Here is a 103,048-nt window from a genome sequence, read left to right on the forward strand (position 1 = left end):
AACCACTATTTCAGTCTTCATTGACACTAAATATTAGATTATATTCGTTCACAATTGTAAAACATATTAATATGACACTTATGTGTTCCATTGATTTAAGTTTAGATTTTTATTTTGTCTTAATTGTTTAGCCATATAATATATTTGATAATTGCTAATTTACTACGATTTATACTTATTTCAATTATATACTTTTAAATATCTAGATATGCAGTAAAAACGTAATTTTTTTATTGACTACTCTCATTGGTCAAAGGTTTATTCATAAGTGGCTTTGCATTGAAATCCATCAATATGGTGTTCAATGCTTCGTTTCAGAATGTTGTAGTAGTTACAAGGCATCGAATTCTAAAAAAAACAAAAAAAAAAACCACACAGTTTACTTACCTTTTTTAGTATGTACGTTTTGTTATTCAATATTTTCATAAATTAAAAACAACAGATTTATATATTCAAAAAAATTAAATCTTCAACAAAAAAATCCAAACGAATGTGAAATTAGTCAATAGAATTAGAAATTAGAATGTAAATTAGTGAAAACTAATTATAATATTTTAATATTAATAGTAGAATTAATATTTGCTGGAAATTCTTGACGTTCAATGTGATGAAAAGCATCATTTTGATCGTTTTAAATATAAATCGGTCTAATTTTCAAGTGTATGGCAAAATAATTATTTTTGAAGTAAATGATAACATTCAAAAAGATATAAAAATGGCTTATTTCGAACGTTTTGTCATCCTAGCTTTAAGTTTAATTATTCATTGTTGCATATGTGAATTAATAATTGTACAAACATTCGAAGATTGATTTTTAAAAATAAAATATAGGTTTGGTGAATATAATCATACAATTTTGCGATGATAAGTTAGGATTAGGCTAGGATATATTAAATTTATTATATGCCAGGATTATGTTATTAATAAGGAAATATCCCATTTTACTAATTAAATATAATTTGAAAAAGTTGATTGTTATAATTTTGTCCCCCTTTTAGTTATTATTATTCTTAATAATTTAGCTATATCCAATACCTCCACAATTTTCCGGTGTTGGACCATACATAACAGAAGAAGAACTATAACAACGAATACTGTAATAATAAGGTCCTAGTCCAACTTTGATATTAACTGGATAAAAATAATACTAATTAAAAGTAGAGCAAATCGCAAATTGTTTTTAGCAACTAAAGCTAGATATTAATTGAAAGTGAGATACAATAGTTATATTCAAAAGTTGTAGAATGATATAGATCTTTCGATCAAATAAGCTATATCTACCTATAACTGTATTACTTTGATGAGAAATATCCATTTTGTTTGTAAAATATATGTAGGGTAAACCCATGCGATACACACTTATAAATAGAGAATTTAATTTTAGAAGAATATCATTGATGTTCTAATTATTTTTATTTGTTCAATTAATACTCAAAAAATTGTATTATTATTTTGATATATTTCAATTAAATAACTTATAATTAGCTCCAATATTTCCAATAGAAATCTACATAAGTTAAAAAGTCACTTATATTTTTTAAAACACATGGTCACTTAACAGTTTCTAATAATTGTTTATATTTAATAGAACAATGCACTGCAGAAAAAAATATGGAAAAAGAGGAGCATATTATCTTCGTGAGTTGAAAATAATACTCCACTTGTTTACAAAAGGCAAAATAGTACTATAGAAATCGGGTGTGTGTGTTGATGTGTTGAATATGTATAACTGTTATTATTTACAGTACAGCACGAATTTAAACTTATAAATTGAGTTTATATTTGTAATAGAGATTATTCAGTAGTGATTCGTGCGTAATAGGCATTAAGGACACTTAAGGACTTTTATCAAGGAAAAGTTTACTTACAGTAGAAATTGAAGCAGAGGTGACTTTAGGAGGATTGAACACAAGAGTTTCAATAAAGAAGCTGTGGTTGGAGGAACTTTCTTTGTTCCTCATTGTATTTTTGTTTGTATAACTCATCAGTTCAATAATATAAATATAGAATGATTTGATAAAAAATAAAATGAATATTTATTTGCAATAGCAGAATAGAATATGCATTGCAGACAAAACTATCGAGAAAAAGAGAGGCGCATTATTTTTAAGAATCTATAATCATCTTCCACTTGTTTTCCAATACCAAAAGAGACTCAAAAGCAATAAAGAAATCACTAATCACTGGTGAAGCTTAAAGTGTCCAGGTATCCATACATAATATACATCATAATCTCCTTAAATGAAGAGGCAGTTGATGGAGGATGATAACTCTGTCTGTTCCTCACTGGATTTTTCAGTCAATTATTCTGTTGTTTTGGTGAACTCTATAGTATATATATGTAGAAGTATACGATGATTCCGTAGAAGATCTGGAGGAATTTATGTATTCTTGAGAATAGAGGCAATGATTCACGAGGTCAAAAGTCCCTATCACAGACCTTGATATGAAGGGACAACTACCCAATGAATGATCCTTCCATTATAGGAGATGGGATCCACCGAGTAAAGCACAAAGAGACAAGATCCCTTAATTGAACAGGCCATTAAATTGAAGAGTATCAGAACGTGTAGATTAGATATCCAAGTGGAAAAATAAGAATTTTTAGGAATAGGAAGGAGGGGTGTGTGGATGCGGATCCATATATTCTAATGCTTTGTACGAAAGATCCATCCAAATCACTATGAATTAAATGTCAATTAATGTACCTCATCTTTTCTACCATCTGTAGGTTTCGTGAATCAAAAATAAGTTTTAAGCCCCCATTTATATAGTCCCTGGATCATAGAGATAAAATAAAACCCAAGCAATGAGTTCGATAGTATTAGAACAGTTTTAGAAATTTTGATGTCTTGAAAATAAAGGTTGAAGGTTAATAATGAAATGTAACAAATAAACAAATATAAATGAGAAAAAAAATAAAAAAACTCAGAATATATTAATAGTTAATATTACCTTTAATATACTCAGGCTTGTGAGCGATCAGGAAAGAAATTGCGATCAGAAATTCACTAAGATATAACGATAAGGGCTATTTACGATCTGTTCAATTTAATTGCGATCATATTCAAATATACATTTCCTTAAACCTATGTATGTACCTTTTTAACTAAAATAAATAATTTATATACCTTATACAATATTTTACTATAATAAAATAAAAAATATATGTAGAAAAAAAAGCTAAAATATAGTCTCCCAGCGAATAATATAATATCTACATAATTAAATAATTTTTCTTCTAGCTCTTTATTTGACATGAACAGGAGTTGCTTCTCAAAGTTATCGTCTCTCAGCTTCCGTTTAGTCCTCCTTAAGATCTGTTTTGCCTGGGGAACAAACGCTCGCTGCCATTCAGGTATCTTTCCACTTCCTGCTGGGCCGTATCCATCTTTTTGGGACGTTTGGTGAAGAAATTACTCTCTTTCTGCACATCCTGAAACAGCTGGCTGGATGGCTGATCTTCAAATAAGGTGGTCTCCTCAAGAAGGAACGTTTTTGCTTTTTATTGAGTCTCCTCAGTAAGAAAGGCTTCTTTGAATTGAGGGAGATAAGCTGATATGTAATAATGTACAAATTGATCGGATCACAATTTTTTTGCTATTACTGTTGCGATATAGCGATATAAAGATCAGGACCGATTGCGATACTGCGATCAACGATATAATATGGTCATATCGCAATTAATCGCCGATCAGAAAAAAACTCCGATCAACAAGCCTGAATATACTAATTAAAGACAATACAGCATTAAATTTGTATATTTCCTTTAATAAGTAGTACAATATTTCTTATCATAATAAGATATAACGATAAGTTAATCGAATTTCTCATTAATACAAAGAGCATTTCCCCGAAATTGCATTCTTCTTTGATATTATATTTATTAAGTATTCCACCTCCATTTGGTGAATATTGGCTGCAGGAAATAAAAATTGTTTGTTTTCCAAATTAATAATTAATTTCCGTAAGATATGATTTTCAAAATTTATTTATAGAAATTGCTTATAAATATAACTATTATGTATTAACTAACATTTCTGAGGGTGTAGAGAGGCCACCTGTATTACACATTTTAAGGAATTCAGTAGAGTAGGTTTCCTGATATTTTAAGAATAAGTTTAATCGGACCTTACTTTTTCAATTCCTTTATCTGATTTACACTCTCCTTGAGATTTGGTGTCAACTTATTCGAACATAATACATTCCTTGTTTTTTCATAAACTAGATTACATGTTTGACATCATGGGACCATACAACGTTCTGGCATATTTATAAAAATTAAAGTCTAAAGTTTAATAAATGTTAAAAGTAAAATAGTTGTTAAAAATAGTAATATATTAACTTAAACATTTATAGTACATATGTAACTTTATTCAAGGTAGTAAGTATGCATATTAAGATATAGAAAATGTATGTAGTTTGCAAAAAAATATTTCTCTTGTTCCTATACTTCTCTTGTCCAATCCATGGCCCATAGACCATACAATAATAGAAAACCTAGTTTTATATGTGCAAACGTATTAATCCAAAACATGGTCATAGTTTAGAACCTTTATTTGATTTAAGAGACTTAAATTGGCCCGAGATTGACTTTAAAAAAAAATCTATCAATTTATCGTGACAATCAACAGTACAATTTTCATAGCCTCCAAATGATTAATTTAAAAATATGGTTAATTGAAACTGACGATAGTTTTTTGAAAAATAAAAATGTAATCCACACTTAATATTAAGAAAAATCATTTTAGATAGCTTTCGTATTAACAGGCCATTGCTTAAATCTTGTTATTTTTATATCTCCCCCTTTTGGATGTAGCTGTAAGACTGGTCCATCTTGATTAGTAGTACAATCAAGATTGTAAAATATTTCATTCTTTTAACATATTTTAACCCTCTTTTAAGAGGAATACAGTAACGGTTATAAATATTAAAGACAACAGCATTCCATCCCCGCCACAAGATTCAAATTTGACTACCGCAAAGTTTAGCATGTAGAATGTAGACACATCTTTTTAGAAGTATCTACTAAAACATCTTTAAGACTCTTCCTTAGCCACAGTTATCCCTACTGCGATATGCATTGGAAGGGGGGATATAACAGGAAGATCATTAAATATTATTGTATCTTTAATAGTAGAACACAATTGAGTCAACACCACAACTTGAATTGATCAATTCTCATTAAATATTATCTCCTTATTATCACTCCCGTGGTTCAAGTATGTTATAACACGTTGCATTTATAATTTGCTATTTCCAGCACCATCATATCTGTAAATATATGATACATTGTAGGCATATATTGTACATAATATTCTACACATTTTTATTACTTCATCTGAACGATAAAAATAATCTTTATAATGAACAACTGTCGCTCTTCTACATACTTTTTGAATATAAATCTTTGAATTCTAAAGAAACATAATTTTATTATACATATTTTTTAAATTACAACATCTTAATGTAATAATGAAATCGTATTGTAAAAATGTTACATTTTTACATTGCTGATAAGGTAGATATTATAATATAAAAACCACTTTTAAAAAAGAATCACAATTATACATATTATTTTTACATAATCGTAAAGAGGTTTCGTTATTATTCTTTTAAGATAAAGTCCACAAATATTATTCGTTTTTTTCTTCTTCTTTACTTTAAGTCTTACAATTAGTAGCCCAGAGAAATTTATAGATGTGTATATATAATGAGCATTCAATAAACTAATAGAGCATAAGATTCCCATTGGGTTTACTGCTCTCCATAACTTGGCGTCGAAGTGGATCACGTTTTTTTCGTTTGGATTTCAAAATGAAAAAAATAATTATATTAATGATGAAGAGACCCGCTCCCACAACAACGAACCAAAAGGAATGCCCAAGAAAGGAAAGTCCTTCTGATGACCAACCCCCTTTTATCGTGTCCTCCCGTATAAGGACATTGGTTTTGAGACGCACAGAGAATTGAGCAACCCAAGTAGCAATCCCTGTAAGGGAGCAGATTGCAGCCAGGGAATTAAGAGCAATTAAGCCTGTAAAAATATTAAATAAGATAGACACATTAACAAAATTGGTAGGTATGAAGGTGAAGATGAATAAATTATGCATAAATATTTGTTTAAATATGTACATGTGAATTAAAACGTGTATAAAAATAGAATATTCTGGTAATATTCATTTATTTAATACATATAAATAAATGAATGTCGTACATTATGTATCATGAATTAATTAGGAACCTTTTTGGAAAGACAATGATCAAATTGTATACCTAATATCTTCGTACCATGTACACAATGTGAAACTTTACCGCACTTAATTTTTCCTACAAGTAACAACACAAATAATAGTACATGTACCGTTAACACGTTGATATTACTTGTTATATAACGCAACCTTTCCTCCGAAAAGAAACAGAAAAAACCCCCAAAATCAGTTGGTAGTTAGCCAATTCTTTCTTCGAATTATGGAATTAGGACTCAATAATTGCTAAGAATTGTTCACATCTCATTCTAATTCAACCAATCAACGTTCAAAACACTGATTAGGAGAAAAACAAGCAGATTCCTTAAGAGCTAACCCACAATACGTTGTATATTTTTGTGTCAGCGAGCGAACACCGTGCTAAAAAAACGAAGAATACACCTAATAACATAACAATTTACCAGGAAAATGACAGACGGCTTCTCTGGGATCGGAAGCTGTATTTAGAAGCGATAGAATAACAGTGAGTCCTCCGAAGAAAATACCACCAATAAGCATAGCCACTGTTGTCACATAGAGATCTCTATTCATAAACTTTTGTTCATGAAACATGATATCCGAAATATCCATAGGATAATTCCTTTCTCCAAAGCCATGGTTTAACTGACGCGCTCCTTTAAAAAGTCCAAAATGAACATAGCCATAGGCCTTTACATTTGCTTCTCTATAGACCTTTGATTCTACCCAATTGTCTGTCCCTAGACTTGCACCAAGAAGGGAAATGGCCAAGCAGGAACTCAGGAATGTTGAGAAAATTATGGTTTTTTCACGAACGTTCATATTTTATTTTTGGTACTTTCGTCTTGTTGAAGAAAATGAAAGTACTTTTTTTAACCTTGGAGAGTCCTCATCCTGATGATTCAGGTTATTTGCACTGTAATTCTAATAACATGGAAACTAAATCTTCCTGATCCTGATAGTAAAACACTCCCGTAAAAGGAAAGGAAGTTTCAAACGAAGAGATTCACAGTAACTACCTTACTTACAGCCATAAAAAAATATCTTTTTCTACCTAAGGTAATACGTTCATTAAAAAAGATAAGGGAGTGCGCGTACCCGGTGTAACTTGTTAGCAATGAACATAGAAAAAATATTTTAATTTATATAACCTAAAAAAACCTCATATTTCAATCACATATTATTATTAGAACAAAGAAAATGCATAGATCAGGTCCATTGACAAGAAATTATTGAAAGTACATATTACATTTATGTATATACATACAATAAACTATACTATGGATAAAAGTGAATTCCACAATCAAATTACGATAATACAAAGACAGAAGGGTTCAAAGGAACTTTTCGTGAGAAGGAGGGCCTTGAGTTGACGCCACACTCAACCTGGATGGGATTTTTAATTCCCTTTCCCCCTCCTATTCTTTTTTCTTCTTTTCTTGATGACTGAGTACGGTGTTACCTTGCTAACAAAAAATATACAGAGTATTATATTCTCAGCTGTTGAAGTTTCTACTTCTTTTCCTCTCGTCAGTGTTCTGAACATAGATTGGTTGGATTGAAATTAGCTCATTATAAGTTAAGCTTATCACGTCGTTACCTTCATTGTATCGTTCAACTTTTCCTTTGAAAAGATACTAAAAAATGTCCAAAATCAGTTGATAGTTTGCCAATTCTTCATTTCAACTATGGAATTATTATTCTATGATTGTGGATATAATTTTTCACAGCTTAAAAGAGCTAATTATAATTCAATCATTCATCGTTTGGATCGGATCTAGGTAGCTCAACTGAGGAAAATTTGTCTTGGGAAAGTTAGCCGTGGGATTGCTTGCCATGGGATGAATTGTCTTATTTTATTTAATGTAAATAATATAATCTAACTTATGTAATGACTAATTAATTTGAACCAGGTACAAAATAGGTAATATTAATTATTAATAATAAATATACGATAAAATATAAATAATTAAAAAAACACGACATCAATTCGAATGGAAAAAGTGATAATCACTTGAGCATCTGTTATCAATTAGCATGAGACTGTAGACATGATAGATTATTCATATTGAAAAATACTTATGAACTAGCATAACATAAGGCAAGAGCAGGTATTTCCACCTCTTTCAGAGTCAGGATTTCTCAAAAAAGGCGGCAGTTGCATGTGGTGAGGCACTCAAGGATCGGGTCGTAGAAGAGTACGAGGAAATGAGAGATGTAACCGAGAAAAACTGTAATCAACGACAAACTTTCCAATGAAATTTTCCGAAGACTATATTTTTTTTAAATTTCATGTTTCAGAGACAAAATAGGTAATAAAATTATTATAATAGGAAAGAAAAAAAAGAAAAAATTGAACAGGGCAACGATTCGAAACGAAGAATTGCTAATCACTTCTCCGTTAGTAATTATCATTACACATGATGGATTATTCTTACTAGAAAAAACTCATGGACTAACAAACAAGCATAATATGAGGCAAGAACATAATTCCATCATTATTCCAACAGAAAACAAACATTTAATGCATTTTATAATAATACATATTGAATATTTTGATTTCAACCAAATACTTTATAATAATAACGTATAAAGTTTATTTGTTTATATACTAAGGTGAAATATCTTTGAGGCAAAATTACCAAACACCATATGTTGCCCCTTCCAAAAAGAATTAAATAAAATTTTTCAAAAAAAGTGTTGACAATTATAAAGTTACATTATTTCAAAATTGTTAAAGATTTGTCAAAAAAACAAAAATCCTAGTAACATCTCTGATTATTTCGGCAATTTTATTTTCTTAACACTTATGGCAAATATTTCTCAAAAAGCTGTTAGATCGTGTAAATCGTTCCAAAACCTTGGTCTTGTCTGTCTCCTCGGAAATAGAAGAATCTCATTAGGAATTGGGATTGAATAGAAAATCACAACGGAACATCACCATAAAACTTAAAACACTTGATGAGATTCAGTGATAAAAACCAAAGCGACTCGATAAAATATTATGAAGTTGACTTGGGATTTTTCGAATTTAAAATTAAATTACCATTTGAGTTAAATCGAAAAATCATAGAGATCAAATGGATTCGAACCGAAGCGATAATTGTTTGAATCAACACAACACAAGATATGAATGTAATATTTAAGAATATCACTCTTGTACGTCCATCATGTCGATGATACATAACTAAATTATATTTACATGAGTAGAGTGTTCAAGGACATTTGCATAGGGCGTAGAAGAAGAAATGTTATTAAATTTTCTAAAATTAGCTAATAAAAATTAACATGACCATTTCGACACAGTTGATATTTAACCCTACGATATCATATTGTTGTAACAGATGGCAGGCTTCTTAACACAGGTTTTTTTAAGGAACTCAATTTTGTGTAATACGAGTTTTTTAGGGGGACAACGAATTACCATTGTCTCATAGAGATAAAAAGTTTTACTTTGGGTGCTGTTATCTCATAATGTCATGTCAGCTGTTGTGTAGGGAAATTTAGGTGTTGTTTTTTTTACTTTTGTAATATTGTAAGATTTTAAAGTTAATAAATGTGCACATAATAAAGTTCATCCTGCAACAGGACACATTAAATCATGCGACAACAGCGCACTCAACCAATCTATAGTTAGTGATGAAAATGGGTTGTATTTTTTAGTTTCCCCGCTTTTTTTGAGTTGAGGAGTGAATTTTCTTTTCCTAAGCTACTGTCATTATCAATTCCTGAGGGGTGAACTTCCTTTTCTACTAAATTAAATTAGGTTGAAAACCTGATTGGACATTTATGTGTGCTCACAGATTCCCTTCTCGAAGATTTGTTGCAGAGTTATAATTTTGAGTCCTTGTTGGACTCAGAGTAGAATTGGGGATCCACATTGGAATGATTCGTGTCTATGTTCTTGTTTATTTACTTATCTCCCCCCTTATCAAAACTGTTTGTTGCCGATGTAATGACAACATTATTGTTACCCTCCTCCAAAAAATTATTCTAATTGTCATGTTATCCATTTTATTTTCGTTATATTTAATTTTAACCTGCCGAAAAAGCTTCTGATTAGCACCACTGATGATCATTGATCAGTATCGGCTTACCCGTTAGACTCACGAGTAGTACTGTGACATAGGTTAATATACAATTGTGCAACTGTAATTATAACAAAGAGTTCACATTTTTGTTAGGAAAAAAGCTATGTTTAGAAATTAGAAAAGGAAAAATAGTTATTGCGTTTGTTCTTTCTTCTTTTTCGCTCATTACTTAATAAGTTGTCGTTTCGTTGTTAAATTCTCCCTCTGAAGTGAGGATTCTCCCTTATCCCTTATATAGTGTTATTTGTTTTAAAAATGCATATTAAAATGAATTTAAGCATCATTACGGTATTTTCCCTTCTGTAATACTTATTAAATGTAGTAGGTACGACTCTTTATAGCAGTAATTCATTTTTTCCACCCAAAATTATATAACCAGTAGTTGATAGTAACAAGTTTCTGAATTCAGTAGTACCTGTCTCGCTAACACCTTCTACTAACACTCTTTTCTTCATTACAAAGATGTCAACTCTACTTGGTATACTCTAACCAAGGTAACTTAAAATACAATGTATGGCAATAACATACATTGGGGCAGTCCTCCTTTTCGAATTGTTGTACCATAGCGATTAATGGTCAAGCTAAATAGAAGAATTGTTTTTTTGACGTCAGAGCCGATTTGAAAAATGTATTTACTATTTATATAAATATTATATTTTAATAGTATTCATAGTAATTAGATAAAATTATTATTATTAAAATTTCCTATACTAGTGTGTCGTGATGGAGTTCCGCAATGAATCTTGAATCTCTGTGGTTGCCAATTGTGACTCACCTAATAATGTGGAAATTGGTAGATTGAATAAAAAGGACTGGTACTCAAATCTCTCTCCTCAAAAGGTTACAAATACATTCAGTCAAGGGTCCTTCTTCTGGCTCCTTGTGTATCAACTATAAAAAGGTGGATTTGAAATTTTAAAACAATCAATAATTATCGAAATTGTGTCTCGACAATTTAAATCCGAATTAGAATCATAAAGTAGTATTTTATCTTTTACCCATTTTATTTGATATAAATTATCGTTATAATTTATTGATTGTTGATGACGTTTTGGTTTGAAATGCTTAAATTAAATATGATGGGATACTGGTGAAAAATATTGAATTCCTAATATTTTGCAGCTAAATCAAGGTATATATTTTCAGACTTTTTAGTCATAATATCTTAAGACAGATTAACAGCAAAGTCACCGTAGTCCTAAGATCTCAGAAACTATTGTATAAATTAAATAACGCTACTGATACTTTTTTTTGTATTCCACAAGTTAATTTATATGATAATGTATAATCGTGCTTGGAGCTATGTCCAGCTTATATATCCATGACGATGTCAACAGATAAGAAGTTCAATTTTAGAACTCTCGGGACTCATAGAGCATTATTGTGATACAATCCTCGACTCCTAAGAATTTACATAACCAACAGCACAGTTATCATTTCATGAAATATATGGAAAAAGATGAAGAAACAGTACCCAACTTTTACATTTATAATAATTTATTTTGTGTACACTTTTGTTTATATTTGACATTCCAATCAGTTTTTTCTATGTATATAATTGAAGGCCTTTAGTTTAATAAACCTGTATAGGATATACCCTCAAGAGACGAATGAGCTAGTTGAGGAACTCTCATTCGGCATCGTTCAAGAGTATCGGGACTTCGAAGAATAGACTCCAAAGAACCTTTGTCTCTGGCTCTTCAGCAGTTGGAAACAAAGTTAATCTTAAAAAAAAGACAAAAAACAATTTGAAAAATTGCATTTTACTTATTAAAAGAATGATTTCGAAGGTTATTATAACAATATTCGACACTAGATAGGTCAAATAAGATAATATTATGTTTCCTTGGACTTTTTAAACCTTTTTTATCTAATAATACATTCCTCCGTTTCAAAAAAAGTAAAATAAAAAAATAAACCCATATGTCTCAGTATTATTTTAATATATTTACTCAAAAATCATTTCATATGTTTGCAGAATGAATTTGGCTCTTTATATCTTGAAATCTTTAACTAACAAATTCAACATTGTTAGAGAATTTATCTAGAAAGTTGTTAAGTTTGTTTAAAAACTGAAAAGCATTTTAGTCTTAATTATTATATCGATGAATTTAGTAGTATATCGGCAATGACGTCACTCTCCATCGACAAAAGAAAAAAAGGAAAACGCATGGTGGAAGAGAAACATCAGTCCAAATAAGCGTAATTGATATACCTTGTATTTAAGTTACCTTGGCTCTAAGCAGATATTGTCATAAGTTAGTAAAAATATTCTCAAAATCGGTAGCAGTGTTGTATATCCTGTCTGGATAGGATGTAGAATAGTCATTGGAATTGGAAATTGTTTCTAGAATCGTCACCAGGTTTTTTTGGGGGATTTTTCCATTCCTACTAAATACAAAAACTCCTTATCCTAATGCATTACCATGATCTGAATGAACAAGTAGATATAGATATATTTATTTAATTAACATTGTCATGTCTTTCAGATCCTCACTTACTTCTTCTACTCAAAAAAAAAAAAAAAAGATATAGGAAGACTATAGGTACATGTAATAAGGTTTATGTTTAATGCAATGGCAATAATAGTTATTAATGATATTTCAACAAAGACCAAGGCCACGGGACTCACTCTCTGGTTACATACATACAACTTACATGTGAGAATGATGATGACATGCAAGGTGAGTGGTTACGAGAACAGAAAAAAATATTTATGAATATAATGTTAATATGTAAATAAGAAAGAATGGAATATCATGAAGACTAATGAAGAACGGTATTTTTAATCAAATAAAATTGTGTGAAAGGAATTTTCATTTATTTCCTAATTTAACAAAGTTGAAATAAAACCTCAATACATATCATACATAAATATATGCATATTTAATATTATGTTATGCGTGTAATGACTAATGATAGATCATTAAGTATTGATGAAGATTGATTTGAATTATTTTTTATGATATCCTTTTAGATGAAATAAAAAAGGGATTTGAAATGGTTTCAATGGTAATAAAAAGATATTTGTCTTTTTCCTCTCATGGATATATCTTTATTGTAAGAGACATACATATTATATAATGTATATTCTTACAAGTCCATTCGCAGTTTAATTCCAAGTACTAAAGGATTCAGTGGAAAGAGAGGCAGACAAAAAATCTACAACAACAACAAACATATAAGGGAAACAAATAAGTCTTCATCTAAAGGAAGCTTTCCCAAACTTTTTCAGGGTGGCTCCCCTTGGCTTCAATTTAAACTTACAGTGCCCCCTCCCCCATAATCACATAAGTTTTTCTTCCAAAATGATAATAATGGGATGCCTGTATTTGACCTTTCTACTAAATAAGATGATGGAAAAACAATAAAATATATTTTCACCATCTTTCATATTACTAGATAGACGTCACGTGCTTTTTTTCCTACCCAAAAATCTTGGTATGATATCTTTAACTTTGGATATTTGGCCCAATGTTCTTGGGTAAATTGAATGAGTTTGCCCGCACGTCACACTTTCTCTTTCTTTCTCTAAATTGGAGACAACGACAACAGATAGTCTTAAATCAATTATTGCGGTCTTTAAATAGAAATGAAATAACTTTGAAATGAAGAATATATTATTGGAGTTGAAGGAGAGGAATATCGACTCAATCGATCATAATTACTCGAATAATTTTCCACGTAAAATTAGAAAATCATTAGAGTTTGTACTGTATATTTCTATCTATGTATGTTTATATTAATTTTCTGTTATAGGAGTTATTGGATTTGATGATATAGAAGTTCCTTTTCATGATGCCAATTACATTCATCCTGTAATTATACTGTAATGGTTTATGGTATATACTAGAAAAAGTTGTAGTGCTTTACTTAATTAGATGTGATCTCCTGATGCCTCATCCCTCATTCCACGAATAACCTCATCCATATTATGTGACCTTATATTTACTTTCATGATCACCCAAAGTGCTAAATGTCCGAATATCTCGAGAAAGTATGACGTGCGGGCAAACTTATACAATGTACTCGTCGTTCTTGATTAAAAATAATTCTTGCTCTACTCTTTTGTTTCCTCACTACTGACTTCAAAGAGTAGATGAACAACCCAGTCTGGTACTATTAGCTATAAAAATCCTGATATAATTCAGACATGTATCCTTTCAACTCTTCCAGGAAATGACAATACACTTGAAGGTGATAATATCAGGTGTTATTTTCTTTATCCAATTCACACCGGCTTGAAAACTGTTAAAGTTCTTTGGGGGCTATATTTCGTTTCAATAACTTACTCTTACATAGAAAGATGGAGATAAAGGATTTAACTTAGAAATGATTGGTATAATTTCCTTGCAATTGAAAATTAATTTTGTGAATATATCTGAGGAATATTGTAGGAATAAACATTAAAACTGTTAATGATCATCAATGTCAATACTTGAATTGAAGGTATGTGCCTGGGTCTTCTTTACTGCTGTGGTAACAGTATGAATTGATTTGGGAAGTCGACCACACATATTTTTATCATACCAGATTCTGCCATTTTTTACGATATATTGATTAAATTTTCCAGTTAAAATGAATAAAACGTCATTATATCTAAACTACTTTCTTCCCAAACATTCTTCAAATTTTTCCATGTTCATTTCCGGTTTATTTTATTTATGTAAACAATAAGACATATTTTATACATCACAAAATACACCCCTATCATAGATAGGCATATTATTATCCATTCAAGTAGTTACGACAACTAAATACCAATTGCATAAAAAAACTATTTTTCCTTGACCCGCACCAGGGATTCTCATTTCTTTTGTTTTATCCCTAAAGAAACATAAGGAAAAAAATTGTAGATAATTTTATTATCATTATGGTTCTCAAGGTCGATTTATGTTTAAAGAAGGATTGATTTAGTTGAAATATCATGATCTGAGGCATTGATTTGGCACAATGACGTCCCAGTTAAATAAACAATTGCAGCTGTTTTTTCTTTTTTTTATCATTCTATTACAAGTAACTTAATTCTAATCAATCATACATATGAATCCCCAATATAATTAAGATGAAAGTTTGAGTCTTGAATGCAAATTGATCAGTGAAATAAGATCTTATTAATGGCATTACCCCCACTACGTTAAAAATTACGCATTGTACTTTTTTGTTAGCTGATGATTTTTTTTGTTCTTTTCCCTTATCAGTGTTTTGAAATTTGATCTGATCAACTCGACTTAATTTTTTGGTAATTTATAATTCCTCTCACTGTTAAAGTAAAAAATGAAGTATTTGAACTTTAAAAATAAAAATTGAAACACAATAAAAATGTTGAGAAATGACAATTGACCATCTTAAGGACTCCATTAATTTGTGTTCTTTTTAGCCAGGGTTTGATAATTGATTACATAGAGAATATAATTGAGAAATGGACCAACAATTCAACATTATACTGGATAAAAAAATACTATATTGATTTCTTAATCTCTTGACTCCTGAGGTCGACTTAGTTATATTTCACTTTGGATGGAAATTTTCTACTATTCACTAAAATATAATTAAATAATATGAAGTTTGGTGGCCAATTACCAAATAATTTTGAGTATTTATTGAAGAAAAGTTGTAGGTAGAAATTTTTTATTTTTTGTGGATAAATTTTGATTAAATTCCAAGAAAGAAGGTAGAAAGAAGGCAGAAAGGAGGCCTCCCAGATTTAGAGGAGGAATGTTTGATCTATATTTTTTTGTTAATATTATTTTTACTGTAAAGGTTATCCAAACAAGTCTTCATTCATAGAGGGAACGATGTAAATATGAGTTTGGAAGTAAACGTATCTTTTTATATGGCTTGGCTCTTATACACAAATTTACATACTTGAATATTTTGGTTAATAAACAAATAATATCCTGCATAATTATAATCAATATAGGTCACATATTATTTACGTTGTTATGAGTAAGTCTACCAATTTTTTTGCAAATAACTATGCGTAGCAAATTATGTACTCATCTAGTATTCCATATTCGATAAGTGGGATTTTTCTTTGGAAACATAATTGCTTTGGTTTATTTGAGAACTGCGTTTTATAATATTTTCATCAAAATATGTTAATAAAGTAAGTTTTATTTGTTCAATCTTGTTTTTCTAATAAACAAAATTTGATTATGTTTTTAAAGAAAGTGTTGAGTCAGGGGAAAATACGTTATTTTTGTTTGTGTTTTCAGCTGTTGCCTCTAATAATAATAATATTAACATTCTTTATTTTGAAATAATGTAGTAGTATACGAATTCATAAAATGAATTATAAAAATAAAAATTGACAAACAGATAATTTCTAGAACATTTCTGCAGACATTAAAAAATAAAAATGACCATGCATAGTGTTCATGTCCTTATTGGAGAAATATATGGATATTTCAAGAAATTAGGATTTTAGGGTGGGACAGGACACTCCTCGGGAAGATTATACAATAACACTTCATTTTCCCAAATCAGGTTGCGTTAGATACCGATTTTTAGAATAAGTAGCCTATTAGACGAGATGAATATATTCTTTAATGAATCAGTTATTCCACAAACATAAAAAAAAAAATACTATGATATTTCATCAGTTGTCGATACACTACTAATCCTAGGAACATTCGTTTTTCCCTTCCTTTTTTTGACCAACTAAAGGCGATTTGTCTTTAAAATTATAAAATTTAAGAGGTAATTAAATAAAAACAATCTTTTAATGAATTCCCTTAGAAATGAAAATAAATATATTTATTAATTAATATTCTGATGAGATAAAATTAATTAATATATTTAAAAAAATATAGTAACTCCTAAACGGTGGGTTTACTGATGTTACACGACTACACGATTGTTTAAATTCAATTCCTTTGTTCATTTCAACTATTTTACCCTAAAAAATTATATCTATTTTACTTTTATCTAAACAACATCTTTCACTATTAAAAGTATTTATAAAAATACATACCCATACTTAACAAAGCAATAAACTAATACTCTAAACCAAGGCCAGTACAACTGACATCAAACTGGAATCCTTCTGTACACTTCACCAGATTTGAACCCGTTGGACTTTGCTGTGTGGGCACTTTGGAGAGGAAGACTAACCAGACATCTCAACCGAACATGGACTCCCTGAAGGCCGCCATTTTGAAAAAGGGGAACAACTTGTCCGTGAAGTTCAACATCAACTCCTGCAAGGCTTTCTGCCGACGTGTAGAAGCTGTGATTGTTCCTTAGGGTAGCCATATTGAGTGAACATGTTCACAAAGGTCGTGTCTCAATGTTTTGTTTAAAAAAATTCAAAATTATTAATCAAAAAATAAAATTAATAACATTTATCTAAAATCGGTCATTCAGTCCACGTTTTGCTTCCGAGCACTGTATAAGCTGGACATAGCTCCAAGCACAACCATACATTATTATATAAATTGACTTGTGGAATACATAAAAAAATATTAGTTGGGTTATCTAATTTATACAATGGTTTCTGAGATCTTAGGACCACAGTCGACTTTGGTATTAATCTGTCTCAAGATATGATGGCTTGAAAGTATGAAAATGTATACCTTGATTTAGCTGCAAAATATTATGAATTCAATATTTATCTCCAGTGATATGTAAAAGGATTCTGATGATGAATCGTTGCACGTCATATCATATTTAATTTAAACATATCAAACCAAAACGTCATCAACAATCAATAAATTATAACGATAATTTATATCAAATAAAATGGATAAAAGATAAAATACTACTTTATGATTCTAATTCGGATTTAAATTGTTGAGACATAATTTCGATAATGATTGATTGTTTTAAAATTTCAAATCCACCTTACTATAGTTGATACACAAGGAGCCAGAAGAAGGACACTTGACTGAATGTATTTGTAACCTTTTGAGGAGAGAGATTTGAGTACCAGTCCCGAATAATATCCTTTTTATTCAATCTACCAATTTCTTCTCACTGACTGTCTGGTAAACCACATTATTAGGTGAGTCACAAATGGCAACTACAGAGATTCAAGATTTATTGCGGAACTCCATCACGACACACTATATAAATAGAAGTATAGGAAATTTTAATAAAAATAATTTTATCTAATTACAATGAATACGATTAAAATACAATAGCTATATAAATATTAAATATATTTTTCAAATCGGCTCTGACGTCACAAAGCAATTCTTCTATTTAGCTTTACCAGCAATCGGTACGGTAAAACAATTTGAAAAGGAAGGTATGGTATTGACATACCTTGTATCTCAAGTTACCTTGAGTTTAGTTAGTTGTTTGGAGAAAAGAAAGGCAATTACACTGCAACGTTCTACAAAATATGATTTTGGAAAAGCAACAAAATATAGTTTCACCAGTGTGAGGAAAAAAATGGGAAGAAAAAAATAGGAAAAGTGACCTAGTGGAAAAAATGGCTAGATTCTTTTAAACTGAAATAATAAATAGATCAGCAATTTATTTCTCTTTGCTTATGACCTATAAAATATATATTAAGAAAAAAGGAAAATAAACAAACACCACAACGGTTCAAATGGAAGAAATGGTAATCACTTAATTCTTTCGTTACTCATGGATGGACAAACAAACTTTTACATAATGTAAGGCATGATATTCGTTATGATTCAGGATGTTTCAAAAGAAGAGGTGGTAGGCTGTGGCGTGACAAACTACTTAGAGGATTCGGGGAGGTAGTCAAAGGTCTAGTCGTTGGAGAGTTCGAGGAAAACTTTAAAGTTCCGTACATTTGGATCAATCGGAAATTTCAATCTTCGTCTCTTCATAAGCCTTTTTTTTTTGCCCTATGAGAACGAAACAGGCTGCATTACGTAGTTAACTAAAGGACTCAAATCCTCCAAGTTGTATATCTAAGACTGTGAATTACTACTTCCGATGTATCAAGCCAAGTTATGAAAACTATAACAAGTGACTTATAGGCTAAATTTTTAATTTAGATGTGTTTTTCATATGTTTTGATCAATATTAATTTTTATTGGGTAAAATATTTAACAAATTCTTCCCTTATTCAAAGCGAAAAACCTGGAAAAAACTGGGACATAGATTTATGCCCAGTCACATTGCTAGCTTTCATTTAAATTTTTAAGCATTTTCTGTTTCCTGAACAAGGGTGGTGGGAAATGTTGATTCTTTCTAAAAGCCTGTAAGCACTTGATTGGGGGGTAAGAAACGACAGTTTCATCCCTCACACTGGCTGTTAGTCCTTGAGCAGTCAGTGATAGTGGCACGATCGATGTTCAAGACTACGGGAGGAAAGCTTGGAGGAATATTCCACAATAAACCTCTGACATAATTCGAAAAGTGTTATCGAACTTTGTGATTTATACCACTCACTTATGTAGCATGAAAATACAAATGTAGTGGTTTGGCATTTAGTGTAAATCGTCCACGAATACATGCAACACCATGGAGAACATCTTCAATTAGAAATAATAATGCCGAGGAATCTATCTCCCTAAAAAACTATCGAAAGTATAAGTATTTATTTAAGGTATGTTTTTGTACCTCTGGGCCCAGAGATAACCTGATGGCTTGAATCGCCACTTGCTTGAAATCCAGAATTACAGAGGCCGGATCACGTAGGAAATTAAAATCTTGACAATGACTCAAGAAGGCATCAAAAAGCTCCTTGTAAAATTTTGAGTCTTATTTTGAAATATGGCAAATACTGTGGCAATCAATGTCTTTGCAAGAGGCACTCCGATAACACTAAACTTGTCAAAAGCTTAGGGATGTCATTACAAAATTTCGTTCCATCATCCAGATGTTTGCCTTACACATATACTCAAGCCCATAATATGTACCAAAAACAAGGAGATAGGCTGTTGAAAATTGACCATTTTCATAAAATAGGAATAGATCTCCTCTGGATGATAATGTCCATTCCCTTTCCACTCGTAGCTACAACAGGGAAGACGGCACAGGTGGAAAATGTTTAGCGCTTTGATTTTGAAGAGTTATTTTTATAGAATCTTGATCTTTGATTTGCACTTTATTAGATGAACTCGGCGTAAATTGCTGAAGGCTTGTCCTGAGTTTCGGACGTTTTTTTAATTGCATTAATTGCTTTTACTACATAAATGGGACAATTTTCGGGACTATGATTATGAGGATAGCTGTTCTCGGGGTCACTCATTTCAAGACCCATCGTCCTCTTGCACCAAGATGTCCGACAGACACATCTCTACCTGATCTTGGATTTCGTAACTATTTGTTTTGTATACATATATCCCAGGAGAAGTATCGCCTACTTTGGAAAATGCTGGGTTAAGAGATAAAAAGAAAATCACATCGTGAGGAAACTTGTAGAAAGATTAAATGTACCATAATTATGTACATAAAGTCATAAGTGGGTTTAAATAGTAAGACATGAGGGTATTGAGTACATAATATGAGTCCTGTCCTTGGTGGGCAACTCATTTTTTTTTTTTTTCACCTCTCTCTAATGTACAAAGTGACTGTGTACTTCTATTATGTAGAGCTGAACACTGAACATATGAAAAAATATTAATTAATTTATTTTTATACGAAAACACATTTTCACAACAACAAAAAGATTTTTTCCATCGAGTTTTGATCAAGTCCTCAGAAAATAAAAGATATTTTAATGAGTACTTTATATCTGGTAAATTTGGAATGTCTTTCGATTCATGTCTCCAGTCTTTGATCTAGTGATCGAGTCAAGTTGTACATTTTAATACCTTTGTACTCTTATGGAAAAAACACAATGATATTACTTTTTTGAGAATTTTAAAGTAATTCATTTGACGTCATCGCCCATATATTTCTGTTACACAACAAATCCATTCTACAAATTATTATCATTATTTTTTGAAAAAATAGGTGAATATCTATAGAATAGAGACTCCTTAGAATCAGGTATTATATGTAAGTATAAAATACTTTATTCCGAGTGAATTTCTTACTAATAAGATCTTTGAACACATAATCTAATAAATTATGAAATATGGGAAAGACGTGTTACCTGATAATGAATTATAAATATTACTTTTTTTGATTTATTATTGTATTACTTTCTACGGGTTTCCTCATTATTTATTCAAGAAGGTTATAGTGAGCCCTTACTCATTTTTGGAATATAATACTCATTATTTGCGGGTTGACATATTATCAATTGCATTTCTGTATATTTGTGACAATAACAAAATAAAATTTGCTTATAAATTTTTCTACATAAACGACCTTATCCTTTTAGTAACCGGCATAGACAATGTTTTTTCTCTCAATTATTTACGAAAGGACTATAGTTTGTTAATATTCAGTCATGAATATTTTTAATAAATTTGGTTGTTCCATCATGTCTAAGTGTGATGGAAAGATTAATCCTACTCCTACCAGAGACTCTAAGTAACAAAAAAGACAGTTCAACATATAGAAGGATAGAAACTCTTTTTTCGACGTGGTTTGTCACTACAAACTTAATGATAGTGCTGTAGGAAGAGACTGCAAATATTTGGGTCACATGAAGGTTGCAACAGTCTATCTTTCTTGAATATTAAAAGAGTATATAATATAAGGCCGATTATTGAAAAAAAAATCAATAATTGTTTCAATTTTTCTTTGAGAGATTTGATAAAATTAGTTTTTTGATTAACATTATGATGAAAATGGTGTGTATTTTGGGCATGTAAAAAAACAAGACATCAAAAATAAACATTAGAATTTGAAGAATGTTTTGGAAGAGAGCAGCTAAGCTATCATAACGTTTCATTAGATCAGCTACAACCAGCTGTGATGAGGGGAAAAGGAAATAAACAAGAACATTGACAAGAATTACTCCAATCTCGATCCTCTATTCTACTCTGAGTCCAACAAGGACTTACAATTATAACTCACCAACAAATCCTCAAGATTAGAATTTGTCTTTTATGAGCCCCTACAAATGTTAAATCAGGTTTTGAATATAATTGAATGTAGCAGGAAAGGAAGTTTACTTCTCAAGAGTTAATTAATAATAAAGAATATAAGGAAAGAAAATATTCTTCAGATGACCAATTCCAAAAAAGGGGGCAAGCTAAAAAATGAACACGATTACTAAACATAGTTTTTGAAGTAATAGAGTTAGTTTCAATTTTATTTGTGGAATAACTATTTTCTTGTAGAATAAAATACAATAGCATACATATGTTAATATATTGTGTTAAAATTTGTCAAGTTGTAGTCAAACAAGGTCGGGATAATTTAGCCATAAACAAAAAAGTGTGCGAACTGACCTTGGTTTACCCTACTGTATTTGAATAAAAAAGAGTTTGTTCATTACCTTTAACAGTAATGGAATGATTTCATCAACTGTTCCTCATAGGGGTGTTGTGAAGATGGAGATAATACAGAGACAGCATAAATTAATAATTTGAGTGTACTTCTATGTTCAAATAAAATTGAAGCTCCTTCATTAGTGTTGTTGTAGAAAATATGAAGTGCCTATATTCTAAAAAAAAGTCAACAGGAGAGCTGCGCTTCGCTTCCATGACTTTCGTTAGATTAACCGTGGACAACTATAAGATGATCAAAATGAACACAAATCCCATTCCGTATCTTGCCGGAACATTAGTAGGAATTATCCCAATGTCGATCCTCAATTCTACTCCGAGTCCAACCAGGACTTACAGATTTAAATCGGCAATAAATACTCAGAGTTACTCTTTGTCTTTCAATTTCGTGGGATTACTTTATACATAGCTGTTCTCTCTTCAAGAATAATGATAACAGTTTAGAAAAATATAAATCATCTTTTCAGGTTGGAACTACAATAAGTATCAGCCTCGTATTCGTATTAGGTCCTGATCTGTATCAACCGCGAACGACGTGGATTCACTGTTATATCGATGTGGGACAAAAGGAAGGAGAGTGGAGGAGGTGCGCTTATATCGGCTTTCTCCTCAGTGGAGGTTCATGTGGGAAAGGACATCCTCAAAGAGGATTGCTTTTAAAAAGGATAATATATGTATTGTGTGGTCATATAGATGCATTCATAGGATTAATACATTTTTGTACACATTCCTAAAGAGTATCGGCATACAGTATATCCTGTCCTTGAATGAGATATTCTGTAATTACTGATAATTATCAAGGTGGAGGGAAAAAAAAGTCGGGAAATAGGCCCGTATTTGGCTCTTTAGGTCCCCTTTTGTGGCACATAAAGTCAAAAAAAATTAAATTATATCTACATAGACACAGCAGAACCATTTTAATAGTGGTGTACGGGACAAAGTAAAACAACAATACATTCAGGAGTAAATCAGAGATGCTAATCAAATAATCTAAATTTCCTCTATTGTTTCTGCGAATATATAATTCCATTATTTTCAATGGTCAAATTTAAATAATCCTTTGATAAAAAATTAATAAATCCCTTTATTTAAAAAGGTCAATTCTACAAAAAAGTGATCTTTTTCCTAAAAGAAATATAATTCAAAAAACGACACTTCGACAATAACGATAGATTATCGTCCAACAAAGTAGAAAAATTTATTATATAAGATTTTATCAGTTTATCCAAATAATAATTTAAAATCTCTATTTTTAACAATACGTCTTACTATTTTGTTTAATAAAAAAGGGGTTAGTAAACGTGAGTGCAGCTTACAATACTCAATATAATCAATCGATGCTACAATGACAAAGAAAATTAGTTAAAATTATAAATAAAACTTGTTAGATTATATCATGACAATTTTGATAATCGTACGACATGGCTCCATAGATGTTTTTGAAGTATGCATGTTGGGGTATCATGAAGGGAGACACAGGTGTGCTCTTTTCCTTCGCTCATTTTCATAAAAAGAGGCTCTCGTGCAGAGAAAAAGAAATAAAACGTTCCCCATGTGCACATACTTAATGTATGTACTGATGATTCCTTATTCTGAGATGTGTGTGTAGGGGGGTCGAAGAGAAAACGGGTAATTTAAAAAAGTGAGCCGGACACTCAAATTTTGACTTCTTATACTTACATATGTAGGTCTGAAAAGAAGAAGGAAAAATGTAGTAATTACATTTTATTTTTCAAGACCGTTTGTTTTATGTTTCTCTAGAAAGCATCTCTTCTCTCTTCCTTTCTTTTTTCTTCTTCCTTCCTTTTTCTCTCATTGCGTCTTTCTCCCTCTCTCTCCCTCTTCCCTTCTTCTCGCTCTTTTTTATCCATAAGAGATATGCTGCTCCTGTTAAGACTCATATCCTCGTCGTCCTTGAGGTGCGCGGTGGTGGTGGTGAGGGGGGAGCGAAAACTATGTCCTTAGTTAGTTGGGATTTGATAGTCCTATTTGTGGAAAGGTCTACTGTCTACGTTTCCCCTGCAAAGAGAGAAATATTACACGAGAAATATATAGACAGACATAGAGCATCACAATATTATCAACAACCCATGAGTGATATGAGAGAATAATGTGTGGATTGTGGATCAGTGCCTGACTTTTAACTTAAATAATACTCCGGATTTTATTCTACCACGTCCCCAAATTAGAAGCAACAGCGACACTTACCCCTTCACGTCTTCCATTCTCCATGAAGACCATGTCTCCATCCGGAGGCGCTGCACCCTATGGTGACAACAACATAGACAAAAGAAGTCCTCCTATCCCCTACGATTCTCGAACACTTCAAAGGACTGGTTATGATGCTCGAGGTCTCCGATCCTCTGAAAATGTGATTTCCTATGACTCCTACGACTCTTACGGCCTTGAGTCTACCACTAACTATGCAACAAGTAATAGTAGTCCCGCCCGAGTGAATCATATGGGGGGTGCATCACAGATGATGTCTCCACCTCATCGGGCTGAGTATGAAGAGTACGGAGGGATCACGTCTTTTAGTGATGAGGAAATGGATGGATTCGACTCACGGATGAGTCGTGGAATGTTACGCTCAGGACCGGGGGGAGAGCCGAGAGCCAAGTCCATGATGAGATATAATGAATTAGAGAGGGAACGGACCATGAGGCGACAAACTGTGGTTCAAAATCAACAGAGAGGCTCCAATTTTTTCTCAGGAACACTTAAACTCTCCATGATGAACACGGGGATCATTCCACTTAAAAAAGGTAAGACCATGTTTGATCTATCTATCCATTGTACGTTATAGTCGCATAGATATATGTGTAGTATAAGTCGTACAGGAAAGGGACTTGTTGATTACCTCCTTAACATAGACATACAAAATATTTTTTAAACAGAACCCCTTAAATAAATAGAAATAACTGTTTGTTAAATCAATTATATCGAAACGCTGATTTAACAACTTTCCACATTCAAAAAAACATTAATGAATAAAGTTATATATAAGGACTTTGAAGGGAGTAACAATATGATGAATCGGCAAGAGTCTTTTAATATTATGTCAGTTAAAAAAAAACATATATGTACATCTATGAAGGTTTACGTGTTTATTTTCGTACTTTACTCACTTAAAGAAAACTACACTAATATATATAAAAAGTATTCAAAAGAAATCGGTCAGAAATTGAATGTTGGAAAAAAAATAATAATGGAATTTTTGTTTTGTTTCATACACCGAAAAGAGATAGGAAGAGCAGGAGGCAGTGCCAAGTTTAAATACATATAATTATCTTACCTTTTATGTTCATTCCTTTCTACATAAAAATGTGTAAATCACAAAAATATTTATTTATTTACTAATTCGAAAAAATATGAGGAATTATTTAAGATGGGGAAACGACGTATACTATGGGCAATTTGTTTATAATAGAGGATGAGTCACTAGAATGATGTTCATAAAAGATCCTACAGAAAAGGATTCCTTTTATGGGAGTCTATTTTTAGAAGTCCTTTTAGTCAATATATGTACATATTATTTATGAGGTTTGACTCTCAGTATTTGTTATACTTATATAATATATATTGCCAATTGCAATTGAAGTAGGAAAGCTTCTTAAAAACGATGAATTCCGAACTTTCCCTCAGAAACATTGTTCATTTCACTTAATAATTATGTACATATAGATATGTAAATACATATTTAAAGTACATCAGGAGAGACAAGCCACTAAGTATGATTGACTCCTTTTTTTTTTTTTTTTTTTTTTTTGAGCCAAGCTACTTTATGCATGCACCAGCAAAAAAAAAAAAAAAAGAAGAAAGTCGCAGTATTATAACTATATTTCTTTAAAATAACTCATGGTTTCAACACTTACACATATATTTGTTTTCTTTCTGTTTCTTTTTACAGCAGAGTCTGATACTTTGACATCTAGCTTTTACGAAAAGCCCGTTTCCATTTCGGAGTTTCAAAAGCATTGTGGACAACGCCGCAAATATCATGTTCTTCTCCAAATCGAGTATAATAATGCTATTAAGGAAAAAGAACTGAGAAATTCCTCTCGACATGGAAATAAGAAAACCAATGCAGAGAAGAATCAAAATCCTAAAGTTATTCCATGTAAGTCGCTCTTTGTTGTTATATCTATTATATTAGCTAAGGTCATCTCTTTAATAGAAGAAGGATAATATCTACTTAGAAATATATGTATACCTGTATTTTGTACCTAGTGTTGTGTTAGTCCTTATTTATTCAGTCCAGTCCTTAACCGGTCCTTAAGACTGACGGTCCTAAGGACTGTCAGTACTAGAACTGATTAAACAAAAAAGAAATAAAGTTGAGTGACGTAATCAAGGAGCTAACTTTTATAAGTTTTAGGACTGAACTGGACAGAACTGCAGTCTTCAAGTCCTAAATAAGGATCGACACAACACTAGTTGTACCTACATATGTACATAGGGGGATCACTATTTTTGATATGAAATTGTCCATGAAATGAAGGTCTCCATTTAAAGTATGAATGTGACTCATTTTAATATGAGGTTGAAATAATATAGTGATTTTAGATATTTACATAATCATATTTCACTCACGTCGTTAATTCATTGTATTGCACAATATTTCATAAGAAAATAAACAGAAAAAGGGCCCAAAATCAGTTGGTAGTTTGCTAATTCTGGGCTAATTCTTCCCAACTATGGAATTATTATTCAATAAGTAACGGTCGAGAAGTGTTAAGAGCTTAACTAATCAACGCTCAGAACACTGATTAGATGAAAAGAAGAATAAGCATCTACATCTGACAGCAAAACACATTTTATCTTTTTTTGTTAATGATGTAACGTTGTGCATTATATTGATGTGAGAAGGTAACTACATAATCCATAACCAAATGATCACATAAATCACTAATTCACCCATTATATCTGAAATTTTTGGCCACTAGTCTTGTTTCTATTTGATTTGCTTCTTTATTAAGACATTTTCAACGTTTATAATTGAATTTTTGATCATTTGTCTCAATTATCAATTTGTTTAGTTGAGTGCTTATTGTGTTTTGCAGAGGGACTTTGTTCGTGTACAGATGTGTCCAATATATTCGTCCAAACTCATATAGCAATTACTCAAAATCTTTAAAATGTCTCTGGCGTGTTTTGGAAAGACAATAGTGAGATTAAAAGTATTTTTGTATTCCTTAGACATTACACATCCATACTTTAAATGGGCATCTTCCTATTTTTTCATTTCAAAAGTAATGACCACTCTAATGTACATATCTTTGTAAAAACATATTATCATCACTTGGGGGAAATACTTTTCTGAAAGAGTAGTTTTACATCTATAGAAGGGGGAGATTGGAGATAACTACGTTATTACATAGGATATATTTGTATCTATTTATATTATTACATAGGAATCCAATAGGAAATGACATATGAATTGAAATACGTATTAGAATTTTCCAAATTCTAAGATCATGTTTTTTTTTGTTTTTTTTTAAATTTTGTGTTTGTTTCTTCTACATATTTTGCAGATGATTTCAACCGTGTGGTACTGGAGAATGAAGATGCTGTCCCTGACTCGGATTATATTAATGCTTCTTATGTTGATGTAAGGAGATTATTATAGTTGTATTTGATATGGTCATACAGGAATTGCTACTCACTGGGGGAAACCCCACATTTATTTCCAGAGTTTAGTTCAACCAAAGGCATATATCGTAACGCAAGGACCTACCGAGACAACGATTGGTGACTTTTGGCGAATGGTTTGGCAAGAGCGGGCCTCATGCATTGTTATGGTGACACGGACTTTTGACTTTATTAGAGTAATGTGTGTTCAGTACTGGCCGGCTGGTAAAAATAGAGAAGAGATATACTCTGGAATCGGTGTGACGGTAGAAAACGAGGAACAGCTCGCAAATTTCATGATTCGAACCATTCGGTTACGAAAAGTAAGTTGATTTTTCTGTCCTTTTCCTCTTGGTTCTATGTACTTTTATTGACCCCATCCTTTACTCTCAGCTCGGAGAGGAACGCAAAGTTATTTTATTCCATTACACGGAGTGGCCCTGTCACTCCAATCCATTTTCCAATGCACTCCTTGAATTCCGCCGAAGAGTTAGAAATGTTATGAACCATCATCCAGATACGCAGGATGGTCCCGTCATTGTTCATTGCAAGTAAGTTAGGCATTCTCCTTCTCTCTCTCTACCTAACCAAACCCTCTTTCCTTTTTAGTGATGGAGCAGGGCGTTCCGGAGTTTACTTAGCAATCGATGCCAACATTGAGCTCTCAGAGGAGGATGGAGTCTTTGATGTCTTTGGATACTTGCGAAAAATGAGACAGCAAAGACCTGGTCTCGTGGAAACATTGGTAAAATCCAATTCTCTTACTATATCCCTCCCTCTACCCTTTCAGAGACGATTTGATTGGCTGCATACTGTGTATCCATCCGTCTCATTGTGTTTCCCTTCTGTATTCGACCTCTCTCTCTCTCTCACTCTGTGTGTGTTACCCCACTTTAGATAAATTTACATTTATTTTAAATTCGTTTTTTATTTGCTTGCTTACCTCTTAGCTAGCTCATAAATAAATGTCTACCTTTTATTTCTGTGAATGTTAACGGATTAGATTTACAACCATAATTCTGCATTCGCCCTCCTTGAGCATTTACATAACCCTCCTTTTATATGTAGAGGATTAGGGCGTGATATTAATAATAGAAGGGTTACTGCCCCACTCATCCACCAACTTTAACCCTTTGGTGTCATTCCATTTCTTCAACCTCTCGTTCGCACTAAATTCAAACCCATTTTTCGTTTTTGTTCCTCTTCTTTCCGTTGTTTTTTATGTTGTTTTTTTTTTGTTTTTTTTTTTTTTGGTCTTTTCTTTTATTTTTTTTAAATTCCAGAGTCAATATCGATTCGTGTACGAAACATTACTCGAATATACGAGAGGCATCGATTCCCGATTCCCCGTCTCTGAACTGGCCACTAAAATTAAAGAAAGAGGAATCAAAGATAAAAAAACAAAAAAGAATGCCTATCAAATGGAATATTCGGTAAGAGTTTCCCAGTCCTTCGCATCATCATTATCCAGACTACTTCAGTCATATGTGACCAGAGAGTGCAGGAGACTAAGGTTGGATACATTCATAATGACGGATGACTTCATTCCTGTCCTCTATTGCTCAAATGGAATATACAGTGTGCCAATTTGGTACCGTTATATTCTATCTCACTTGTAGATTTTTTGCTCAATATACCACTAGATAGATAGGGGATTGATTTTTAAATATACATATATCTATATATCACAGAGGGAGAGAGTGATCGATTAAAAGAGGGGCATAACATAAAGTCCTCGCCATTTCCTCTTTATAATCACTCATTTTCCTTAGGAACAATTCAAATTTGTATATGATACTCTCGAGGAGTTCATAGTCTGTGGCTATACCTATTTCCCTGTCAAAGAGATATCTGCCACTCTTAAACAAAAGTCAGATCGCAGTAAGCAAAAGCGTGTTAAGTCATCCAGTGTCTACGAGAAGGAATATACGGTACGAATTATACCTAATTAAGGGAAAAGTGTTTTATAATCGAATAATAGCAAAAAAAAGCAAATTTAAATTTAATTATGATAAGTGTTTTTTTGATATTGTATATGGTTGTATAATATAAATAGATAATATGATTATGGAGTGAAAACAGAAGGTTAGGTTTGGTATACATACTTATTTTTCAGATCTATCTCCTTTTAAATCAAACTTCCCTTTTTATTATAAAAACGCTGTTGAATCCCATTATTCACACAGATATGTACTATGCATGAGATATACTAACAAGTACGGAACATGAAAAATAAACAAATACATTAGTCGTCCTAATAAACAAAGTGCACAAAAAAAAATTAAATTTGGATATTTTGAGCACTTTTCGAAAAATTAGATCAATAATGATTGGACATAGATAAAGAAGTATAAATGACTGATAAAAACTAGGAAAACAACATAAACAGACAATGTGTTATAAAATAATTAATATTAGACTTATATTTCACATATTATGTGCAAGGAGAAATATTTACAGTACATCATTCTATTTTGATATTTTTATTTGATCAGTTGTATAATCTTCCTTATCAAAGTTTTTGCTTATAATTTTGCCGAAAATGACCCCTCTTTTCTGTAACGTAAATTATCTTGAATACATACCTTTCTGATGATGTAAAGAGGCCACCATAGGCAGAATTTGAAATTCGTAATAAGGAAGGGTGTAAATTCTATCTTTTTACATACTAAGACCACCCACTTGTATTACATATTTGAAGTAGTTCAGTATTAGAGGTTTCTTGGCATTTGAAGGATAAGTTTATAGGCTTCAATATATATACATATATTCTCCGTTTTTTCGTATACCAGATGACCTGTTTTAAATCCCGGGCCAATACAATTATCTGTTGTGTTATTTTCAAACTTATTTAGGTCTGAAGACTTCAGTCCCTTCCAGTTCAGTCTCAGTCCGGTCAGTTTAATCCACCTTATCAGTCCTAAAAACTTATTAAGTTCGATCCTTGATGACGTCACTCAACTTTATTTCTTATTTGTTTAATCAGTTCTGTTACTGAAAGTCCTAAAGAGTGACAGTCTTGAGGACCGGTCCCAAAGATCTATAAAAATGAATAAAATTTTAAGGGTGAAGCAGCTTTTAAAAATAATATATTAACTTACCCATTCATTGTATACATTCAAGGGTGTATTAAGTTATAGAAAAGTAGAAGGGAGTGTTATGACGACTAATGTACAGCACACAGAAAATATTTTCTCTTATTCTTATCCCTTTCTTGTGTAATCTGTGGTACTATAGTATGTATGTATGTAAGAAATGAATTGAAATATTTCTAGATTCTCCCCCTCCCTTCACATTATCAAAGACACTCCACAGAATAAATTACGTATGACACCACACATCCCATAGAGTAGATTAAATGTCTTTTTCCCATAAAAAATGTATTAATTTCCTCATTCTTTCTCAGCAGGATAACAACTTGTTTATCATGTCACCCTTATTTTATGTATAAAAATGATAACAGTCATTAATTGAGAGACATAGTTAAGATTTGGGAGGGGGGATGAAGTTTTTAATTTGACACATTAAGGCGTTTCTTTGTAATTCATTTGTTGTTGCGGATTTCACAAGTATTTTGTTTACATATTCATATATTATATACACAAACATATATGCTAATATTTACTCACTCCATTTTTTAATAATAGTAATACATACATCATTACTGTACGCTTCTGTATCTAAGGAATTTGACACAAATTTCTCACTTCTTTTTTTTTTTATCTCTCTCGCTTTTGAGAAAAATTTGGAAAGAAAGCCGATGAATGAATAGGTTAAGCAAGTCACTGGACTCCTGTCCATTTACAGAATATGTATATATAAACCAATATATGGAACAAATTAAAAAGTAACGGACCGTTGTTTATGAAACATTTGTTCCCTTAGGAAAGGAGCGGACTGAAATAATCATGCTAAAATTTATTTGCTTTCCCTTACTAAAATGGTACAAATATCTTAATACTGATAATGACATAAGGAATGAATTATGTTCATGAACGGTTCGCTTAGGTTTAACTATTTAAATATGAACGTACCTATATCTACAAGATTAGAGTAGCGGTTCGTAATCGGGTAGGGGGAATATGTCCTTGATAACAAATCACAATATACAAATAAAAGAATAATGACAAAAAAGGTAACCAAATTTATTACTTTAAAAAAATATCTAGGCAGGGGCAATGGTTCTATAATGACTAATGTGAGATTAAACAAACATTACAAAAAAGACAAGTCTCATCCTTCATGAAATAAGTGAGAAACGATAGCTGTTTTACTGTTTTATTGGCAAGAAAATAATATATATGAACAAAAGAGAGAATAATATTTCGATACGAACTGGAGTCCTATAATTTTTTGCTTAACTTAAAATGTCAGGATATGTATTAATAATTCAACCTTAACTAGGCCATTTTAAGGTCTTTCAATCACTTGCTTTCTAAATAATCTCTTAATATCAGTTGTATCAGCTGTTCGCCAATATCAAAAAAGAATTCAATTTCTTACTAAACATAATATATAACGACGATAGGGGTGCCCGGCCAATGCTAGCGTAATTTATCTCTGCTCTATGAAGATTATGAAATTGGGAATAGTTGGAACCGCTAGATTAGAGTCTTAAACAGAGTCAATCCAATAGAAAACTACCTTCTTTTTTTTCTATATTTATGTCAATTTTTATGTTAAAAAATTTAGCTCATATGCAATCAAACGCCTCGTTTCACTATTGGAGATTGTGCGGCTGGACATCGAGCAGATAATCGTGATAAGAATCGAAATGTTTTGATAGTCCCTCCTGATAACTTCCGCCCTTATTTAACCTCATTCCAAGGAAACAATTGTACAGATTATATCAATGCCGTCTTTGTTGATGTAAGTATTTCTCTCTTTACCCCGCTTCAGAGATTCACTTTGCTATGTTTCTATAGGGATATACCCATCCCCGTGAATACATCGTTACCGAGTGGCCTCTCCCTTCCACATGTTCAGACATATGGTCTCTTGTCTACGATCATGACTGCTCTGCCCTCGTAGTACTCTGTAACCCACCCACTAGTAGTGGAAATGTAATTATCTCACACTCTGATATCTTTCTCCAGCACCTCAATAACATATTCCCCCTATCTTTAGTTCCCAAGTTTTTGGCCAGAGAGTCAAAGATCCAAAAAGTATGGTCAGGTTTTCACGGTTGAACATGTATCTCACAACCATTTTCCAAACATTCGAACATGGACCTTTAAAATCAATAAAAAGGTGTGTGCATACTACTAATCCGTGTTTATAACGTATAACGGAGTTCTTCTCTCTTTTTTAAATAGATTGTCTCACTCACGGAACTCATGGCTGGTGTTAAAGCTCCTTCCAAAACATGCCAATTATTCCAATTAATGTGCTGGCCACAAGGGCACAAAGTTCCTACCTCTACCAATGCTCTCGTTGAATTGATGAACATGGTTGAAAATTGGAGACAGAAAACAGATTACGGACCCGTTGTTGTTGTCTCTGCGTAAGTTTAAAGATATGTCAATATTTGCTTTGTTTTAAGACGATGCATATCTACTCACATTTATTTATTTGTCTCTCTACAGAGACGGTCAATCTCGAGGGGGGTGTCTACTGTGCAGCCAATGCATGTATTGAACAAGTCATTCAGCATGGAGAAGTAGATGTTTTCCAAGCTGTCAAAACTGTGAGAAGACACCGTCCTCAACTCGTAGAAAACATTGTACTTTGAACCCTTAACTTCTTCTCAATGGTATAATTTTCTAATATACATTCTTATTTCTTTTCAGACGGAGTACAAGTATTGCTATGATTTAGTCCTTCATTACGTCCTTCATTATCTGCATAAGGAGTCTGAGTAAATTCAAGAACTGATACCATGCCTTATCTATAAATAAATGATACACAAACGTCGTCCAATTTTAAACAAACAAAAATTTAAAAAAATACTGAAACCAACCCATTTACATAAAAAACATCTATACAAAACTTTAAAAAAAAAATATATATATATATAATTAAACAATACAAACATTGTCAATATTTTTCACGTTATTCTATTGCTAATTCATCATTATTATTTATTAAAAAGTTAATAATAAATTCGACAAGTACCTTTATAATTAATATCTATGTATACATATTTAAATATCTAGCTATTTACTTATAATAATATGTAAATCCTTCCTTCTTCGGAAGTCCTGATTTAAAAAGACTCTCTAAACCTTTTATAGTTTTATTTATTATTTGCTAATCATTGGCTCACAATGTTCTCTTTATTGTATATCGCAGTCTTTACTCTAAAAAGGAACAAGGGAAATGGTCCAAAGTTGCTAATATTAGCCAATTCTTCCTAAAAAGACTAAATGCGAAAGAGGCAATCAAAAATATTTTTTCTTATTTCTAATTTGATTTGTCTATAATTCTGTATATCAGGGGTGTCCGCAGGGGGGTGGAGGGTCTGTAGCCTCAAATGAAGAAATTTATAGAAATCCCTTTTGTGGAGAAAAAAATTTAGCCCCCACAAAAAAATAAAAACAAAAAAAACATGCAGATGTATGCGCTAGTATTTTCAAGTAACTTGAGTGCATTGATATCAAATCTCTTTTAACATTCATTAAAAATCAATTCAATTTATCTTATTATAATGTTTATCTATTTTGCCTTTAATAGCTTGAATGCCTGTGAAACCTACAAATTAACTTCAAGTTCTACTCCTGCAAAAATGGTTTTCTTCCGGAAGCGTAAAAATTGTGAATTACCTCTGCTAAACGTCCCTAATGTACTCTTACGGATAATTAAAGACATTACTATTCAAGGATTCCTGTTAAATTCAATATTTACTTGAATAACAAAGTTAACTTGTTTCAGGCTCACTTTGATGATAATATGTTGCGTCATCGACCTTTAGAAGGACGATGGCTATTAACACATTAAGAAAATAAGAAACACTGTTCACTAAACAGTGTTCAGGTTCCAACTCAAGAAAGTTTCCGGTTTGTCCAATGTGATATTAGGTTGCGGAAAAAGTAATTTCGTATTTCCAACCCCCTTTTTTTAACTAACTATATCTTGTTCATTATTGGCCGCATCCGATCATACGATAAGGCGTTGTAAAAGTGTGAGTGTATACTACAAACGGTTTTTTACAGCATTACGTTTGCCCAATTATTTCGTAATTTATCGTGCGTTGATTATGAAGGTTTTAAAGGAGGAAATTTTCCATATTTTACATTTTTGCTACCTGAAAGAGAAAAACGCGTCTAAAGCGACATAAGAAAATTTGCAATGTATACGGGGCCGATATTCTTTCGGTTAGAGTTGCACTTTTTCCCCCTTATTTCTCCACAATTCTAACCTCTACTTTGAACGACTCAACCGTTTGAAACTGGTGATCGAATAGAAGCGGCCAGCATTAGTGAATAGGATACAACAAGCCATCATCAAGACAACGCTAGGCTGCATGCAAATTTGGTCTCTATAGAGGCCTTTGAAAATGTGTTTTCCGAGTTTTTGCCAATAGGGACAAGGGATTCGACGAGAAGGCATTGTGAAGTTGGATTCTCGTTGGAAACAAGTTATCGAAAAAAACGGGTCATACTTGGCTTAAATTGGATGATTGTTACATTTCATATAAAGCATTGAAATAAAGCTAAAAATACGAAATTACTTTTCCCTTAGCCTATTAATTTCTACAGCTCTATTTAGAACACTCCTAACATGTCGTTCCTTTTATTGTATCTTGCAATCTTTTTTTTACAATAATAGTCACAAGGGCGCCCTCTATTCAATTAAAACCTAACGGGATCACAATTTTTCAAAACTATGAGGAAATAGAATTTCTGTGGAAAAATTCAAAATAGTCTATAGCATCATTTTCTTGTAATCCTGTGCTTTGAGCTTGTATTTTTTAAATTTCATAATTTCAGTTATTTTTATCGTTTAATATCCTATTTAGTTTTGCAGCGATACTAGCGCCGTGTATCTGCAGACAAATCGACACAATAAACTACGTTAAAAATTCCCTATTTAATCATTGTTAGGAATGGTTTACATCTTAACTACATTTAAATCATTCAGACTCAGCCAATCAACGTTTAGAACACTGATATGAGGAAATAAATAGAAAAATTAACAGCTGACAAAGAAAATAGATATAATACAGGTTTGTGGAATAACGGCTGTCTTGTTGAGGCTTCCTGCTGACGTAGACTTATCGATTGTAAGTTATCTGATATACTTCATTAATAGAGGTATTAGTTCACTTACTATTTAACAAGAAATTAATTGAATCCCTTGTTGATAGAGATCAATTAAATGTACTCCCTTCAATTGGAAGAAGAGTTCCTTATTTTATGTATGTATTCGTACCTACTATATACAGTACATTGAACATATTAGGTTCGTACTATTATTATGGTTACTAACATATTATGTACCTATATGCCTCTTTTCTCTCTTCACTCGCTAAGAAATTAACCTTGAACTTAGTTGCTCGATGAAATATTTTACATATTCATTCATGAAATATTTAATGTAAGAGAAAAAAACATGGTATTTCTTATTTATTCTAAGACGTAGGTAAATACTATTTTATTTGGCAGATAAATCCAGGAGTAAGAAAAAGTATTTTGTAGATTGTATGTAGATATCCCTCTAAAGTTCACATCATGAGCTTCATATTATAGGAAGATTCAATAATAATTAATTAGGGAATTAGTAAATGAATGTAAAAGTATTCGTTTCATTTATCGTTAGTATTTATTTGTGTTAGGGTTCGGTCTGGGAATCATGGTCAGATCTAGGACCCTTTATAACTTCTGTACCTTTATTGCAAACTTTCCTTTTTTTCTTTTTTTTTAAACAGAAAACAATCCCAAAATCAGGTGGTAGTTAGCCAATTCCTCCAAACAATGGAATAAATATTCAATAAATGTTGTTAATAATTATTCACAGCTAAACAAGAGCCCTTCTTAATTCGACCACTCAATGTTCGGAACATTGATCAGAGGAAAAGACAGAAATATAGAACGCTGACAATAAAAAGAGTTTCAATTTTTGTGTTTGTGGTCTTGCCTCACCTAAACAAAAATGTATACTGTACTTTAATAGCAGCTATCCATGTTTCTGCTTCTTTTTCCCTAATATGTAATCTAATCGTTGATTGGTTGAATTCAAATTAGCTCTTGTTAAGCTATGAAAAATTCCCAGCAATGAGTGAAAAAAAATTCCATAGTGCTGAATGATCTTGTCTTTTTTTCTGATTCTGTTTGGATCAAAGGTTACGTGACAAAATAAGCAATACAATTTGAACGGTGTTATAGTAAATTTTAGTCTCACATCGTTATTTTTAATGTATCGCATATCCCTTCATATTAGCCTGTTCCGAAATGATTGGGACGGGTTCGTTTGAAGGGAAAGGAGAAGAGTTAGTTACAAAATTCTAGCAGCATCGATTTTCTCATGAATGTTATGGTGGAAAAACATTCCATAGTTATTCAGAGACTAATTAGCTAATGTCTACATAACACATTTGCACATGTTTCTGAATATGTACTTTTTGATGTGCTACAAACTGGGAAAAAAAGTGTCTGAGATCCAAGCCAACCTAATTATCATTTACCGTTCAGCGGGTGATGACGTTAGTGAACGAAGAGGAGCTCTCCAGACAGTTGCGGGAGTTGGAAAATCATTTCAACGACGTTGTGCGAGCCGGAGGAGACTAATTAACATGATTGAGTACTTTTTTATAACTTTTTAATTTGAAAAAATGCCCCAAATCAGTTGCTAGTTGGACAATTCTTCCTAACTATTGACTATTGTTGAGAATTGTTCACAGTTTAACAAGAACTCATTCTAATTCAACCAATCAGCGTTCATAAGACTGATTAGGGGAAAAGAAGCAGAAACATTCACAGCTGACAATGAAATACACTGTATATTTTTCTGTTAGTGAGGTAACACATTACTCTACAGAAAAATTGTTCCAAAAAATAAAATGATGTTTGCATCATACTACCATTTTAAGGTTTCGGTCTACAATTTCAACTTTTGTCCATGGTTTCAAACCGGGGTCTGGATGGAAATATCTATCGGTCTAGCAAAAATTACTTAATACTAAATTTAAAAAAATCGGCCTCGGACAGAGTTTCAACAGTTGTATTTATGCAGTATGTACATTGTAAAGCATTTTTCAAGCTAAACTCTTCTTTATTTATATTCATTTTCACACTTTTAAAGAAGAATAAAACGTTTTATCCTAGATTTCTAATAATATCTAAGGTAGCTTGTTTGCAAGTATGTAGTAGTAAGTTACTGCATACTATCATCTACATGGTAATACCCAGTACCTACCAAGTGGCATTGAGAAAATTATATAATAAATAATCTTATATACTCATTTACATACATATAATATTAACATCCATTTACATAGAACCTTTAATATAGTAAGCATTTAAGAATTGCTTATAAAGGAGTAAGACTTCTAGATATACATAATACAATCAGGATGTGATAATGGTATGCTATGGTACGATACTAGTTGTATTGCATGTCGACTAGTAAGGACTCATTTGACGTTGCTACATTATTTCGTTATATAAATCTGTTTTAGAGAGTTTTACACAAAAATAACTTTAAAATAATAAATCATTTATGCCATTATTTTTCATATACAAATTAGTGAAAATTGATTGATAACAATATGCACTCAAACTTATCTCTTTGAACACCCACCGGCTAAAAACTACTTTTATTATTATTATTTAAGCCTTGAAACGATAAAATGACCATTAAGGTCATAAAAAAATTTAAGTTTGTCCTTTAAAGCCTATTCAAGGGAATACGCGGAGGATTGGGGGAGGCTGTAGGATTTTTTTCTTTTTACTATAAATTATTTTGATAAGGATTTTAAAAAATTCGTCAAAATAGGGGTAATTTTTTTTCTTTTTAAGATATATTTTCTAAAAAAAGGTCATTCGGAAAAATTATGTAGCAGAACAAAAAATTTAATATTTGAATTTTTTTCCAAAAAAATTAATTTTTTGAATAGCTATGGATTTTTGAGATTTGTTTTTAAAAATTTTAATATTTGGAATTAAATTTTTTGAAATTTTTATTTTTGTGAAAAAAAATGTAAAATCAAAAAAAATAATTTTAAGTTTTATGGTATTACTACGATTCGGAGCCATACTTCGACGTAAACAAACTATATAGATAAAAATAAGAGTTAAAATCAATTTTAAATATTGCCGAGTTTAAAAAATTTATGATTAATTACGTTAAATCATTGCAGTTCCTAAAAAATTAGTCTAATCATAATAAAATCTTATTTGAAAGCTAATATTTTTTTTCAAAAATATACATATATATATATATATCATAGCTAAAATTAAAGAATATTATGCAAATTGTAATAAAAAAATTACTTTCAAAAAACCAATAACAACCATATTTGTGGGTTTTAGCCGGTGTGGAAAAATGTTGTTGAAGTCCTTACACTATGTAATGACTCCACTTGCTAAAATCTATAATTACGTCATTTAGCTAAGATTGTTCTTTATGGGATGGCATTTGGCGTCCGATTCATATGTATCCTTAGGGTTTAGGACGGAACCAAATTCAAAATTTGAGAACGATATATCCCTAGTCTGTTGTACAACTTACATGTTTCAAAGCAGAGTGGCTATATTTTTGATGTTGCGTAGATGTAGATGGAATCCAGTTTCATTATTACACCGTTCCAAATATTTCTTGGAATATGTCAAATCATTATAATTATCGTTGCTAATAGTACTGTCGTATGCGAATCGATGTTTGTACTTAATTAATTATCCATATTATGCCTACAATTATTCACAAATATTATTTTTTCTTTCACAATATGAAAATATTATTATTTTTTTACAGAAAAAAAGTCAAATCAGAATCCACTCCAATGAATATTTTATTGTATTTTAAGTTAGAGGGACGTTAAATTTGACGCAAAGAAACAACAATTGAAAATTATGCTAAGGAATATTTTGAAGCGGTGTCTAATAGAAAAAAGATCTGAATTTATTTTCTTAAAAAATATAAGAGTTGAAATTCCCATAACGAAGAGATGATTTAAAAAAAATTGTAAATCTTTTGCATATGGGCGTTAAAATTAAAATGTCGCCTCTATTGTAAAGGTCGTGCCACTCTCCCACTGGTGAGGAGTAAAGATGGATATGGGTATCCATATTTTTTAGGAATCGAGTCGTTTTGAATCTTTAGATGCACTTATTCGAATAAATTTAAGGTATCCGAACTTTCGGATACAGATCCGAACCCACAATTAGACGGATACTTATCTCAAATTCTATGAGGATTGTACTCAAAGTTCGCACTTAAATAAAATTCAGGTTACATTTGAATATTCGAAACAATGAATAACACAATCTTAATACTATTACAACATATTTATTAGTTATTATTGCTATAATAACATTGGAATAACCACGTGATATAAAGGTGGGTTACCACATCTATCGGGATTTTGTAAATAAATGTGTGTAAGTTTGGAACAGACCTATATTTTAAAGACCAACCATACAATAATCGTCAACCTCAACAATTCTCCATACCAAAATCAAGAGGTTTTGTTTTTAAAATGAACCTTATGTGGAGTATAGAAAATCCCCCTCCCCCAAAAAAAAAAAAAAAAATATTTGGAAGCATATGAGTAATCAAAGTGCTTCCAAAATTTATTTTGGTGTAATTTTTTTACTCTAAATAAGGTTCATTTTAAATCATTTGCCTCTGTTTGTTTGTTAGCCCCAGGATTATGCCAATTAAACTTGGTAGGAAGATTATATTTAGTCACAGTAATAGGCTATTAAGTTTATAGGTCAAAATAACACAAAACGTAAAAGATACATAATCGACTATAACTGTGGAACAAATTAAGATACATCACTCAATTAGATTTAAGGCGGAGGCTTTACGTTCTACATAGTGCCCATTCTAGTTTTCTGTATGTTTTCAAAAATTTTGAGTACTCTATATGCTCTAGTAAACGTTTGTTCCAATTTTCAACTACTTCTCTATACTTTCATAATTTCAGTGTTCTTTCAATCATATAGATATAGTGTTATAGTTATTTTTTGTTTTGTCATTGTAAATTTATGCTTACATATTTTGAATTATATTTCAAATTTATATATATACTATTAAAGAGTATAAGCTTGAGTATAATTTATAGCCACATGTCTATGTTCTCAGCCATATGTGACATATATATATAGGCATTAAATACCTAAAGGGCACAAATGTAACACGTCTGGAAATCAATATTTCAATACAAATATTTGTCAAAAAAATTCACTAATGCATTTTTGATGATTCCAAGAATAATTATGTAAAAGATCATATTTATTAATTACATATTATTCGTTAAAGGGTTAAAAGCATTGACCAAAAAAAAAAAAAAATATTTCAAAAATCATCTCAATAAATTTGTATTTTATCGAAAAAAATGTAAATATTTTTTTTTACCCGTATTGCTTTCTAAACATGTATGCATAAGATTTTGCCAAAAGTTGTCAAATTTTAACAGCCCTCCCTCTCCCAAAAATATTTAATGTACTATTAAATAAGACGTTTTGTGACGTACAAATAATTACATGTACCTTGTATAAATCACAGCTTTTACATATTGATTAATCAAAGCTGTCATCTCCCTCACTAAATTGTTCTTGAAATAATTACAAAACAATGTTTCTATGTACATACGGATATGATTGTTAAAAAAGGAAATGAACAACTTATATATATATATATATTGTATATCTATATGTTGGTTGAAGAACTGTCATAATGATGATAGTGTCACAAATAACGTCTTGAAAGAGAGATAAAATCAATCATCCTAATACTTCCAAACTGCACATCCGGTTGTGTAATAATCATTGTCTTTGCTCTGTTTAGAATTAGGGCTACTAAAGAACAAAGACATCTATAGATCATTCTCGTTTGAAGTGTGTATCAATGTATAATTAGTTACTTAAAGACCTAATACTTCACTGCATGAATGGATCATAAATATGGTATACAGAAGGACATGAAAACTACAGAATAATCTTGCACTGGATGATTAAATAAGGGAAAATACTTTTTTGATATTAGTTCTAATATACGAAATGAAAAAAATATCTGATTCTATGATAATTATTACATACTTAAACAATTTATAAACTGCATTAACTTAAAAGCAAATAGATATATATATATGTATTATAAGTAGACAGAATCTGTTTTAAAAGTCCCTGGTCTTAAGGTTGTTTTTTTCTTGTTTTTTTATTTCAATTTTTTTCATTTAAATTTTGAGCCTTTTTGTAAAGAAAAAATTCAGAATCCTTGTTTATTTATATAGTATTTTAAGAGGGGGGTCCTAGTTTTTACGTTAAAGTGATTTACCTAGACCGGAATGGTTTTACCTTGATTAAAGACAAAATACAGAGCTCTTTTCTTCTTTGCTTACGGTAACACCGTAAAGTCGATGTCACATTTATATATAGTCAAATCTGGATACAAAAAATTCGGATATAATAAAAATACGCTGACATGTCAACATTCTCTTTTATACAAATTTTTTATGACATACAATACTGTGCACAGAAGAAACACGAAGTAAAAAATCTGCATAAAGTTAAATTTTTCTTCCCTTTATTGGTGTCAATTTCATAGGACTTCATGAGAATGAAGACTTTCCATGAGGATTTTTCCTTTTTATAGGTACAAATCGTAAGGTGGTCCCAAAACTTTTGTTCTATGTTTCTTTTTAAATTCATTTCACATTGCTTCAATAATAAAATCATATTTTTCATTTATCCAACAGGTTTTTAATTTCGGAATTTCTTTTGATCCGTGCTTTTTTTAACAACGATCATCAGACCTCATCCAGTCTACTCATATGCCTTCGAAGCATATCCTCCTCAAAAAACCTCACACAACTCATAATCTCTATCAACTATTTATAATTAGTTATCGTTCTTTTTAGTATGTCTGTGTTAATAACTAATAGTAATTATCATCAATGATAAATATAGGTGCGCCATCTTATGGTACATTTCGATATTAAGTTTGAAGAATTATGTAATTATGTATTTATACATTATTATTATTGTTATTTATTGTGACAATTGCAAATACCACTATTACGTCCTTATGCTATTCCATATATACAATGTATTAATTGTATATACATGCAGGAGGGTCCAGATAAATTGGGAAAATCTTAAAGGTTTATAACGAACGAACTAGATAGGGTAGAACCATAATTTTTTATCATTTGAAAGCTACATTTAATGAAATTCAATTATTTATAATGAGATCAGCCTCTCTTAATAACCTCAGCCACACGTTGCCGAAGTTTTTGCCAGGCCCAAGGGCCTCCTGTGGATCCAGCTTTGTATTTGTACGAGTAATGAACTTCTTCAGGGCCTCCATAGACGAATTAAACTTGGCATAGTTCTCATGCTTGATCCTCCCCTAGATATAGAAATTGTATGGGCTCAGGTCCAGGCTATTTGCAAGCCAACAATCCGGTCTCCTCACTAGTTCTCTACGATTTTTACAATGAACGAAATTATTGAACAAAAAGTTTGCCTTAAATTTTGTATCACGATAGAAATTTCATGTGCTGATGCGTTGAAAATGTTTGAATTTTTTTTTGCTGAATCAGTTTTATCAAAAACCCGTCCATATGAGTGGTACAAAGCGTTCAAGGTGGGTCTTCAAAAGTCAAGGTGATGCTCATTGTTTTCTTTAATATCTGTGGTCTGGTGCATCATGAATTCGTTCCAAAGGTACAAACGGTCGATAAGGAGTACTATTTGGGCGTATTAAGATGTTCGCAGAGAAAATCCCTCAAAAAAGAAAAGAGTTATGGCAAAATTACTCGTGGATTTTACACAACGATAACGCGCCATCACATAGCCAAACACGCAGTAAAGACCATCGATCAAGCACCATATTCATCTGATTTAGCTTTGTGTGACTTTTTTTTGTTTCATGAACACTTAGCTTGCCACTCCATGGAACCCGTTTTGAGTCTATTGAATCATCTCCCTTATCTCTTTCCCAAACCAGATCTGTTTGGGATTTTTGGGCATGAAATAGGTCAAATAGACTTTCATCACACCATTGTTTCCGCTCATCACAGAATTGAAGCCTGGCCCTCCTTTGGTTTTCTGAAAATTTGGGGTGCAGACGAGGTTTGTATGGCAAAGCATTCAAAGAGTGCCTCAGGTAGTTATGGACTTGGATATTGAATAGCCCTTTAAAGTCAATCTTGCTGCAAGTTTCCTTGTGGATTGCCTCTTTTTGGTCAAAGATATTGAAATCTTCACTATTTTTTTTCTTTCTTCCTCGACCCTTCTGATTTGCAAAGGTTTGTCCATCCTTCCTTTTCTTACACCAATTTTCAATGGTCCTGAGAGGAATCTGTAACCTTTGAGGCAACGTCTCTCTGGCTTGATCCACCCTCCATCATGCCAACAGCCTTGGCCCTCGTCTCCAATGAGTGCTCTCTCACCATTTTGGATATTGAATTTCAACTAACATCCTGTGGTGTTTTCTGAGCCTGTTTATACTGATGTATGATACAATCATAGAAAATTATTGCATCAGGAAAATTCTATATTGCCTAACCATTGTATCAGCCAAATTTCATTTTATTCCGCCTAAAAATAGTTTTTTTTAACTATAAAACGGATATTTTTAATACCCCATCAATTTTTGTACATACTTTATATTATATGACCTTAAATCAAGTAAAATAATTAAGGAAATACTCAACTACAGTTACCTATCAAAAGCTATCATAATACCGTTAATACCGTCTTTAGCAATGATTAAAAATTTCTTATTACGACTAAAAATATATTGAGACTAAATATAGTAATATTCTGGAAACATTTTATTTTTAGTTGATGTTATTATGATAGTTAACAGTCATTCAGTATTTACCCTCTGTATGTTATCCAATATCATTATTAAAGAATTTTGCATTGCTTAAAAGTGATGAAATATTTACCATCATCTATTTGTACAACAAAAAGATAATTGCCAAAATTCATTCGACCTAACAGATGATTATACTTCACTTGTATATTTTTATCATTACATACGATATAGAAACAATTTTTAAATTAATGTAAAAAAGTGTATGCTAAATGAATACGAAAGTATTTCCAATGATCTTGTCAATTGTCTGAGCATATAATGTAATTATTATTTTAAAGGATAAATAGAATATAGGATAAGTTAAGAAATTGATTAATTTTAAGATCGTCAGGTATTTTTACTAGTCGGATAAATTTATCAATCAATGTTCAGTGATGTAAATCCGATAAATTTTTTTGCTGCCCCGTTTTTTTGGAATTGGAAATCAGAAGCATAAATTTTCTTTTCCTTAGCAGTTGTCATGATTATTTAATACCTATGTAGGGAACATCCTTTCATAGATATATTCAAAACCTGATTAAACATTCATGTGTACTCATAAAAGACGGAGCGTAAACCTGAGAATTTGTTGTGGAGTTATAATTGGAAGTTTTTTTAAAGTAGAATTGGAGTAATTCTTGCAAATTTCCTTCTCCCATTCTTCCCTTGTCAGAGCTGATCCCCTCCAAATCGTCAGAGTTACCATGTTGATTTTCGGTTTCTTTTTTTAACATGCACAGGATTTTCATCACTGTTCATACTAATCGTTTCTTATTTTTGTAGTTACAAGAAAAAAAGCTGGTCTCCCAATGACAATTTGTAAAAATCATTTTATTATAATTTTTTTGTTTTTTATGTGTTTTTTTATTATTTATATACATAATACATATCTTATTTATATGTTCATTAATAATAATTATGTTCGCCTGTTTTGGTTAAGGATAAAAAAAATTGGTCGTCGTGTTGATAAATTATCCCTTTGAAGTAGCATTCACGCTTATCTGTGACGGAACTTGTTTTAAAAAAAAATATATATGAATTTAAATATAATCATTTTTTCGCAGTAATTCATCCTCTACCTCCAAAATTGTATAACAGGCAACTGATATTAACAAAGGTCTTAATTTAGTCTTGATCCAGCCTTCTCCTCGCGCTCTTGCAAAAATCCCATCTCTACCAAAAACGATGACATAATAGACTATTTGAATATTATATACATATTTAGTTTGAAAAGTTTTTATTTTTTTATTATTTATATTTGTAGTTCAACTAACGAGATAATTAATTAATATTACTCACAAACATTAAACTGTTAACAAGGAGTGATGACTCGTTCTATTCCTTGACAAAGATCTTTGTTGTGTTTCTTTTATAAAGACTTGGCTTTACATATGTGCTGTGCCTGCATACATACTTTTATTTTTAATTGGATAAAGCGATCCATCTATATATTACACATGCCGCCATATTAATACTGTTGATAGGTACGTAGGTTTTAAAAGTGTCCAGTTCGTAATTTTGCAACTTGGTTGACAATAATTTTGATAAATCTACCGTCCAAATTATTTTTTTCTGTTTAAAACATACATTTGTTATATAATAACAATGTTACTTATTATTGCATATTCCTTCCAGGTAATTGAATTTATCAATACCTTAATGTGAAGTCTTTAAGGATTAAATATTACGTCATAAAGAATTTGACTTATTTAGTATGAAAGATTTATATCTTAGCTAATAAAAATGATAACAATTAAGTAGTATTTCTAATTAGATATCCCAACAATTATAAATAAATATGTATTTCAAAAATAATTTTATTTGTCTCTGGCGTAAAGATCTTGAATGATGTGACATCATTTTTCCGTAGAAACTTAATTATTAATATTATATAGTATACTTAAACCGTTAAGTTGCTCTATAAAGCTTAAGTTGTTAGAATTAATCGTTGTTTAATCTCTCAGTGGTTTCTTTGATTATGAAATTTTATTCTTGATTTTTCAATATTGAGTTTAAAAAAAAAGTAAAAAATCATTATGTGCCACACAATGCAATTAAGTTACATTTTGACGAGTCATTTGTTAATGCCCATTTGATCAAGAAAATACTAAATAAATAAATATTTATATATCATTCAGATTATTTTGAAAAGAACATTACAAAATATGTTTTAATTTTTTTCGTGTTGTTTTTCGGAGCCCTGAGTTACTATATATGCTAAGGGAAATGAAAAAAAAGAGGAGTCTGTTAATTATACCCTGGCGGTTTGGTCATACTAATTTATTAATTAGCACCATTGATGATTTAGAAGGATTCTTCAAACGAAGCGTTGTGATAAATTGATCTTTATGCTCCCATCATTTCTATAAATTTATATATTTTCATTTGGATATCTTAGGTACTCGCTTCCTACTTTAAAATTAATAAACTTTAAACATGTTCAGGGATCTTATTTCTTTGGACGAGGTTCTCATGTCTCACTCGGTAGAGTTCATTCCCTTTAATGGTGCGATTGTTCATTATACATATGTCCCTTAAATCAAGGTATGTAGAAACGACTTTTATATCGTAGATTTTATTCCATACGCTCAAAAATACATCATTTGTTCTTGATCTTGTCTGGAACAATATCATTTCGATTCTAGACTCTAAAAAAAAATATAAAAAATGTTTCTTGATATCTAGCTACATATCAAATTTCTTATATTATTGATATTATATTTATATATCTATATTTCTTGGAAACTATTACATGATTATGTTATAGAGAAAATATAAGTGGCCATACAACTTCCGTAGACTTCCTTTGGAAAATTGCAGTTTCAAAACTTAGTGAATTGGAATCTTCCACTTAATTACTAAATTGTTTGTCTCTGATTTGGAATATTACCCTCGTGAGGATATTATGTCTCTACATAAATAAGTTAATATTTACCGATTATAATTAACATTTTTTTAAAAAGTGTTAAATAGAAGAAAATAATTCAAACTGTAACAAAATAATAAAGATTGTTTTGGTATTTCTTGGACAAAATATTAAAAATTTAGATCATCACATATATTATTTATAATAAAAATATTATATGCATTCTTCATTGAGTTTGTTCGATATATTTGATTATTTCGACTTTATTTTTTAATTTTAACTTTTGTGTTATTATTGTGTTTGCATCTTTTAGTGTAGTTAAGAGAAAAAAAGTTGGAAGAACCTTATTATTCTTTAATAATCTTTATTTAAAAGATAGTTAATACATTATTGAATCGACAAATCTTCTTAAAAAACAATTAAATTCTTTGATTGTGATTGACTTTTATTAAAAAGATTGTAATAACTATATGAATCAAATTAAATCAAAAGACAATGAAGACTGTGTTTCTAATATGGTGTTATTGTTGGGACGTAGTTACCTTTATTCTTTTCTTTTCACTAGGGGGAGACGTTCTGTTCAAACTAGCTGCGTGTTTGGAGGAACATGTTACATGTAGCAGCTTCTAATTTTAAGACAAAATAGCAGAAAAATTGACAGCTGAGAGCAAAATACATGGTAAATTTGGATATTAAAGAAATACAAAATATATATTATTTTACCATATTTATAAACATTAAAGTAGTTTATGGACTTTCTTGAGTACTTTTTTCTATTTTGACGAATAATTTTTATGAAAATTGTAATTCATCAAAAAACTAATTTTAGAAAATAGGATTTTATAACAAAATGGGATTTTTCACAACTATTTCATACATGCTTCTAGATTAATTATCAAATTTAGTGTTGGATCGATACTAGGACTAATGGCCTAATCAGTCTTCCCAACCCCCTTTCAGTTTTTTTCTCAGTTTACCTTTTTACTATACAACAGTCCTGAGAACCGATACGTAGGTCTTTTATTCAATATTAAAGTAAATTTCAAAATCATAAAATTAGATAATAAATATACTAATAAAAAAATGTTAGAATTAAATCCATCGTAAAGATTTAGAGCAAAAGCTAATTATGTAGTAATGTCCGGCAATATTACTTCTTATTAAGAGCATCAAAAAATATTTTTTCCCCGTTATTTATGCTTGTATAACAACATACTATTAACATGAAGGATACACACAATTGCTAATTATAATGCTACACCCAATGTAACTGCCCCCGTTGTTGTTATCATTTAAACAGTTGTTTTTGCCTTTTATGATTTTTCTGAACACCATTTCTTGGGGCTTATTAAGCCCGCAAATACAACTATCTGGTTCCTCTGTTTTCTTTGGGACATAAACAAACCTTTATTCATAAATCATACTTGATGGTCGATGGGTAATTTCGAACATACTTATAAGATATCTCAATTATGATTTTTTTTAACATTACATCTTATCTGAAAATTTACTACCTATAGAAGCTTTCCTTCTTCATCAAAATATAGCTTTACTTGGTACTATTTAATCAAAATAATATTATCAAGAAAATGTCTTAATGTTAGTTATAATTTATTGTATGATACAAAATAGGATTAAATATTAATTGTTATAATATACAAAAACTTTGGTTACGAATATCAATATACAAGGTGGATATAACAAATCGCAAATAGCATGCGTTTAAATTAAATGCTATAATAATTTTTGTATGAGGCTGTAGATGTCCATTCCATACATCGGGACGTAAAACCATTTAGATAAAGAAAAATCTTTCTCGACAATCTAAGTCTAAGGGAGAAATAGTCTTAAATTTGGCCGAAATACTCATACTTTGCGAGGAAAAAGTTGAGTATCATATTATGCAATGACGCAATGGTAATGTGTGAGCCCCTAGAATAGAAAACATCCAAAGGGACGTCTTGTATATTATTAATATTTAATTTCCGTATAAATAACTATATATAAATCCATATTATATTCTGTAAAATTATCTAAGACAAAATATATTGTACGAAAAATATATTATCCATCCAAAAGCGTTCATTGAAACTCTTCGTGTTCAATCCTCCTAAAGTCAACTCCTACTTTAAGTAAACCTTTTCCTTGTTAAGAGTCCTTTAGTGCCCTTTATGCCTATAATGCACGAATCACTACTATGAATAGTTGCTATCACAAATATCAATTCCATTAATAAGTTGGAATTCGTGATGTACTGCAAATATGGACAATGATGCATCTTGAATACTTCAAGCCTCACTCCCAATTTCCTTATTACTCGTAAGACCAAATATAATTAGAGAAAATCCCCCCGTAATTATATCTTGCATTCGGTAGTGCTTAAAAAGTATATCTAATCATCTTTAGACCTGATATACAAGTATATAACTTCTATTTGAAAGACCATTCAAGGATGACGTCTAAAAAATTGACCGGAGTCTGTAAGTATAAAGAAGCAAAATTAAGATGTTTTGATTTTACAAATAAAATATGTGAAGTATAATGTAGAATAGTAGAAACGGCAAAGAAAAATCAAAATAGTCTAAATGTTTTAGTATCAAAGGGTGTTATCGCAAATACAAAGTCATGTGGATTCAATATATATCGAAGAATTCAAAGGTGTAGGAGATCGTGGAAAAAGAGCTAAGAAAGATTCTGTAGACAGTGTGGTTTCCAATTTCCTCATAAGAATGGGAAAGTTTGCCATGCAAAAAGCGTCGAATGCACAAGATGTGGTAAGAGAGCCCAATTATGCAAGAGTATGCAGCTGTCTAAAAGAACACTCTATTTTGATCATCAACTCTATTCAAAAATTTGAACTGATTAAATTGCCCATCGATGCATTGAATGGCCATGGAAATTACTTCAAAAATTATAATAGCTACATTGACAGTGATGCAATTGTATCTGTCGCTAGATCAAGAGTTCTAGCTAAATATCGATTCCAACCTAATTAAAAGAGTATCGTTTAGAATATATCTTTAACTTAAATTATTTATTTATTTACACATGAAGGAAGAGGGATTGTTGTATATTATTAATATATAACTTCCCTACAAATAACTTTATACATGTATATTATATTCTGTAAATTTATGCGAGACAAAATATATTGTTAGTTAGAGAAAATTAAAGCCATCATTACAGGAAGTGTACTCATAACTTATTAGTCACCATTGACCATAAAGGATGAATAGATAACTTTGGCACGAAATCTACGGAATAGAAATGAGGCAATAAAGTAACAAATTATTAAAAAAATATTGTTAATATTTACGAGTTAACAATTAAATGATAACAAAACATTTATTCAATTTAGTGATCAACAATAACTTATAAACTGAGCTTATGACGATGTTCCTTACATTGTTTGCGTTTGCAATCTGAATATCAACCAAGTCAATAAGGTAAGGTCTCCCACAGAAATGTCCGTCCAAAGGGCCAATCAGAATTACCGTCATTGACCTCCCTTGATGATCTCTTGTCTCATCGAGTGCAACGGAAATATCCTTTTCTTCCACATCTTCTTTTATTCTATTCAAAACTCCTTGCCATACTTCCACAACCAAGTTGTTAACGACCCATCGACCTGGAGAAGTTTTTCCTGTATATTTTTCAATAAACTTGGAGAAATTGGGATGATCCAGAACATTTAAAGGGATGTTACAAGACACAAATAACTTTGCTACGTCCAAATTGAATGATGAACCGTTTAATTATCCTTTGTCTCCTTGAATCTTGTGTTTCTTGAAGACTTTTAAGTTGTTGATGATTGATTCCATCAACTCTACTTATGAGTCATAAGTCATATTATTCCAAGAATTATGTCTTCTGCTAGAGGTATTAGTCGTATTTGTGCTGTGGCAAACAGTAATAATCCATCAATTGTCTCATGAAAAAATGAAATACTATATTATGTATTAATACAAACACGGCGCGGAAATCCTTGCTGGAGTTGATGATGAACTTCTCGGACAAGTTGTTCCACTCCTTCACATTGGCCACCATCTTGCGTCCACACCTAGTTGTCCTCTAAGTAGGTGGCCTTGAGAAGTCTGGTGAACCTCAAAAAAACCCTAAATAGAAGGGATGCATCTTCTTGCCGTCGGGTGCCTGACCATTGTTTGGGACGGATGTTTTGTACGGAACACTCCCTTGACCTCTTCTGGTGATCTCCCATGCCAACAATCGTTCTGAGTGTTGTAGACCTGGTCGACAGTGAAAATCTTCTCGTCAGAGAAGTTTTTTACTATGGATCCATTTGCCTTTATCCACACACGAACTTTCTTACACCTCTGCAGTCTCCTTTCCTTCAGAGTGTCCTTCAATAGGTGGAGCAGGGTCCTTGTGTAAGAAGACAACCCCAAGTCCTCCTTCACAGTCCTCCTGATTGTCCCCTCGTCTATGTCAAACTCGTTAGAGAGGCGATTCATGGATTTTGTGGGGTCCTCCTTGATCTTCTTCTTCAGGTCCCCCAGAAACTCAGAATCCCTTTTCAAGTTGTGTACCCCACTTCCTTCTTTCCTTGAGAGATCTTTTCCATCCTTTTTCAACTTGACCGCCTTGAAAATGAGGCTCCTGGAGCACTTCACAATGTCCATAATCTCTGCCACCTCAATTTTGGCATCCAGAAGGTCTGAGATCCTCTGCATTTTGCTTCTTGCTCACTTATGATGAAAGATTTGAGAAATAAGTATTACTGTTTACTTATGCAGAAAGGACAGGAGATTTGGAATATGCAGGAAAAAATCACAAAACTTATCTATTCTATTACATAATTAGTATTTATTAACAGTCCACGTTTTGCTTCCGAACCCTGTACATATAAGCAGACATGTTGATCTGAGTTTTTTTCTGATTGGCGATCAATCGCGACAAGGCGATATTACATCGCTTATTGCAGTATCGCAGTTGGTCCTGATCTTTATATTGCTATTTCCCAACAGAAATAGCAAAAAAATTGCGATATCATCAATTTGTACAAAATTACATGTCATGTAATTTGCGATCGCTGATCAAAAATGGCCCTGATCGTTATATTGCTATATTGCAGTGAATTTCTGATTTTTTTCCTGCTCACTCACAAGTCTTCATGTAAGTAGATTAATATCGGTATCTATAAGATACACTCAAAAATTCTGAGATTACGGGGGACACATTTTTAATGAGATTCGATTTCATAAACTTACGTATGTACATTTATCTACAGTAAACACATTTGTGTAGAATTTTATGAAAAATGTCACCTCCATATTGAAAACACACCTAATTTCCACTAGATATTATTGACTACGATTAGCTATTTTTGACTTTTATATCTTTTACTAAAATATTTTTTTAGTCTATGCATATGGGGGCCACCATGAGTTGTCCTTATACTGAGTCGAAAAACTATTTTAGATATACGGCCGAATGATATTTCATATTGATACCCTACTCATTATGCATAATTATAATTATAGATCAATAATTATAAATGAGATAATTTGAAGATCTGAAACATAGAGTAGAGTGAGATAGAGAATACTTTACGACACTGACAACAAAATCAAAAAACATTACTTTATTATTTGAATCTCCTTTAAGGTACAATAAGTAGGCAATATTAAATTATCCATTCATGTCAAAAAAGATGTATTTAAAAAAGTCTAGTCTTTTCATGCAGCTGTCCTTGATTCATGCATTTCAGTTAATATTGCTTATTTTTCAAAAAAAAACAAGGACTTTGAAAGATTCTTTAGTGTCTCCAAAGTGGTGAGTATGTAAAAAGATAACATTAAGTGTACATAAGGCTGTTTTTAGGGGCGTATTGATCCCAAAACCTCCCTGAAACCAAGTTAGCAACTTGGATATAAAAATAGTGGCCCACACAGAAAAAATTAAATAAAAGCCATTACGGGTCGTTCGAAAAATAAAAATTTATGTTCTAAAAAAACGTCACTTCTCGAAATTAGTTTTCTAAAAAAAATCAAACAAAAAACAAACAAAAAAGAACCCCCAAATTTTAAAAAAAAAACGTGACTTAAGGTGGCAGTATGAATATTATCTGGTTGAAATGATAGAAATACGTTATGTAGAAATTTTATAAATGTACTTTATTATTTGTGCCTTTTTTTTAAATCCTATACTCACTACTCAGTATATAAATACTGTTTGCGTGCTTCCTACAATATATCTTTGCTGATATTTAGATGTGTTCAGACTTAAACGATTGGGTAGTAAGAAAAATTATCGAAACAGTTCTAAAAAAGTCACCAGACCAAATTATGAAGTCTATACCTCTCAGTCATAACTCAGTTCAAGGAAAAATAGATTAAATGGCTCAAAGCGTAGAAAACAAATTGTGCAACATTCTTGCAGCAAAATAATTTAGCTTACAGTTAGATGAGTCCATTGTACTAGGAAATGAATATGTGCTTCTTGCTTAAATTTTCTTTTTGAAAAAGATGAAGAGTTGGTTCAAGTAATTATATTGTGTAATCTACAGGCAGTATCTGGTAGCATAAAAATCTTAGTGACTGACTTTGCAAAACAATTAATACTGTTATCACAGAAGTTAATAATCTCCAGGCACATTCCCTCAATTTGAGAGCATGGCATTGATAATGATGAAGGGTTTTAACGTTTATTGGGGCACACCTATCAAAGAGAAAATTCTTGCAACTTTTTTATTCTTTGTTGGACTCTAAAACTAATCTAAAAAATATCACGGATAACATTGTTTATTTTCAGATATATTCACAAAATTCAATGAAATTTATTTGCAGTTGTAAGGAAATTATAAATAATTGCTAAGTTAGATCAGTTATCTCCACTCGCCTGTCTAGGTCTAAGTTATTCAAACGAAATTTAACCATCCATGAACTTTACCAGATTCCAAGCCGCTGTGAATTGGATAAAGTAAATAACATATCAGATTATCACCCCCAAGTGTATTGTAATTTCCTCAAAGAGTTGCAAAGATACATGTCTGACCGATATGACGATATTTATTGCTAATAGTACCAGACTGGGTTTTCAATCAATTCTTTGAGGTCAGTAGTTAGGAAACAAGAAAGTTATAGCAAGAATTATTTTAATCAAGAACGACGAATACATTGTGTAAGTTTGCCCGCACGTCCTAATTTCTCTTTCTATCTTGAAATTGGAGAAAACGGCCATGGATAGTTGAAATTCAATCATTGCAACCTTATAATAATAACGAAATAACTTCGCATAGCGAAGAATATATTATTAGATTAAGAGGAGAGGGATCCGACTTTTTTCAGATATTCGGGCAGTTAGCACTTTGGGGAGCATAAAAATAAATGGAAGGTCACATTATGTGGAGGAGATTATCCGTGGACTAAGGGATGAGACCGCAGCAGATCGCATCTAATTAAGTAAATCAAATTTTTCATGTAATTACAATGAACCATTACAGTATAATTACAGGATGAATATAATTGGGATCATAGAGATGAACTTCTATGTCATCAAACCCAATAATTCTTGTAACAGAAAATTACTATAAATATACATAAATAGAAATAAACTTATTCAAGTAATTTTGATCGATTGAGTCAATATCCTTCTCCCCATACTCCGATAATAGAGTTATGGATGTATAGATTAAGTAAATATGTTTATTTATTTATTCAGGCTCCAATAAGATTTTTTTTAAGACCCTCTAATAATTTATATTAGGTACCTACTAAGTCCTTTATATAGATTAAAATGAGTGATAGGATCAGTTTAGATAAAAAATAAAGTTACGTGTGGGTATAATAAGCACACTATGGAGATAAAGAGAGAGAAAGGCAAACCAAATAAAAACAAAAAAAATACATAATATTCATTCAAATGTAATATACACAATATGTTGTTGGCAAAAGGGAATAAATTTCTTGAAAAAAAAAGATTAAAAAAATTTCAAAGTACAGCAATACTTCCGAAAAGTCCTGTAACCCAGCCAAGGACGTCGAAACTATTTTCTGGGAAGGGGTACGCATGATCGGATAGTTTTCAATTTTGTGTTTTATAAAAGAAATTTCGAATCCTCGTGTATTTTTATTAAATTACCTACAAGAAATTCCACCCTGTCGTCTTATAATAGTTATTAATAACACAAGGTAAAAAAAAATTATTATTATTTTTTTTTTTTTTTGGGAGGGGGGTTGTACAAATGAATTCAAGCCAAAAAAAGAAATTTATCTCTGAAAACATAATCCAAAACTAATCCCAGTTGTATTAAGGTATATTTAAAAAATATGCATCTCCAAGTATTTTTTTCGATTTCGTATTTTTTAAGTGATCCAATTTTTTATGTGGTTGTATTAGCAAATATGCATAACGTCATGTCTCGTAATAAATAATAATTAATATCCCAATACTGTTCTTCGTACAGATTCAAATAAAAGAATTACTAATTATATTTAAAATATTATAATTGCCTACTCTTCGTGAATGGATCTCTTTATTGTTCGATCTTGGTATCTCATTCCCAAGAAAAGAGTCCACTCTACTTCCTTATGAGGTCTGGTAGTTTTCTTAGGATGAATGTTCAAAAAAAAAAAAAAAATCATTGTCCACATTACCTATTAAAAAAAATGGACCAGTTAAAAAATTAATAGGATTTATATCACTGTAGATGTTTCTAGTATTATAATTAGTTTTGAAAAAACTATAATGTTATTTTGGAAATTGTAATCTGAAAAATGATTTTCTTTCCTTTAATAGTTGCATTATTATTTTATTCCTGAGTAGTGAACTTCTTTTTCTACTAATTAAATTATATTTAAAACCTGGTTGAACATTCATGTGTGCTCATAAAAGACGAAGAGTAAATTTGAGTATTTGTTGCAGAGTTATACTCATAGGTCTTTTTTGAACTCAGAGTAGAATTGTGGATCGACATTGGAGTAATTCTTTATAATGTCCTTGATTATTTCCATCTCCCCCTCCTCCGTCATCACAGCTGATTTTAGTTGATCTAATTTAACGGAATGAGCGTTATTTTTCTCTCCTCCAAAACATTCTTCAAATTGTTGAAGTACCATGTTGGTTTTCGGTTTTTTTTTAAACATAACCATTTTAGACACGATTTTCATAACTAATTGTAATTTATATGCTTAAACGCATATAAAAAATCGTCAACCTGCTGCTTCTTGGAGTCTAACACCGGCTCAAGAGGTAGGAAAATACGCTGGTTTACTCGCAGAGGTAATCACTGTTCTTTTATCTTATATATACAAAAATAAACTTTTGGACCTTCCTCTCCTCCTCCTGTTGTTTTGCAGTTTTTTCAGGAAGTACCATTTTGTAAAACACTCTACAATTAAAATTAGAAGTGAAGGGTAGATTGCATTAACCATTTGATTCGTCTGGAATTGCTGCAAATCTTATGAAATGTGGTAGAACGCAAGATTCTAATTCATTTGGAGGTAAAGTAATTTCATTTGGTGGTGACAAATACTTCCAGTTGTACAAATATGCAAAAAGAAGATGTAGTTGGCGCATATATTAAGCGATCTTCACTTTGGTCTAAATTTGTGACAAGGCAAGTTAGGAGTAGGTTAGTTTAGTGACATTGGATTGAACAGGGTTCAATTTACATAACATTACTAAGCAAAGGTTATTATAATACATTGTAATAAAATAAACTTATTAATTGTAATTAAAAAAAGAAACATCAACAAAAAAATTATTAATCTCAAATTTGGTTGAGCTATATACTTAGAGGATCTTACGTAGCAATCTGTTGATTGTTTACTGTTACTAACTATTTAATGTACCAATCTTTAGCAATTTGTATCTTGGTATTTTTACTTTTAAAATTGGACCAGCAAATTTGTTCGGTCATCTTGAAAGCAGGCGTAACTGTTGGAGTATAACCGTACACAATACTCATTCAGGAGTAATTCTGACGAACTTATTTTTTAAATCGAAACCAAGAGGCCACTACACAAAATTTTTAACTTGGGTTTTGGTCATTTTCTGGATTTGATTGATTATTTAATTATTTTTTTAAATTGTTGTTCTAGAATAAATTTAGGTACTTTTACATTCGATTTAAATAGACAAACATAAGTTATAATTATTATTTATTTGAATTTTTAAATTACTTGGCAGACAAAAACATGGACTATACACCAACAGCATTTTATGTGCAAATATGTCCTCCTTTCCATCCTTCCATGGAACGGAGAGGCTCATACTAGTATTTTTACATAAAATATGCTGATAAAAGTTAGATGAAGTCTTAATATAGAAGTAGTTTCCAAATTCATTGTTTCAATACAATAGAGTGGGCGAAGGGATACCTGTTTTAGAGGGGATGATTTTTCACCATTTCCATTGTAGGGGGGCATCCCCCTTGATCTTTACTACATGTGTTTATGTAGTCACAGGTAGGAAATATAGGATGTGGTCGGAATTCTTCAGTTTTAGAAGAATACGATTCAAATATAAATAAATTAAGAAAAAAAATTGGGTCGTGAAAATGTTTAGTATGATTTCCCACCAAAAATTGGAGATAAAGGGCGTGCGATCTACACATCACCTGTTAGCTGTTAACATCTATTTTGTACAATGAGTTCTAAGAAATAAAAATATATGAATGGTTCATGACTAATAAAGTAAAATAATATAGATAATCATTTATCAAATCAAATGGGAAATTTATATCTTAAAGAAAATTTGTTAACATATTATATGTTAATGAATGAATAAGAATTTTGATTTTACTGATATTTTTTAACTTTAGGGAACATATTGTTAATAATTAATCATCATATATTAAACAAAGATCACAATTAAAGGATTAAAATTAGATTAATTATATGTTAAAACACTCTAGAAATGTTGCACTTTTTACCCAGTCATTCAGCATATTCAATATATGCACTTTCAACTTTAGCTAACGACGAACAAAAATATATCATCTTTACTATGTATATTTATTTTTTTCTTTTAAAAATATTAATTATTTGAAAACTCTTGTGTTCAAGGAATTTTTATCGACCAAAAAATTATAGAGTTTCCTGTAGGATTTGAAAAATACTCAGCGGTTGAAGAAGTGAATATGTGGTGGGTCTGTATAAAAACAACCTTGAACAAAAATAACGATTTATTTTTTTACTTCTTATATGCATACTGTATACATGTCAATACTTGAGTAGAGAAAAATTATTTTAACATGTTTTTCTGTTGACGGGCCACATATGTATGTATATTACTTGTATACAACATGAACATATGGTCTTACTTACAACTTTGCTCTTTATCCATACTTATAAATAATAAGTTGATAACTGCTACAAATGGAAAATACAATAATTGTTTTAATGAAATATTTCCACTGACCAAAGAAGGAAAAAAACACATCAATAATTACTTAATAAAAAACTTAAATATAATTAAAAAATGTTTATCATCACAAAGATTAGTTATTAAGAAGGAAGTTTAACCTATGAAGTAGCTGATCAGAAACCCTATTCTTGATTCGTAGTTAATATCGATCGTTGCTTGTCATATTCTCCTTCTAGAAGAATATATTTATATTTTAAACTTATTGAAGATAAAATGTCAATTTTTGAAGAGGTTGAATGAAAACAAAACTCAAAAATAAAACAAACACAAAAATTTTAGTTTAACTTCTATATATTTTGACTTTTCAGTAGGAAAGAAAAAACTGTATCGATTAATAATGTGGATCTATCGCTTATCCCACTTTCTGTGTTAATTACCATTTTAATGCTTTATTTCATCCAATAATATAACGTTGAATAAACGAGAACAAAACTTTTCAACTTGAGTCCTATAGTCTGAATAAAGTAATAAAACTGGTGGAGGAAATATCTTCTTTTTTTTTTCTTTTGTAAATAAAATAGAGGTTATGATGACATAAATCTCTGAGATCTCTAAGGTGGTTCATTGTCACAATAAATTAAAAAGTGTTTTTATCCCATAATGAAACCACAACCCAGTTGGAAGGTGTTCTTTTTGTGATTTATAAGACCACAAAGTGCGAGAGTAAAAGGTAGTGGCAGAAGTTTAGTCTCAATGACTGACTTAACTATGCAATTTGTATCCACTGAGCCTTTCATGACTGTAGTTCCATTATTTCCAACATCAATGGAATAACCTATGGAAGCCACACTATCTTGCATACGTAAATTGGCCTCGATCTCTGTACCCATTTGTACACCTTCTCCGCAGTTTTGATAAAAGCTCGCATGCATTTGACCTCCTCCACCCAAAGTACACGCAAATGCAGAGTTCTTATTGGCATAGCGTCCAACAAGAGTAACAGCCGCCATGTGACCTCCAGGAAGCTGCGGTGTGGATTGGTAGGCCAACTCGGCACCAAGAGAAAGATTGCGCGTGATTGCCTGGAGGTAGTTAGTGACAAGAACACCCGTGCCGTTAATAAGATCCGGATTTCCGAGAGTGAAGGATGCAGTGTAGTTATCCGTCGTATAGTCCCCTGTAAATTGAGCAGAAACCCATTTAGATTTTTGAATCTGAGCAATAGCCTTCGCCCTGAAGTTTTTGGAGAAGGCGTGAACGATATTGGCATTCAGATCTCCTTTGGGGTCCATGTCTGCCAACAAAATGGGATACTCCTCAGGAGGATTTGGGCCCGGGACGGACCCCACATATGTGGCACCAAAGCGGTATCCCACCATTTCCGAATTGGTAAGATTGAGAGTGTGCGAGACCTGGAAGTGGCTGCTGAGGCCTTTGTTGAGTAGGATTTTGATCCCATCGAAGAAGAGGGGATACACGGATTGGCACTGCTTATGCAGGTCCTCTACCGTACCTGGGTTGTTCGAAGTAGGCTCTAAAATGCAGAAGCAAACAAATAGAATACATCTCCAAGAGGAATCCCATACTCACTATCTGAATCCATGCTCATCCCAGTCCCGGAATTTCAATTTTCTAACCTCTGTGACTGAAGAGCAAACACGCTGTAAGAAGGAATCACCTTTCAAAGAGATAAGTCCGCACGCTCACACGCGCAACCTCTCACTTCACATTACGTCATTCCACACTTTCTTCTTCTTTTCCTTTTTTTGCAGGCGCTATTACTCCAGCAAAACATGAAAATAAATATTCGATATCATGATTCATGATATGTATATGCTCTGCGATTTGACGTAACTAGTCTCCATACATCTATTACCTAAATTTTGAGCAATACTAATAATGAATAAGACTAAGAATATTGAGGAGACATTTAATCATTACTATCCTAATATTCCCTTTTTCATTATTCATGAATGTAATTACCGAGAGATAGAGACCCCGACCCTATTGGCTATCCCTTTTCATCATTGAAGAGGAAGCTGTCAGAAGGAGGAGGGATTACTGTGATTACTTGAGTGTTCAAAATACACTAAAAAGAGAAAGGTTGATTTGTTTATGTGAGCCGCCATGTAGCCCTTGATGTAAAAAGACATGGTATGACAGAGCATGGAGGGCCCTCTATTGTTTGAGTAGAGGAATGGAGTAATAAAGGAAATAGATGTCAGTGAGTGTAATGGCTTTTATGGCTTAACTTGTGGGAGGCATGCCTAGAAAGAGAAGAAGGAGGAGACAAAATTGGAGTTGTCAACTACTCAACTCGGAAATAAGTCTCATACAAACCAACTAACTCTCTCCAGCTCAGCAGTGAATGAAAGAAAGGGAAGGCGTGCGCGTGTATTCGTGCGTGAGTGTGAGTTTAAAGAAGAAGCGTGCGCCCGTGTGTGTGTGAGTCAAGTAAGTAAAATATGATGTTAGGTATGTGAGTGAGCCTGTGTGTTTGTGTATTGTCTCTTCTGAGTTCCTGCAGTTAGGGGGAGGAGGACTCCATCATCTTTTAGTCTTTTTTTAATTATATTTATTTGTGATTTTTAATATTATTCTCGTTTGAGAGTTTCTGGATTTTCCGTAAGTTATGTTGATATGACCTATGCTATGGTCTCTGAGGAACAAGTGAGTTCTTTCCAAATCAACGAATAAGGAAGTACGCAGCGGAGGAGGGAAAGGACGACGTGTCAAAGGATCTCTCCGTCTCTTGGCCGTCATGTATCATAACAATGGCCCCTATGAATTGAGTCCGGACTTAGTGGAGCGACAATTAGCGGCCCTTGAGAAGAAGTATGGGGGAGCTGAGAAGGCCAAAGAGGCCGCTCTCACCATTCAGAGAGCCTTTCGAAGGTAATGAAGTCATGCCTTTGCCCTTTGGGTGGGGAGTTTCTCACTCATTTACTCTTTGATAACTCAATAATAATGATTAATGAACATCTTGCTCATTAATGGGGCGTTTATATATCAATTCATAGTTAATCAATGTATTTTTTTTTCTTTTTACTTAAAGGCACTCCATGGGGAAGAAGTTTGCTCAGATGAAGACAGAAAAACGGATAAGTCGCCGCTTAGAAAACGCTGCCTCCTCAAGTCGTTTCCTGAGTCATCACCACCACCATCATAATCATCTCATTCATACACAGGTGCATCAACAGCAGCACCTGTGTCCTCAACAACATTCTCCTAACAACTACGAATCTAGTCTCTATGATGGATCTGAGGAAGGTTTGCCTCCCACGTCAACCTTCTACAGGAGTTCTTCCGTTGGAGCCTCTTCAGTGGGACTAATTTTACAAAATAATGCAAAAGAAAAGCGGGGAATTCAACGTGGAGGCTCTAGCTCATCCTCATCGGCTGAAAACAATAGTATTTCTAGTCCTAAATCTCGAAGGAGCTCGAATCATCACCACTACCATCATCACCACAGTAACAGTAATAACACCATCAACAACAATAGTCCACAATACTTGAAACGTCAGCAGTCGGGAGGAGTGTCCTCCACTCCTCCACCACCTCCTTCATCTTCATCAAATAATACTTTCTATGAGATAGATACATCCAGTATGACGAACACAAACAATAATCACATAAATAATAACAAATCTTCTTTCCGTGGAGGTGGGAGCAGCATACTCTGCTCCAACAATATAGTCACTACTTCTTTTGGCTGTAATAACACCATTGTCACTTCGGTTGATACATCTCCTTCTTGTAATTATACTCTTAATGAAGTGATTCGCAAAAGGCATTACCGTACGGGTCTGAATATTTTTAATAAGAAACCTGAGAAAGGGATCTCCTATCTCATTCGGCGAGGCTTTTTAGAAAATTCTCCCCAGGCTGTTGCTAGGTTCCTTATTACTCGAAAAGGGCTCTCAAAACAAATGATTGGGGAATATCTTGGAAACCTGACCTATTCCTTTAACATGGCTGTACTTGCCTGCTTTGCAGGAGAATTGGACTTTACTAATCTCCAAATCGACGTTGCGCTACGCAAATTTCAAACCTACTTTCGTATGCCTGGAGAGGCACAAAAAATTGAGAGGCTTATGGAAATATTTAGTGGAAGATACTTACAGTGTAATCCAGATATTGGATCTAAATTAAGATCCACAGATACAATCTTTATTCTGGCCTTTGCAATCATACTACTCAACACGGATCTTCATACCCCTAATATAAAGCCTGAGAAACGCATGAAGCTTGATGACTTCACTAAAAATCTAAGAAATATAGACGACGGGCGGGATTTAGATCCAGAGTGGCTAGTCGGGATTTATGAAAGAATTCAGGGCCAGGAATTCAAACCTGGTAGTGATCATGTGACTCAAGTCATGAAAGTTCAACAAACCATTGTGGCCAAATGTCCAAACCTCGCATTACCCCATAGGCGACTTGTTTGCTATTGTCGTCTCTATGAAGTCCATGATCCTCTTAAAAAAGAAAGACCAGGTAAATCTCAAGTTTTTGTCATTTTTATTAATTAAGTAATTGACTAGGAGTCATTGGTAAATGTTCATTCAAGGGAGAAATGATAATATTATGTTGTATGCGTGTGTTAGTCTGTACATCTTTTGATGAATGCCTGATTGCGTAATGATAGGGCAGGATTTTTTTGTTACTGTACTTACAACTCATAAGGTTTCATTCGGTATCAGCGTATCAGGAATGCTAAAGCTTCAGGCAAATTTCGTGGTGGTAGGAGTACGCTCTCTCCCTCTTTTATTTTTTCGTTTAACAATTATGAATTATATATATGTCAAGATTTTAGTTCAATTAAACGTTTGGTATTCAGTCTTCTTCAGTAGATTGTATAAATCATATCCAGGATTCATAAATAAAAAAATATCAATCCATCTGGCTTTATATTTAAATCTCCGTAGACTGATTGACTCTTACAATAACTTTTTCAGATCATTTAATGGCGGTGGTAGTTACTGAGTGAGTGATATTACGTAACATTATAATGATAAAAATGGCTGGCTGTTAAATTACTCCTTAAGAATTTGCCTTGCGTTTTTGTATGTGCATTACATGGCAGGGTCATGGTATTGATTTATATTTAATTAACGTGAAGTATTTAATCGCTTTTTCTTTATTAAATAAAGAAATAGATTTGAATGTAGAGATAAAAGGTTGTATATTGTACATACATTTGAATATGTAATCTACCGTAACCATAGAGCTGTCCAAGGACTCTTATATTAAGTACATAAATTCAGGTAATGCCTTTTTTCTTCTTGTTTTTTATTATTATTTTCCTTTTGGTATTGTTATTATTCTTATTATTGAGGTGGGCCTATGATCATTCCTTTTAAAGCGCTTACACTAAATGATTTTTGAGTAGTTGGATTACAACTTTGTATGATAGATTTTAGCAAAAAAAAAGATATTTAAAAAAACTCGTGTATACATGAACATGGAATTCTAGACACTATTCCAGGACATATTTATCTTTTTAAGAAGAAAAACGTGTTTTCTCTCTTATACTTATTTAAAAGACATCGAATTTCAAGGAGAATCTCTCTTAAACAAAAAAAAAACAAAAAAAAGAAGATAAGGATTAAACCTATTCATTCACTCATAATTCATACAGTATCTCATGAATGACATAAAAAATGCATACTCATTATTATGTCACGTTGAATATCAGGACTCCATATGCATATAATAGTTATGTATGTACAGTGTATATAATACCCTTTTCACATCTCCAAAATCCAAATGCACATAGTATATATATTTTTTTCTTCATTATGTTACCTGTATACGTAAAAGTTCCTCATTCAAGACTGTACAAGATATAAAAATTTGTAGATGTTGTGTGTGACCTTCTAAATAAATTATTTTATTATGTTATTTCTTCTTCTTTGAAAAGCAAAGTAAATTAATGTTTGTCTCTAAACAGTGCAAAAATAGGAATCTACGATCGAGGAAACCAAACGAGTTTTGTTTCTTTGTTTTTACTTTGAAGTCTGTTTTTTGTAGAAAAATATAATAATTAATAATATTTATTAGGATTGCTAATATCTACTTAATATGTTATGTTATGTAGTAATATGGAATAATAATGAATCATATGAATTGTGGATATAAGTCCTGTAATTTTCTCCTCAATTATTTGTTATAGCCCCCCTCTCATTATCCTAAGAAGGGAGAGCGGGAACAGAGAGAAACATTACATCACTACTTACAGGCTCATGTAACCGTGGTTTTCGGTTCAACTTGGATTCTAAGTGAAAAGATTCAGACCGCAGGCTTGGGACTCACATACATTATTTACGTCCTTTATTTTCAATTATTATTAGGCGACTATTATTTAGGCACCATTTCTATATCTATGGACTATATGTAATTTAATTCATATAGTTATGATGATGACTGACTTCGAGGTTGGAGGAACTCTACCTCACGACTTGGATTGAAGTCTGAATAAATTTCATCTTAATACTCGAACCATAATAATTAATTCGGTACTTGATTCGTGAATAACTATATCCAAGATATATGCGATTACCTATGAAATCGAGATTCTGAATTTTTATCTGAGGCAACAGTATTTTTAACTTATTATGTTGTATGAAATGAGTAAATATTAAAATATTTGTAACTAACCAAGATATATCAAACCCACACGCACTGACAGAGACCATCTCAGTTTGAAGATTTTTTTTACAAAGCAATACGTCTATGTATATTTCTTTCAACAATTTTTTGAGAAAAGTATGAAATAATGTACATAAAACATAATACCTATGTAATCTCTTGAGAAACTGTTTTTATTATTTTCCTTTTTGGTAAATTTTTATCATTAAAATATATAATAGTAAATAGGAACAATAATACGAGTATAATAATATTAAATTAATGAAATATGTAAGAACAAAATCTTCCAAATCCCACGTCAGTAGCTGAGGTGTGTAGTTGTGAATTTTTACGTGAAAGAGATTCCTTAATAAGTAAGGAAAATAGTCCACATTCCTTCATTAGAAACGAATGTTATGAGATTAATTATTATTATTTTCCCTTACTATTATCTGTTTCGGGACACATTATTTCTCATTACTTGCACACTCTCTTATTCATTCATAGAGTATATATAGTAGAAATAAGAGAAGATAGGAGTCAAACCCATTTGACAAATTGCTGTTATTGTTATCGGGCACTGTAAGTCATATTTGTATAATAATTGCATATATTGTATGTAGAGGATATAAAAATATATTATTATTCTTATATATGAATGTATTTGAGTCTGTCTAATAAATGTTTCCTTTCCTTCTTGAGAAAAATCCTTGAAATCAGAATCCTTAGGATTCGTTTTGTTCTAATTATACAAGGATAGATTCCTATTCAAGATAGATATCCTTCGTTTTAGGGGGGTGTTTCTTGAAATATATACTCTTGATTATGTGTGCTGTCCCTAAAATTATAATTAGGCCCTTAAATAGTATAAAGCATATTTTTCTTCTTTACTTCCTTATTGTCAGAATAATGCATATGTAAAACGACACTAACAATTAAGAATGTACCTAGAAGCAATTTAGCAGATTACCAATAGGTAATCTGATAAATATTTATTAATTTGCTGGTAGATACTAAATACAGTTTTAAACAAGCCCAGTAAATGACAGTAACTTTTTATAACATTATAAAATCGCACCTGCATCACTGTCCTAGACTTGCAAAGTGTCTCACTAAGTTACTTTCTAGATGTCGGAAGAGGAGGATACATGTCACTGCATAGTGCACATGCCCTGTTACTTAACCTAGATTTTAATTAAATCACGTGCAATGTTTTATAATCTTAATACTTAATGTCAACAGATGAATTAACAGGATTTGCTATTAATAGGTGCCTCCCAAGTAACAACTGTAATCATAATTAAGTAACAGCGTACACGTTAAATACGTTTTGAAGTCTGTGGAGTTGTACTAAGCAGCAGTAGTTGTTGTTGGTACCTGTGTTGTGTTGCCTTGATCAAGTCAAGTGAATTACAACAACACATCCATTACATCATATTGCCTTTGGTGATGTTATAGACAATATTTTATTGCTAAAAACTAGTTGGACTCATTTTGGCTTTATTCCATACATATAAATTTAACTAACGGCCACCACCATTTCTACCTCTACATACATGCACACACACACATGAATATGATATTCATAATCCCATAAATAATTATCTTCAAAATGTTGAGGGAGAGAGAGTAAAATAGAAATTCCTTAACCACGAGCGGTAAATTTGTTTGTTTCTCTTTTTGTTTACCTTTGGATTGGTTTTGTTATCATAATTTTTATGAGTGTGCTGGCTGTTTTTCTTACAGTATCTAGATATAATAGTACCGGGTGGTCCATTAAAATAAGAACACTTCCTAATTCAATAATTATTTAAGCTTAAGTGATTAAAATTTATTCGTATTTTGATATATTAAAGGAAGCATAAACAATTAGTTACAAAAAAAATAAAAATAAACCTGAGCTCTCTAGCTTATGTACGAGTTGAGAAAATGACACTTGAAAGTGATTTCCATTCGTGCTCTCCAAGCAGTTCTCCAAGACCAATTTCTTCACATTCAGCAAGAAATTTTTTGAGAGCTCTGTCAAAAAAGGCCTAACTATACCCGTTGGAGTTAAAGAAAACATCCCAGGGCAGTCCTCTCAAGTCCATGAGGGCCCATGCAATAGATCTATTGGGTTCACACCAGACTGTCCATACAACTATTAAAAAAGTGGGTGAAAAGAACCTTATGAAGGTGGAGCGGTCACTTTTGACATCAACAATAAAGGAAACACTCCTCCGTTCCTAGACTCTTTTGAACTTTTTTTTTTTTTTTTAACTTTTGCCCCCCTACAGCCCCGATTCCAACCCCTTCGACTACACCTTTTGGTTGCATGTCGAGGAGAATGCCTGAAGTGTCAGTGATTCAATCCCTCAAAGTTATTGTCATCCAGCACTTGGATACCATGGTAGAGGACTACATCTACAGTGGGTGCCAGGCCTTCCGCCGCCGCCTGGAAGTCATCATTGCCACTGAGGGCGGCTACATTCATAATTAATAGAGTTCAGACACATATCTATTTATAGTATTCATTTTGTTGAAATTATATTGTAGGTTAACAAATCTTATTAAAGTTTAAAATTAAGTGTTCAGATTTTAATGGACCACACGGTATAATAAATATGTATCAGTATAAATATATATTTGTTCAATAATTTTGAAATATTTTACATAAATGCGTATCTAGATATAAATAAGTTAATTAAAAGTAGGGGTGCAGGGTTGCCAGGATCACATTAAATATATAGGTATACTTATAGATACATATGTATTTGTAAATACTATGGTTGGCTAACTAAGTCGGCCAAGAACAGATAATACTAATAATTAGTTATAACTTATACATTTATAATATCATGTATAGTTGGTGTATTTTAATTCATCGTCATACATTATAATACTATTACTATCATAATTTATAATTTCTTTATTTTTATTTTTCAGGTATTCATCAGAGGGAAGTCTTTTTGTTCAATGATATCTTAGTCATCACCAAAATCTATTCTCGAAAGAAGAATACAGTGACTTATACCTTTCGTCAAAGCTATCTCCTCGCAGGCATGATGGTCTCTCTTTTCGAGACTCAATTCTACCCTTATGGAATACAAGTCGCTCAGAAATGGGATCGAAAAGTGGTTTTGACCCTCAATGCACGAAACGAGCATGATCGATCGAAATTTGTAGAAGATCTGAAGGAGTCTATCGCAGAAATGGATGAAATGGAAACACTTCGACTTGAAGCAGAACTCGAGAAACAGCGATCTAATAACAGCAGTAACAGTGGAGGTGGGGGTGGTGGTGATAACAGGGACAGTGGTATTAATGATCCTGAATTGACCTCCCCCGACTGCTCTGCAACTCTAGGGAATACGTTGAGACCCTGTAACTCTGTACTAGGGGGTAGGAACTCCTCCAATGGTGTCGTCCTTAGGAAGTCTGCCATTAATAATTCCTTACTCGATCTTAACGATTCCTCTGCATCTGATAAGCTGAATAGGAGAGGCTCTGTTGGGTCTCTGGACTCGGGTATGTCCATCTCCTTTCAGTCCAACAGCGCAAGTTCTTTAGCTAAACATCAAAGGCAGCAACACTCATCTTCGGATCGGCATCATCATCACCACCACAGCCATCATCATTATCACGATCCACATGAACAGCATAGAATGATGTATAATGCAAGATCATCCGATCGATATTGTCGAACCACAACTTCCTTCCATTGATTGAGATGTTTACTGTCATCAACCCCACCACACCCTCTCTCCCCTTTTCACACAACCTCTTAGTTATGATGATATTGAATTTGACTAATTTCCTTATTCTCTTTAGTCCTTTTAAAAACACTCGTCTTGTTTTTTTTAGTCAGAAGTCTGGGTTTTTTATTTTTAAAAAAAGACAACATTCTACCAACAAACAAAATTCACTTCAAATCAAAAACTATTTTTTTAGAAAAACAAACTCGATTCCACTAATCATTTTGGGCTCTCTATTTTAATAATTTGTCTCCTCTTCAACGTAATAATGATCTGAGCTACTGTCATTCAGTTAAACTACTGCTATATTTATATATAATATATAAACAGATATTTTTCCTTCCATTGAAATCTGAATGATGACCATGATAAATGAATCCATGACTATTTTTGTCACTTTTATCATTTCCTATTACATATATATATATTTCATCATTAACTTGAAAAAAAAAAGTCTTATTTTTTTCTTTACATATACTAGTCAATAAAAAAAATAATTTTTTAAATTAAAAAAAAATATATATATATAGTCGCTACTCTTTATTTTATTGCATATTCCTAAAGTGAAGATGGATTGGGAGCTGTAATGATCTCCTAATTCTACCATCCGCGCAATATTTCGTCATACTTACATTGATGAATTGTGTAACCACAATTTATTTTTTTGTTTTTAATGGTGGTCAAAAGAATACAAAGAAAGAGAGCTAGCTAGACGTTAAATGTCTAGCCCGCCGTGTAATTAATCATTTTCACAGACAAAAAATAGTATTAAGTTATCTTTTTAAATTTATTCTCACTTTAAAATCAAACATAAAAAACAACAACTACGACAACTATACTGAACAAAGAGTTAATCAATTACTACACTTATCTACGCAACTTGTCCTCAAGGAGCAGTTCCAGTTCATCACTCAACTTGGGGAGAATAGAATCTCTTCGCTCTTTTGAACCAATGTGTTGCACAATGTCCGATGGAATTTTTGTAAAACCCGTCTTCAAATCCTCAAGTAATTCACTCTTCGCCACCAATAAGTCTTGTATCTTTATTTGAGCTTCCTCTTTGCTCAAGTTACAGTTCGCTTTGATATTCTTAATTAAAGAATTAATTTTCTTTCGGAAAATGTTGTCGGCTTGATGAATAACACTTGCATTGCAGACTAATCGGGATTCATCTGCTTTTGCTTTATTAATAGTGATTACATCAGGGACGGGGTTATTCAATGCAGTATTAAGTACAGATTCAATCATTTCAAAGTAATTGACTACAGATTCCTCTAGGAAAGAGGAATCTATCATAAATGAATAAACTTCCCAATAATTTTTCAAAGGATTCGGTGATTCAAATTTAGAATGCATTCTCTGTATCACATCCGAAGAAATTTGTTCCTCTTCGACCCGCAGGTTTTCATTTCGATAAATAGAAATATCCAAAGAGGTTTTCATTTCAACTTGACAAAACCCAATTTTCAGGGATCGACTCAACTGGTAATATTCATATCGCATGGAAGATAAAAAATTATTATCATCTATAAAGATGACCAAAGGAGCATCATCTTGAAGAGAAAGGGTTTCCTCCTTTAGCCAGATTGGAAGTTCATCTTCATCCTTACCACGAAGATAGGCTTCAAGAGAATTTATAATGCACTTTCGACGTGATTTCCACTCCTCCTTCTTCAAGTTTGAGTGCCTTGGAATAATTTTATCATAGTTGATATGGAGTATTTTATATGTGGGCTTAGATTGTTTATAATGTGTAATTAATTGCGTTTTCCCAGATCCAGGTAGACCACAAAGAACAGCAATGACTCTGTTCGTAGCAAAAGGCATTTTAGGATTATTCTTTCTGTTTAAGTTGGAGCTTGGCAAATTTTTGAGCTTCTTTTTGCGCGTTTTCAATTCTAGAGGAAGATATGAAATGAATGTATACATAAGTGATATAATAGTTGGAAATAACCTATGTTCCGTTATTTTGGGTTGTTCTACCATGAAAGATGAAAGTACTTTATGATTAACTGTCATGTGCTTCCCAGCGCATAAATCCGTGCATTCACTCTCTTCCTTTGAAAGTCTGACTGAGTGCAAGTTATCGATGCAGCGGTTAAAGCAAAGCTCGCTCATCTGATTATAGATCTCTAGAAATTCACGAAACTGAAAAAAGTAAATCAACTTATCATTTTAAAAATCCGCCACTTGAGTAGAATAACTATATAGTCACTAATTTGATATTAAGTAATAATAAAATAATTACGTTGCGTAAGGCTCCTTCATCAATGACTTGTTTTCCTCCAAACATCCTAGCAGAAAATGCCTTAGTAATGGAACGTTTACATAACAAATATTACCAAGAAAGTATGATTAATCGGCAAGTGATAATAAAATAAATTAAAATCATATGATAATCAATGGACAATAATAATATAATACACAATTATTAATTTACTGTTAAATCTCACGTTATTTCCTCTATTTTGTATATTTACAAGTCACGTGAGTGAATACGTCATAAATAATAAGTAACAGCTATATAACATTTCGTCATAGAGATAAAATATTTTTTGTCGCTATGCATTTCGTACGTTGAAAGACGCTTACTCTCACGTACACCTCGAACTTTTTTATTCAATCCCAACCTCGACTGACAAAAAGAAAAGGAAACTCATTAAAAAACATAGTAGCCAGCCGTATGTATTTTTCTTATTGCCAACTGTTAATTATTATTGGTGGGTTTATTATTTAAATGTTATAAGTGTAGATAAATAAATAGATATTTCTTTATTTATGGATATTATGTATCATTGAGTTGAAGTCCTTGATTTATATAAATCCAATCATTCAAATCCTATGTAATACCCTTTTTAGGCAACTGAGTTCATTATAATACGTAGCTGCTTTAATTCATAAGAGAGCCCACTCATTATTATGACTCTTTATAGATGAATGAAAACCTATGCCTCTTGGTAATATTTGCTATGTAATTCATCTATTCTTATGTCATCTATGAGACAACTCCAAAAAAATTGGGGTACGCAAATATTAATAACTATATTCTTTGCCGATTTTAGAAAAAAATGGCAACATAAAAGGAAAAAGGAAAAGTGTCTAAATTGAAAAAATGGCAAAATTATTTTAAACTGATATATCACAAATATAATATATAATAATTAATATGAGGAAAGAAAAATAATACGACAGCAGTTCCAATGGAAGGAGTGCTAATCACTTAATTCTCCGTTATTAATTACAATATCATAAGACATGATGGACTATTCATATTGGACAAGACTCTTGGATTGATGAACTAGCATTTGCAAAATATTAGGCAAGACTAGTGATTTCCTCTTCGTTATGATCCAGGATGTGTCAGAAGAGGTGGTTGGCTATGGAGTGACAAATCACTGAGAGGATTCGGGCAGGTAGTCAAAGGTCGAGTCGTTGGAGAGTGCGAGGAAAACTGTAAAGCTCAGTACAGTTGGAGCAATATGAAATTGCAATAGAACGATGGTCTTCATCTCTTCATAAACCTTCTTTCTTGCCCAAAGAGAACGAAACAGGCTGTATTACGTAGTTATCTAAAGGACTCGAATTCTCGAAGTTGTTTATTTAGGTCTGTGAATTCATCTTCCAATGTATCAAGCCAAGTATGAGAACCATAAAAAGTGACTTATTGGCTCTTTCAACGAATTTTTAAGTGTATTTTTCTAGTATTATACAATGACATTTGAATATGCAACTATGTACGTTTGTAATAAATAATAATGGGTCTTCAGTGATATTTATCAAAGAATAGGAATATTATAACTATATTCATTCATCTCAATTTAGAATGAGAATCTAGCTCCAACTTAATTAACTTGTAAAACAAATATTAATGTTAATTCCTTTGTCAATGGTTAATTCCATCAATTAATGTATTTATTGAATAAATGTAAGTACATATTTTATGACGACAGAAACGGCTCTAAAAAAATTTATTCGACACTCATGTAATCATTTTCATGTAAACTCTTGACATCTAATTTGATTCATTTAGGTCCGTATAGTTAGAGCCAACTCTATGGGAAGGTCTTCAAAGATTTCAGGTGCCTTATATTTCTCTTAACTATATTGTATTTTAAAAGTTTTGCATTTGTGAAACTGTTGTGTCTATTTAACTCAAGTTTACCTTTCAATTACAGAGAAATACAATCTTTTTTATTTCTTTGGATCATGGTGGATATTATTCCACTTCTGGTGATCATAAATACACTAATATTTTTTCTAATGCCCTTAAAAAGTTCGTTTTATGAATAAAATATATATCATCAAATTAGTAATTTCAATCGTTATTTTCGGCTTATGGATGTTTAAAAAATGCGTAACATTCAAGTAATTTAGATCTTATTCCATGAGAAAAAATCATAAAAGTTACATCTATCAATTTTGTGGTTAAATAAATATGTTTACTTAGGATTATCAAAGCATGAATATGATATATTAGTTATTATTTTAATGTTGAAACATATCAAACATAATACACACAAACAATTGGATAAAGGAAGCAACACATTTTTAATTTAGAAGTGTTTTTCATATGCTTAGATTGATCTTCATTAATTAAGGACAGACATACTTCTAATAATTAGTACAAAAGAAAGGATCTGCGATACTTTATCCTCAGCAGGAGATGCTTGAATTTCAATTTCTACGGGACTGATGGTAGATTGAAACTTTATCTGAAGAAGAAAACCAAGCTAACCCTCAAAAGAGAAGAGTCGACTCCTTCTTTGGGTGGGGAATCTTGTCCAATATGAATAGTCCATCACGTCTAATGATATTGTAATTAATAACGGAGAATTAAATGATTAGCACTCCTTCCATTGGAACCACTGTCGTGTTTGTTTATTTTTCTTTTCTCTTATTATATATTATATTGGTGATAACTGATAGATATTATATCAGTTTAAAAGAATCTTGCCATTTTTTCAATTTAGACACTTTTTCTTTTTTTTTATCTTGCCATTTTTTTTTTTACCATTTTTTTCTGAGACCTCTTGGCCGGTTGTACGGCTGATAGATTTAATCTAACGTAAGATGTGTGTTTTTTTATTTATTATACTACAGATGACGTCACTCACTTGTCATTTCCTCTTATGACCTTACTCATATCAAAATACTTTTAACAACTTTGATCCCTAGCTTTCTAATTATCTCAATTTTGCAAGTAAATAAGTACTGTCTAATACATTTCATAGAGGTCGAAACACAACATATTATCTTAAGGTATAATAATTGGGGATGTGAAAATTGTCGGTATAATAACGTATTTAATATTTATAATACAATTGGGGTCAGATATTTAATAAAACTAGGTAATAAAGGGATAAATAATTATTGATAAATAGTAAAGTTAAAGCCCTTTAATTTATTGGCCCCATTTTGAAATTCAATAGTTCTCTATTTTCCTTAATATTCACGCAAATGGGTTTTCATTGTTATAAAACTTGATTATTTAGGACCCAAAATGACCAGCTTTAACAATGCTGGCGTCAAATGAAATATGTATCTGAGCCTGAAATAAATTTAAAATATGCTTTTACATCATTATAAAATCTTATTCCCATATTGCAGATAAAAATTAATTATTACTATGGAAATAAAAATATATTTTTCTTTAATTATTCTACTTTTTTTTCGTACCTACACGATCAAAAAAAAAGGTATTCAATATAAATCATAGTTACAAAAAAAAAGTGTCATCCAACATATCGTTTTATAGGAAAATATATTAAATGTACAAAAAATACTATATAAATGAACGAGCAATTTCACTCTACAGTTTTTTTTTTTAATTATAAGGGTCCTATTTTGATATAGTTAAAATTAATCAAAGAACATAAGCCTTGAAAATTTAAAGTAATCGTTTGCTTTTTTTTCTTTTTTTTTATTATAACAAAAAAAAAAATTAAGTACCTACCTATCATTGCTTTGGTTTACAATATTATATGTTAATCAAAATACTATTTTTTTCATCTTTAAGGCCTCAAAACTCAGAGTTAGATTGAGTTACAGATCCAAAATTTTATTTCTGAGTTAGTTTATTGTCAATAATACCACAATCCGTTTCCTCCTGAAAATTGATCATGTCTTCATATATGTATATACAGGGTGCACAAGCTATCTATGCTGGGAGAATGATTTTTTTAAATGCAATTTTCTCTCCGACCAGTTATCAGATTTAAAAAAAATATATACAGAATGCTTGTTGGATTTTGATTTATTTTATTTAATAAAATCGACTCCAGCTTCAATTACAGTCTCTACTAGGGCGAAAGCGCGACCAGGCCTTCGCCACTTGGTCTTTTGGAAAATCCTGGAATTCCTTCTTGATTCGACTGATAAGTTCGTCTTTGGTGTTGCAGGGTTGGTTTGTCGTTTGATCACACATCACATACAAAAAAAAAGAAACGTCGGATTTAGATCTGGCGAGCTTGGAAGCCGAAAGTCCTACAAGATGAAGTCGTCAAAATTGACTTAGAGCCCTCCATTGGCAACCATTTCGATCCAGGACTTTACATTGGCCTGTAGCAATTTTTATATTGTCGCTTCTAAAGAGGGCTCCATGCATTTTCCCAAAATATTTGGAACAACGAACAGAATTCTTCAATTGATTCTATTTTTTTCTAACTGGTGTAAGTTTGAACAAGCTATGTCACAAAAAAAATCAGCTGCCTAAGTGCTTACATTTGTTCAATAAAGCACGCCTAAGTGGTAGTAATATTATGTACGAAGCTAGAATATAAAAAAGTAATTATGTGCGTACGTCGAGTAATAAACTTAAACCACAAAAAAAAAAAAACTGAATAGTAATAAAAATAACATGAACGATGATACCAAAATAAAAAATAAAAAATTTTAATCGACATTTATTATTTCTTTTCTTTCTGATGAATAATGACTTATCAAGGTCATTGCTAAATATTCAAGTTACCAATTACACTTCCTACCTTAGCTCAATGACAATGACTTCATTATGAAGTTGCATAATATATGTAAGTGTATATAATTAATTCATAATTGTTCAAAAATCATTGATGGATAATACATCTACTACACATCTCCTACAGAAAACAATTGTCTAAAGAGTTATTTATGCATTTCTGGAAACTTGAGAAGATTCAAATCTACTTTGACGATGTACTTATTCCTCTCAAATTCCAAATAGATTATTTAAAACCCAATACAGAATGGGAACATTCCATAGTCATTGTGACTCTTCTAGAAATTTAATTTGTTAATAAAGATATCCTAGAGATTACATTAGATATCCTTACGTCATCTTCCGTCTCTGTCATTTTGATGGACAAACTTTGAATAAAAATAACCAATGGACAAGCAAACAGACCCATTATCTTCGTAATAATGGATAATGTGAAGAAACAATTGACTGACATAAATGCTAAAGAACCATTGATGACGGTTTGTCCAAGCTCCCGTCCTGTTTGTGTTTGTAGCAGAGGGGATGTATATGCTAAAAAGTTACCAATTTAAGTGATGCGTATAGCTATTCATTTTACAAATGAGAATGGTGAAGAAAATTCCGAAAATGGCATCAAATGCAAGCGAGAGTGAGAAGATTGGGATGGATAGTAGTATTAGTCCTCCAAGTAAACATGAGGATGAGAAGTACAATCGACTCAGAACAAAAATCATTTCCAACATTATCTATTGAAAAAAAAAAAAATGAAAATGAATAAATAGTCCTGCGATTACGATTGACCTTAATCATGTGTTTTTGTATCGCCTTTGTATGTCAAAAGGGCAAGAAAAATTACGTACTATTTATGTTTGTAAGGAAAAAAATATATTCTAAAAGACTTTTAATTCCAGGATTCATAATGATATATTCGACTTGATATCAAAGGATCAAATGTATTTAATAAATTACCTCTCCAAAATTACTTAACTTCAAAGTGAATTTGGTTCCAATGTTCCTAAAACATAAAGAAAATAATTTTATTATGATAATATTATTCTCAAGAAAAAAGTATACCCTTGAAGAAAGCTTTTAGCTTTTTGGAAATGGGTATCGATAATTTTTTCTAAAAAAAAAAATCAGAAATCCATTTGAGTATCATAAAAGACGTGTGTAAAGTTGGAACGCTTATTGTAGGGAGTAATTGAGTTATTCCGTCTTGAATGACTGACATCATAATTTTAGAAACAATGAAATAAGTTAATAAAACATAAAACTTTGGTTTTTTGAAGAGATGCATAAATCAAAAATGAGGCTTTTCAAAAATTGTGTTCTTACATTTTAAATGTACCTAACAGAGTTTAACATAATAAATATGCACGATTATGTAGATTGTTTTCACGTGACATCCTTATTATAAGAGTCAGCCATTTTGGATGCATAAAAAACCAAATTTTATAATAATAAAAATTCTTGTTCCTACATTTATAACAGTTGTTATATCATTATGCTAATAGCGTGTGTTTATTGTTGAACCATCATGATTGACTTGACAAAATATGAATGCAAATTAAGTATTTCAAGTTCTTTGTGGGATGTATATACAATGTACATATTTCATATTATTTCAAAGTTCAAGCAATAAATGCCTTTAAAAGTCGAAATAGTCAAACAATGTTATCTAGGTACGTAATATCTACCTATATATGTACATACATACTTTGTTCATAATATTTCACACCTAAGAGCTCCGGAGTGATGAAAAGGTTGAGAATTATTGATATAAGTTATAACTTATAACCTAATAGTACATCCATAGAGAGAGGAAAGTTGTACATTCCGTAAATGAAACAGAAATATTATGTGGGCGATAGTGGATGTAAATTTATTGGTCATTTTTACTTTTTTTTTTTTTTTGTCAGGGGATATTTAATAATTTTATTTTATTTTAAATTGAAAATACATAGCTATAATTATATTTCTTAAATTACTTGTATAATACATATGATGGTTGCATATATCGTTTATGTTAAGTCTGGTTTCGGAGGCCCTAAGGCAAATTGTTATTATTACTATTTGCTTATATGTATGTATATAGGTACTTAGTAACCATCAATCGTACCTACGTGGTGGTTGTAAATACATCGAAGTATTCTGAAGAAAAAATAAATAATAATTACATAGGTCAACCTAGAATTTCCATCAGAATTAATTTTGAGTATATGTCTTACAGCATTTTTGACGCTGATTTCAAATCTATTTTCATATTTTTTCTAGTACGTCCAGTTTTTAAGATGAAGGTAAATTTGTTTTTTATAAGTATCTGTTGTTAATCAATAAATTTGATAAAGCCTCCTTATATTGGAATGATATTTTTCAAACTAATAAATAGATCTACTAGACTCAAAATTTGTACATGTATCCTCCTGTTATTCTTCTAAAATATAGTGTATAATATTTAATAAAAGCTTCCTAAAAAAAAGTAAAAAATTTCTTAACTTGTTCTTATGAATATATCTACCAATATTTATTTTGAAAGTATTTCATATTTAAAGAAGAAGCTAATTAGATATTATCTAGATCATTCTGAGCATCGTCAGTAAAAACAAAACCTCAAATAAATTAATTATTCATGGATATATTTAATATTTACTGGTTTAAATAGTGATAGTGTAGCGATTGTATATGAAAAATATGGTCATTCTAAGCCATTTTTGACTCTAATTTTGTGAAAAAAAGCTGCAAATTGAGTTATATCTTTGCTCAAACGCCTTTATACGTCCTCAAAGTGTTATATTTCATGATTAAAAGACGAATTTCTAATTATATACAATAAATTTTGATTTTGTATGAAAAATATGGTGATTTTTTGAAAACACTGATCTAGACTCTATAGCAGACTATAAACCATTTTACTGTGTATAATCTGTATATATTTATATATGAAAGTCAGAGTTTGTGCGTGTGTGTCTTTTTTGGATGACCACACCGTTGGGACTAGGAGGCTGAAACTTTGCAAGGTTGCTTCTTTTGAACCAGGTCAGGCTAAAGTGGGGATCCAATTTTCAGGGTGGGGTGGAGGGTTGTATAAGACTAGGTGGGGTTGAATTATATTGATCAAAAAGTGACTGGCGTCTCAAAACATTTTCTAAATTTATTGAAAATCAAAAAAGGTATGAGCCAAAAAGTAGTAATTAGTGGAAATTGCACTTTCGTTTTTTTAGGTGCAAAAATAGATTTCCAATGGGATATTAGATTCGTGGAATAAAATATAGATTTTAGAAATTTGTTTAACGATTCGTATGTATATAAATTTGATACATAAAACATGGCGTTACTGCGCTAATACAAAAATACCCTATGTATTTTTTTGTCAGCTGTCGATTCGCTCCTCTCGCTTGATACGTCATAGCTATTTCATTAATAATGAATCATTATGTATTTTTTTTGATAAATTGACGAAGTACTAAGTTATTCTACATTCATCCTCCCTTTCCAAAAGATCGGGGATGCAATTTCTTGTTGAATAATAACTAAAAAATAAAAATTGGTTATGACGGGCGTCTACAAGATTATATTTTAGGGGGGGGAGGGGCTTGGTATTCGGATTTTTTTTTTTTTGAAAAAAAAGCCAAGAGTCTTAAAATTTGTACTCACTCCGACTACAAAAAATATATTAATTTATATGTATGAAACTTATTTCATTTAAAGTTTTTTTTTCTAAATGGTTATAAATTATAAAAGGTATTAGGTACTATTAATTTATGTAACTTGAAAGATAACTCATTTATAAATTTAATTCATAAATTTCAAACGTGCTTTATGGTATATAAAATCACAATTCCCCAGTATCTCTAAAGTCTTATTATTATGTTGGGTAGAGCCTAGCCATTAGTCAGTTAGTTCATTATATAGTTTTGTGAATAGACAATGTCATTAGAGAAAAGTGTAATATTGCAGTAAGATGTTGTGTGTATTGTCATTCCTCGGTTACGAATACGGAAGTTATGTTCAGAAACTCATTAATGTATTAGCAATAGATAGATTTTGATCCTTTTCATTTGTTTTTCATCTAGTTAAATATCTTATATTCCAAATATTTTCTTTATATCTAGCCCAATTATTTACTATATATAACTAATAACTACCTATAAACTAAATCCATATTTATAGTCTCTGGACTCAAATGACTCAAAAGTACTTATATAGGATGTAAAACATGTCATTAAAAAGTAATAATATGCGTTGGAGTCAGAGTCGGTGACATTCAAAATACTGGAATCGAAGTTGAAATCGGAATCGGGAATTTTATGCACACACTCCGTAGCCCTGGATGATGCATATGTAAATAAAAATCATGTGTGCCAAAATAAGTGGGGGATGGAAGCATTTACTTCCACTTTTCTAGAAAATTATACTTTTTATTTAAAAAAAGTAAACATTATGAAAAATTACTCCATACTATGATATTAATATCCCAGATGAAAGTTTATCATTAATGATGGAACAGAAAGACTTTATTGACGATTGATTATGATGAAGAAATTGACAGTTATTATTTCTGCTAATAGCATATTAAATAGAATATAATAATTATTATCTTTTTGTTATCCTTCAAATAATCTTATGGTGAGATCTCTTCTCTTTTTCCTAAATGTGCAATGATAACTATCGATGTAATTTGTAATAAGCATTATGAATCTATAATTTACTAATAATTGAGGAGATATTATTTATGTGCAAATCTTATTCTTATCAGTTATCATCATGCCTAGAAAACGAACTTGACTTATTTTATTATTACGAGTATGTTATAGATATTGTAAATAGCTTAGCTACTATCTGGTCAATCAATATTAGTAATTAAAATTATAAACAACTAATTAAATTAACGTAACATTTACAGGAATCACCTTGTTAATCAAATTAAAGATCTTGATAATTTGAAAAGAAAAAACTACACAGCATTATATTTATGTCGATATCCATTCTTATGCAAATTTTCAAAATCTGAAGAGTTTTAAAGACCTTGTGGGACTCGCATGAAAAATAACACAGGTTTTTCATCTCAAATTTCATAGCTTTTTTCTGAACGCATTTTTTTCGTTGATCTCAAATCTGATTTTTTTTTGTAGCACGTAGAGTTTTTGAATTACAGTGGTTTGAAATTTTATCAATTTTTTGAGATTGTTTTAAGACACGAATCAAATTTTATGCAAATAGTCTAATTTTGGGAACACAAAACAAGAATGTACATATATATTAAGATTATTTATTAGAAGCGTTGTGAATGGGTCTACTTTTTGTATATTTTGCCTGGATTGTCACGATACAGCATCCAACAATGATCTGCCATCATACTTTATTTCCAAAATCCTTGGTAGTGATTATCCATTGTTCGAAAATATTGGGGAAATCACACTCCTTGTGCGTCACTCACTGCACCAAGGTTATGGGGGAAGAAATCTAAGTGGGAATAGAGGAAGTGCATTTCCAACGACATTTGGCACTCAAGTTCAATTTCAGTGTACGTAAGGCTTTTTGAAATTCAGTGTCATATGAAACCTCCCAATATGGGAGGTTTCATGTTTGGTCCAATAAAAATTCCCTTCTTTAATTTTGCTCCACTAACCTTTGCAATTTTTCTCAAAACTTATTGGAAACCTTCAGAATTGACTTTAACCATTTCTTTTACAAAATTCTTCATTAAACCAAGTTTAATGTGCAGAAGAGGCATAAAGATTTTCGGGGATCCACTAAAGGTACAAACTGGACACTACTTGTCCCTGTACATTGTAGACCTAAGATGTCAGTCACTTCTGGTGTAATGTTCCATAGTGGCACGACTTTCCCACAGACATAGGAAACAACAAAATTTTGTGAGTCCTGATTGCATACCAGTAATCATTCCTAGAAGATATTCCATTGATAACAGTCATATTTAATTGCTTTTAGAAGAATTTCCATATATCATTTGTCTCTTTTAAATGGACAGTATGAACAATGGGAACGGAAGGCATATTACTACCATTATCCAGGACAGCTTTCAGACTTCTCTGTGACGAATCAATAATGAGGTAACAGTAAAATGTCCCATAAGTCTGAGACATGGCTTTAAACAGACCATTGATATCATGGCAGTAACTGAGAGTACCGTCAACTGAAAAGAATGTATTTAAATCAAAATTCCGTTTTCGGTAATAGCAAATATCAATTAAATTATTCTCCTTTAGTCTTGAAGCAAGAAAATCAGATATTTCTTTAGACAGGGACAAGTCTTTAACAAGATCATTCAAGTTCTTGGCTGAGGAGTTTAGGCTCTATAAATGGTCCAGAAATGCAAGTTGCACTTTCAGAACTTTCCATGTCATCTAGGATAGAATCTAACCAGTCATCTAGGACGATTGGAATGGGCAATTAATCATCGTGTTTTAATGGTATACGTGCTGACTCCATGTTTGGATATTCTATCAGGTGCTTGTTTAAGGCAGAAATCACAATCAAGTTTACACTACGGAAATAATTAATCATAATGATTTTTTGGCTCCCTCCTTATCATGGGTACGGCAGATTACAATGAAGACTTCTTTTTGTTAAGCCATTTAAACAACCCAATATGATGTGGTGCCCAGGGTTTATCTCGGTCCCCTAAATGGCAACCAATGTATATCTAGTATATTTTCTTTATATCAGAGGTTATTTCGACCCTGTGTTTTAGTTTTGAATGGCCTCATACGCAACAGAACTTGTCTAAATGATTTTTACAATGTCGAGACATATTGACTGACTGGAGAACAATGACTTGCAGATTATACATACGAATTTTTATCGATTTCAGATCTGCTTCTATTTCTCGTTTAGCACTTATTTTTCTTACATTAAGACCGAAGTGTAGATTTTTCTACATCACTATTTAAACCAGTTTAAATATATCCCTGAATAATTAATTTATTTTATGGTTTGTTTTTATCTAATATCTAATTCTTATTTAAATATGAAATACTTTCACAATAAATATTGGTAGCTATATTCATAAGAACAAGTTAAGAAATGGCCGTGTGAGTATTTAGGACTCTCAATAACCAAGAATGATAATAAGTGGACTGTAATAACCAAATAACTTACTAATTAAATATAAGACGCGAAATAATAACAACACACGTGTGTAGAGTTCAAGCTCTATATTTAAATTGAATTGAATAATTAAAAGAACAGAGGAAAAACATTTGAATATAATCAGGGTTGCCAATAGCTGATTATATGGCCAGATGTGCAAAAGACTCAGATTCCAACAGGGCGTATGAAAACGTTACGACCTTTTTTACTTTTTTTTAAGAGAAGCTTTATTGAAATATTATATACTCCGTATTCAACGAGGGACGACGGGATAAAAATTTATCCGAGGGAAACTTCAAACTGCCAGGCTTCATAAGAGAGTAGAGTGGACTCCTTCATTGGGATGGATATTCCAGGATAGAAACAATGAAGGAATCCATTCAAGTTGAGAATTTTAATATTTAAAATATACATAGTTAATATTTATTTTATTTGAGTTTATGCGAAGCTTAGTATCTCTTTGTGTCAAAATGTTGGAGAACTAACAAAAAAAAAACAAAAAAACTTCTGGGCTGCCTTCATTTTGACCCTCCTCCCAGCCTGAACGCAACCCCTTGAACTAGTTGAACTTTAGGTTGTCTTGGAGAAAAATGTCTGCCACATCTATTATCAAAATTTGGATTCGTTCCGTGCTGCCATCATCACAGCGTGGTACTCCATGGACACAACCTTCATCGTCAAGTACTATCAATCTGTTTGCCGGAGTGTCTAGGCTATTATTATTTGGGAAGGAGGTCATATTGAATGAAATATATATTAATTATTTATCACAAATTGCAATAATTAAGTGTTCATTAATTAATAATTTATTGATTCATTTAATTATGAGGATGCTTCAAAAGTTAATATTCATTATATGAACACAACATAGTAACATGGAGTTTGAATCTTTTAGTGTTGTAGTAATTTAAATAAATTAAATAATAAACAAACCCGAAAGTGATTCGTTCATTGAAACTTTATATAGCTATGGATTCGATCGAATGGAAGAAATAATAACCGTAATATATCCGTTATCTATAATAATTCGACATGACGGATTGTTTATATTTGAAAAGACTCATGGATGGACGAACAAGCATAACAATTAAGATCAGATAAGGGAAGATTAGAGATTTCAGATTTTTACTTCGTTATGATCCAGGATGTTTCGAAAGAAGAGAAAGATTATTTTTTTTTTTTGTATGATACAATAATATTTGAATATATAACTTCATTTCTAATCATTGTCCTTTGTGAGTGTTAATTTCCATCAGTATCCACTTATCACAAAAGCTGGGCTGTTTGGTCAAATAAATTACTGTTTTGAGATTGGAAAAAGAAAACAGTTGGTAAAAGGTCCTTTTTCTTATTTACTCATTCTTTCTCGGATTATTTTTGAGCAAACATCTCAAAGAATCTATTGTTTGACGAATACCTTTGAGTTTGTACAATAAAATTAGTGAAATGCCAAAAAAAAATTCTCCCTACACCTGGATTGAAATTAATGAAATTTGGAGATACCTGCCGGATGGCAACAAAATATTTTGTCGAATATGCCGATGTAAGTACTCCTACATCCTCCCATCCAGAGTGAAACGACACTTAATTTCCTGGTCCCATATCAAGAATATGAATGCATACGAACAACATTTGACTCATTATGATTGTGACAACTTTAACACCGACCTCTTAAAGATGCTAGTTTCCAATAATATACCTTTTTCACCAGGGATAACCCTATTTTCTCAAAGTTTATTAAGAAATATGCCGATAGAACCGTGCCTAGTAAAAGGACTCTACATAGAATAATGGAGGTTGGATTAGCATATAGTTAAATGTTCTTAATCTCCAAGATGTTAGAGAAATATAGTAATATGGTCAAGAACAACAGCATGAATTGTCACAAAGGGGATCTTAACTTTAATTAGCGTGCAAATAGTTTGTTTTTATTTGTTTTGGAGAAGATCAGCTTAGCTATCATGACGTATACTGGATTATCTGTGAACAGCCTGAGAAAGTAGGAAAGAAAGTAAACACAAATCCTACTCTGTATCTATTGTTAATATATTGGCAAGAATTACCTCGGAGTCGATGTAAACTCCAGTCTTAGTCCAATAAGGACTTTTTATCATAACCATAATTATTACCTTCCAACCATTGTTTAGCCTGGTTACAATATTAATCCATTATCTCACTCAGTTTTTATCAAGGTTGAATTACTTACCAAATGTTCAAATTTGAAGAAATGTATTTCTATTAACTTTACTGAATATATATAAAGGAAATATACATCCAATATTCAGAACTACATTTCAATTCACCTTTTCAATGTTCAAGCAAAGTTAAAGTCCTCATACTCCAGGTATATGGGAAAATAAGTCATGTCTGAATCCACCTGTAGTTTCGTCTAAGGCGGGAAAAATATTAAACTTAAATGTTTACGTCGAGATTATCATCAATAAAACCTACATAGTACAATCAATATAAGAAACTAAATATTAAGATATAATAATATACTCATATCTACCAAAATTCAAATTTCCCATTCGTTATTTTGTATCTTAATTATAAATCATCTTCATAATTCATAAATAATTTTTTATTACTTATTCTAAATAGTAAATAATAATATAATTAAAGAAAAGAGTAAAGATCCCGTATTCAGAGCTGTATTTGAGTCCATCTTTTCAGTGTTTAGGTCAAGTTCGAGTCATTATGCTCGAGGTATTTCTGGTCCCAAGTCATCATGCTGTGTGTTTTTCGGGTTCCAAGTACAAGTCCCCATGCTCATTGAGTTCTTCCCTAATATTTGAAAACACTAATTTACTTTTGGCAAACACTAACTTTATGACGGCGTAGTGATAATGAAAAAGAATACTAGAATAACGATGACAGCTTTTGTAAATAAAAATTAAAAACATATATTAAGGCAGGGAACAACTGCAAAAAGGCAATTGATTATCAATGAATAATGTAATATTATACTAAAATGGTAGATTTGCCGTGACAGCATACAAAGACAACTATCATGTACAATTCTTCTATATACATACATATATTAGGGTGTCCCAAGACATATAACATAATTATTTTTCCCCAAAAATTTGAAATGTATACCCCCCCCCCATTTTTTTTTCATAGGATATTAGCTACTCGAATATAAAAAAAAGTTCTTTAAGACAATAAGACAACGATAACAGGTGCTAACGAGAGCTTAAAGTCAATTCGATGACTTGATCGCAGGATGGACTGGGAAATTTACATTCAAATGAAGATTACACCAAAAGTACTTATCATAAATATATTTTAACTCGTTTTACTATTAGTATATAGATGTATGTCTGTTGTGTAAAACTTTGGTCTATCTAATTTGAAGTATCTTAAAGTAATATCTCCAAGACATGTTTCAACTTTCTCCAGTCCACCATATTCTATACTATAGTGATGATGTTGAGTTTATCTTTCAGAATTGATAAATGATACCTTTTTTTATTCATCATAATAGTATTCCATTAAGTCTGACTATGTTTTGAAGACAGTGAGGTTTTAGATTTCAAATTATAGAATTATTACAACATTTCTCTAATGCTTGCTTGATTTTAACTTCAAAGGCAATTACAGACTAGGAGCTCCAAGATACTATACAATCTGTTTGAATTTTTTTCTGATTTATATTTAAACAAGTTCAAACTAACTAAAATATCAACCCGAAAAATGATTAAGAAATATTTTATTGCTCCAAACTTAGTAGCTGCATTAGATAGGTGTCAATTAAATATGAGAGATGTTATAGCTTGACTTTGGGATGGAAAATTTCTCCCTGCTTTGAGTAACTAGAAGATGAAAGTTTTCCGATTGTCTTTACATATGGAAACCAATCCTAGACTGGGAATTTAAAGAAAATGTGCAAGTTATCTGCTGTGATACCACAACTTCAAATACTGGTAGTCTTAATAGTATCATTATGCCGCTGGAACAAAAATTTGAAAGAGAAATGTTTTTATTTAGTTGTTGTTGTCATCTTCATGAACTGATTTTAAAAATTGTTTTCGAAGTGAAAATCAAAAATGTAACAAGTCCAAATATTCCTTTCATTCAAATATTAAAAGATTATTGGAAAAGTATAGATTCCTTTAAAATAGACTCCTTACAATCATAAGTACAAAGTAACCTATCACTTTCGGAAATTAAAGATTTATTTGAACATTATCGCATTGAACTATCGAAAGAAATTGTGGGAGATGATGAACTATGTATTATATTTTTAGGGGGAGACAATGATAAAAAAATAGACCTCCCGATGCCATGCGCCAAGTTCGTTGGATGATCAGAGCAATTATACTCTCTGAAAAGATCCTTATTAAGTTACCAGCTTAAAATAAATAAAGATGATAAGATAGTGTTATTAGATATATGTTTATTGATTGTAACAATATACGTTAAGCCTTGCCTTCAATGTATTTTAGCAGTCAAATCACCATATAATGATTTATGCTTGTTAAACCCATTGAAAGCTTGAGGAAAAATAGACAAAATAATATCAAAAGCTGCCTGAAAGAAACTTAGTCATCATTTATGGTATTTTTTCTGATGAAGCAGCTGCCCTTTCATTCTTCAATCATGATGTCGCTTAAGAAGCTAAAGAAAAAAATGATCGTAAATTTGAATAATGAAAATATATCGGGACATGGCAAAAGATATGTTACATCGAATGGACATTTGATGGTTCTTGGTTTGGTGAGTGAATGTTTTATAATCTAGTGATAACTTTATTTATTGTTTCATTAACAACTCGTCTATCATTATATGAAAATTGATTTCATATAAAAAAAAAATGTTATATATTAAATATTGGTCAAAAGCATGACACGGTTTTCCTGTTTCAAAATTGAAAATTATTTTCTTCGTGAAGCTCCATCTTTATGGGATAGTAATTCTGCTTGGATTGAAGCCTAAAAAAATTGTCCATGCTTAGAGCAGTTAATGTTACGGCTGAGATATAACTCAAAAGTTTACGAAAGAAAATGAATGGTTACCTCGGATGAGGAACAAAAGCAATTTGTACTACGTTGCGTTCATGAACACAAGATGATATATCCTAAATGTAAAATATATACTCTTAAAATAAAATATATCCTAAAACATTAATTTATTGCATTATTAATATAAAAAAAAAATATATAGAGTCCTATTATTTATCAGTTCTGAAATTTAACAAAATAATCATGAGATTATTTGAGTATTAATTGAAAAATAAAAATAATTAGAATATCAATTAAATGATATTCTTTTAAATTCAAATTCCCTATTTATGAGTTCTCCGTTATTTTTTTTTATAAAATATTTTATATGTCCCATTATAAATTAACTATACAGAAATAAATACATTCTCTGCAATGGAGTTAACCATCAAAAATCTGGTTTTCTCTATTACAGGTTGCGTGATTGGAATTTGTACTCGTCCAGATATTATAAAACTCACTGGCTAGTCGATGTTCTTCCCTTTTTTTTTGTTTTTTGCTCCTCTTTGTTTGAGCACTTTATTATTTCTATTTTTTCTTTTTTAAATTGGATATTTGAAAAAATAGCGTCAAAATTTGAATTTGTTGTTCGTGAGTGGGATTTTTGTCAAAAAGAATGCCATCTACTCCAGGCTTTTCAACACCGATCAAGGTGAAGCCTATTGCTGATTGCAAGACTCCTGAATGGATGGCTCCCATATCCTCTGTATATCGTGAGCCCATCTCTATAGATTTGGAATCTGAGGCGGATTTTCGATCCAAAGCAATTAAAGAGCTTGTTGAGAGTGAAAAATCTTATTTGAAGCATTTGGAAATCCTTGAAAATTTCTTCTCAGAGCCTTTAAAATCAAAGTTTCCAAAATATTCAGATTTTAAATCCGTTTTTGGAGATATTCCGACAATCCGTAAAGTAAATGCTGAGTTATTGGAAGCTATAGAGTCTTCCAAGGATCGCATTGGTCTTGTGTTCCTTGAACTAGCACCCTACCTCAAAGTAATTACTATAATCAGCACATTTTTCTTCTATTCTAATGTAATATTAATTTCAGTTTTACTCAACTTACGCTAACGAATTCGCCTCAAACGTTAAACTAGTAGAGAAACTTACGGAAGAAAATAAGGAATTCGGTCGAGTCCTCAATTCCAGGGAATCTCGTCCAGAAGCACTAGGACTTAAACTAAACTCTCTTCTTATCACACCCATTCAAAGAATCCCTCGTTACAAATTACTTCTTGAAGATCTCCTTAAAAATACCCCTACTCAGCATCCGGATCGACTTGATCTAACTAAAGCTCTCCTTGAAATCGATTCAGTTGCACGCTACATCGATACTCAAATTGGAGAACACGAAAATGCCAGAAGAACCCTAGATATTCAAAAAAGTCTAGTAAAGAATCTCCCTAAAATTGTTAAGCCCGGTCGAATTCTTCTTAAAACTGGGCTACTCATGAAAGTTCCGCGGTCTGGAAGTGGAAATGGTGTTCAACGTTTATTTGTTTTGTTTAATGATACTCTAATGTATTGCAAAGTGAAAGGGAATTATCAGTATTTAAAACTTCCAAAACCCAACTCTATAGAATGTTGCTGTCTTCTTCCTTTAAAGCATGCCAAGATCGATACCCTCGTTGGTAATGGTATTTTTAAAGTGACCTGCAAAAAAGAAGAACTCATTTTGTATTCGTTGGATGGTCCATCTGAGTGTGAATCTTGGGTTGATGCTCTTAAAAAAGCTGTAAGTCAATTGGCAAAAGATGCCTCAACACTAAGGAAAGAGAGTTCTAAGAGGGAACCTATGCGTCGACCAGAAATTTTAAAACTGCGTCGTGAGAGTTTGAGCCTCATTCTTCTCATGAGAAAAAATAAGGAGTCTGAGAGTTCTCCTTTACAAAAAGAGCATATTGAATCTCCAAAATCTATTAGTACCCCCTCCACCTCAACTCCAAGCAAGAAAAGACCTGCGACTTCAACGCCTACGTCTAGTACCCCCAGTAAAAAGAAGAAAAAAGACTTTGAATTTATTTCGCCACCTCCTCCTATGGACGTTCGACGCTCTAAACGCGTCCTCTTAAGAAAATCATTGAAATCCCTTTCTTTTAGTCGAAAGGACAGTAATAAAGCTAAACATCAGGAAGAAAACCCCGTTTTTCAATCACCTTCAATTTATAAGAATGAGAAAGAAGAGGATGTAATGAAATCCTATTTGGCTGAAAAGATTTGCCCCTTGACGCCCTCACAAAGACCCACAAGTGTTGCTCACCTGGCCAAATCAGATAATGAATCTTTTAATATATGTCCTATTGAAAAGGAAAATGAAGAGATGCTACAATCTGAGGAAACATCCATAAGTGACGAAGACTGTGGCCAAGTTGTTACTAAAAAAGAAACATCATTTAGTTCTCTTGTTAGTGGTTGCTCCATTATGTAAATTATAAATCAATATGATTAAGAAGCGCTTAGTGCTATACTCATAACTCCACGTTGATTACCTATAGACGTGTACGTTAAGTGTATAATTTCATCTGATTTAGTTTAGGATATGACATATTTATCTCGAAAATGGCGTATTCATAGAACCCCTAAAAAATAATTTTTATTTACATATATATAAATTTTAATATATTAATTTAATATACATATTTATATTTATATGTATATCTTATTCAAAATTTTAATCCCATTAGAATTATATTTATAAAACTTTCATCAACTAATGGAATATAATTATTCTTATGTTTTAATATCTTAATTTTCTATCATTCATTGTGCATTATTATATATGATTGTTAGAGGATTTGGACGCATCTTTTTTACTATTTCAGCGTTAGTTACTCCATTCAATTCACGTATTCGTATTTAGTGTTATCAATTGGTATCAGTTAGATGTTAGGAAAGTCATAGAAGACTGTATAGCGTCTCATTCAATTATGACGTCAGTTAAAAGGCTCTATATTCTTTACTTCTAATTTATCATTCATGGATCGGACAATGGACATAGATAAAATAGGGAATTATCCTTTTCACAGATGTCCTAAATTGGATCATAATTGAAGAAACAGTATTTGGGAGGCTCAAATGTGATATTTGTACTACAATGGACAATTTTTCTATAAATTTTGATCAAACTTCATCAAACAGCTTTATAAAAAAAAATACTTCTACATTGAATACCACTTGATGATAAATGATAAACACTGATATTATAATTAAATCAAAGTAATATGTACTAAAAATCCATAAAAAAGGCTAGATTTGTACAATTATTTTTTTCTTGATTAATTAAGGACGAAAAAAGTAGTTAAATTGGAGGAAAATATGTTATTCTTTTCATTGTAATACTTAATTTATTGAATAAAATATGGAAATAAAATGTGTTATGAAGTAAAACTAAATTAATTAATGATATTTAGAAACTGAAATGCACACAATATTGTCGTCTATAATATTTATATTGTTAATCAATTAATCACCATTCATCCCTTCGATCTATATCTTAATTATATATTAAAAATTTGCGTTTTATATATATATATTAAATGTACATCCTTTAACAAAAATATTACTCATATTTTTAACGCATAAAATGTTAGATCTGAACTTCATTTTTGGTATATTTTTTTTTGTAATTGACTAGTAGAAGAATATTCATTGAAGAAGAAGATAATATCTGTAGCACTCCTAGGCATGAAACACTTACATGAAGGTTTTTTTTAATCAAGAACGTTTATTTCAGTTCAAAAATGTTGTCTTCGTGGTAGATATATAAATTATAGCACGTGACTTTACATAGATTATTTGTTATGGGTAAAGAATATTATATAATTATCAATTAAATAACTAAAAGAGCAATACTGATTAATAGGGTATGAACGTTGTTTACTTATATTAGATTGTAAACAAGGCCACAGTGAGATGCACCGTATTGCTGAAAAATAAGACAACTCTCTGAATAATAATTATGATTATCCGGCCAAGGACTAATGGCTACTAACTAGAGAAGGTATTGAGACAAAATTGAGTTGCCTGTTGATTTTATAGACGTATTGGATTTAATTAATGGCTCTGTATTCAAATTTCTGGCATGGCTTAAGATACCCAACAACTTTAGCTATATTTTATTAATAAGACATATTAACCCCGATATAATCTTTGAAATAATATCAGTCAATTTCTATCCTTGTGACGATTTGCAATTTGCGGCATCCTTAAAAGGCTAATACGAATAATTTGTTAATAGATAGGAGAAACAAACGAAATAGAAATAGGCGATAATTCGTCAAAGAATATTAATCTAAAAAACACTTAATTTTGAGAAAAATCATCACATTACTATGTGATAGAGTTTTCATTAATTTTAAGTTAATAAAGTTTTTGTAAATTAATCCATGTGATAAATTCGTGTCGATATTTACTCCAATTAATTATGTATTTGTTAATAAAAGTACTCCTTTTAAGATAAATACTGTTTTTTGTATTTATAAAAATACCTAAGCTTCTCATGCTTAATAATTTACTCCTATACATCCACAACACTAGATATAAAGGTCATTTTGATCCCTTTCCCTTTTGATTTTTAAATATAAGCCACAAATTTGATTGAAATTTATTGACACTTAAATTTTAAAATCAATATGTTTCTTAACTAATTAATTATAGAGGGTGTGATCTCTATTTAACAACAAACATGATTTTTTAAAAAATGGAGTTTCTACCAAACGAATCATCCGATTAAAAAAAACATTGACAAACGAAAGCTGAAAAAAAAAATTATTATTCGTTATATTCGCCTTTGGCGTCAATAAAAACATTGACTCCACCTCTGAAACGGAGCAGTTTTTGATGACAGTCTCCTTTGACACATTCTAGAACCCCTCCCACGTCATAGTCATGAGTTGGGATTTTGTCTAAAGTCCTTCTCGCTTGTAGCCCTTAAATTACAATTTTGGATTTAAATTCATAAAAATATTTAATATTCTGCTGTGAATTTTTAAATTAGATACTCAGAACTCATCCTCATCAATTTGACTTTTTTTTAACGTTAATATTTAATTAATACATGATGATATCCAGATGGTCCTTTTAAATCTATTTTTGTATTCAAATTCTATTTCAATTCATGTATTTAAGTGTTTACCCTATTATTGTTTTATTAAGTTAGGAGTAGAAATGCAATTATTTATTTTAGAATCAATTGGTTGTGGCTAATTCAAATGAGATGTTTTGATTTCTTGTTTGAATATTATAATATTAGTAAAAAATAGTGATTTTCATACTATGCATACAATTTCATAATTTAGAAAAATGAAGTGAATCAGGAAAGGATTCCAACAGTTCTTCATATACTTGATTATAAATGGATAGGACCATTTTTGATTATGAATAAAATCTTGGATCGAAAACATAGGTAGAAGGAGTACATATTTTGAACCAATTGATAATTTGTAGCAACACTAGCATCCTTAAGCAACTAATACTTACAATAGCCAAGGACTCCTGTAAGCAGGACAGGACACTGCGCTCACGCGTTTCCAATATGGGCTTTTGTTTTATTCTATATGGAATGTCTCTTTTCAAGTGTTTTACTACAAAATAAAGAGTTTTAAAAGTATTTTGCTAGGGAAAGTCATCAAAATAATAAAAATGAGGCAATATATTTCTAATAGAAGTGGTATTTTATTAGTACTTTAATCAAAATAAACATTAAAAACATATGAAAAAGAAAAAGTACAAAGTTGGTTTGGGTCTACAGAAGTTTTTTATTGAAATTTGGCTACTTTTTTTTTGGTGTTAAAAATGGGATGTCCTCATTCAGTTTAGCACTTAAATTTTTACCCATGACATTAAATAAAGCGAATGAAATTCTTTGAAGAAAAGCTGACCAGGAGTGTCCTTCCTCACACGTTACTCCTACAACGGCGATAATGTCTGAGTTTAAACTGTCCGGCATCCTGTCAATGAATATGGCAATAAATGAAGCCATGTTAGCTGTCTTTCTCTTCAGGAGTAGCTGTGATGTAAGAGAACATGGACTGAGCATAAAGGCAGGAGAGGTAGATAAGGTTGGATAAAGTCGACACCTCATTATGTCGATGAACTCTTTCAGGTCTACATGCTAATTGGTTGGGCTATCGAAGGTTATTGAGTCCGGAGGCGTGTCTCTGATGACAATTAACTCTTGGCATTATGAGAGCTGATCTTCTTCAAAGAAAAACCAATATACCCGGCAATAAATTAGAGATCATTACTCTCTCCCTTGGAAGCTAGTTACTGGAGGTCATCTGGTTCCCAGTTGGTCAAAATGAGCTCAGCTTTTACCAGGTCTTCATCCAGCAGACCTTTAATTTCTGAGGTAGTCAAACCTGAAAATTTAAAAAAGCCAGATGATATTATTATATTGTAAAAATAAGTAACACCTAAATAAAGAAGCTTACTATTAACAAATATCTTATTTGTCTGAGAATTTGACCAGACTCAGAATCTTTTTCTCTGCTTCCAGGATCTGTCTCAAGCTGATGTAGTAGATACCTCCACTTAGTTGTCTTTACATCCACATAATCCTGAGCTAACCTTCTCCCACATGAGTGTGGTTGAAAGAAGACAAGGTGAATATTTTCTAGCTGTTGGTTTGGTGAAGAGGAGAGCAATTTGCTCACGAATGAAAGAGAGTCTAGAAGCTTTGTTTAGCTTGTTTCTGAAGAGTTGAGAAACTTCACTAACTTGTTGAAAATGGCTTCCCAGGTCTCTGTTTGATTCAGTTTATCTATTGCTTCCAGAAAGGAAGCCAAATTGATGGCTTGAATCACAGTGTTGACATTGCCTTCTGAGCTGATGTGACACTGCCTTTTTGTCAATCAACACACCAGAGTGGAACATTTTGAATTACTATATCTGTCTCAAACTGGATGCTGGCTACTACTTGGGGCCCAATTTCTCATGATCGGATAGCTTCAAAAGGGCAATACTTAGTTTTGAGATGAGGATGAACTTTGATGGGAGTCTCTCCTTGGCCAATTTGTCACCAAATTCTTCCACATAATTCATTTTTTGAACTGTTGAGCCCTACGTGACGAGGTCACAGCTCGAGTTGGCCTTGATGAAGATTTAGGAGTTGAGAGGTAGTTGGGGCAATTTGGCCATAGGGATGGTACTACAACTGGTTTGAGGTACCTATGAAAGAAGGGCAGTTATAAGCATACGCATCCAAAGTGAGCAGCTGTCTTACCTCTTCTTCATAGCCTTGCCAAGGGTCTGACTTCTTTTAGACTCACAGATGAAATCAGATTTGTTGAAATGCAGGGAACACAGCTTTGTACTTTTGGATGGTCCCTAATCTGTCTTCTTCAGATCTGTTTATCTTGGAATCGCTCGAAGTAAGGCGGTATCAAGTCCCGGGTTCCTCTCTTTGTTTGGCTACAGATGGATCGTAACACCAGACTGTTGTGGCTCGTTGTCAAAGCCCGTTCTACATCCTGGAGCACAACACATAGTGGGCATGATAGAAATTACTATATACAATGAAGATGGCGTCCAAAAAGTAACTAATAGCTATTAGTTGTTAAGTTGCGGATAATATATAATTTTTAGTTACCTCGTGCTCTATTGGCAACTTTCTTTGATCGTGCGTTAAACAACTGAAATCCAGTTCAACAACTGAATATACCTAAAGTTATATGTATTATAAAATATCTACTAATATTTCGTGTTTATTATACATAGATACCTAATTCTTCTTTACAAATAAACGAAGTAATAAGTACTTATGCACCGTTTCCAAAAGGACAGTAATACAATTTCTTGTTGATCCCTCGTTTAATTTAAAAGAATCCTTCCATTTTTTCCTTGCTATTTTTTCCTAAGATCATATAATTATATTATTATATATATATTGACCATTTCCTTATTTCTATGAATAAATTTTGTCTATCATAAACAAAAGCTAAGATTTTAGTTAAATATTACTAAGCAATATTATAAATAATAATTCACTATCGAATAAAATACTATGTAGGATTACGAAATATATATATATGTAATTCACTAAAAAATTGTCAAAAATAATGACAGCCTGGAAGACAAAAAAGATAAATAGCAGTTGGTATGATTGACTTATTTGGCTAACTGTCAGATGATTTTTGGCCTTTTTTAAGTTTTTTTTGGGAAAAAAGGTAACAACCAGGGAAGGCTAGTATCTATCCTTCCTTGTTAACAACTAACAATGTGATATATTTTTGGATCAAATATTAAAATTAATTAAGGGAGTAATATTGTACAAACCATAGATTTGTAACAGAAAAAAATACACTCCTCCTACATGGGATTGAGTGACTGAGCCTTGTTCTACTCCAGATGTTAGTTGAACTAATTGGCTTTTGGTCGCTTTTGCAATATACTACAAAGTTAAGGAAAGACAGTTGGTAAACGTGTAAGGGCATTGGAAAATATAAACAAACAAGAGCCCAATTTTCTGTTTTTTATTCTGTGAATAAATAAAATCAACGTGGGATCCTAGGGTTAGCTTATCCGTATACATTATGTCCCTGCTCAGCAATCCTAGGTTTGTGAATGGGATTGAAGGTAAACTCATCTCTGCAGAGGATTTAGATGGGAAATATTTGTTTTTGAGTTCTGAATCAACGGCATGGAAGTACGATCAAGAAGAGGGTGTCATCCTTGAGACCTGGTTCACTAAGTCTTTCCAAAAAATAACTCAGGGGTTAATCTCTTGTCCAGATGGATCTATTTGTTTGGTTCTCAATGATCGGCGCGTTCTTCGTTGGGATGGGGTGGATAAAAACGTGACTCTCGATTCTTTGGAGCCCAAATTAATTTTGAATGCTACACCCGTTGATCATTTCTTTAATGAGTGTCAAGAACTCTTTTGGGTCCTTTCTGATGGAAGTCTTCAAAGTGAGGCTCATAAGGCCAAATCCTTTTTGCCACCTAATTCCATAGTAATTAAAGTGTTCTATCTAGGTGCGAACAAAATCTTATTCATGTATAGCCAGAACACTGAAGTGTATGCACATTTTCAAGCCATTTTTTGTGATGAAGATCCCGACTCTCCAATTCTTCACTTAAAGCCAAGAAAAGGACCTAAATTGATTGGCTCCAACATTAATAAAAGTGTTTATATTCCATCACAGAATCAAATAATTCTTCTTCACTCCGACAAACTACTCATATCATCCTTTGACACCAATTCAGAGCAGACTATCAATTTACCTCCTAGCTATAGTTTGGCTGGAGCAAGCATTGCACCCCTTGGTTCTTGCCATTTCGTGCTTACTTGTAAATCACCAGGAGATGGGTATACCCTGTTTTTATTCAATGTCTCTTTTGGAGATCCTCTGATTCTAACGCACATTAACGTAAAAACTGTCACAGATCCCCTCAAGACATCTGGTAACAATATTTTCATACAACATGGTCCTCGTGTAGCCTGTGTTAAGGCTAATATCCTCCCTGACTCCCTAGCTGAACTAATTGCAATTAAAGATAATGTTTTAGAAACGAACGATATTATGGAATTCGAACCGGACTCGGGAGAAATGAATCCAATGAAACTCTATGAGCTTATTCTTCCCATGCTTCGTGAGGGTAACGTTGCATCAATTCATAAGACGCTTGCTGAGACTCAACCTGAAGACGTTCCTGAATTGCTTGTTCTTGCCATTTTAGAAGTTTATTTTGCCTATCATGATATGTTCCCTACCCAAGAAGACTTCACAAAATCGGTTGTCAAAGTAATTAGTATATCTATTACGCCCTCGCTTATGGCTCCTCTCCTCAAGAAAACAGAGTTTTCTTTTGCAAAAGATCTCTTAGAGTTCTTCGATAGGATTCTTAAGGAAGAAACGGAAGTGGAATGTGTATTTCACTGGGCTTCTCTCATTCTTGATGCGCATTATTTAAATTTCCAACTTACGAGAGACCAGGAAGGATTAGAAATTCTAAATAAGATGAATGAGACTCTTGGTATTTACATCATGTCAGAAGATGTCATGCTTTCCACTCTACCACTCATGAAGCTAATAGGTACTAAGAAGATGATATTACCCAAAGACAATTTCGACAGAAAAAACTCCTCTTACTTTATAGATGTTATTGATATTTGAATTGTATCTTCTTATGTGTGTTTTTTTTTTTTAATAAATCATAAAGTAAGTTTATTGTTAAATCATTATTTTATCTACTAAATTACGCTTTTTTGGGTATGATAATTGCAAGTACGTTGTTTTGAGTGAGATCCAATTAAAGTATAAATCAACTAATTAGCACGTTACTATTATAGACGAGTGTATTTTTTTATAAAGTAAAATAGTAATAATATGACTAGTACTCTTCCTCCTCATCAAATTTTTGATGAAAGTACTTTCCTCTCCAGTGTTTAGGCAAAGGTACGAGGCTCGGGCATGGCAATTGTCCAGGCTCTCCGCAAATACAAAACCTTTGAAAACTATTGCCAAAATTAGCAGGATTGTCAGCTTTTTGCGACGCAATCCTCTCATCTTCAAGTTGGGACTCTGATTTTCCTAAAATTAAGAATATATATGTATAATATCGAAGTTAATTTTTATCTCTCGAGGAGCTCGAATAAAGCCAAGCCTCACCTAGGATTCGAACGAGTCTTTGAAGGATTTCTGAATTGGATTGCCCGTCGACATCGAATCTGACACTACGACCATCGTCAATGTATGCTGTAAGAAAAGGGGAAGGCGTCTGTCCCTGAAATGTGAGGATTTGAACTTCAGGGTTCTTGTACTGAATCTGGGGCAAGTTCCAATAAACAAAATCTGCAGCTTGATTGTGCGAAGGGGGATTATAATTCACTGTAAGGATTTCAACACGGGATTTGAAGACTAACTTTCCTGCATTAAGGTAATCCAATGTCCGACGGATCGGAGAGGCTCCAACTTTGAACGGCATCTCACAATCAGATGATAAATAATTTTGATTTAATAAAAAATAAATAAAAACTATTGAGAAATATTTTATATTATTTAATGAGGGGGACAAGTATATGTGTTGTTAACACACTGCCATCTACCGGCAAATATTGTAACTGACACTCATTATTTTTGTACATGAATTACTATACAGGCGCCCTAGTCCCAGTATATGCCATATGGATGATCATCCATACCTTTTTTTGTTACTGATTATTATTAAAAATATATTTCATATTATTTATTACTATTAGTTATTTAATACTGTTGTGATACTTAGGACTTTTAATAATGCCATTAACTACATGTATATGACGGTTGAAGGGCTATAACCCCCCAAACCAACTCCCCCGATCAATTACCTCCTTTTATCCCCAAGACTTTCATCCCCCAGCATTTCACCCCCTATCACAATAAATAGCAACTATACGACCAAACATTCAACCCTTTAACAACCATACAAACGTAATTATTAATTTAACTAAGGAGTTCATTATTTAACTTAATGACGTTAATATTAGTGATACGTACTATTATTAATTAATATATATCATCAATTACGAGAGAATAATTTTTTGCATCCAAGTCAGTATTTTGAATCTTTCCACTACAAATATGCCGTTAATATTACTTGAGAAGATTTTTCTATGATTCTATTGGATTTTTGTGATGTTAAAACACATACATTAAAAATTAGATATAATGAACCTATTTATTTTGGATATGCATAACTTTATTTCACCGTATTTAAGGAGTTATCCGAAATACTTCTCAGACATTTATTATAATACCATGTGTATACATGATCAATATAATTAATCCATAAGTTCCTCGTATAAATAACCTACTAAAACTCAATGTTTTAATAAATTTTTGTCATGGGATTAAGGAATTTAGATTAGATATTATTATAAATATTTATTGTATATCATGGATATGGTTAAGCAATCAGGCTAAATATTTATTTTAATTGAACTTTTTATTTATTTTAGTATTAAAATTTTGATGATTTATAAAACTCATAATTACTTTCCGATTCGAACTTGAAAGTTTTATAGCTCAACAACCGCTCCAGTCAACCATAACATTCATTTATTACTTTGGCCCTCTATCATTTACTAACTATACTTATCAATAATAAAAATAGAAAAAGATGGAAGGTTAAAGGGTTCAGGGGGCATTTGGTCGGGTCTTAAAGGCCGAGTGGTAGTTTGTTTGGGGGGAGGTGGCTTGTTCCCGTGTGGGGCTCGTAAAAGTAAAGGAATCAGTTCCTGAACAGCAATAAGTAGTTAAAAATTGTAGGGGCGCTACAAACATACAAAAAAGGAGATAGGGATAAATTCCGAATTTTTATGGAATTAATATTAATTCAAGTCACGGATAATCTTTTATATTTCCGAAGTGGTAGTTTCAAACATTTTTCCCGCTTTACTCGAATCAATTGAAATTCTCATCTATCACCTCACAAAATTTTATGAAACTAGGCCATACAGTATTTGTGTAATTTAATTATCTTTTATTTTTATTTTTACAATCTTAATTACAGTAACTTTTATAATTCCAACTAACTATAATTTTTGGTAGATAATTATTAATATGTAGATATTTTATGTAGTTTCATACATCCGCTTTAATTTATGTTAATTAATTGTTGTTATTATTATACATAATTATAGTCAAGGATAATCGTTTATATTTTCGTAGTAGTTCTTTTGTGTAAATATATATTCTGTAGTTCGAAATGGTATTTTCGGATTTATTTATTTAGATAATATATATATGAAGTTTTAATAATACATATATAATAATTATAATTGTTATTATTTGATGAATAAAATCTTATTATAAATATTAAATATAATACAGTACAATCCTTTTTTCTCTATAAACTTTTCTTTAATTTTAAGAATTTATTGATGAACTAGAATGCGCTGTCTTTAAACGATATAATTTGAAATATTCTTTTAATTTATGTCGTTGATATCGTAGCAAATACTTGAATGCAACCAGAAGACATATGAGACTAATAATCAATACTCCAATAATGCTACAAATGATTGTTATATTAATATTGTCGTATAAGTAATTACTAAATAAAACATTGTTTCCTTCAAAATCTTCCATATAGTTTTAAGTAATTAATTGGCATCATTAAATAAGTTATACATTGTTGGAATTTTTTGAATAAGTAACTTTTTTGAAAGCTTAAGTCTTATAATTTCCATATTTTTATTGACAATTTATTATTATCAATTTCATTAAAATAAAATATACTTTATTAATTTTTTAATGTTTCAACTTTTGAAATGAACAATCTAAAATAGTAATACATAATAATAATATAAACAATTTTTTATTAACTAATAATTCTAATATGAATGAAATATTATATTAATTCAAATGAATTAATAATTATAATATCAAATATGTATGAAATATTTAATAATTATATTATTTTATAATAAATTGTACTCTTCTCATCGCATACATAAAAAAGATTAAAAAAATATACACTGATTCTGTAATATATTCTTATAGTTCTTTATTTGGGACTCTTCCCTTGTCCCTGTTCTATCCTTCCCCCCATCTATACATATATATCTTCGGTACTCTAATACTAAAGTACTCCGCTAGGGGTAATATGCATATCTAAATATATACAACATCCCCCTTTTGTTACATAAACAATTTTTTTTTGAAATACAAATATAAACAGTCCATCTTTTCTTTCTTCAAAACTCCACCTTTCGTACTTGTGCCAGAGCTCTGACGTATGCTTGCTTTCCTATTCTTACGCTCACCCTTCTCCAATTTCTCTTTTCGATGTAGGTTGTTTAGGTCTGGTACCTTTACGATGTCCCCTCTCTACAAGTTTATTTTTTGAACCACTCGATGATGTTCATTATAATAATTTTCACTAGCCTCTCGTTGCTGTTCCTCAATTTTTCTCAGTTCCTCATCATCCAGCTACCTTATAATCCTTGTCACCTATGTTCTCACCTCCCTAATAAAGAGGCGCTGAGCAAGTAATTTTCAATTTTGCAATGGAGCCGACCTGTACGCCAGTCTTCTACATCTCGATTTTTTTTTCAAAAAGTACTTTACAGTTTGCACGCTTCTTTCAGCTAAACCATTCTTGTGTAGCTGTTTTGGACATGAGAAAATCTGATTAAACCCCCATTCATGTGAAAAACGGCTAACAATGACCATATTTTCAAGTTAAGAA

The 103,048-nt window shown here is 31.5% G+C and overlaps 8 protein-coding genes and 6 long non-coding RNA genes across 17 annotated transcripts; 6 read left to right on the top strand and 8 right to left on the bottom strand.

The window, feature by feature from the left end:
• Nucleotides 1-5,415: 5,415 nt before the first annotated feature.
• On the bottom strand, nt 5,416-7,254 carry LOC121122979 (clarin-3). Its single transcript, XM_040718052.2, has 2 exons — nt 6,671-7,254; nt 5,416-6,037 (listed from the first exon to the last, which is right to left on the bottom strand). The coding sequence occupies exons 1-2, from the start codon at nt 7,047-7,049 to the stop codon at nt 5,730-5,732; spliced, it is 687 nt and encodes a 228-aa protein (XP_040573986.1). The 5' UTR covers nt 7,050-7,254; the 3' UTR covers nt 5,416-5,729.
• A 3,866-nt stretch (nt 7,255-11,120) lies between these two features.
• On the bottom strand, nt 11,121-18,041 carry LOC139906108 (uncharacterized). Its single transcript, XR_011781380.1, has 3 exons — nt 17,295-18,041; nt 12,550-12,709; nt 11,121-11,209 (listed from the first exon to the last, which is right to left on the bottom strand). It is a non-coding gene; the product is annotated as an uncharacterized lncRNA (long non-coding RNA).
• A 6,508-nt stretch (nt 18,042-24,549) lies between these two features.
• On the top strand, nt 24,550-34,290 carry LOC121122470 (receptor-type tyrosine-protein phosphatase kappa-like). The gene is given in 14 exon segments (XM_040717462.2): nt 24,550-25,415; nt 26,561-26,770; nt 28,185-28,261; nt 28,344-28,604; nt 28,675-28,832; nt 28,891-29,026; nt 30,054-30,212; nt 32,974-33,150; nt 33,207-33,344; nt 33,409-33,531; nt 33,597-33,784; nt 33,867-33,882; nt 33,884-34,003; nt 34,071-34,290. Coding segments are annotated over 14 exon segments (2,370 nt in total). The 5' UTR covers nt 24,550-24,880; the 3' UTR covers nt 34,143-34,290.
• Nucleotides 34,291-46,089: 11,799 nt separating this feature from the next.
• LOC121123346 (uncharacterized) lies at nt 46,090-46,792 on the bottom strand. The gene is made up of 2 exons (XR_005865984.1): nt 46,549-46,792; nt 46,090-46,447 (listed from the first exon to the last, which is right to left on the bottom strand). It is a non-coding gene; the product is annotated as an uncharacterized lncRNA (long non-coding RNA).
• Nucleotides 46,793-50,082: 3,290 nt separating this feature from the next.
• On the top strand, nt 50,083-51,295 carry LOC121123560 (uncharacterized). Its single transcript, XR_011781517.1, has 2 exons — nt 50,083-50,434; nt 50,492-51,295. It is a non-coding gene; the product is annotated as an uncharacterized lncRNA (long non-coding RNA).
• Nucleotides 51,131-52,860, bottom strand: LOC121123559 (uncharacterized). Its single transcript, XR_005866029.2, has 2 exons — nt 51,520-52,860; nt 51,131-51,369 (listed from the first exon to the last, which is right to left on the bottom strand). It is a non-coding gene; the product is annotated as an uncharacterized lncRNA (long non-coding RNA).
• Nucleotides 52,861-59,776: 6,916 nt separating this feature from the next.
• LOC121123182 (mitochondrial import receptor subunit TOM40 homolog 1) lies at nt 59,777-61,306 on the bottom strand. The gene is made up of 2 exons (XM_040718307.2): nt 61,034-61,306; nt 59,777-60,977 (listed from the first exon to the last, which is right to left on the bottom strand). Exons 1-2 carry the CDS (start codon nt 61,050-61,052, stop codon nt 60,094-60,096), a joined length of 903 nt encoding a protein of 300 aa, XP_040574241.1. The 5' UTR covers nt 61,053-61,306; the 3' UTR covers nt 59,777-60,093.
• A 216-nt stretch (nt 61,307-61,522) lies between these two features.
• siz (Brefeldin-resistant Arf-GEF family protein schizo) lies at nt 61,523-70,324 on the top strand. Its single transcript, XM_040718304.2, has 3 exons — nt 61,523-62,338; nt 62,499-63,940; nt 68,999-70,324. Exons 1-3 carry the CDS (start codon nt 62,205-62,207, stop codon nt 69,775-69,777), a joined length of 2,355 nt encoding a protein of 784 aa, XP_040574238.1. The 5' UTR covers nt 61,523-62,204; the 3' UTR covers nt 69,778-70,324.
• A 251-nt stretch (nt 70,325-70,575) lies between these two features.
• LOC121123181 (L-seryl-tRNA(Sec) kinase) lies at nt 70,576-71,902 on the bottom strand. The gene is made up of 2 exons (XM_040718305.2): nt 71,762-71,902; nt 70,576-71,705 (listed from the first exon to the last, which is right to left on the bottom strand). Exon 2 carries the CDS (start codon nt 71,632-71,634, stop codon nt 70,675-70,677), a length of 960 nt encoding a protein of 319 aa, XP_040574239.1. The 5' UTR covers nt 71,635-71,705; nt 71,762-71,902; the 3' UTR covers nt 70,576-70,674.
• A 12,221-nt stretch (nt 71,903-84,123) lies between these two features.
• LOC121123079 (uncharacterized) lies at nt 84,124-84,807 on the top strand. The gene is made up of 2 exons (XR_005865904.2): nt 84,124-84,259; nt 84,313-84,807. It is a non-coding gene; the product is annotated as an uncharacterized lncRNA (long non-coding RNA).
• A 4,567-nt stretch (nt 84,808-89,374) lies between these two features.
• LOC121123023 (rho guanine nucleotide exchange factor 39) lies at nt 89,375-91,617 on the top strand. Its single transcript, XM_040718100.2, has 2 exons — nt 89,375-89,872; nt 89,928-91,617. The coding sequence occupies exons 1-2, from the start codon at nt 89,495-89,497 to the stop codon at nt 91,302-91,304; spliced, it is 1,755 nt and encodes a 584-aa protein (XP_040574034.1). The 5' UTR covers nt 89,375-89,494; the 3' UTR covers nt 91,305-91,617.
• A 2,912-nt stretch (nt 91,618-94,529) lies between these two features.
• LOC121122953 (uncharacterized) lies at nt 94,530-96,938 on the bottom strand. Of its 4 annotated transcripts, none has more exons than XR_005865869.2 (5): nt 96,597-96,938; nt 96,465-96,536; nt 96,099-96,414; nt 95,308-96,043; nt 94,530-95,235 (listed from the first exon to the last, which is right to left on the bottom strand). It is a non-coding gene; the product is annotated as an uncharacterized lncRNA (long non-coding RNA). The 4 variants fall into 4 exon arrangements; XR_011781397.1 differs by having other exon boundaries at nt 96,099-96,381; nt 96,597-96,728; XR_011781398.1 differs by having other exon boundaries at nt 96,099-96,381; nt 96,589-96,728.
• Nucleotides 96,939-97,295: 357 nt separating this feature from the next.
• On the top strand, nt 97,296-99,045 carry LOC121122575 (uncharacterized). Its single transcript, XM_040717603.2, has 2 exons — nt 97,296-97,783; nt 97,850-99,045. The coding sequence occupies exons 1-2, from the start codon at nt 97,408-97,410 to the stop codon at nt 98,989-98,991; spliced, it is 1,518 nt and encodes a 505-aa protein (XP_040573537.1). The 5' UTR covers nt 97,296-97,407; the 3' UTR covers nt 98,992-99,045.
• Nucleotides 99,046-99,155: 110 nt separating this feature from the next.
• mRpS25 (mitochondrial ribosomal protein S25) lies at nt 99,156-99,940 on the bottom strand. The gene is made up of 2 exons (XM_040717604.2): nt 99,487-99,940; nt 99,156-99,408 (listed from the first exon to the last, which is right to left on the bottom strand). Exons 1-2 carry the CDS (start codon nt 99,800-99,802, stop codon nt 99,209-99,211), a joined length of 516 nt encoding a protein of 171 aa, XP_040573538.1. The 5' UTR covers nt 99,803-99,940; the 3' UTR covers nt 99,156-99,208.
• Nucleotides 99,941-103,048: the final 3,108 nt, after the last annotated feature.

This window comes from Lepeophtheirus salmonis, chromosome 8 (genome assembly GCF_016086655.4).
Source record: "Lepeophtheirus salmonis chromosome 8, UVic_Lsal_1.4, whole genome shotgun sequence".
In the NCBI taxonomy this organism is placed as follows: Eukaryota; Metazoa; Arthropoda; class Copepoda; order Siphonostomatoida; family Caligidae; genus Lepeophtheirus; species Lepeophtheirus salmonis.

Coding starts and splice junctions, on each gene's coding strand:
- siz (XM_040718304.2), top strand. CDS start 62,205: ATGTATCATAACAATGGCCCCTATGAATTGAGTCCGGACTTAGTGGAG. Junction 62,339..62,498: donor ATTCAGAGAGCCTTTCGAAG/GTAATGAAGTCA, acceptor TTTTACTTAAAG/GCACTCCATGGGGAAGAAGT. Junction 63,941..68,998: donor TCTTAAAAAAGAAAGACCAG/GTAAATCTCAAG, acceptor TTTATTTTTCAG/GTATTCATCAGAGGGAAGTC.
- LOC121122575 (XM_040717603.2), top strand. CDS start 97,408: ATGTCCCTGCTCAGCAATCCTAGGTTTGTGAATGGGATTGAAGGTAAA. Junction 97,784..97,849: donor TTCTGATGGAAGTCTTCAAA/GTGAGGCTCATA, acceptor TGTTCTATCTAG/GTGCGAACAAAATCTTATTC.
- LOC121122979 (XM_040718052.2), bottom strand. CDS start 7,049: ATGAACGTTCGTGAAAAAACCATAATTTTCTCAACATTCCTGAGTTCC. Junction 6,038..6,670: donor AGCCGTCTGTCATTTTCCTG/GTAAATTGTTAT, acceptor ATATTTTTACAG/GCTTAATTGCTCTTAATTCC.
- LOC121123023 (XM_040718100.2), top strand. CDS start 89,495: ATGCCATCTACTCCAGGCTTTTCAACACCGATCAAGGTGAAGCCTATT. Junction 89,873..89,927: donor AACTAGCACCCTACCTCAAA/GTAATTACTATA, acceptor TATTAATTTCAG/TTTTACTCAACTTACGCTAA.
- LOC121123181 (XM_040718305.2), bottom strand. CDS start 71,634: ATGCCTTTTGCTACGAACAGAGTCATTGCTGTTCTTTGTGGTCTACCT.
- mRpS25 (XM_040717604.2), bottom strand. CDS start 99,802: ATGCCGTTCAAAGTTGGAGCCTCTCCGATCCGTCGGACATTGGATTAC. Junction 99,409..99,486: donor AAGACTCGTTCGAATCCTAG/GTGAGGCTTGGC, acceptor TCTTAATTTTAG/GAAAATCAGAGTCCCAACTT.